Below are 130,009 nucleotides of genomic sequence, written 5' to 3'. Positions count from 1 at the left end.
GAAAGTGATGACCCCCTCTTGTTAGGCTGTTTGAGGAAACTTATTCTTTATTCTCTCTTTTTTTCTCTTCTAATATTTGTATATCTGTACACTTGTAATGCTACTGTGACACTGGAATTTCCTTTGGGATTAATAAAGAATCTGTCTTCTCAGCAGTAATTATGGATTGTCTATAAACACTGATCAGATCAGCAATGTAGATCCCAGGTTTAAATAACAAATAATCAGTTTCTTTTTAAAATAACAGAATATCAGGGAAAGGATATGAGGAATCAAATTCTTTTTTGGGGGGTATGATATGGTTAATTTTGCAGCTGAAGAATAAGGAGTTAAATACAATTTAATGCACCATTGCAAAATGATGGCTTTGAACGTAATATGCTTATATTCAAAGAGAAAACTGTGTGATTGGTGCCTTGACTGTGAATGCAGTGCAGAGGATGGGCAGCTGAACATCATCACTTGCCTGACAGGGCAAAAAGTCTCAACAGCAGAGAAGGAATTTTGGCATAAATTTGATTTAGATGATTCATCAGTCTCCTTCTTATCTACGCTTTTGCTGGAACCTTGAAGGAAACATTAGAGCAAAGAGTAAAAAGAACCTGGGATGGTGTACATAAAACACCCAGAATTAGATTAATTGGCATGGCGTTAGGTGGCTGGGCACAGTTGGGGAAAGTGTCAGTCTTGGAAGAATCCCCACCAAGTACAAGTGTCCATGCAATTAGCTGTTTGAACTCTAACCCTTTCAGAATAATTAATGAATAACAGAGGGGATCCAGGACAAAGAGGTAAAGTGATTTGGTGAGTCCTTAGCAAGTAATACATCAAAGAATGTTGGTAATTGGCCCTGTGGCTTTCATTCTTTGCCCTATTTCTTTCAATTCATTGACTCAAAATAATGGGTTCATGTTCATTATCAACAGGTTTAAGCACTAAGATTCCCAACATGCCAACAAAGCTCTGATTGTGGTTGAGCTTGTGTCTAAGTAGCATGTGTAGACCTGAGTGGACATGCTTGAAAGGCAAACTGGTCACTTAATAGCAGGCTTGAATCTTTTTGCAAGTTAGACTGCTAACGTTCAAAATCTCTTCTTAGCCAAGATTTCCTAAACTTAATGATGTTGGAATACAGTTGGTATGGGCAGGTAGGTGTTGTTTCGAGAACTTGTCTGCATTTTAACAAAGCTGTGTGGACCATTCCTTATTAACTCATAGGAGTCTCCAGTGATATAATGTGCACTTCTCTGAACAAGCTAACTGTTGCTCTGTGACGGCAATGTATGTAGTCTAACTAATTTTCTAATCGAAGGATATACACAGTTTCAGCTGCGCTTGGATTTTGCGTGGATCTCAGCATTTTATCTTTCTGCTGCTCTTGCACAAAATGCTCTGTGTGATGTGTGATGGTGAACAGTTTTACAGCTTCTCATTTTGCAAAGCGTCTTGTGGATTTGTGGTAAGGTGCAGTTTTGTAAGATTATCTCAAAAGAGTGAGAATATAAAAATTGGAACAGTTACAATTTTTGAATAAATGTTAATACTGAGAAGTACTACAAGTTAGTACCATTATCTAGGGATGGGTACATGATGCAAACCCCTGTGGTTTCAGTTTAATAATGACTAAACCTCCCTTCTGCAAACAATATATCACTGTCTGAAAAATAATATAAGGAAAACTATAATGCATTGCAGACTTTTTACGAGTGTTATAAATTAATTAGTTTTGGACTTTTAAAAACTGTCAAGGGTAAGAGAAGGAAACCTTTTGGTTACAGCTCTGCACATTTCTGTAGGGTCCAGAAGTATAAGTTCAGGATATTAGTCAATGTATAGGTTCACATAATTTTAATTCCAGCTTTGCTATATTTTTCAGTATTCACCCAGGAGAAATTGCTAGTATTTTTATGTTACACCTTCTACAAATTTCAGTGCCCCAAATTATTTTACAGTTACTGTAATTCCTTTGCAAATATTAACTTTTGTAATGTAGGAATTGAAAATTAAAAATATTCAAAGAATTATGCATCTAAAGTCAGTTTTAACACTTCCAAATGTTGACATTCAGAAAGAAAAGGCTCTGCTTGTAGAGGAGGTTTCATTTATATAACCATGTTCTCCAGTAATATAACAGTGTTATAGAGAGCTGATATGTCCAAATATGATCATTTAATAATTGCAGTTTTATATTTTATTAACCCACTCAATAAAATGACGATACATCCTATTGCAGATTTTTATGATGCCCAATTAAAGTTAAAACTTTCAACTGAATTCTCAAATCTTGTTTATTGTAGATAGTAATGGAAATAGTTCAATGTAAGATGGTTCTGAAATATGATGAGCGCATCCTGCAGAGGCAGATCCTGGTCAGGCATCCAAGCCTTGGGTTTTGTGAGCAGCGAATTATTACATTATAAGGATTGTAGCATTGCTGAGACGATCACTGGGGTCTCGCTCCACCCAACTAATATATTTATCAGGAGCGCGGCATATGCAGGGCCCTTAGTATTGTCAAAGGCCCCTTTCATCCATCCAGCAATCTCTTTGATCCCCTTAGGACAATGACTGTTAGAATGGGAAACAGTTTCTTTCCTCAGCTGCTTGACACTACTGAACTCCCTGCCACCACCCAGGTCTCACCATGTATGGAGCACCAGTAGGTTATACTGTTTACTTTTTGACTTGTGTTGTAAACACACCTTATTATTTGTTAATTTGTTTGTGGTAATCTTACTCTATGTATTATACATAGTGTGTTGTGCACCTTGGTGCAGAGGGACATCGTTTTGTTTGGTAGTACACATGTGTATGGTTTAAATGACAATAAACTTGAACTTAAACGTCCCACGCAGGACTGTAAAACTGGCAAATAAAGTTAGATCAAAGATCTGGATTGCAATGAATGGTCACACGTGCATTTGATAAAGATAATGATCTGGAAGTCCAGAAAATGATCGATAAATCAAATTCTATAGGTTGAGGCTGGCAAGATAGCTGTTGCCTTTTACTCTTAATGCCTCGAATACTATCTAGGCTGCTAAAAATGACATCAGTAATATACTTAGGTCTGCAGGGAGGCATTGTATCTTGGAAGTCGGCATGGCTCTCCTGGATGAGGGTGACATGAGAGGCTAACTCTGATCCAAAATAAGGAAGACACCTACATTTCCTTCCACACACTCAGATCTAGTGTGGATGAGGAGCATGGTAAAAGTAAAATTAATAAAAAAGCATTAAAAATGAAAGGAAATGAAAGACTTCTTGTGAGTTCATTTTCTGCATCCTCTAGTTTTGAAGGAATTGACTACAAAGATAAAAAATGCACTGGCTGACATCTTCTAAAATTTCACAGACTTTAGAATGATTCTCCTAGATTAGAAAATAGTAAATATAACCTTGCTTTTTTCTACTTATCTATTGAGATACAGCATGGAATAGGCCCTTCTGGCTCTTGAGCTGTGCCACCCAGCACCCATATTTAACCTTAGCCTAATTAAGGGACAATTTTCTTTCAACCAATTAACTTACCAGCTAGTATATCCTTGGACCACGGGAGGAAACCCATGCAGACATGCGGAGAATGTACATACTCCTTACGCACAGCAGCGGGAATTGAACTTGGATTACTGATACTGCAAAGCGTTGTGCTAACCATTATGCTACCGTGCCAACCTATGAAAAAGACAGGGAGAAACCTGTAACTTTTGAACAGTTTACAGATGTTACCTTGTAACACTAGTAGTAGAGAAGTTGGTCGAATCTTTTATAAAGCAAGTCACAACAGAACATTTATAATAATAGATTTATATAATTAGTATTAATTTATGAAAAGGCAATACCAGTGGAAAGCTCTTAAAGCTTTGTTAAGCTTGAAACTAACAGAATAGGTGAGGATGACCCCAATTTCTTGTGGTTACTTTGGGCTCCAGACCCCTTTGATAAAGTTCTACACAAAGGTTACTAAACAATATTATAGGGAGCAAAATATTATCATGGCCTAAGTACTGAAAATGAGAAATACAGTACATGGGTTATTTTTGGATGATGATATTGTGACTTGTAGTGTTCTGTTGCATGCAAAATTAGGACCCCAGCTACTTAGATGTTATATCAATGATTTTGAGGAGGAGGGATCAAGAAAAATTGAAAATGGTGAAGTGAAGGTTGATGTGCAGAAGGACTTGAATGCCAATGCACACAAATCATTGAAGTTAGCAATCACATATATTGTGAGAGGATGGAGATGTCTTAGTCCAATTATATAGAGCCTCGAAGATATTGCATCTGGAATATTAAGTACTGTACCTGTTCAATCATCCTACCTGAGGAAGTAATTAAGGGAGTGAAGTAATTAAGGGAGTGAAGTTAAAGTTAGGTTGATTCCTGGAAAATGGTTTGTTGATTTGTCAAATGAAGAAAAAATAAGAAGACCAGGCCTAAAGTCTGTTAAGCTTAGAAGAATGAGGAGTGAACTCATTGGTAGAAGAAGTGCACAGACCTACTTAAAGGGTCAAATCTCAAAACAGATGTTAGAGGGATAGAACTGTGCTGGTGAAAGCTGAAAATGCAGCGTCAGTGGACGTTCAATGACCTTACGAGCAAGGTTAAGGTCAATGAAGACTTCTCCCATTGAAGACTTGTCTCACATTCTACACAATGTACTTTACTCTTGTGATTCACCTATCCACAATATACATTACATACTTAGATCTTGGACCTAATGGTCAGACATTCCATTGCACACTCCCACAACTAACACTGCTACAAGCCTCATACCCACAATTTGAGTAGCATAAATCCCGAATTCTTGCAGCATAAGACAATGTGTAGTTGGAGGTAAAAGTGGCTAACTTAGGAGACAACTATGTTACTACACTGGACAAGAGAATTCCACCCATTACTGAAAGAGCTGTTACAGATTTCGTCATATGTTCTCTGGCTGAAAGAATAGAAGGTGACATACTCAATACAATCTTCCTACTTACTTTCTCATCCTCCCACAATCTCTACGGTTTTATAAACTGCAGACTATGTAACCATGGAACTTTGCCTCATTTGAACAATAAAAACCTCATTACTCTGCATCTCCTGTAATGGGGTTAAATTTTAAAAAAAGTGGGCGTCAATTACTATTTTCTTGTTCGTTGATTCATTTCTACTGATCATTGCTTTGATGTGACTAATAACATGTGCTTCCAGAATTCTGTAAGCTCTGCAAGAAGTTAGGTGCCCAGAGTTGAGCGGATGCTCTGACTTCAGAGCTTTGTCAATGACAAGTTCTCTTCCAAGACTTTATGTTTCAACAAACATCCACTGGGAATAGAACACATTAAGGAAGAGTGAATAGAGAGGAAGTAGAGAAAAGCAAACTGTTGTTGGAGAAAGGATTCTCTGTGACCGTACCAAATGGTCTCCTTGCCCACAAAGTGAGCATCAACTTGTGAGGTGAACATGATTCATGGTGGAGGTCTTGATTGGTGCATGTAATTTGTTCACACTTTAGTTCAAATGTTTAGTCATCTAAGAAGATGCCGTAAGTCGCTAAGTAGTTAATTATTGCCATCAACTAGTAGATGCCAAGCTCTTTCCAGTTTGAGTAATAGAGGTTGCATACAAACTGGGTTCCAAGAGAGGCAAATGTGTATGCTTCTCCTGTGCAAGTTACCAGGTTGTCAAGCAAACACTCACCAGGATGACATCTTCTTTATAGATTGAATTTGTGTAGTTTTGTGGTTACTGCATATCAACTCGGGGATGTATTGTAACAAGTAGAGTTTTGCATTGACGTTTTGATAACACAGTTATGGGATCCCTGCTGCAGTCATGACACATTTAACTTGTTGTCAATACTTGAGTCTCCACAGAAGACTACCCTGTGAGCACCGCCCCTGACTCAGTGAGCAACAAATCAACCCGATGGAACTAATCCTTAATAGAAAAGCCATGCTTCCATGAAGTGTGACATAGAGCAGGTGACGCACAAAGATTAGGCTGGCTTGACAGATGCGTTCAGCGTCTGTCAGTGCTGGTCCTCAGATTCATGGCGGCCTTCTGTAGGCTCTGCAGCCTCTGTCGGTCCAGTCACCAGGTGAAGGTTGCATTGATATCCCAATTGACTGGACTGCGATACAGTCAGAAAGTCACATTACCAGCATCTGCCATCAGCTATAGCACACAACTTCCATAATGGAAATAGAGCTGCAACAATCCATCCATGGGAATTCTATCCATCCATCCATCCATCTATCCTGATTAGCATGTGAACATCAATTAATCCCTCTTGGACATTCATTGAGGATGTTTCTTTCTCGTGCTTTTCCTACCTTTGTGCAAACCTACAGTCTCCCCTGTGTCTGCTGGAGCCTCGTGATGGAGGAGATAGCAGACAGCCTTGGAGATTAATCTGAAAGAGCTCTTAGCTGACAACCTCAAGCTGCAGCCTGTCACCGGGAGTGGGCCTGTGCTAACTGTCGAGCAACATGAGGCCCACCAGTGGAGTGGCACTCTGACCGCACAACCAATTCTCCCACTCCAAAGCCACTATCACTCCCCTGATGTGGTTCCTCAAAAAGGTTCATAGTCTGTTGAAGGAAAAGTTGCAAGAGTACTATGACAAGCGGAGTGTCCTTTCAAGAACCACAACAAAGATCCTAAGAATCTATTTTTCCTCAAGTATTTCCCTACCACTGGATAAAGGGTTAAAGCTATACTAACGGTGGCAATTGGAATTCCAACTTAATTATCTTAATCACTGACTTCAACAAAGTTTACCATTCCAGCAAATAGACCTTCAAGAGGTCAGCACATCCCCACTAATGGTGTATTGGACCATTTTTGATTTAATCTGTATTAAGTCTTCTGTCTGAGTAGTTGCCTGCTGTGATGAAAGAATGGTGCCACATTAAATTAGTTGATTTTAATACCGATTGCCAAAACATTCTTTCACTCTGCACCTATCAGTATAGGGTTGTTAGTGTTTACTTGATTAGACACGTACAAAGGTCTGTGCATCTAAGCATCTTGTGTTCTGTACCAGCAAAATGTCATTCTCACATCTAATAGGTCTGAATGCTTAATGAGTAATCTGCTAGTGCAAGGCACAAAAAAAATCTTTCAAGTCTTTGAAGTACGTGGCTGAGTATATTGTGTGTTTTGGTATTGATATGAAGAGCTTTTGCAGTGATTGCTTGTAATAGTAATATTAAGGAGAAGACACACTTTATTTTAAATACTGGGCATATCAATAATGGTTGAGAAGTCTTTCAAAATTATTAACATTTAATATAATTTTCCAGCATTAAACAATCCAGATTAAAAAATAGACAAATTGTTAATTAGCATTGCCATTTAACATGAAGTGCAAAATGGTTAGGTTATTACTAACATATTTTAGATCTAAGCCTTCAAAATATTTAGGAAAGATTTAGAACAGTGCATAGGAATAGGCACTTTGGCTCACAATGTAGTGCCAAATTAATTAAGCTAATATTTAAATGTCTAACTAAACTATTACCTTCTGTTTGTACTGTACAAGGTCCATTTCTACCCATTCTCTCCTATCAGATTCTACAGCCCTGTATCTCTTATATCTATCAGCTTCCCAGCTCCTTACTTCACCCCTCCACCCTTTCCCAGATTCACTTACCACCTCGTGTTTCTTCCTCCACCCCCCCCCCCCCCAACACCTTCTTACTCTGACTCCTCACCTTCTTTTCCTCCAGTCCTGATGAAGGGTCTTGGCCCAAAACGTTGACTGTACTCTTTTCCATAGATGCTACCTGCCCTGTTGAGATCTTCCAACATTTAGTGTGTGTTGTTTTTATAAACTTCTATCTCGGCCTTGACTGAAAATAACCCAAGATTGTTCAACTCCTCTATATAGACATGCCCTACAATAGAGTTGGAATCCTGGTAAACGATTTTTGAACCTCCTCTGTAGCCTAGGCATCCTTTCTATGTTGGGGCAACCAGATTTGCATGCAATACTCTAAATCCTGACTTGAGTTAAATGGCTTAACTAATATTGACTAGCATGTTACGTACCTTCTTTACCACACAATTGACTTGTGCAGCCAATTTCTGGAAGGTGTGGACTTGGACTTCATGATGACATTGTACATCAACACTGTTAAGGATGCTACTATTAACTATACATAGTAATTTCCCTTTTGTCTTCCAAAGCCTAACACATTACACTGGTCAGATTAAACTCTATCTGCAATTGACATACATCCCGCTGTATCCTTTGGTAGTCTTCTACACTGTTTACCATGCCACCAATCTCTGTGTCATTAGCAAATTTACCAACTCATTCATTCACATTTTTATCCATATCCAAGTCATTCAGATATATCACAAACAGCAGAGGTCTCAGTCAGATTCTTAAGGAATCCCACTAGTCATGGAGTAACAAAAAATACTGAAGGAACTAGCAAGTCAGGCAGTATGGACGGGAATAAGCAGTTGACATTTTGGGTTGAGACCTTTCAGCAGGATTGGAAAGAAAGCCAGCAGAAACCAGAAGAAGGAGGTGCGGGTGGGGGAGGGAGTACAAGCTGGAAGATGGTTAGCGAAATGAGATGAGGGGGAAGTTGGGTGGGAGGGGCAGGGGGTATATATTAAGAAGCTAGTCATGGACCTCCAGCCAGAAAAGGCCATTGACCACTATCCTCTGTCTTCTATGGAAAAGCCATTTATGAATACAAATGGACCAGTCACCATGGATCCTATGCATATTAATCTTTTGCATGAACTTCCTTTGATGGACCTTGTTGAACATCTTACAGATCCCACTGCTGTCTGTTAGGAGTTTGTATGTTCTCCCATGACCACATGAGTTTCCTCTGGGTGCTCAGGTTTCCTCCTACAGACCAAATACGTACCAGTTGGTAGGTTAATGGGTCATTGTAAATTGTCTCATGATTACACTTGGGTTAAGTTGGGGGCTGCTGGGCAGCATGGCTCAAAGGACCAGAAGGGCCAACACATGTTGTGTTTCAATAAATTAAAAAAAATAAAAGAAATCTATGTAGACAACACCCATTGCTCTATTCTCAGCAATCACCCTGGCCACCATTTAAGATAGTAAGACATGCCCTGTCCTGTACAAAGCCTTGCTAATTGTCCCTAATTAGGCCTTAGTTTTCCAAAGACTCACAGGCATATAATTTCCAGGACTATCCCTAGTTCCCTTCTTGAAAAAAGGAGCAACATTAACTCATCACCAGTCCTCTGGGGATTTTACCTATCTCTAGAGAGCACAGAAAGACCACGGTCAAGGCCTCAGCAACCTCCACACTTGCCTGTCTCAGTAACATGGGATATGTTGCATTAGGCTTTGGGGACTTCTCCTTAATGAGGGCTGCACAGTAGTGTAGTGATTTGTACAATGCTTTATAGCACCGGTTGTAAGATTGGGGTTTGATTCCCACTGCTGTCTGTAATGAGCTTGTACGTTCTGCTTGTGATTACATCTTCCCACATTCCAAAGATGTACAGATTAGGGTTAGTGAGTTGTGGAAATGTTAAGTTGGTGCTGGAAGTATGGTGGCACTTACAGCTGCCCAGTGCAATCCTCGCCAATTTGATTTGACACAAACAATGAACTTCACTCTATGTCTTGATGTCCATTTGACAAATAAAGGCAATCTGTCTCTCCCTTTAGTGAAACCCAACTATTACAAGAAGCCCAACACCATCCCCTTCTTTATCTCAAAATGCCCTCATGGAAAATCATGTTCAACACTGATCTCACTATCCTCCATGTCCTTCTGTGTGGTGAATACTGGTGCAAAGTAGGATCCCACCACATCCTTCGCTTCCAGTCACAGGTTCCTTTCTTTATCCTTGAGTAGTCCTAATCTCTCCCTAGTTGCCCTCTTGCTCTTGATGTTTGTATAGAATGCCTTGGGATACTCTTTAATCCTACTTCCCAAGGACTTCTCATGGCCCCTCCTGGCTCTCCTAATTCAACTCCTGTTCTATTCTACCTCATGTATAGACCTCGTGGGTCATTTTCAATGTTTGGTTCCTAAATCTTACATATCCTTCTTGTCCAAGTTCATAACCTCTCTCATCATTTAAGATTTCCATAACTTGTCCTTCCTTCTTAATGGAACGTAACAGTCCTGTACTATGTACAGTTAGTCGCAAAACTGCCTCCACCTATCAGATGTGGACTAGCCCAAAAACAGCTGTTCCCAATTAACTCTCCCTCGTTCATGCCTAATGCTCTAGTAATTTGTCCTGCCCCAATTTAATACTATTTTACAAGGTCCATTCTTATCTGTATTCTTGGCTATCTTAAAACTTTAGCAATTGTTTCTTGCTCGCAATTTATTTAGCTTCTGTTACTTCCGTCCCTAGTCATAACATTCCGCACAATGACATAATTGTGCTGATTGCACAAGCCTCAGACTAATGATTTCAGCACTTTTTAACAAGCAAAAGCTCCACAATTCTTGATAGTGCAAACTGTAAACAAGTAGGGTTGGAGGATGGATCTTCCTCCAGTTTTTTAATTGCTTCGGTAGCCATGATTGTAACAAAAATGATCACAGTGTGACGATTTTTAGGGATTGAAAAACTAAGGACCTTTGTGCCGGCCTTATTGCTATTGTTTGTGACTTCAGGTAGGAATTTTCAGTGAAGTGAACTCTTACTTTCAGTCAGGATAGTGTTCCATATTTTGTAATGAAAAGCTATGATGAAGTGTATATAAAAAAATCCTGTGTGTTTTGATTGTTTTTGTATTCATGCTTTTTTTTGCTAACTTCTGATCTAGCAATGAATACTTGAGTATATTAGTTGGTGGGTTAGTGAAGAAGTTAGATATGGCAGTGTTGGTGGTTATTGAGAAAAGTTCTGGATTGACCCTTGGCCCAGTATTAGGGTTAGTCTATCTTTGCTATAATGTGGAAATCATTCTCCACATCTATTTAATCTATATTTTATTAGTCTTATTTTTGGAGCCAATGTCCCTGTAGCAGTAACTGGAACAGCATAGTATTGCCAAGCTAATAGCTGTTTTTAGAATGCACTCACACTTTTAATTTCCAGCTCTGACTGAAAGTACTCTCATAAATGTTTAATCCTCATAAATAAAGAAGGAGGAAATTGATGCCCCAAGTTACATTAAAAACATAACTTGTGTATCCTCCAGATTGACCATGACCGTGCAATAGAAGTTGGGTTTCTGTTCTTCCTTGTTCTGATTATGTGATTATATCAGCTTTCATCTCAATTTTAGCTTATAGCTTGTTAGCTGGGCAAAAGAAATGACAGCAAGGACATAGAATGCAGATTGCTGTGTGTATCTGCAACCACTATGAGCCGACATATTGTGAAGTCAGTTATTGTATTACAACTTTGTTGGTTAGTGTAAAACTGTATCAGGTCGCACTTGATTTAATTTTGCAATTAATATCATAATCATGACTGCCAGCAATTACTGAATTCCTCTTTAAATTTAGTTAAATCATATAATTGGTCATTTTAATTAAGGAACAAAGACATTCTTAATTAGTAAGTCTGACCTGAAATTATATAGACGAGCCTTTCAAACTTTAATCCTATTTACAATTTTCTGTTCCTGTATTATGAATAACTATGGTACCAGTACTTCAACTTGATATATTGCAATTTAAACATTGCCAAAGTATTGACATTTTATGTGCATGATACAGGATTTGTTTTAATTTATGATCTAAAAAAACAACAGAATTCTCTTTTTAATGTAAGCAGAAAATGATATGATTTTTAATAGTTCAGTGATTTGTTGCTGTTAGGTTGTCTACGTGGATGGTCACTATGAGTATTTCGGTTCTGGTGCAGGTTATTTATCTCTGCATTGACAGGCTGGTGGCTGATCACCTTTGCTCTATGTACTCCCATTAAAGCCACCCAAATTTCTGACGGTTCCTAAATGAAAATATATCTTTGAATGTTCCATATTAAATGTCTTTTTGCTCAGATTTGCAATCGATCTTTGGCTCCTTACTACACTCTGCTTAAAATATAGGAATGTGTATTGGTTTTCCAAGGGACTGAGAAGTAAGTTTACTTTAGATGCTTTTACTTATTGTAAAGTATGGAGTATCTGTTGACCTTGTTATTTAAACCTTCACGTTCCTGTCCTTGTGTTTAAATGCCATGAAGTAAATCCTTTTATACTGAAAGAATAGACAAGACCTACTTTGACATCTGATCCCAGCACTTTCATTTTTATGGTAGGTCTTGCTTCTCAGTGCTTCAAATACATCAGCTGTCAGTCAGCATCCAGTACAAGATGCTTGTCTTTTCAAATGCGTACAATGCAGACTGTCTGGAACATGCATCTTCAGAGTGAATTTACAAGGGCATCCTATGTTTTGGAAATACTTCTAGAACAGTAATATGTAATGTACTTGAAGACTTGTTTTAAGACTTAAGGTAAAAGGTTGCTGTTCAGGGTCTTCAATCATCATGTTGTTGGCCAGTACATTTGGATTATAAATTTGTTGCAGGTTTAGATTGACATTTTGCACACCACAGTCCTGAGAAGATACCAGAATGCATAGAGAAAGATGAGAGGTTAAAAGAAGCGAGAGGGGGCAGTTGACATAATTTGCACGTCACAGTCCCAAGGAGACACTGGATTGTGTAGGGGGAGAGAAAGTTTAAACGAAGTGAGACGGCAGACTTTGCATGACACAATTTCCTAGGAGACATTGGATTGCACATAATTAGGCACTTGGCAAGGACCAATAAAAAGTTAAAAAGTTAGGTTTATGTGGAACAGCTATTGTGTGAACAGCCACTGTGTGAGTGGGTAGTTGAGGCTTTGGTTCATCGAAGATTTGGTGAGAAGAGCTAGGCCATAGGTTGCTTTTTTCCATTATTTATTCTTTCTTTATTTCTTATTGTACAATTAGAGCTGTGGGGATGCCAAAGAGGACACTGGAATCCTCCTCTTGTAAGATGTGGGAATGCAGAGACCTCTAGAGTCTCTGACAGCTACTCCTGCAAGGTGCATTCGCTACAAGTTCTAACAAACTGTGTTAAGGAGTTGGAACTGGAACTGGATGAACATGGGGATTGATAGATAGGACATGCCGGGAGGTAGTTACACCTAAGGTGCAGGACATAGGTAACTGGGTGACTGTCAAGAGGGGGAGCGGGGATAGGCAGCCAGTACAGACTATCCCTGTGGCAGTTCCCCTCAAAAACACGTATACCACTTTGTGGGCTGACCTAGCAGAGGAGAGCTGCAACAGTCAAGCGTCTGGCACTGTCTGGTGCAGTGGCTTAGAAGGGAAGTGAGGGGAGAGAGCTGAGCTATACTGATAGATGATTCATTGCTTAGAGAAAAGAATGGCACCATGGTAGTGTTTCAGTTAGCACAATGCTTTTTGAATTCTGACATCATCTGCAAGGAGTCTATATGTACTCCCTGTGGAGTACGCAGGTGCTGTACAGCTGGAGGGATTTAAACTAGAGTTGCAGGGGGGTGGGAACCAGAATGCCAGAATGTCAGTGGAGTGGTTATGGCGAAAGATGTTGATAAGCTGACATCCAAGGTCAGTAATTGAAAAGTTGAGCAGCATGGGGATTAATATTCTGAGCTGCATGTACCTCAATGCAAGGAACAAATTTGTAGAGAGATTGCAGACTGTTGCAAGAAAAATAAAGTTGTGACAAAAGGTAATTTAAATTTCCACATACTGACTCAGATTCCCATGGTGTAAAAGTGCTGAATGGGAAAGTGTTTGTCAAACGTGTTCAGGAAAGTTTCCTTAGTCGGTGCATAGAACTAAGGGAGTGTGATACCTATTAGGGAATGAGACAGGGAAGTTGAGAGAAGTTTGTGTAGAGAACACTTTGCATGTAGTGATCTTAATGTCATTTGTTACAGGGTAATTATGGAAAAGGATATGTCTGGGCCTTGGCTAGAGATTATAAATTGGAGAAATCCAATGTTGATGGCATCAGAAAGGATAGAATGTTCTCTGGCAAAAGGGTACTTATAAGTGGAAGCCCTTCAAAAGTGAAATCTTGAGCTCTTAAACTCTTGACAGAATAAACGGCAAGGATAATAGGTTTATGGAACCTTGATTTGAGAGATGTTGAAGCTCTGGTTAAGGAAAAGAAGGAGGCACATAGCAGGTATAGGCAGCCAGGAACACAAGGTACTTCAGGAGTATAAGAAATGCAAGAGTACTCAAGAAAGAAATCAGGAGGCTTAAAAGAAGGCATGAGCTAGCTTGCAGACATGGTGAAGGAAAATCTCATGGACTTCCACAGATATATTAAGGGCAAAAGGATAGCAAGGGACAAGATTAGTTGTCTGAAAGATCAAAGTAATAACTTATGCTTGGAGCCAAAAAAGATGGGGGAGCTCTTAAGTGGATTTTTTTACATTTGTATTTACTCAGAACACAGACACAGAATCTATAGTTGTGATGCAATGCAGCAATGAGGTCATGGACCCTATACAGATTACAGAGGAGGAGGTGTTTGCTGTCTTGAGACAAATTAGGGTGGATAAATTCTCAGGGTTTGTGTTCCCTCAGATCCTGTAGGAGGCAAGTGTAAAAATTGCAGGTCCTTACAGGGATATTTAAGACAGGTGAAGTGACTGGAGGATTGGAAGATGACTCATGTGGCTCTGTCGTTTAAGAAAAAACTCTTGAGGTTAAGCCAGAAAATTATAGGCAGGTGAGTCTGACATCAGTAGTGGGAAAGTTACTGGAAGGTATTCTAAGGGACTGGATATATTAGTATTTGGATAGACAGGGACTGATTAGGGATAGTCAACATGACTTTGTCCATGATAAGTTGTGTCTAACTAGTCTTATTGAGTTTTTCAAGGATTTTGCCAGGAAAGTTGATGAGGCAAGATAGTGAATGTTGTCTGCATGGGCTGTAGCAAGACTTCTGACAAAGCTCCGTATGGGAATTTGGTCAAGGAGGTTCAGTCACTTGGCATTCAAGACGAGGTAGTAAATTAGATTACACATTACCTTTGTGGGAGAAGCCAGAATGTGGTAATAGATGGTTGCCTCTGACTGGAAGCCTGTGACTTGTGGTGTGCTGGGTCCATTGTTCTTTGACATCTATATCAATGACCTGGATGATAATATGGTTAGCTGGATCAGCAAATTTGTGGAAAACACCAAGATGGGGGTTGTAATGAACAGCAAGGAAGTCTATCAAAGCTTTCAGCAGCGTCTGGACCAGTTGGAAAACTGAGCTGAAATCCGGCAGATGGAATTTAATGTGAGGTGTTGCACTTTGGGGGGACCAACCAGAGTAGGTCTTGCATGATGAGCAGAAGGGCACTAAGGAGTGTGGTAGAAAGGAGGGGTTTGGGAAAATAGATCCATCATTCTTTGAAAGTGGCATCAAAGGCAGATAAAGTCATAAAGAAAGCTTTTGGCATGTTGGCCTTCATAAATAAGTGTATTGAGTACAGCAGATGGAATGTTATGTTGAAGTTGTGTAAAACAGTGAGGCTTAATTTGGGGTGCTGCGTCCAGTTTTGGTAACCTGCCTACAGGAAAGATGTCAATAAGATTGAAAGCATGCAGAGAGAATTTACAAGGATGTTGCCAGGATTTGAGGACATAATGTATAAGGAAATGTTGAATAAGTAGTGACTTTATTGCCTAGAACATAGAAGATTAAGGGAAGATTTGATAGAGTTTACAAAATGATGAGAGGGATAGCTAGGGCAAATGCAAGCAGTCTTTTTCCTGTGTTTGGGTGAGACTACAACTAAAGGTCCGGGGTTAAGGGTGAAAGGTGAAATGTTTAAATGCAACTTGAGGGGAAGCTTCTTCACTCAAAGGGTGCAGAGTGTGTGGACCGAGCTGTCAGTGCAAGTGGTGGATGTGGGGTTAATTTCAGCGTTTAAGAGAAATTTGGATAGGTACATGGATGAGAGGAGTATGGAGGGCTATTGTCGGGGGGCAGGTCGATGACACTAGGCAGATTAATGGTTCAGCACAGACTAGATGGTCTGAAGGGCCTATTGTTGTGCTGTCGGGTTCTATGACTCTAAGACTCTAGATCTGCCATCTTGAGTGCAGTAGGGTCTTTTGATTCCTGAACAGGTACTTTTTCTTGAGCAATTCAGTTTTGTGAAAGCTGTCTCACAATGCATTACACCTACCTGTTGGATAGCCCAGGCATATTTAAGGAGTATTCTTTTGTAGACTTCAATTGATATTTGCATTTTGCATATATATAATTTCTTTAATTTCTGCATTTTAAACAATTGGTGAGCTAAGACTTGGCAAGAATTGTTAAACTGCTTTATTTCAGAACAGGTGAACATGCAAAGAAGAAGACATTTATTTCCTTGGTATTCCTGTTATAATTGAAGTCAACAGAAACTCAGGCCTATTATTCTCCACTGGCTGGAGTTATGCTACCTAACATTAGAAAGTTGACAGTAGATTGGAGGTTCATCATCTTCATCTTCAGTAATTGCTAGTTAAATTAGTAGGCTGGGTCAGCTCTTCCCTGTATCGTTAGTAAGCACTTTTACTGTTTCAGTGTTCATGGTCATACTTTCTCACATAAGAAATCGATCCACAATGATATCCAAAAAGACCTGCCTAATATCCGGGCTTGACCAAACAATTATCAAATAACGTTTTGCTTCACCGAATTTCAGGCAACTTCTCCAGCGAATCAGGACCTGAGCGCTTCAACACTCAGTGGGATTTCTGTTCCTAAGTTCACAGCCACCTGTATTCTGGGTGTTGTGGTCAACCTGCAACTCAACTGGATAGACTCTGGCGATAATATTAAGGTGATTGGAGGAAAGCATGAGGAGGTGTCAGAGGTCAGTATTTTAGTCAGTGAGTGGTGGGTGTGTGGAATACCTTACCAGGAGTGGTGGTAGAGGCAGATACTGTACGTTAATTGTATATAGAAAACTCTTAGATAGGCACATAGATGATTAAAAGGCAGTGGGAAGGATTAGATTGATCTTCAAGTGTGTTAAAGGTCAGCACAACATTGTAGGCTGAAGGACCTATACTGTACTATAATATTCTATATTCTATGTTTTAATGAAAGAAAGACACACAACTTTAGAATCCACCATCATGAGGAAGTTTGGCAGTCATGCTGCCAGGCAGAAAAGCTAATACTAAAAGTCAATGGCCAGTGGTTGTTGGTAAAGACGCATGTGAGAGTATGTGCATAAGTGTGTGAGAGTATGTGTGTTGTGGATCATGGGGGCGATATATGGCACGGGTTTGCCCTTTCCGCTTGTTTGTGGGGGGTGGGGGTGGGGAAAGAGATGGCAGCATGGCAAACAATCAAGAAGAGGGTCAGGAAAGAGAGTGGGTATGATTTGGGAGCGGGGTTATTGGAACTAGACAATTGGGATGGACTGTCAAGATCAAGATTTGGTAGATGATTTCAGAGGCTAGCAGTCAGAAGTGCGAAACATTCTTGGGCGTTTCTGTGGAAAGGTGATTACATTGTAGTACTGAAATTTAAATTGTTACAGGAATAGGAAGAAAGTCACTGCTCCTCCTCGTGGACAACCAGTGCACTGGAGACACCTCCCTGCAGAATTTGGCTGCAACTTGCTCCAGTCTGTTGTGGGACTGGAGCTGTGGGAAATGTAGTCAGCAGTAAAGTTGAATCATGTTCTAACCCCATTGTGGGACTCTGATTTTAATGTTATGAGAACTGTGTACCCAAGAATAATCATAGCATGCAACTTACCATATAAAAACAGTGTTAGCTTCTGTACATCACTCCAGCTGTATTGATTTTGTTTGTAGTTTTCTGAATGTGTAGGTTTGAGAGAACATTGATCTCTGTAACATTGTCTTCAGAATTGTTTTTCTGACATGTTAGTTATTTATCATGGAGAGTGTCTGTGATCTACTTTTCTCAAAAAGTCTCAAGTATAGTTCATTTACTTAAAACTGAGTTTGAATCTGATCTAAAAGTAGTCACTGTAAGAGGTAAAAATGGCAAGTATCCTCAACTTCTGGGGGTTATCTGAACGAATGAACACTGGAAACTTTTCTCATTATATGGTAATAACTTCCTTCTGTCATTGATAAACTGAATCTTTTTAATTAATATTAATTTTTAAAATGCTACTGGAAAAAAATCAGGGTGCATTTGCATTAAGTTTGCTGTTAATGTAAAAGACACTGTGCAATGATTTACCCGTGTGTTGAAGAGCCCTGGGCTGACCTGACTGGAGATGCTCTGAGTCAAGAATAACTTCTGCATTGATGCTTCAGTTGTAGTGCAAATGCATGCAAAGTGACTTCTAAAATACGGTCGATTCTGGTTATTTGGGCCATCAGTTAATTGGGACATCCATTTATTTGGGACAACTCTTAATGATCAAAACTTAATCGAGAAAATAGTCAGGATTACCATTTATTTGTGACACTATGTGACTTTAATTGAAGTACAAAACTGTTGATGAAGAGTTTCTTACTTGTGTCAGTTGTTGTGTGCACTTGTGTGGTGGTTAGACACTACACTGTGCTTCTTGTGGACAACTTTTAAATAGCATCAGTTGTGTGTGTTGGCCTTCAAAAAGCAATGATTTTTGTCACTGATAGTTGGTTAGAGATAAGCAATAAGACAATTCAGAACTGCTTTGCTCACTGCAGTTTCAATCATTGAGGCTTGGAGATACCAGAAACAGCCAGGAGTAAAAAATATCTCACTACTTCAACAAGTTAGGAACTACAAAAACTTTGAAGCTATCAACAATCATTGTGAATGTTACAAATAAAATGAATATTTGGAGGATGCAATCATTGAAAGCATTGTATGAAGGCAGTCCATCATCTACACCATGTGTCTTCGTTGATTTTGTTCACTTATCGTCAAAAGAATGTGATGCAGATGAATTCCCCTGTCAATAAGTATTAGGAACTAACACAGTTTTATACTACTGTGGCAGTGTTGGTGGTGTTCTAATTTGTTCTGTGTTTCATTTAAGAACATAATTTGTTACTCAGTTCATTTTTTTAAAATACCTTTTTTAGCCTTTTCCATGAAACTTTGGTTAATTGAGGCAGCTGTTTAATTGGGCCAAAATGTATTGTCCTGATATGTTCCAATGAACTGGAATCCACTGTATTTTGAACTGCAACAAAAAGTGCTCTCCTGACACTGATTCAAGGGGGAGTGAAGGAGAACAGAGCATGCTAAAAGTGATGAATTTTATTTTTAGATTAATCGTATTTACAAATTATAAAACAATTCCCACTACATTGCATTTGATGTTAATTAGCACATATTGTAACTTTAGGCAACATTTTTTTTAGAAACTAACAATTCAGTACAGTACAGTTTTCATTAACAAACAATGCTGAGAACCTTCAACCAAGCAAAATATATTTTCAATGATTTCCTTTAAAATATATGTTTTTAGTTTGCATGAACTACTTTAAACTACTTTAACACACTTTAAGCTTTCCTCAATTCGAAGACTGTCGTGTCAGCATTCAATTTTAAATTGAAGTACAGATTGAGCACGCCGTACCCAAAATTCCAAAATCTGGAAGCCTCTGAAATTCAAATTTGATTTGAGCACTGACATTATGTCACAAATGGAAAATTCCACAGGACTCTGGGAAGATTCCCCAATGGTGTGCAGGTCTCTGGTTTGGGAAGTGACCTCTCATATGTAATGAACAAGTTAATGAAAAATAAAAAGCCTCTGCATGAAGTGAAAATTGAAGATCTTGATCATATTGTATATTGGAAGAGTGGATTCGTGAGTGTTGAAGTGAACATGTGCCATTTAACGGTATGCTGATCTAGTAAAGATCTATCACAACAAACTGAAAATTGAAGGTAATTGTGAATATCCAGAAGGCTGGTTGCAGAAATTTAAGAAAAGGCACAGCATTAGATTTTTGAAGATTTGCGGTGATAAAGTGTCTGCTGATCACGAAGCAGCAGGGAAATTCATTGATGAGTTTGCCAAGACAGTCGCTGATGGAAATCTAACACACTGAACGATTGATTCAGTGCATAAGTGCAATGAACAAGTGTCAGGAACGATGGTGATTCCAAACAGCCACTGACTTCCACCTGGACAATTGAAGTATTGTTTCCTTATCTTTCTGATGGTTCAGAGTACACATTGTTTCATGCATAAAATAATTAAAAATACTGTATAAAACTAACCCCCTCTCACTGTAGTTGCTATGAAATGAGCAGCTGTTGAAAATGATGGTGGATATGAAGCGAATCGCAGTGCTGAAACTCAGTAAAGTCGAGAATGGGGTGGTCATTCAACTTGGACAGTCAGTGGAGGGTGCCAGACTGTGCTGCTACTAAAGACTGTTCACTCTGTGAGCATCAGGACAGTTGTACATAAGTTGTACCTGTAATGAAAATGGATTTCGTATTTAGACTTGGGGGCCATCCACAAGCTATCTCATTATATAGATCCAGATATTCCAAATCTGAATTCTGAAACGCTTCTGGCACCAAGCATTTCGGATGTGAAGTGCTCAACTTGTATTCATAGTCTTTTACAAAATTTACTTCATAATGATTGATCTAAAGTTTAGATTCAGAAAATGTCCTCCAACCAAGCAGAGCGTTTCTCATACTGCATACAAAATAGATGGACGGAATTCATTTGTTCCATCTCAGATTCTGATTTATTTATCACATGTACACTGAAACACACAGTGAACTGTGTAATTTGCATTAACAATGGCACTCTTAAGGATGTCTTAAAGTAATCTCTTATTTACTTCCTTATAATCTCTTCTCTCTCTCTTTCTCTCTCTTATGCACATTATTCCCCACATCCTATGATTTTCTTACCACTCACATTTTCTAAACTACAGAGGCCAACTTACCAACCAAGTGCCATGTTTTTGGGATGTGAATGAAACCATGGCACTAGGGAGAAACTCATTCAGTCACAGGGACAACAAGCAAACTCCACACAAGCAGCACAGAATATCTCCTGAAGAACATGCCTCCTGAATACATATGCTGTCATTCAGAATTCTTTCAATGTGAAAAGTGAAAAGAATGCTAAATTTGACAGTCTATAACTTAGAATAGTGACTGATTGGCTATACAAAATATGAAGAAATTATATTATATTTAAAGCCTTTTGCTTCATTTACTACAACGGCCTCTTTATCTTCATCTTCTTTGTTCTGACATCATTGTTCCACCTCTGCATTTACTCTGGCTTCTGTTCTTCGACCAGATATCATGCAGAATAAGAGACAGCTCGACAATATCAGTCTGGCACAGAAATCAGTCCCTTATCATCCATAAGGTTTCCCAAACTTCCAGATATACCTCAAGACAGAAAAGATAATGAAAATCGAGAAACATTAGAAACTGAAAATTTCGGACTAACAGAAAACTTTGGAAACAGTCAGCAGGTCAGGCAGCTGCTGTGAAAAGGGAAACTGAATTAAACTTTCAGGTCAAAAGTTCATTGTAACATGTTCTTTGGCACAGTAATAATGATATTACAAACCACGTTACCGTGCATGGTACAGAACATTAATCATTTTAAGCCATCAACAGTTGTCAGGCGTGAAAGAATATTGCACTATCATAATGTACTGATTTGGTATTTTTACTTCATGATAACAAAATATTTAAATTTACTTAACATAAATCTTAAGGACTGCAATAATATAGAATTAGTGCTAAAAATTCAGTATAGGTGATTGAAAGGAATACAAATTAGAATGAAGACACTTGTGAACTTCTACATGGAGAGCATTGTAACTGGCTGTATGATTGTCCGAGGAGGGTGTGAGAAGGCACTGCCCAGGATTGCAGTAAATTGCAGAGAGCTGCAGAATTAGTCAGCTCCAGCATGAGCAGTAGCCTTCCTGGTATCCAGGACATCTTCAAGGAGCAATGCCTCAAAAAGTCAGTGTCCATCACTGAGGACCCCATCACCCAGGACATACATTTTTCTCATTGTCACCATCAGGAAAGAGGTACAGGAGCCCAAAGGCACCCACTCAATGATTCAGGACAGCTCCTTCCCCTCTGACATCTGATTTCTGAATGCACTTTGAACCCATGAACACTACCTCACTACTTTCTATTTTTTTTTTGTTACGCTACTTATTTAATTTGACTATTTAATACATGTATATTGTATACATACTTACTGTAATCCATTTTTTCTCTCTCAATTATTATACATTGCATTGCACTGTTGCTGCAAATGTAACAAATTTCACAACATATGGTGATATTAAACCTGATTTTGATTCTGAAAAATAGTGAAAGGAAGTGGTATTGTGATGGAAGAGCCTCTTGGATTGAATGAAACTATTTAATCTCAAGCCAAATGTACAGTACATGCAGGGCAGAGGTGGGTCTTCCAAGGATCAAAATGCATTGTACCTGACAAATATTCTTGTAGATACACTTCAGTATAACCAGTCTGGGTACAATCAATACTGTACTTAGTTTTGAGATCTACTTATGTTAAGTCACTGCCATATATAAACAATATTGTGTTAGTATTTGTTGCAATATCTAATTACAAGGGGTGATTAATAAGTTTGTGGACTAAGGTAGAAGGAGTCAATTTTAGAAAACCTGCCACATTTATTTTTCAACATAGTTCCTCCTACATTTACACACTTAGTCCAGTGGTCGTGGTGCATATGGATCTTGGACCTCCAGAAATTGTTCATAGACAGACAGACAGACAGTCATACTTTATTGATCCCAAGGGAAATTGGGTTTCGTTACAGCTGCACTAACCAAGAATAGTGAAGAAATATAGCAACATAAAACCATTATTATTATTATTATTATTATTATTATTAGTAATAATAATAATAATAATAATAATAATAATAAGAAGAAGAAGAAGAAGAAGAAGAAGAAGAAGTTAATCATGCCAAGTGGAAATAAGTCCAGGCCTATTGGCTCAGGGTATCTGACACTCTGAGGGAGGAGTTGTAAAGTTTGATGGCCACAGGCAGGAATGACTTCCTATGACGCTCAGTGTTACATCTCAGTGGAATGAGTCTCTGGCTGAATGTACTCCTGTGCCTAACCAGTACATTATGGAGCGGATGGGAGTCATTGCCCAAGATGGCATGCAACTTGGACGCATCGTCTTTTCAGACACCACTGTCAGAGAGTCCAGTTCCACCCCCACAACATCACTGGCCTTACGAATGAGTTTGTTGATTCTGTTGGTGTCCGCTACCCTCAGCCTGCTGCCCCAGCACACAACAGCAAAAATGATAGCACTGGCCACCACTGCCTCGTAGAACATCCTCAGCATCATCCGGCAGATGTTAAGGGACCTCAGTCTCCTCAAGATGGGTGATTGATAAGTTCATGGCCTAAGGTAGAAGGAGATGAGTTATACAGCTCTCGTTACATGCACATGCAGTTCAACTCTTTGATTATGCAGTAAGTTTGAAGTTAATAACTTATCACTTAATAACTCATTGGGGCGATTGATAAGTTCGTGGCCTAAGGTAGAAGGAGATATTAACTTCAAACTTTCTGCATAATCACTCAAAGAGTTGACCTGCATGTGCCTTTAATGAGAGCTGTATAACTCATCTCCTTCTAACCTTGGCCACGAACTTATCAATCACCCCTGCTGTGGACACTTTCTGCAGGTCCAAGATCCAGAAAGATCCATTTCCCGCGATTAGATGCAATATGTTGACCCATTTATTCCTCTATCGACACCTTTACAATAGATTTTCAATACATCTCCAACAGCACATCTCACAAAGCATTTATGAATTTATAGTGAAATCAATTGAAAACATTATAACACTTGAAATAAATAAATTCCAAACTCCGAACAGACAAGAAATGAAAGGATCTCTTGTCCTCTCTGACTGTACACTTGACATTTGCACTTCATCTCAAGATTTTATTCCTCAAATTTTTCTGAATTAAATATCACAGCTAGGTTGGTACGCTTAAGATTTTGTTCCTCAATTAAACTTAAATCTACTAATCTGATGGTGATGTTTAATTCTGAAAAAAAAAATCTTTCATTATGGTTAACTCCATGTTGCTTGCCTCTGTGTGAAGTAGGTAAATCTAATTCTTTGTAAACCATACTCAACTATGAGATATTTCAATTAGAATTTACATATGAATATGAATTTGGTTATGAATATCTCATGTAAATAACCTATGGTAGAGCAAAATGCAGCTTGATCATAGACTGATTTCTAAATACTAACAAAAGAAAACTTAACTGGAGTTTCTATAGATTACTACTAATGTTGGCTTGTTGAGTGGTAATGAAAGTTGTTGATTTCATCTTCCTTAAAGTCTCATGCACCACATAACAATAGAATGTGTTAGATGAATGAATGAATGACAGAATGAATGAATGACAGAGAAAACATATTCTTGGCAGGTGGAATATGCAAACAAAGCAATACACAAGATTGTTGTGCAGCTGTACAGCTTTCAATAATACAAGGACAAAATTATCTTCAGGCAATTTCCCAATTAGAAAATTAGATTAAAATTAATAGAACCTACTAAAAGGAAACATAGTTTTCCTTAGAATATTGAGTAAATTAGATTTTTTGAAAGGGTTGCACTGAAGGTCAACTAAAAGGGATGTTGTGACTGAAATAAAGTGCAGTATTGAACTTAAGCTGTGGCAGCGATATCTCAAGCCAATGGACTATTATCTAAATTCAAGCCAAAATTAAATTGTCAGAACTCTCATAAAATTTTATTAAATCTTATCACTGAGCTTCAAATCCAGTTGTGTAATGAGTAAAAATTCAAAGGACAGTGACAGTATTTAGAACATATCAACCATGGAAAATCAGTTCGTAAGATTGAATAATTAGAGTTTTAAAATAGAACTTTGGACAATTCTTTGGGATGGTATGAAGAATTTGAAATTGTCTGCAAGCTGAAGAACGTTAGGGAAGAAATTTGTTGGCACCAAGGGTCTAGCTGACCCTGAATACTGATTAGACAAGTTTTTGGCACCCGTTACACTCTTCATAAAGTTAATATCAAGTCACTTCACTTTTGCCCAGAGTGTCCTAAGTGGCAAGAAGGTGATAAATAGGATACTGTGGAGCAGAAGAACTGTACAACTTTTCATTGGCTAATGTTCAGTGAGTGCATAAAGAATTAGACAGACAAACCACTCAGCTTTGCATTATTGAACTTAGCCAAAAAAGCTCATCACACCATCACTCCCAGTAGTGCTATGTGACCCATTGCGAATGCAACCCAACTACACCGTGCTGAGTTAGCTGCATATTCTGATAAATACCTTGGCACATAGTGGGTCTAGCTGCTCAGCACTCAGAATGACAAACAAGGCAGTCAGCATGTGTGGAGGGAGAGAGAGAGACATACAGAGTTAATATTTCAGGACAGCAGCATCTCATTTAAGTAGGGAAGAGTTAGAAATTAAACAAATTGAACAGTGCAGAGAAGTGGAAAACAACCAGAGAGAATTAAAGTGTAAGTTCATAATGAGGTGAAAACAGAGAGAATCTCAGGTGTGGGCGTGGATATTTACAGTAACTACATGCCTACTTTTCCCCTTTTTAATTCAAGGAGACATCAAGACATAAAATAATGTAAAGATGCCACTAAAGGAAATAAATTTCTATTCATTGTTACATCAACCCAGCCCAGACATCAATGCATGAGCTGAACAAGTCAACATCAATAGCCAGAGATTGTTAATACCCTAATTATGTCATGATGGGTTCCTTATACTTTATATTGTATTTTCAAATCTATTCAGAACTTCTCTGCTAATGATGCCAAAAATTCTAATCCGTGGCATATCCTGAATAGCCTCAAAGTTCAGGTAATGTTGCCCACCACTTATTGGATCAAATCACCATGCTCCTGAAATTTAAAGATCCTACCATTAATATTTGTGAACAACCAGGAGTTTAGTTAAACAAGACTTGTTAATCACAAACAAGAGAAAATCTGCAGATGATGGAAATCCAAGTAACACACACAAAAAGCTGGAGGAACTCAGCAGGCCAGGCAGCATCTATGGAAAAAAGTACACTTGGGGGAGGGATGAAGATAAGAACTGGGAAGCGGGAAAGGATAGTGAGGGATAAAATTGGTCCCTTAGAGAATAAGAGTGGACAGCTATGTGTGGAGCCAAAAGAGATGGGGGAGATTTTGAACTATTTCTTTTCTTCGGTATTCACTAAGGAGAAGGATATTGAATTGTGTAAGTGATCTAGGAATAATGGTGCATAGTTCCCTGAAGGTGGAATCTCATGTGGATAGGGTGGTGAAGAAAGCTTTTGGTATGCTTTATAAATCAGAGCATTGAGTATAGAAGTTGGGATGTAATGTTAAAATTGTACAAGGCATTGGTAAAGCCGAATTTCGAGTATTGTGTACAGTTCTGGTCACCGAATTATAGGAGAGATGTCAACAAAATAGAGAGAGTACAGAGAAGATTTACTAGAACGTTACCTGGGTTTCAGCTCCTAAGTTACAGGGAAAGGTTGAACAAGTTAGGCCTTTATTCTTTGGAGCGTAGAAGGTTGAGGGAGGACTTGATAGAGGTATTTAAAATTATGACGGGGATAGATAGAGTTGATGTGGATAGGCTTTTTCCACTGAGAGTAGGGGAGATTCAAACAAGAGGACGTGAGTTGAGAGTTAGGGAGCAAAAATTTAAGGGTAACACGAGGGGGAATTTCTTTACTCAGAGAGTGGTAGCTGTGTGGAACAAGCTTTCAGTAGAAGTGGTAGAGGCAGGTTCGGTATTGTCATTTAAAGTAAAATTGGATAGGTATATGGACAGGAAAGGAATAGAGGGTTATGGGCTGAGTGCGCCCTGAGTGGGACTAGGTGAGAGTAAGCGTTCGACATGGACTAGAAGGGACAAGATGGCCTGTTTCAGTGCTGTAATTGTTATATGGTTATATATGATTGGTGAAAGAGATACAGGGCTGGAGTAGGGGGAATCTGATAGGAGAGGACAGAAGGCCACGGAAGAAAGAAAAGTGGGGAGGAGTACCAGAGGGAGGTGATGGGCAAGGAGATATGGTGAGGGAAGGAAAAGAAGCTGGAGGAAGAAGCCAGAAGAAGCAGGATTGCCCAGAGGCTATCCATTTTAATTCCACCTCCCATCCCCATTCCAATATATCTATCCAAGGCCTCCCCTACTGTCATGAAAAGGCCACATTCAGGTTGGAGGAACAACATCTTATATTCTGTTCTGTCTGGGCAGCCTCCAACCTGATGGCATGAACATCGATTTTTCAAAGTTCCAGTAAACAACCCCCCTTCACCATTCCCTGACCCCCTTTTCTCTCTTTTACTTTATCTCCTTGCCTTCCCATCACCTCCTCTGGTGTTCCTCCCCCTTATTCTTTCTTCCATGGCCTTCTAACCTCTCCTATTAGATTCCCCCTTCTCCAGCCATGTATCTCTTTCACCAATCAACTTCCTAGCTCTTTACTTCATCCCTCCCCCTCCCAGTCTCACCTTTCACCTTGTCCTTCTTCTGCCCCTTTCGCCATCTTTTAAATTTACTGTTCATCCTTTTTTCTCCAGTCCTGCTGAAGGGTCTTGACTCGAAACGTCAACTGTACTCTTTTCCACAGATGCTGCCTGACCTGCTGAGTTCCTCCAGCATTTTGTATCTTTTAAATACAGTGACTACAGAGCAGGTTGGAGCGCTTCTAATGTTGCCTTAGCTCTTGAACATGGCTTGGAGGAATTTACAAAATAATAGAATGGTGTTCCTAAACCAGGTTTACTTGCATTGTAAACTACACGTTACTTAGGTAAAATGAAAATAATCACTAATGAAGATAAGACTTTAGATCTGGTTAAATCATGTGCCTGTCAGCACGTAATTAATGGGTACTGCATGTACTGATGACATCATAACATGTGCAGGTATGTGGGAAAATGGCACAAAATCAGGTTGAATTATGTCAGGAGATGTTAAATTAATTTTACTGTCAGAATGGAGCTCTATTCAAAATGGGAGCAAGCACTTCAAAACACATGAAAGATTTTGTGCAAATTCTACACAAAAATCAGATGCAAGTAAGTCCATTTTCTAATTTTTTTTCCCTTCATTTTGTCCTTATAGTACCGTATGATAAGGAAAGTGCCAATGGACAAGATGCATTAATTGAAAAGAATGTGCGCTAACTGGAATTTGTAAAATTTCTGATTTCTTATATTATATGTTTGTTCTCATATTTCCTTACAGCCCAGAAGGAGACCATTTAGAACAAACCCAACCAATTCTATTCTCTCTCACATGCCCATCAACAACCCTGCTCTTCTTCCCTGCACAACCACCACTTTTGCAGCCATCTGTCTACATTATGGACGTACTGCGTATCAAGTAGCCAGTTAACTACCAGCCAGTAGTTAGGTTGTAGGAGGAAGCCAGGGCTCCTATGGAACACCCGCATATAGTTTGATATATATAAACTGAGAGGCGAGAATGCATCCAAGGTTAGGATGAACCTAATATACTACATGAGGAAATCTACAGATGCTGGAAATCCAAAGCAACACACACAAAATGCTGAAGGAACTCAGCAGGTCAGGCAGCATCTGTGGAAAAGAGTGAACAGTCGATGTTTTGGGCCGAGAACTTTCTTCAGGACTGAGAGGGAAGGAGTGAGATGCCTGAATTAGAAGGATGGGATGTGGTGTGGGGGGGCGGGGAGGAAAAGAGGCTAGCTGGAAGGTGATGGGTGAAGTCAGGTGGTTGGGAAATGTCAAGGGTTGGGGAAGAAAGAATCTGATAGGTGGGGAGAGTGGACAATAGGAGAAAGGGAAGGAGAAGGGGACTTGGGGAAGTAATACGCAGGTAAGAAGAAGTGAAAGGTCAGAGTGGTGAATGAGAGGGTATTTTTCTCCACTGGTTGGAGCAATCAATATTCATGCCATCAGTTTGGAGGGTACTCAAATGGAATACAAAATGTTTCTCCTCCACCCCGAGGGTGGCCTCATCTTGGCACTTGTGCAGCAAATCAGATATATATGTAAAATATTGTTTGATTCTCATTTCTTAATTTACTTGTTTTAAATTCTGAAGCATTTTTATGAAGATACCATTTTAGTGGCATTTTTAGTCTACATTGAACTGAAAACAGCACACTGAAAGCTGTTTGACCACACCCCTAAAAACAGAGATTACAGGAAGCTGGTGTAACCTAAGATAAGCTTAAGGCAGGAAAAGGGGATATGAGCACAAACAAACTTTCAGCTCCTGTTTTCAAAGGAAGTGGCAATGACAAAAAATAAAAGCAAGGAGCAGAGGAGTCAGTAGGCAGTCCATACATCAGGCCACCATGCAGCTGCTTGGGATGGTTAAATCTTGGTACTTCGTATGGGAAGTCCCATTACTTGAAAGTGCTGTGTCATTTCTTTCTCATCACTTTCTGGATTTCAAGCGTTATTTAAAAGAAAAAAAAAACTTAAGACCTATTTCTTGTCTTTTGCAACTGGACTTTACACTTTGCGATGCTAAGATTTTGATTAAGGTCTTAGTATCGATTTGCCTATTTGGATCTTCCAATGCTTCAGTGAGTATGAGCTGATGCATGTCAGAAGTCCACAATTCCAGCTGGTAGGTAGCACATATACCAGATACTTTATTTGCAGATTCTGTTTCACAAATAATGATAATTTTCTGCCTTAAAGTGTTATAAGCTTACCTTCATAGGAGCTGCAGTTGATTTCTGCTTTGTCAAGATTAGGTAAAGGTACTCTATTGGGGAAAAAAATGCCTTCTGACTGAATAGCACTGTGAAAGCACCTAAAGAGATTAACATACAACGACACTTTAATTTGGCTATGATTTTGATGAGTCACTTTTAGTTTTGTGCATACACATTGGCTGAAAGTACTGTTATTATGTTTTTAAACTATCTTGCTTTGAGAGAGCATAGATTAACAGTAGTATACTGATATTGGGGAAGTGAATTATGAAAATAACTTATACATATCATTTAGCTAGAATGTAAAATAATGCTAGTACAATTTAATTAATATTTAGTTCATTTTTATATATCCAGTTAAATAGCATTATGTGGCCAGGTTTAAAATTAGCCAAGATTAAATTAAATCATCTAGGCAAGTATATGTTATATTAATGCTTCTGAGAAAATGATACAAAGCAAAATAGTTCTATTTTGATTCAACAGATAAAGATTGGAATTTAATCAAAGTAGTCACCACAAATATTTACTGGAGTGTAAAAGATTTAAAACCAATTTATTGTAATCTTATTAAACAAACTACTACTTAAGTAGTTTCAATACAGCCTGGAATTAAAAATATTGAACATTTTTGAACTATCTGTAGGCTAAGTAAATTATTAACAAAAATGAATACTTGAAGTTAGATTGAAAGTTAAATTTCAACCACATTGGAATTAGTACATCCTGAATCTGAAAAGTAATACACAACTGCTACACACATTAAGCAAGAATGTGAAAAAAACATTTCAGGAGCTTCTCTAGAAACTACAAGAATTTCTTTAATTTCTTTTTATAGATAATCACCTAATGATTTCTTTTGGCATATTAGAGGAATCGTTCAATCACCTTTATTAGAGTATTAAAAATCTAATCAACTATCTTCTTAAGATTTTCATATATGTGAGTGAGTCAAATGCCACCATGAGATCAATTGATTTGTTAGGTAATGAAACATCTGCAAAATTAATAGCAGGCATTGTAGGCAGATGGATAATTTTGTGCTTTACTGCTAGGAAAATAAATGCAGGACCTACCTAACTATGAAGTTCTAGCATGGTAGAACACAAAAACATTGATGTTATTATTGGAAGAGAGAAAAGAAAAGCACACCTGGTCTGAAGAATGATCTCCGGCTTAAGTGAGTGGAAACATGTAAATACAAAAGAAATTGTTGGGGATAAACTGCATCTGCCATTTCCCTACCCATATCTGCAAATGATCTACAATCAGTGACCACTTTATTAGGTACATCCGCTCATTAATGCAAATATCTATTCATGGCAGAAACTCAATGCATAAAAGCATGCAGACATGCTCAGGAGGTTCAGTTGTCACTCAAGCCCAAATATCAGCATGTTGAAAAAGTGTGATCTAAGTGACTTTGGAATGATTATTGGTTCCAGACATGGTTGCTTGAGTATCTCAGGATTTGACCATCACTTTGGATTTTCATGCATTGTGATCGCTAGAGTTTACAGGGAACACTGTGAAAAACAAAACAAAACAAAAAGAAAACTTCCAGGGAGCAGTAGTTTAGTGGGCAAAAATGCCTTGTTAATGAGAGAGGTTAATGGACAAACTGGTTCAAGCAGGCAGGAAGATGACAGTAATTCAGATAAGCACGTTTTAGAACACTGGTAGGCAGAAGGGCATCTCTGAATGCACAACATGTCAAACCTGGAAGTGGATGGGCATTTGCAGCAGAAGACAACAAACGTACGCTTAGGTACAGGAGGTACCTGATGAGGTGACCACTGAGTACATATTGTATACCACTGTATCCTTTGGTAACCTGCATTATTTATATTGCCACCAATCTTTATATCATCTATAAACTTACTATCCACCCATCCCCTCTTAGTTAACCTCTTGCTCTTGATTATGTATGGAATATCTTGGGATTCCATTGCCTTGGATTTTTCATGACCCTTCCTAGTTCTTTTAATTCCCTTCTTGAGTTCTTTCACAGCTTCTTCAAGTTTTCTGTTTGATTTTTGCATCCCAAACCTAACATTTGCTTCTTGACTCAAGACATTTCCTTTTTCTCCTTGACTAAATTCACCACCTCTCTCATTACCTAAGGTCCCCTTACCTTGTTAACCTGGCCCTTTCGTTCTACTGGAACTCATCAGTCCTATGAGCACCTACACTCCGTCCACCAGAAAAAGTGGTATCTACCAGTGGTCACCCATTTTAATTCCACTACTCATTCCCATTCTGATCTGTTATTCCATGGGCTGCTCTACTATTGCAACGAGGCCACACTCAGCTTGGAGGAACAATGTCTTGTGTTTCATCCGGGTAGCCTCCAACTCAATGGTATGAACATCAATTTTTTTGAACTTCCCGTAATGGGTTCCTCCCCACTCCTCTCCTTCACCATTCCCCATCCCCTTTTCCCTCTCTCACCTTATCTCCTTGCCTGTCCATCACCTCCCTCTGGTGTTCCTCCCCCTTTTCTTTCTTCCATGGCCTTCTGTCCTCTCCCATTGGACTCCCCTTTCTCCAGCCCTGTATTTCTTTCACCATTCAACTTCCCAGCTCTTTACTTCATCCTTCTCCCTTCAGGTTTCCCCTAAGACCTCCTGTTTCTCTTCGACCCCTCTCCACCTTTTAAATCTACTCCATCTTTTTTTTTTCTCCAGTCCTGCTGAAGGGTGTAAGGATGAAACATTGACTATGCTTTTTTCCATAGATGCTCCCTGGCCTGCTGAACTCCCCCGGCTTTATGTGTGTTTTGCTTAGATTTCCAGCATCTCCAGGTTTCCTCCTGTTTGAGCCCTGTTAGTCTTTAAAATCTCTCCACATGTGGACTTGCGGAAATACATCTGTTCCTAATTAACTCCCCCCCCCCCCCCCCCGTTCCTGCCTAACACTATCATAATTTGCCCTGCCCCCTTTTAATACTCTCTGATGTGGTCCATACATACCCTCGTTTACAGCTAAAAGAGTTGTGATCACTATTTCAACAAGTCGTTCAGATTGAACTGGTGATAATGTGAAGGTAACAGCAGATAAAGAACAATTAGTGTTTTTTAGATTATCAGTGAAATAAATCAGATTATCCACAGTGTTGTGAAAGATGCCTCCCATTGTCCCACGATCTCTTTGACCTCCTACTGTCAGGCAGAAGGTACTGCAGCATAATAACAATGACAGGCCTGGAAATAGCTTCTTACTCCAGCCTGTGAGACTTCCAAACACCCTGCTACCTCCCAGTGTACATTACCTATGATTGTGCGAGTAGCATTATACTGTTGTATATTTAACTTTATGTCAATTTGGACATCTACTGATTATTTTTATTATCTGTTAATATTATTGTGCTCATATTATTTTATGTGCTGTATATAGATATATATATATATATATATATACTGTTTTGCACTTTGGTCCCGAGGAACAATGTTTCGTTTAGCTACTTACACGTGTATGGTTTAATGGCATTAAACTTAATCTTGTGAAATACTCAGCATTTGTAGGATCCTATAAACAGTTTGAGTGGCATGTACAGGAAATGGGCATTTTTCTTCTCAATAACATTTCTTTCATACATTGCAAATAATGTTTGAAATTAAGATACAACTTAGGTTGGCAACCAAAATCTTAATATTAATAACTCTTATAAAATGACCTACAAAGCGAAGATCCACAGTTTGAATCTGATCCTCAAGATATCAAAGAAGGAAGAGTTCCATTCATAAATGGAATCCTGCCTCCTGAGAACCTATATGATCATCTCACATGCTGTCAAGTCTTGACGAGGCTAACTGGTATTGTCAATAGCTAGGTAAATTAAGATTTCCACCTGACAGATAAAATGATGTGTTTGAAGAAGGTTCATTTGTCATTATTACATTGAAAAATATATAATCATGGCACCAATAGAGTACTGAGAGCAACTCTTGACATCACACTTGCAGGGCTTTGGAGGGAGTACAATGTAGATTCACCAGAAGATTGTTTGGTCCTTAAGATTAGACTCCAAGGACAGATCAGAACACCAGAAAAGTATTCCACAAAATTCACAAAGGTTATCAGGTAGCCAGTTTGAAGTTTTCAAATTATTAAAAGGAGCCAGTTTGTCACGCACCCCGTGACCGGGTTAAGAACCAGCAGAAATGGAAAAAACTTTGGAGTCTGGTATTACTATAACTAATAGTGTTTATTAGTAAACTAAGCAATACAGGACTATGAAATGCAAATATATGAAACAGGTTAGCAATGATATATACAGAAGTGTGGAGATAGGAGTCAAAACCAAGCTCTTTCAGAGCTGGGGTAAATGGATAGAGTCTTACAATATGATGCAGAGTTCAGTTCGTGTCGAGGTAGTTGTGTGAGTATCCTTTTTTGGGGGGGGGGGAGAGAGAGAGGAGGGAGGGAGGGAGAGAGAGAGAGAGAGAGAGAGAGAGAGAATGCCGTTCCCGTTGTCTTCCTGTTGTGGTCATACCATACCACATACGACCGTTCTTCTGTGGTGGACCTGTTACGAAGGCGAAGGTGGACACACAAACAATTCCCCACCAGTCGCACCTTTACACTCTGTGAGCCACTGATCAATTCCCTGAATCGCTCCTCCAAAACGCTCACCTTCATGTGGGTGCACAAAGCTTGTTCAGTGTCCCGTGATGTGTCTCCCTGTGTCATAGCAGACCTGTTTTTTATCACCACATGCTGGATACCGGCTGTCCATCAACCAGCTCCGCCTTGCTGTCTCTGCAGGAATCTTAACAAGCAGGCAAAGTCCTTGGTGAAAAGGTAAATAATCAGCTGAGGAACCATAACATTAAATCTTGTCGCTCTCTCTCTCTCTCTCTCTCTCTCTCTCTCTCTCTCTCTCACATCTGCACTGGAAACCTCCCCCTCTCTCTCTCAATACCAGCACAGTTCATAGGGTCAACTCTGGACTCCACCTCACACTAAGTTTGCTCATCACAAGTTAGTTAGATCAGGAGAAATGATTTCCTCTGGTTAGTGAGTCTAATAACGGGGAATACAGTCTAGAAAGGAGAGGCAGCGCTTTCAGGGGTTATGTTAGGAAACACCTCCACATATAAGATTGATGCTGTTCAGGAATCTTCTTCCACATATAGCAACTGATGAGAGTTAAAGTTAACACGAGTGAATCTGCAGCTGCTGGAAATAAGTAAAAAACACAAAATGCTGGCAGAACTCAGCAGGCTAGACAGCAGCTATGGGAGGAGGTAATAACGACGTTTCGGGCCAAAACGGGACTCCTGAAGAAGGGTTTCGGCCTGAAACGTCGTGATTACCTCCTCCCATAGATGCTGTCTGGCCTGCTGAGTTCTGCCAGCATTTTGTGTTTTTAGAGTGAAAGTTAAGTTGTTCACTTTAAAATGTGTGACTGATAGATTTTGTTACCCACGAGTGTCTCCTTTTAGATACATAAAGTAGATAGCAGTTCACATTAACAATGAAGATACTTTATTAGACAGAAGAAATGCTTACAGTGAGGGAGAATATCCTTGTGTGTGGAGGCTGTTCCTTTACAGGTAGAGCAGTTCTGTCACTTCTACACTGAGACACTGTGGTGATACACAGAAAGCAGCTGGTCACATACCATACTTAAAGGAATATGCACCCGATATTACATTAAGCAAATCTGTTACATTGAAGGAATATGATTATTAAAGGACCCAGGACACACTCTCTTCTCATTATTACAATCCGGAGGATGCAGCTGAGCTTGAAGACACACACCCAATGTTTTAGGAACAGCTTCTTCTGCTCTCCTATAATTTCCAAACAGCCCATGAACCCATGAGCACGACTTCACTATTTAGCTCTCATTTTGAGCAACTTACTTCTCATTGTAACTTATTATAATTTTTTTTACACATTGCACTGTACTGCTGCCACAAAGCAACAATTTTCATGACCTAGGTCAGTGATAATGAGCTTGGTACTGAATCTGATCGTGGTTAGTGGATGGAGTTAACCTGCTGGGCAGTTATATAACTGAATGGTGGAACATTCAGTGAGTTGGTGGGGGAACAGAACCACAGATAAAATCTTCATAACTATCAGGTAAAATGAAAGCTAAGCTGACAACTTGCTATCCTTGTTTTGCACTATCGTCTAAAATGTATCCTGCTAAAGTTCTCCAAGAAACACCTTGTTCTCTTCTCCAGTCCGATGCATGTGAAGCAGGGCATTGAAGGATTGGGTTCCATTCTTGGTATATGGGATTAACGTAGATGTGCAAGAAGGTTGAAATGTACTTTATGAGCAATTTCTGTAATATGCAACACTGTGATTGAGGTTTTGTGTATAATTCCAACAGCAAGAAGAAAAAGAATGAGGGATCAATCATTTCTCAATCAAATTTACTCCAAAGTGGGAAATCGGAAAGGTAAAGATAGGTTATGAGATTTATTTGGCAGAAAAGGTTAGGGAATATCCCAAGAAGTTCCTGGCTTTAGTCAAATAAAAGAATGGCTAGGGAGAGAGGAGGACCCCTTGGAGATCAGCAGGGCTGCTTATGTCTTGACCTGCAGGAGATGTACGCCATTTTTAATGAATATTTCTCCTCTGTGTTTACTGTCAAGAAGGTTGTGGTTGTTCATGAAACAAGGGAAACAAATGGAGATATTTTGGAGGACATTCATATTACCAGAGAGAAGGTATCTGCAGCCTCACATTGCATTAAGGTGGATTCATCCACAATACCTGACCAAGTGTATCTTTGGACTTTGTGGGAAGCTAGAGAGGACATTGTGAAGGCCCTGTGGGGATAATTGCTTCAACATTAGTTGCTGGTGAAGTTCCTGAAGATGGTTAATGTTGTTCCTTTGTTTAGAAAGGGTTGCAAGGATAAGGCATAGTAGTCAGTAGTGGAAAGATTCTGGAAGAGATTCTAAGGGACAAGATCCACCAGTATTTGGACAAACAGAGCTTGATTAAGAAGAGTCAGCATAGTGAAGTCATGCCTGACTAACCTTTTAGAGTTCTTTGAAGAAGTAATCTGAAAAGGTAGATCAGGATAGGAGAGTGCCTATTTGGACTTTTGAGAGACCTGCAACAAAGCCCCTCACGGTAGACTGGTCTGAAAGGATTGGTTCCATGGAATTCAGGAGAGCTGGTTATGTGGATTAAAAAATGACTCAAAGATAGGAAATAGAAAGTGACAGTTAGACGTTGTTCCTTGAAATAGAAAACAGTGACTAATGATGTGCTACGGGATTGGTGTTGGGATCTTTGGTATTCATTACTCATATAACCGATTTGATCAGTAAGTTTGTAGATGACACAATAATATTAGATTAGATTCAACTTTATTGTCATTGTGCCAAGTACAGATACAAAGCCAATGAAATGCAGTTAGCATCTAACCAGAAGTGCAAAAGAATAGTGTTATTTACAAAATAACTGTGATTAAAAAGTAAGTGCTACAGCACACAAATAAAGAAGTACTAAAACAGTACAATATGGGTGCAATACTGCTTAGCGCTGTGATGTGAGGTTCAGCAGGGTCACAGCCTCAGGGAAGAAGCTCTTCCTGAGCCTGCTGGTGTGGGAGCGGAGGCTCCTGTAGCGCCTACCGGATGGGAGGAGAGTAAAAAGTCCATGGTTAGGGTGAGATGCATCCTTGATAATGCTTTTCGCCCTGCCCAGGCAGCATTTATGGTAGATGTTCTCAATGGTGGACAATTGGGTATCAATAATCTGCTGGTTTTTTTTCACCACCTGCTGGAGTGCTTTGCGGTCCAGTACAGGACAACCGCCTTACCACACTGAGATGCAGTTGGTGAGTATGCTCTCAATGGTACAGCAGTAAAAGTCTGACAGTATCCTGGGACAGAGGTGAGCTTTCTTGATGCTCCACAGGAAATAAAGGCACTGTTGTGCCTTTTTGATCAGGATGGAGGAGTTCAGGGACCAGGTGAGATCATCGGAAATGAGGACACCAAGGAATTTGAAGCTTGATACACGCTCCACTACAGCTCCGTTAATGTAGATGGGGACATGAGTGTGGTTCCTAGCATGTCTGAAGTCCACAATGATCTCCTTGGTCTTCTGGGTGTTAAGGGCCATGTTGTTGTCGGCACACCATGCAGCCCCGTGCCGGACCTCATCCCTGTAGGCCGTCTTGTCATCCCCTCTGTTCAGGCCAACCACTGTGGCGTCATCTGCGAACTTGATTATGGAATTAGAACCATGTACAGGAATGCAGTCATAGGTTATAAGTTGTTGATAGTGAAAGGGAGTTCTTGTAGATCACAAAGGGATCTTGGTCAGTTCAGGAAGCAGGCCAAGGAGTGGCAAATGGATTTCAAAAAGGTAAGTGTGAGGTGATGTATTTTGGAAAATTAAACCAGCATAGGACTTGCGCTATGAATAGTAGGGCAGCTGGGAGTGTAATGGAACAGAAAGACTTAGGAGTACTTGCATAGCATGTTGCTAGTGGTGTCAGGTAGCCAAGATGGTGAAATAGACATGCTGGCCTTCGTCAGTCAGTGTATTGAGTATAAGGGTTGAGACACTATGTAATTGTATAAATGGTTGGTGAGGCTGCACATGGAATGCTGTGTGCAGTTTTGGCTATGCTTTTTATATGAAAGATAGTGTCAAACTGCAGAGTGTAGGAAAGAATTAAAAACATGTTGCCAGAACTAGAGGGCCTGAGTTATAGGGAGAGGTGGGCCAAGCTATCTCTTTATTCCTTGGAATACAGAAGATTTAAGGAAATCTTATTGAAATGTATAGACAAGCTGGATGGTAATAGTCTTTTCCCAGGGTAGGGGAGTAAAAACTAGGGAGTATAGATTTAGAGTAAAAGAGGAATAGATTTAAAAGGAACAGTGGTTGGTGACTATGTGGAATGAGCTGTCAGAAGAAGTGGTAGAGACAGGTACAATAGTAGTATTTAGGAAGCATTTGGATCATTGCATGGAGGGGTGGGACAAAGGATATGCTCTGAAAGCAGGAAATTGGGACTAGCTGGTGGGAACTGTGGTCTGTGTGAACTCGTTGAGCTGAAGAGCCTATTGCTCTATGACTCGATGACCGAGATTATAGAGTAATGTGTAGATTATTTAATAATGTAAAATGTTGACTTCAAGCTAAACCATTGAAAATTACTGAAAGCAATAACTATTTAAATTGAAGTGTACAAATGGAGAAAAATGGTCATGAATACTTTACGGGTAGATTGATTCTTATAATAATGAGGCATGAAAATATTGTATTGTGTAAAGCTACTCATGCAGTTGACCTAATTTTAGTATTCCGTGTGTAAAAGAACATTTTGAGATAAAAATTATATCTTCTAAGAATCCTTAGATAGCTGATATTACTTTATGAGGATTCAATGGATCGAGCAGCCAAGCATTAATATACAAATGGACAAAGTTCAAGTATTTCATATTGTATTTTTTGATTTCAGGGCATTTATAATGAATAATGTAAAAGCCATGTGTTGGGACTGGAAGACGTTATAGACATATGTGTTATGTTAAAATAGGAATTAAACTACATCTCACAAAATGTTGGAGGAACTCAGCAGACCTGGCAGCATCTATGGAAAAGAGCACCGTCAACATTTTGGGCCGAAATCCTTTGGCAGGACTGAAGGGTTTCAGTCTGAAATATTGACTATACTCTTTTTCATAGATGTTGCTTGGTCTGCTGAGTTCCTCCAGCGTTTTGTGTGTGTTGCTTGGATTTCCATCATCTGCATATTTTCTTGATTGTGATTAAACTACATCTCATGATTCTCAAGTATTTTCAAAGAAACAAGTACTGGCATGGATCTCACTCAAAATGCTGGTGGAAAGCATCTATAGGGAGAAGCGCTGTCGACGTTTCGGGCTAACTCGTGTGTGTTGCTTGAATTTCCAGCATCTACAGATTTCCTTGTGTTTAACCGACATGGATCTAGTCTGTTTGAAATGTCCCTTTCCTGATGCCTGTAACGCTATTCTACCATAAGTTATTACTTATTACTTAATGTTTATTTCAAATAATTCACATTTAAAGTCATGCATAGCTTAAATGTTATTGTGATATCATACTTGTGCAGGATGGAAAAGCATATAGGAAGAAACAATATTGATGATTAAATATTAATAGGTGATAGAGACGTACTCACATGGCACCCATGCATAGCCGTATTGCAACCATACATTCTCACATGGCAACCTAAGTAGAGGCAATAAAATTTTTGTATCATTATATGTAGTGACGTATTCTCGCTGCTCTGTGATGTTTACTTTGCTCTCCACAGTAGTGAGGCTGTGAGCCTGTGCCGGCTTCTCCAGGCTTCGTGTCTGCGAGCTACGCGGCAATTTGCCCCGCTGAGTGATAAACTTAGGCTGAGGCAGTGGGCCTGCTCCAGGCTTCGTGTCTGTAGACTCACTTTCACTCTGAATGCTGTTGCTTGCTTTTATTGCACAATTTGTGTTTTCTCCCCTCTCTCTATACATTGTGTGCGTGTTAGTCCTTCTTTTAAATGGGTTCTTTTCGATTTTTTGCTTTGTGTTTGCTGTAAGGAGAGAAATATCAAGGTTGTATAATTTATGCATACTTTGATAATAAATATACTTTGAGCCTTTGAATCTCACTTAATATAACGGGGGTGGGGGGGGGGATGGTGGTGGAGAGTTTTATATTTTTACACTCGCTCTCTCTGTCCTTAGGATATTGACTTCTTGTTCAACATTCTGGTGTCTGAACTGTCATTCAATAAGATCATGTAATTCCACCTCATTCAAGTGGAGATTCCAGAGGCAAGCTTGAACAATGGCTCCATGGTGCTTCCAGCTGAGCTCAATCAGTTCTCAGTGGGAGTCATGGGAAAGTAATCAGGGTACAAATACTGGCTGATTTATTCCTGGCTCATCTCGGATGCACTGAGGCCATGTGGAGCACCACTACTCTCATGATAGCTAAAATTAGTAATCTTAGACTACAGCTTGAAGGTGCATTCTTCTGGTTCTGTTCACCACCATTATTACAATAACTGCCCTTTGCCAACTAAAATATCTCAGCACTTGCTCTTTTTTGTGTGGATGGTTCTATTTTAATTATGCTTTCAGACTTAATACTTAGAGTCGCGTTATGTAACATAATCCGTGCAGCATATGTCAGGAGATCAGCTCTTTAAATAAAGCAACTATTTGTAACATTTTAGTCAATATGATACATCACAAATCCGTTGTTCACTGAGTTAAAAGTTGAACTTTTTTCTCAGTGCAGCCTCTGTAGAGTCACAGTGCAACGTAGGGGAGAAACAGGCCCTTCAGCCCAATTTCCCAATCCAAGCTTATCTCAGTTTCCCACATTGGCCTGTAATCTTTCCCATCCATGTACCTGCCCAGGTATCTTTTAACATGAGTCAAACACTTCCTAAGGCAGCTCATCACATGTATGTAACACCCTCTGACTGAACAAGAAGCCCTTCAGGTCCCTTTTAAATCTTTCCTTTCTTAAACTTTGGTCCCCTACTTTTTGATTCCCTTTCCCTGGGGAAAAAGACTCAGCATTCTTGCACTAACATTTTATATCTTGATTGCTTAAAGACTCTTAAAACTCTGTTATTATTTGAGTTGAATATCAGTGATGGAGAATCCGTACTGGGTTGCGTAATGATGAGGACATTCCTTTTCTTCTCTGTCCTGAATGGGTGAACTAAGAGGCTGCTTTCCCTGTTTCTGGAAACCCCAGCCGCAAGACCTGAGCTCTGTATCCATGCAGCCATATCTTCTCAGAAATTAGCACACCAAAGAGTGCTATATGAGGTTATTCTTATCCTCAGCCATTAGGTTCTATAATGAGTCAACCTAAAGCTGGGGAAGTGATGACACCCTCCTGTTAGACTGCTTATGGTGACTTATTTTTAATTCTTTCTACTTATCTTCTAATATTTCCACAGCTGTGCACTTGTAATGCTACTGAGACTCTGTAATTTCCTTTGGAATCAATAAAGTATTTATCTATTTCAGTGACCTAAGACTTGACCACTTATTCTTCCAAACTCACAAGAGTGTAGTACTAGACTGCATGATCCCGTTTCGTATGCCAAACTTGCCAAGCCAGAAATCAATTCAGTGAACTTTATATTGCAAATATTAAAATCCAGTACATTCCTGGTTTTGCATCTGTTTCAATGCATAACTATGTGATTTGTTTGCCATTAATGCATTTACTTTTAAAAGTGCTTTGGTTAACATGGAAGCCATAGTTCATAATTTAACTTTACCTCATTGAGTTTGGCCTGGATTTTGCTGGGAAATGCTGGTCATTTTCTATGAATACCATTAGGTTTGAGATTTCTGTGCTGGAGTCCAGCAGTAGATTATAATTTTATGGCAATTCTACAGCATATATAGAATATATTAAAAATCTGCTGGAACACTAGCAACCCGATTCAAAGATTTCATTGGAGGGAATGGCTGCTGGGGACTGAGTAAGTGTTGGCAGTTTTTGTTTCTTTTTCAGCAACACACTCAAAATGCTGGAGGAACTCACCAGGCCTGGCAGCATCTATGGAAAAAAGTACAATCGATGTTTCGGGCTGAGTCCTGCCAAAAGGTTTTGGTCCGAAACGTCGACTGTACTTCTTTCCATAGATGCTGCCTGGCCTGATGAGTTCCTCCAACATTTTGTGTATGTTGCTCGGAATTCCAGCATTTGCAAATTTTCTCTTGTTTGTTAGTTTCTTTTTAATTATCTGAGTTCGCTCAAATGTTTTTAAATGCTTTAATTTTTTACCTCTGTATCTTTTAAAATGTTGGTCAATTCTTTCAGTTCAGTCAACTGATACCTAAAACTTCAAGAATATTTGAATTTTTAGACACTTCCACGGCAGAATTAACACATTTTCAAATTCAATGGACATTTAAAAAGAGAAGAAAGCATTGTATATGAAATACTATATTTACTTCATTACAAAGATGTAAAAATATCAGAAACAGAAGCAAAAGATAGCCAATTGGCTTTCCAGACCAGCTTCCCTATTCAGGAATATCGTGGCTGATTCAATCATGCCTCAGTACCACTACATTTCAAATATCAATCAAATTCCCCCTTGAAAGTATTCTATTACTTCACCTCCATAGCTCTTTGGGACAGAAATAGAGTAGTCAGAGAGATTAAGTTCCTTTTCAGCTACTTTCTCCTTATCTAGTTCCAGATATCCTTGCTAGAGGAATCATGCTCTCAGCATTCATGCTGTCAACCCCCTGCAGAAGTTTACATGTTTCAATAAGATCATCTCTTGCTGTTCAAAACTACATTGAGTATAGGCTCAGCTCTCCATCCTTCTGCCAACTTTGCTTCATCAATGTATATCTCTTTGCAGACTCCTTGTATCCTTCTCACAACTTGCGTTTTTGTATTGTTACCGGTAGTTGATTTGACCACAGTGCATATCATTAATTCATGAAATTCTCAAAGTATAGATTGTAAATAGTTGAGGCACTACACTGATGTTTGTGGCACCCGGTAGCTACTGACTGCCAAAGTTAAATGGACCCGTTTATCTTGGTCTCTGTTTTCAAGTGATTTAGTCAGTTCCATATCCATGTCAACATACGGCACCTACTCCTATGTACTCTTGTATGAAATTCCTCATTAAGCATCTTATGGAAATACAGATAGACCATGTTTACCAGTTTCCCATTATGCACCTTGTTATGCCCTCAAGTATGTTACAATGTAATTTTGAGAATGTACATTTTACCAGGCAGGACAGATATCTGGTAAATATAGTCAAGAAAATAATTCACTGATCTTCCACCTCTTTGCACTCACTGATTTCCCAGTCTTGTTGCTACAAGACCAGTGTCTAATTTTAATACAATAATGTAAATATTGTAAATAAATGATGTAACTGATTTTTTACTCATGCTACTGTTTTCTTATTATATGGTCATCTTTGCTTGTATTGTGCTTAATGTTTTTGCCAGTAATTTAAAAGTAGTTTCTAATTCAGCCACAAAATCTCACCAATAGTCTAATACATTAAGTAAAGCAGGGTTTCCCTAACCTTTTTGTGCCATGATCCCTACCATTATCTGGGGACCCCATGTTGGGAACCCCTGAAGCAAAGGTTGCAACATTCAACTTAATTTGAAAAGAAATAGCCCCAGTCCCAGGACTTATTACTTCATAAATTATGCAATCTCACTTTGGATCCCTGTTGGCTGCACATTTGCCAATTTGTCACCCTTGAACAGGGTATCCTAGCTACCTGCCTCTTGGTTTATGTGAGTCATTGGGCATGGTGTGGTTTAAAGCGATTAAAGCATGCAGAGATGCATAGGTTACCTGACTGTGGGTGAAAAGAGTTTAGAGAGGTGAGACAAGAAGTGTCCTGCTCCGGGTGGTGATTGATCCTGCAACAGTGGCCCTGCTCTCTGCAGGATGTAATGTATACATTTCAGTTCAGGGAATAAATCCAGATTGACACTTTATTGTTGTATTGAGAATACTTCATAGTTAGAACTATTTTGTGGGCAAGATGTTAAACTTAAGTGCCGTCTGATTGTGAAAGGTCATATTTTGATGTAGTTTGATGTAGAGAGGTGGAGTTACTTCCTACTGCTCTGGCTGATAATCACCTACAGTCAACATTGTTAAAACAGATTATCCACTCATGGTGATACTGCTTGGTGGGAACTGTGTCTATGTAAATTGGTTTCTGCCTTTCCTGGACTATAGCAGTGACCACATTTTGAAGTACTTAACTGACCTCGAAGCATCTATATGAATGAAATCTTTCCTCGTTAGTGGACAAACCCAATATAAGTTTATGAGATGAGTGGAGGAAGTGCAATGAAAGTGGCATTTATCATTCAAGAGTAAAAGTTACGCTGGAAAGAGATCCATGTCATCTTGTCATCCATGGCAAGTGTGAATTCTTCACCTCTGTCAAGGCTATCTGCACCTAAGCATCCCTTCACTGAGAATGAGGGTGAACTCGGTTATCATGCTTCAGTGACAGACACTTCATACATGCAGCAAGTGATATTTCAAATACCTTGAGTGCAACCCTGTTGTAAACACAAGTATCTCTCACTGCAGCCCACAGCAACCTATTCAGTTCAGCTTTGCTACCACTCTTGGCTGACAGAAGGCTGAAAGTTCATATCTCAAATGAAAAACAGCAAGGCCTTTTGAGAGATGGTATACTAAGCAGAGAAGTGAGCAGAATACTAAACCTCAGCAGTGAAAAGCTTCAGTTTCAAGTCCAAAATCCTATTGTCTACATTTGGGAATACACCAGGAGACATGACAGCTGCTGTAATTGTGACCGTCTTCACAACAGGAGATAGGTGACTACAGAGGGTTCATTGCCAAGGTCCCACAGTTGTTTCCTCTCAAAGGCTGAAGACCAGCCCCTGAATTCTACTGCAGATTCTGTTCTTTCAGGGGCACAGTGAACATCAATTTTGTGCACATAACAACTTCAAGAGAAATGCAAGAAGCAGCACCACCCATTTTACAATCTTATTAAAAGCATTTGACTCCATTAACTTGGATGGAACGTGGAATATCATCCTCAAATCTGATGCACTGAAATTCATCTCAATCTTACATTTGCTCCTGAGGGTATGCTTGCTGTAACACTGAAAGACTCATCTACAACAAACCAGTCTCAGCCAAACAAGGCCGACTCATTGTCCTGACATTCTTCTCTAGCTTCCTTGCTGCAATCCCTGCAAAAGAAAATAGCAGAACCAGATCTCAACTTATCTTCTCCTCCTTCCCACCTACCTGCCCTGTTGGGCACTCATGCCTCATTGTGGAGGAGACTAGCATTCCCAAATTGTTTACATCAGTTAACCCAAGCCCCAAAAAACCCAGATTGGAACCAAGTCATCCTTAGTCCTAAGGACCACACCAAATATGACACTTAACCAAGGATGCTTAAAAAGGCAATTGTGAACTAGGTATTGTTTAATTAACCAGATACGATTAGGGAGCTTAAGGTAAAGGAACCATTAGGAGACAGTGATCACAAGATAATAAAATTCGCCCGGCAGTTTGAGAAGGAGAAACCTAGAGTGGGGTATGGAGAGGATGATTCCAGTAATGGGAAATTTTAAGGCCAAGAAAGTGCAGCCTCAAAATAGAAGCACCTCCCTTTAGAATGGAGATGAGGAGGAATTTCTTTAGCTAGAGTGTGGTGAATCTGTGGAATTCTTTGCCACAGACAGCTGTGGAGGCCAGGTCATTGGGTATACTTAAAACAGAGGTGCATAGGTTCTTATTTAATAAGGATGACAAAGGCTACGAGGAGAAAATAGGAGAATGAGATTGAGAGGGATAATAAATGAGCTATGATTGAATGGTGGAACACACTTGATGGACTAAATGGCCTAATTCTGCTCCTATTACTTATGGTCTTATGGACCCTTTGAATACATTGCATTTTTTTTGTAAGTACTGATCATTATATTCCACAGTACTATTTTTGTGCAGATATGTTCATGCATTTTATGTATTTGCTCTTCTTGGGCAGCTTTACTTTGAACATTAACTTTCTTCTCAGCTTGGGGCATGTTAGATCAACTAGTGAATTACACAAGTTATTTTATATATTGGAACTGCTATTTTTAGTTGCAAAATGCAGAAGTTATGCAGTTTGTAATAATGTTCCATGGAGTTATACATTTGGGCTATTTATTATTTAGCCACAAATCCAGATTTAGGCTCTGAATTTTAGCATGGTAATTGCAGGCAAATGTCAGGAGGTTAGTTTTCAGATCAGAAGTTGGGTCAGCTGTCAATGAATGGATTCTTCTAATTTGTGTCAGCTGCAGAACTTTTAAGTATATTCTGCATTTGGCAAGGACGTGGTTATTTAAAGAAGCTCATGGATACTGGGATAAGGGAATTTTGTAATTAGCTGCAGCAATTGAATATGTTTGTGGGTGATTATGCACTTAAACAGAAATATGGGTGAACTTAAACATACTGATTTGAGTTGCTTTTATGTTAATACAATATTTACATAAGGGGGTTTAGATAATTTCATTTACACACCTGTATCTGTTGGCGTGCAATAGATGAAAACCATACTTACAAGCTGTAAGGAGCAGTTTGCTGAGGAACATGGGGATGAGGTTACAGCTTTAAGAATGAAAATCTTTGCTGATTGCTAAGTGTAGGTTTGGGTATGGGTGTGTTGCTGCTTAACTCTTGAATCTATTCTTGAGATTATTCAGGTTAACAATTGAAGGAAGAGTGGTCACATGCCATCACACAATGCTGCAGCACTTGACACACTGACCAATCAGAATCAGAATTAGGTTTAATATCACTGGCAGATGTCATGAAATTTATTAACTTTGCAGCATCAGTACAATGCAATACATGATAAATATAGAAAAAATCTGAATTACTGTAAGTATATATATATGTACATTAAACAGTTAAGTTAAAATAAGTAGAGCAAAACCAGAAATAAGTTTTAAAAAGCTGTGAGGTAGTGTTCATGGATTCAATGTCCATTCAGAAATCGGATGGAAGAGGGGAAGAAACTTCTTGAATTGCTGAGTGTGCACCTTTAGGCTTCTGTACCTCCTTATATACTTCATTATGAGTTGAGCAGATTTGGTTTGTTACCTATAACACTGAAAGCTTCTAAGATGACCATGGGGAGCATTCTGACAGGCTGCATAACCGTCTGGTATGGGGGGAGGATGGGGGTAGCTGGTTACTGGATAGGATCAAAGTAAGTTGCAGAACATTGCAAAATTAGTTCCATCAGGGGTGCTAGCCTCCGTAGTATCCAAGATATCTTCAAGGAGCAGTGCCTCAGGCACACATTCTTCACCTGTTATTCTAAACCATAGTTAGTCTGCATGCAAAATTGATCTGTAATGCCAATAGAAATTAGGGCACCACAGCCCATGGGAAAGGAATACAGAACTACAAGAAAACATTATTCCTGCAATGGGCAATGATGAAATTGTGCTGCAGTACTGCTTTTGCCATAGTTTTCCTATGATGATTGACATTAACCACATTTTTCTGTCCCCTCAATGTTCTTAATTTTTAGTCCAATCTGATCTACCAGTCTATTTCTCTGAAGGTCTATCACATAAACGGAAAGGACAAGGTTAGGACAGGGTGGGCTGGAAATCAAAAATGATAGAAAAGAATAAGCTCTTTATGACTACAATGGGGCAAAGAACAACAAGGGTGGTGATGAAAAGAGAAGTGATGGAAATCGTGTTTCTATTAGACATCCCTCACTATTCAACTGCTTCAAGTCCTACTGCCCAATCTCCTCTTATTAAGCTCTGAAGAGAATAATACTTTTACTCTGACCCTGAATCAAAAAATAGACATTATATTCCAAAGTTTCAATTTCGAAGGCTGTGCCATGATGAGCAACTATCAACAATTAAGCTTTGGTCTTCAGTAAACCACTTTCTCGTCGTCATAATGATCACTTACGTTAATTGCTGAACTATAATAGCTCAGTTTATTGGAAGCTGAACCACACAAATGCATTTTTATTATTGTGGACTTGACTCCATAATGCATACTTGACCCATCATCCATCTTCCATGAGAATTAAGCTCCTTCAAAGCTCTATTACCAAGGTACTAGGCACTATCATGTTTTCCTTATCTATGGTTTCAGTATATACTCACATACAGTACATTGGTATCTAGCCCACTAGCATGTTGCAAACTTATGCTCAAATCTCTGTTCAGTCTTGTTCCTCTTGATGCTTTTAATGTCAAGTACCTTATTTAAGTACCTTGGATTTCTTTTTTCTTGTATTATTTTACATTTGTGCAATCTTCTGTTTTCCTAACCATGAACCAAATGTGAAATTCAAGATATGTAATGCTGTGAAGTGGTTGGGAAAAGTTGACATAGTAGATGGGGTGGAGGGCAAGATGTCATTTTTCCACTTTGCCTGAGATGGCAATTTTGGGACGTTGAAAGAATCAGTCCATGGCCTGAAAGTGCTCTAGTTGCTCTTCTTTGTCAAACATCAATGATTCCATACCACAACGTTAAAGAAAAGCAGGGGAGTTATTCTTGATATGAGCACTTCCTGTGACTAAAATTGGCTGCTGCATTTCCTATTGTATAACTGTTTTACAAAAATAACTTTATTGCCTTTAAATGCTCTCATAAACTCCTGAAGCAATGAAACTTCCAAGAAGGCATATCTTACCAACATTTTATTCTACTCCAATTGGAAGTCTTCAACCTAAAATATTTAGTTCTGTTCTCTTTTCACAAACATTGTCTGTTCTGCTGTGTTCATGACAGTTTTTGCTGTTATTACTCTAGTAATTGTTCTCGCTTTTGTATACATATCAGCTATCCTCTGCCTTTATTGCATGTTTCAGTGCAATGTATTTTTTGAGTTACATATCCTGACCAGAGCCATCAAATGTCATTCAAGTGATAAGCTATTCAATTCTGGAATTATTTTTGTGAACCTCTATTTCATTGTCCCCCATTAGTATCTCTCCAGCAATGTTTTCCAGTGGTTCGATAACCACTCTCACCTCTTTTTTACTCTTCGTGGATCTGAAGAAATTTGGTATCCTCTTTAATATTACTAGCTAGTTTACTTTTGTATTACATTTTTACCTTTTTAATGATTTTTTTTGTTGCCTTCTGTTGGTTTTTAAAAGGATCCCAATCCTTGAATTTCCCACTATTTTTTGCTCTATTATATGTCCTCTCTTTGGCTTTTATGTTGGCTTTAACTTCTCTTGTTCATCACGGTTGTATCATCCTTGATTTAGAATACTTCCTCCTCCTTGGGGTGTATATATTCTGTGCCTTCTGAATTGCTTCCAGAAATTCTAGCCATTGTTGTTCTGCCATCATCCCTGCCAGTGTTCTTTCCTGATCAGTTCTGGCCAACTCCTCTCTCATGCCTCTGTATTTCCCTTTATTCCACTGTATTACTGATACATATGATTTTAGCTTCTCTTTCTCAAATTTCAGGATAAAATCAACCATATCATGATCACTTACCCCAAAGGGTCCTTCTACCCTAAACTCTCTAATCAGTTCAGGTTCTTTGCACAGCACCCAATCTAGAATAGCTGATCCTCTAGTGGGTTTAACCTTGAGCTGCTCTAAAAAGCTATCTTGTCGTCTCGTCGGCATCTTAGAAAGTCCCTCTCCGGTAATCCAGCACCGACCTGATTTTTCCAGTCTACCTGCATAGTGAAGACTCCTATGACTACTGTAACATTGCTTTTTGGCATGCTTTTTCTATCTGTCATTGTAATCTGTAGGCCACATCCTCACTACTGTTTGGGGGTCTGTAATACAACTCCCATCAGGGTATTTTTACCTTACAGTTCCTTCATTCTATCCACAGTGATACAACACCTTTCATCTCTATGCCATATCTTTCCAATGATTTCATTGACTTTTTTATCACCAGAGCAACATCAACCCCTCTGCTTTCCTGCCCATCCTTTTGATACATTGAGTATCCTTGGATATTAAGCTCCTAGCTATAATCTTTCAGTCAGTGATGCCTACAACATCATACCCACCCATCTGCAACCGTGCTGCAAGTTCATCGACCTTACTCCATATACACAGTCAGATATGACACCATCAGGCCTGTATTCACCCTTTTCAATTTTGTCCACCTTTTGAGTTGCAGCTCATCTTATTGACTGCAATTTTGTCCTATCAGCAGCTTCTCCTCACTACACATTGCTTCTGTTTGTAAACGAGCTGCCTCATATTCAGCACAATTACCTGCCTTTCCTACAACTTGCATTGAAATATAGGCAGCTCAGGACACTATTCAAACCATGCTCAACATTTTGATTCCTAACTTTGTCTGAGGTCGTACCAACATCTGTCTCCACAATCTCTCCACTAAATGTTCTGGTACTTTGACTCCTACCCACCTGTAATTCTAGTTTAAACCCCACCATACAGCATTAACATCCTGAACATCCTCTGCACAGCACCATCCAGAGACAGAGAAGCAGCTTCAGCGGCAGGTTGCTGTCAATGCAATGCTCCTCAGACAGGATGAAGAGATCATTACTCCCCAACGCCATTCAGCTCTACAATTCAACCACCAGGGGCAAGACATGTTAAAGTGCCGGGGTTAGGACTGAGCTTAAGTTACCACTCAATGCACTTCAGTAAACTATTTAAGAGCTTTTTAAAAGCTATTTATTAATGCTTTTTGGGAGGGTGATTTTAGATGCATATCATATTTATACTGAGTTAAATACTGTGTGTAATTAGTTTTGCTACAATAACTGTATGGGACACTGGAAAAATGTTAAATTTCCTCTTGGGGATGAATAAAGTATCTATCTATCTATCTTAACATACCTTCCCACGAGGATATTAGTCCCCCTCCAGTTCAGGTACAAGCTGTCCCTTCTGTACAGATCTCACCTTTCCTGGAAAACAGCTCAATGATTCAAAAATCTTATCCTAAACCAACTTCTTAGCCATGTAGTAAATTGTGTAATGCTCCTAGTCCCAGCCTCACTAGCACGTGGCACGGGTAGCAGTCCTGAGGTCACAACCCTAGAGGCCCTGCCCTTTAACATAGCATCTAACTCCGTGAACTTCCTATGCAGAACCTCATCACTCATCCTACCCATGTCATTGGTAGCTACATGAACTACAACTTCCTGCTGTTCACCCTCCCACTTAAGAATGCTGAGGATTCGATCCGAGATATCCCAGATCCTGGCACCTGGGAGGCAACATACCATATGGGAATCTTGTTCTGGCTCACAGAACCTCCTGTCTGTTCCCCTAACTAACAAATCCCCTATCACCACAGTGTGCCTCTTCTCTCCCCTTCCCTTCTGAGTCACAGAGGCAGACTCAGTGCCAGAGATCTGACCAGCGCAACTCTCTGCTTGGTCATTCCACATGCCAGTACCCAAAGTGATATATCTATTGTTGAGGGGGATGGCCGCAGTGGTATTCTGCACTGGTTTCTTATCCCCTTTCCCCCTCAGGTCACCAAGTTTCCTGTGGGTTGCACCTTGGGTATAACTACTTTATATGTCTTATATATCACCCCTTCAGCCTTCTGAATGATCCAAAGTTCATCCAGTTCCAGCTCCAACTCCTTGACGCGGTTTGTTCGAAGCTACAGCTGGATATAGTTCTCACAATTGTAGTCGTCAGGGACACTGGAGGTCTCCTCCCACAAGAGCAGGATTTCACTGCCGTACCTGTTATCCCTACTGTTGTAGCTGAGCAGATATAAAGAAGAGAAGGAAAAAAAACTTGAGCTTTATCTTCCTTTGCTTTCTTTGAGTGAAGCCTCAAAGAGCTAAAGCCTTAAGATTATTCATCTGTGTCAACTCTGATAATGGCCTCTGCTCTTGCCCCCCCCTTTCTTTAATTTACTCTTACTAATCAATCCCAAAAGCTAATTGTTTGCTGGTTAACTCTCTATTACGATGCTGTAACCTGCTCCTGCCTTTTAAACTTGGGCAGTGGACCTGATTGAAGTCCCCTCCTCTCCAACTTTCCAATGTCTGGATGAGCTGCTGGTCAAAGCTCTACATCCTTCAGTAAAACAAGTCATTGGATGCTGTGGCTGAAATCTATATACCTTGGGCATCCCATTCACATTGGTGAAAGGGCCAAGAAGCAGATGACATTAAAGACAACACAGAAGTTTTATCAAACCTTTCAAAAGGTAATCAGATACAGTTCTGAAGGAAGTAAATAGTCATAAGAATATAAGAAAGGACCTGGAACTACAAATGATCAGATGGTTTTTACAGAAGTAAAACTGGTGCCACTTTGATGGATTGAGTGATCTACTTCTATGCTGCTAAAAAAAAAACAATGACTAGTTTCTTTCTACTGTGCAAGTGGAACTATTTTATCTATTAAAAACCTTCACAATTTTAATAGGATATTTTAGAGTCACAGAATTACAGAGCACAGATAACCACGTGGCCTAGGGATATGAACCTGATTTCTGATTCTGATCATTCCATTTGCCTGCATTTGGCCCATATCTCTTTAAACTAGGGGTTCCCAACCTTTTTTAAGCCAATACTACTATGGAAGGGGTCTATGAACCCCAGTTGTGAACCTCTGCTCTAAAGCTTTTCTAACCGTGTGTCTGGTCAAATATCTTTTAAACTTTGTAATTGTACCTGACTCTACCACTTTCACTGTCAGCTCAAGCCATCACCCTTAGGGTGAAGAAATTGCCCACTTTGAAATCTTTTCCCCTATCTTTATTCTATGGTCTTACACTCCCCTATCCTGGGAACAAGATTTTGACTATTCACATTATCTATGCCATATGATTTAGTATGACTTTATAAGATCACCCCTTAGCCACCAATGCATCAGGGTTAAAAGTCTCACCTGTTCAGTCTTTCTAGCATCATCCTAATGAATCTCCTCTGCATTAATGAGAAAAAAATCCCAGCAACTTCAGCCCCCTCTGTTGATGGTATCCTGCACTTTTCAAAATAAAGACTAGAACTAAGCGCAAATTTCACCTCTTGGGAATTAATCTGGAGAATTAAAAATTATAGTTATTAAAGAAAAGAAACTTCTTTAATTTTCATTAATACTAATTTAAACAAGATCTTCAAAGCCATGATACAGTATTTTTCAGAAGATTAACGTACAATTTTTGAAATGTGTTTGCAAGAAGCAGGAAATTGTAATTTGTATTAGAGATAATACTTCATTAAAGCGCAGAAATACATCTACTTAGTGCACTTCAGAAGACATTATAAAAATGACCTTGGGACCTGCTATTTTTACACTTGAATACAAAAGCTTTGCCAGTTCAGAAAGAGAAAGATGAATCTCCATAACGAATTAATCTCATAAATGCAGTAAAGCATCTGTTATTAGTCCAGTAGAAAAAAGGTCAGCATTTATATGGTATGTAGAAAAAATACACTTCAACACCAGTGTAGTTTTGTGGTAGGAATAAATGTGATGTCCTGAGGCTACTTACCATGTCTTAGCTACTGCAAATCTAAGGAGCAAATTAAAAATGCACAATGTCATATATTTATTTACAGTAGAACTATACAGCTCTGTTTTGAAGTCTGTGTTGATGAAAGTCTGGCCTTCTGTATGTAAATATCAGCAACAAAAGGAGCTATAGAAATGAGTAATAAAAATGACCAATACATGTTTTGAAAGAGGAAGAACAAACAGTGTATTATCCAGAAAGACCCTGGAGGAAAATGTGGCAGATGACAATTGGGTAAATGGTTGCTACTCAGTAACAAGGCAGGGGAGTGCTTTCTCGGTAGCATTCATGACAAATAGACTATGCAGAATTATTGCAGTGATCAAACTGAAGAAAAAGTGACGTCTTTCTAAATCAGGAACTCTCTGAAGTTGTTGTCACACTCATAATGGGAGAATAGACTAGTTTGTGCCAATTAGATCCTTTAACATTCCTTATCAGTTTATAAAGTCTTCTGCTTGGCTCTATCGCTAGCATTCTTCTGAAGTCTGACTGTAGAAAGATAATACTGGAGAGAGCTGAGGAACTGTTGTCCTCAACAACTTCAAGTGAACCACGTACTTCTGCGATCCAGAATGCCACACATTTCGGAATATGCATATTACAAGGTGAGAACTAGGTACATTTTCAGAATATTTCCAGCTGTTTATAGCAATGATTTGCTAAATTCATATATTTTAAAGCTTTTGCATGCAGACTGAAGCATTCATGATTCCCTCCCCACCCCCCAACCTTCTTTTCCACCTCCACCACCACCACCATTACTATAGTTCAGCAGTCTCTTGGTTTCTAATGCTACAATGATGCCATAGAACAGGTTTTGTTTTTAGCATCGTTTCTAGTCTACAGCACATAAATTTTTAAGTCACTTGCTTGGAGATAAATCTCTGTGTTTCAGTACATTGCTCCTTTGGGGAAACAAAGGTTATTATCTTTGCTATGTTTAAATATCCAAATACTAATTTCAGTGATCAAACAGATTTTATTATACGGAAGATTATGGAATTTAGATTCTTTTCATCATGTGTTGCAATACATCAAATAAAAGAAACTTTAATATGGCTTCTAAAGTAGAAATGAAACTCTTGGAACATCACAGAGTTGATATGTCATGAGGGAATCAGACATTATTCAATGGGTTATATCTTTGAATGCACTCATGACTATGGTAATCATTGTTTTTTCTATTTAAAACTGTCTTTGGACATTCCCATACATCAAAGTAAAAGCAGAATAGTAGATTATGCTTATACACAACAATGATCTTCCTTGTATTTCAGTGTCAACTCTGTTAATGTAAACCAAACATCAAGATAGTAGACTTTGGAGAAGCTGAAGATTTGTTTTGTTTTCTGATGTTGTAGAGTGCTGGAGGCCACAAATATATTTGTAATGTGTAACTGTACACAGTGGTCCTGTGCTCTATAACCGTCGACATGCGATGTTAACAAGGTTATCAAAAAACTTTCACACTATTTTCAACAGGTCCAGACACACCTGGAAAACTCGACCAAGTTTCATATCCACCAGACACAGAGGCAGCAGGTGAAACAGTACCTGGCACTGGGCACCAAGCTTTCCAATCAGAGACTTCCCATTCCTCACTCACATCCAGGAGAGTCTGTTGGGGCACCTCCTGTTATGAGAAATGGTCATATCCCTTCTGGCAGTGAAGGTAGTATGCCTGACAGTCCAGTTACACTGCTGTCCCTAGGAACCAATCATGAAAATGAGGTAATTTTTCTTTTACTATATTTGAGTGCTTTTCTTACGTGCAATTAGAATGCAAAATTGTTAAGGGCTCCTCAGTGTTAATTTAAAGTTGTATTAATGCTTGAAAATTGCATGCAGGGCCTATTTGAAGGAACATATGAACTTCTTGTCAGTCATGAAACAAGTTAGTTCATCTTTTCCTCTACATCGTTCCCATTGTTATAATTTTAGAACTACTAATAAGGATCCAGCACAATTCTAATTCAGCTTGTGTACGTACTGAAATGTTTCATACTTAGGTGCTGTTTTATATAAAAATGACCAAATGACAAAGCTACTTATTTAACCATAAACAGGAAAGTGATGTAAAATTTTGCAAGCTCTGTAATTCCACCATTTGGCTGTGCATTATTCAAACTACATTGTTTCCATGATATAATAAAACCTCACAATGTAACAAGAACTCAAGCATGGGCAGAAGGAACATTTCTGGTAATTTAAGAAGATATTGTTTTGACCTCATTGGATTCCTTTAACTTAGAGTAGTTTAGAGAGCAATGTGAAAGTAATCTAATTCCATCCGCTTGGTGCGTGAGCTATTATATCAAAAATGATTCTTCTAGTACCATCTTAAGTAAAACTAGCAAATATATTTTATTGAAGCCAAAACACTTTCAACTTGTAATAAATTTAGCTTAAGGTATGCTTTCCAACATTTATATATTAACATGTTTGAGTTTTCATTATCTACAAATGGCGGGTGAAGAACAGTTACAAATATAAGCTCAAGGCAGAAGGGCCTATGTAATTTCCCACATGTTGCACATTTGGAGATTTCTGATATTCTCTTGAAGAGTCAGTTATATTATTGTAACTGGATGAATGTTTAACTCCTAAATAGAAACATAGAAGTTTGTTAAAATTCCAATGTCTGAATTTCATTTCCTTAAAAGTAACTTGAACCAATGATAAATACCAAATTAAGTTCTGAAAGAAAGCATTTATAAAAATAGTTTCCAAATTGTTTTAAATCTATTTTAAACCTTCCTTGTTTTGCACTCTCTTCATTTTAAAGGACAAATTGGAGATGTTTCTCAGGTTCTCAATTAGACCAACGTTAAACCATTTGTAATGATAGATTTAAGTGGATAGGGTGTCTTTTGTATCATCCATTCTTTCTGCAGTAATGTTCCCAATCTGAAGCATTTCTTGGAATTTCATTGAATTTTAACCATTTTAATTATAATTTATTACTTTCAATTTTTGCGACTCACAGGAATTTAAAGGAACAAGTTTTAAATGTCATATGATAATTTTCTCTGTTGCTTTTTGGACTTCCCTGTACCTTAAAATGCTTCATGGTCTATCATCACTGCTCATAGAGAAGAAAGTGAGAATGGCCAAAGAAAATATTCTCATCCAATCTTCTCCATAGGTTGCTCCATAATTCCTCTTCACTACCTCTCTGAGGGAACCGTCAAGAATGAAAACAACAGCAGAAGCTTACAGTCATAAACTTATATTTTTGTTTCATTAAAAGGTAGCCACAGAATGTGGAATTCCCATATCACTCTCTCCTTGTGCTGAATGACAAGCACACAGATCCTGCAAATTTAACAATAAGTTTACTATACTGAGCTGAGGAAATGCTGAATAAAAGAAAAGCATGACATCAAACAGAAATATTGATATTAAGATATTTGTTAGATAAATGGATATATAGGGTATCTGTGTAAGTGATAAATATTTGTGCAATCGGACAATATCAGCAAGTCCACCATGGAAAGGGTGAGCAATTTCAAGTTATTGTTTGTCAACATCTCAAAGGATCTATTCTTGGCCCACCATATTGATTCGGTCATGACAAAGACATGTCATTATTTATACTTCATTAGGAGTTGGAGGAGATTTGTTATATCAACAAAGACACTAACAAATTTCTACAGATGTATTGTGAAGAACATTCTGTCTGGCTACAACACCTTCTGGTATGAAAATGCCAATGCTCTTGATTGAAAGAGGCTGCAGAGGGTTGTAGACTCAATCAAGTCTTATACAGTCACAACCCTCCCACTATAGAAGACATCTTCAAAAGACGGTGGTTTAAGAAGGTAGCATCCAACACTCAGGACCTCATTGGGATATGCTCTCTTTTCATTATAATCATCAGTGAGGTTCAAATCAAATCAAATGGTTCAATTTAATATCAGAGAATGTATTGAGTATACAGTTTGAAATTTATACTCTTTGCAAATATCCATAAGAAGAAATATGATAGAATGAATGATAGAAATATCAGAACCCCAAAGCCCCCCCCCCATTGTAAAAGCAGCTGTAGAACCCCCCATTGTACCAGCAGAAGCACAGACCCACTCAGCCCCCAACCCCCACCATGCAAGCAATAGTTCACAGGAACCTTAAGACTTACACTTAGGGACAGCTTCTTCCCCTTTGCTATCAGATTTCTGAAAGGTCCATGAACCCAAAACACTACATCACTATTCTTCTTTTGCACAATTATTGTTCGAGTTTTTAAATTATAAATTACAGCAAGATAAGCCGTATCAGCCCTTGCCCTTCCCTTGGACAGCATCGGTGGCATGGAGAGGGGAGACTTGCTGCTTGGGCAACTGCCGGTCTTCCATACAACCTTGCTCAGGCCTACGTCCCAGAGAGACTAAAGCAAGACTTTCCAGGTGCAGATCCATGGTCTCAGGAGACTAACGGATGCCATCCACCAACAGTAAGATGTTCTGCTTGCATTGGACTGCTGCCACAAAACAATACATTTCATTACTGATGTCAGTGACAATAAACTAACTCTGATTCTGATACACTTCCTTTTGATATTTTGAATTTGAGGGCCTGCATTGAAGATTGCAGTCACAGTTACACAAAAGCACGTGTTTTCCACAAATTATATGAAGACATTAAATTATCATCAGTAAATAGAAAAATAATTATATGTAAATACTGAAGTGAAATAATTTGAGAAGACAGTCAGTTGGGAACACCCCAATGACCAATTCTCATTGACTTTTGGACCAATGCCAAAATCGAACTATTAATTCACATCAACAATTATCCAAAGCCCCTGAATTAACTGCTTTAACAGATCTGTGTTATTACCTTGGCTAATGGCTCAATTTTTTTTTAGTAAAACCTATAAATTTGATTAGCGTTTATTAGTTAACCATGTAAAAACAGTCTCAAAATGGAGGGGCATCCTTTTAGAACAGAGATGGGGAGAAATTTCTTTGGCCAGAGAGTCGTGAATCTGTGGAACTCTTTGCTACAGGCAGCTGTAGAGGCCAAGACTTTATGTATAGTTAAGGCAGAGGTTGGTAGATTCTTGATTGGTCAGAGCATGAAGGGATACGGGAAGAAGCCAGGAGATTGGGGCTAAGAGGAAAACTGGATAAACCATGATGAAATGGTGGAGCCTACTCAATAGGCCAAATGGCCTAATTCTGCTCCTGTATTGTATGGTCTTCTGGTAAGTAAATAGCCACTACAGTGACTTTACACTGGGACTCTGATTTGTTTTTAATTGCCATTTTAAATGAAACTGTGGGCACCATATTCTGATTGTTCCTTTAACCTGCACATCACATTGACTTTTAGATGGACGATGTCATTGATGATATAATCAGCTTAGAATCAAGTTGCTTTAATGAGGATTCACCCAGCTGTATGGAGCCATCTTCTCTAATACACAACACAGTAAGTACTGACAAAGCATGAATAGACAAGTATAGTGACCAAAAGGCTGGCGGGGCAGTGTGTAGGGAAAACTAATATTGCAGCATTTTGTTGGAGAAGCAATCAAATGCAATGATTCTATGCCTGTTTCTGAAAGTAGGAATTTAAAGTAGCTGGCTGAACTGTCCATTGCGCATAATTCCGTGCCGTCTCCTTCTCCCCAACACTCATGTATTTAAAACGACACACACAAAATATTGGAGGAACTTGGCAGGTTAGCCAGCATCTATAGAAATTAATAAATTATCAACATCTTGGGCTGAAACCCTTCTTCAGGATTCAAAAGTTGATATTTTGGTCCACGACCCTTCTTTTTAATCCCATTTATATGCTGCATAGGCATCATTGAGACATTTCTGTTAAACCTGCTGCAGTGAGGTAAACGCCAGAGACATTGCTTTGTATTCAAGGGACGTGCTTGTGACCGTGTTAAATTCACTTGCTGATTGCTGCTACAGTTATGAAATTGTACTGATATTAAAGCAAAAAATCAAAATTATGCTTTCAAAAATATTTCACTGAGGCTTTTTAATCCATTGGTCAGACTGCACTTTGGAGTATTGTGAGCAGCTTAGGGCCCCTTCTCTAAGAAAGGATGTGTTGGCATTGGAAAGAGTCAAGCGGAAGTTTATGAGAATGATCTTGGGAATGAAAGGGCTAACATATGAGGAATGTTTGATGCCTCTAGGCCTGTACTTGCCAGAGTTTAGAAGAATGGGAAGAGGATCTCTTTGAAACCTATTGAATATTGAAAGGCATAGAAAAAGTGGATATGGGGAGGATGGTTCCTTTAGTGTGGGAGTCTAGGACTGGAGGGCGCCACCTCACAATAGAAGAACATCCAGTTAGAACAGAAATGTGGAGGAATTTCTTTCACTAGTAAGTGGAGAATCTATGGAATTCATTGCCGTAGATGGCTGTGGAGGCTAAGTGATTGGGTATATTTAATGTGAATGTTGATAGGTTCTTCATTAGTGAAGATCTCAAAGGTTACAGGGAGAAGGCAGGAAAATAGGACTGAGAGAGATAATAAAACAGCCGTGATGAAAAGAAAGAGCAGACTTGATGGGCTGAATGGCTTAACTTAGTTCCTATGTCTCCATGGTTTTGTACATTTGGAGAGAAGGTTTGCTTATTGATTGAATGAAAGCTCAGCCAGGAAGCTTTTTACTTCATAAGTTTTGGTATTAATTTTTGCTGTATGAAAGCTCATGAAAGTTAATGGTGGTTAAAGCTATTCCAAAGACGTTTGTATGGGCCGGTTGCCACACAGCCAGTGACCAGTAGTCTGAAATCCATCGAAACCATTTACAGTTTCTTGCAGATTGCTTTTCCCATTTATCCCAGGATCTCTTCAGACTTGCATCAGACAGCCAGCTTTTTAATGTTCTCCTCTCACCTGCCCTATCCCCTCACCTGTAACTTTTTCAGTCTGGGAGCCATCAGCTCATTTCCAGGCATGAAGCTGCAGAAGGTGGCTCATCACTGCCTGACAGTCACACTCACCAACTCATAACCTGGGCACGACTGAGTAGTTTTGTTGCAGAACTCACATGTGAATCCTCACTGGGGCAAGAATGTCTTGCAGTCAAGCGAAAGGCAAAGAGTAGTTAGTGTGCCATCTCTCCAGAGAGTAACGTTATTCTGGTGGGCTCCTGAGGAAAACAGCCTTTAAGCAGGAATTGATGAGCATGCACATTGATATGTTTTGGGCACTGCTCATGTCTTTGAAAGCTTTGAGAACCCACAGAGAGGGAAACTCTGTGTTGTCAATCCTCTCTACACAAACAGGAGGTCAATTCCCCTTTTCTTGGGGGCATAGGATCTGAGATATTTGTGACAAAAATCAAATAATTTGCATTTTGTAAAAAAAAAATTCAGGACACTGTTTATTCATGAAAATTCACATGTGCATAATACAGAACAATCAAATCAATGTTTTCTTTACCAATCCTGCTATATTACTGTGGTGAACTACATATACCTGTCTGGACACCCCCCCCCCCCCCCCACTGACTGCTCCTGTGGCTCCTCCCACAGACCCCTGTATAAAGGCGATTGGAGGCACTGCTCCTCCCTCAGTCTCCAGGATGTTGTATGGTGGTCTCTTGCTGCTAACCGTGGTCTTTTGCAGCTAATAAAAACCTATCGTTTGCCTCCCGTCTCCGAGAGTTATTGATGGTGCATCAATTTTATTAGCTGCAATTTTAAAACACGGAGAGCATTTTACGACCAAATAAATTGGACATTGATCCTAAATCTCCTGAAGCAGCTATTGCCTTTGAACTCTGGCTTGCATGCTTCCAATCGTACCTGGAAGAGATTCCCGTGACTGAGCCTGCTATCATGCACAGAGTTCTCCTCTCCAGAGTCAGTCTGAAGGTATACTCCCTTATCAGTGACCTGCCGACCTACCAAGGGGCACTGGACACCCTCAAAAGACAGTACCTGCAGCCGGTGAACACCGTCTATGCAAGACATCGCTTAGCGATGCGGCAGCAGCGGGCCGGAGAGTCGAGCGCTGAGTTTGTCCGAGCCCTACAGACACTCGTGCGGGCCTGCGACTGCAGGGGACTGACAGCAGAACAGCATGCGGAGCTCCTGGTATGAGAGGCCTTCGTTACAGGGATCAGGTCAGTGTACGTGTGCCAACGGCTGCTGGAAAATGTCGATCTTACCTTACAGTTGGCGATCAAGCTGGCTGATACACTGGAGGCTGCTCTGCACAATGCTGATACTATCTAGCCGCGTGATCTCCCACCGGTCCCATGGACACTGCAGACCCTGCCACCCGCTGGCGAATTGACCACAGCTGCTGCCAGTCACGAGCCCGTGAAGTCCCCACAATCGACCCCGGCTCCTGCCAGTCGCAAGTCCACGCAGGGTTACTTCTGCAGACTCGAAAAGCACCCCCAAAAATGCTGCCCAGCCCGAGAAGCTACCTGCTCCAGCTGCGGAAAGAAGGGCCACTTCGCCAAGGCCTGTAAGTCTAAACCACGAGCGGGGTCGAGCAGTGCCGTGTGTGAGGCATGGGGGCCGCCATCTTGCCTGCCCACCTCGTGCGAGGCATGGGGGTCGCCATCTTGGTCGCCGCCATCTTGCCTGCCCACCTCGTGCGAGGCATGGGGGCGGCCATCTTTGTCGGCGCCACCTCACCCCGCCTCCGACCCATGGGTGCTTACTGGGCACCAAGACGGCAGTTCAACTCTGGCCTCAGTAACCCTCGACCAAAGCGCCCCACACCAGCTTGCAAGGTCAATGATGGACGTCCTGGTGGAGGGGCACAGGACTAGCTGCCTATTTGACATGGGCAGCACTGAGAGTTTTATTCACCCGGACACGGTGCAGCACTGCAGACTTGTGACACAGCTGGTAAGCCAGAGGGTCACCATGGCTTCTGGATCGCATTCCACAGACATCCGGGGGGGTTGCGTAGCGACATTGGTGGTACAGGGCACAGAATATCGGAACTTTGCGTTACTGGTCATGCCTCAACTGTGTGCCCCTGTGCTATTGGGGCTTGAATTCCAGAGCCACCTGAAAAGTGTGAAAATGGAGTATGACGGGCCCCTCCCACCAATCAGAAATCCTCAGTTTTGTGGGGCTTCGTTATATACCCCACTACTGACAACACGCACACACCGACCCGCACATCCCACCCAACAGCATGCCAACAGCCGCGCTACTGACACCACTTGCAGCCTCTCCACCCTCAAGATCCCTCCCCCACCGCTGTTCGCCAACCTACCCCCTACCCCACATCGCAGATATGATCAATCAGATAGCTCAGTACAAGGTGTACTCGACCATAGACCTGAAATCCGCTTACCACCAGCTCCCCATCCGCCCAGAGGACCGCCCCTACACCGCCTTCGAGGTGGGCAGCAGGCTCTATCACTTCCTGCGCATCCCCTTCGGTGTCATGAATAGTGTCTCTGTCTTCCAGAGGGAAATGGACCGGATGGTGGACCAGTGCCAACTGAAAGCCACGTTCCCATATCTGGATAACATCACCACCTGCGGTTACGACTGGCAGGATCACGACACTAACCTCCAACGATTTTTCGAAGCGGCCAAAGCTCTTAACCTTACCTATAACAGGGACAAGTGTGTGTTTGGAACCACCTGACTTGCTATTCTTGGGTATGTCGTGGAGAACGGGGTCATTGGCCCTGACCCCGACTGTATGCACGCCCTGTTGGAACTCCCTCTTCCCACCACCCTCAGAGCCCTCAAATGGTGCCTGGGCTTCTTTTCCTATTATGCAGAAAAGGCCCACCCCCGGTCAAGTCCACCGCATTTCCCCTCTCAGCCGAGGCCCGTGCTGCCTTCAGCCGCATTAAGGGGGACATTGCCAAAGCAACAATGCATGCAGTGGACGAGACCATTCCCTTCCAAGTAAAGAGTGACGCCTCTGACTTCGTGTTGGCTGCTACCCTCAATCAGGCAGGAAGGCCAGTAGCATTCTTCTCTCGTACCCTTCAAGGCCCTGAAATTCTGCACTCCGCGGTGGAGAAAGAAGCCCAGGCCATAGTGGAAGCTATTAGGCACTGGAGGCACTATCTGACTGGCAAAAGGTTCACCTTGCTGACCGACCAGCGCTCAGTTGTGTTCATGTTTAGCAACCAACAGTGGTGCAAAATCAAAAATGATAAAATTTTGCTGTGGAGAATGGAACTCTCCACCTACAACTATGATATCCTGTACCGGCCTGGAAGGCTCAATGAGCCCCCTGATGCCCTATTGCCCTATCCCAAGGAGCGTGTGCCAGCGTGCAGCTGGACCAGATATACGCCCTCCATGCAGATCTTTGCCACCCGGGGGTCACCCGATTTTACCATTTTGTGAAAGCCCGGAACCTGCCATACTCCCTGGAGGACATCAGGACGATGACCAGGGACTGCCAAATCTGCGCGCTAGCACACATTCCCTTGGATAGGCATTAGGGGGCTCATTGAGTCTGCCAGGCCGGTACATGATATCATAGTTGTAGGTGGAGAGTTCTATTCTCCACCGCAAAATTTAATCATTTTTGATTTTGCCCCGCTGTTGGTTACTGAACATGAACGCAACCGAGCGCTGGTCGGTCAGCAAGGTGAACCTTTTGCCGGCGAGATAGTGCCTCCAGTGCCTAATAGCTTCCACCATGGCCTGAGCTCCTTTCTCCACCGCGGAGTGCCGAATTTCAGAGCCTTGAAGGGTATGAGAAAAGAATGCTACTGGACTGCCTGCCTGATTGAGGCCATGCAGGCCTCAGCAGAGAGGGGAAAAATGGTAGACCTGACCGGGGGGGGGGGGGGGGCCTTGTCTGCGTAATGGGGGATCCATTGGGCGTAATAGGAAAGGAAGCCCAGGCACCGTCTGAGGGCTTTGAGAGTGGTGGGAAGAGGGAGTTCTAACAGGGGGCGCATACGGTCGGGATCAGGGCCAATGACCCCGTTTTCCATGACATACCCAAGGATAGTGAGTCGGGTGGTTCCGAACACACACTTGTCCCTATTATAAGTAAGGTTCAGGGCTTCAGCCACTTGGAAAAATCGTTGGAGGTTGGCGTTGTGATCCGGCCAGTTGCGACCACAGATGGTGATGTTATCCAGATAGGGAAATGTGGCCTTCAGTTGGCACTGGTCCATCAACCGGTCCATTTCCCTCTGGAAGACCGAGACACCATTTGTGACACCAAATGGGATACGCAGGAAGTGATAGAGCCTGCCGCCTGCCTCGAAGATGGTGTAGGGGCGGTCCTCTGGGTGGATGGGGTGCTGGTGATAAGCGGATTTCAGATCTATTGTCGAGTACAGCTTGTACTGAGCTATCTGTTTGACCATATCCACGATGCGGGGTAGGGGTACGCGTCAAGCTGTGTGAACCCATTGATGGTTTGACTATAGTCCACGACCATCCTATTTTTCTGCCCAGTCCGAACAACAACCACCTGGGTATATGTAGTTCACCACAACCGTGCACACCAAGCCCTACACAGACTCCTCACGACACTCCCATACCGGGCGACTCGCACACACGTGACGGATTACTGACGCTTAATGGGCTGACACCTCAAGTCAGGCCAAAATCAGCACAACCACCGTCACTGGTGCAATCACCAGCAGTGCTATGTAGATTGCAGCAACAGATTCGACCACCCGATAGACTTAACCTGTAAATTTACTTGTAAGAAACTTCGCCCCATGGGGACTCTCTTTTAAAACAAAGAGGTGGTGAATGTGGTGAACTACATATACCTGTCTGGACACGCCCCTCTGCTGACTGCTCCTGTGGCTCTTCCCACAGACCCCTGTATAAAGGCGGTTGGAGGCACTGCTCCTCCCTCAGTCTCCAGGATGTTGTGTGGTGGTCTCTTGCTACTAATCGTGGTCTCTCGCAGCTAATAAAAGCCTATCATTTACCTCCTGTCTCCGAGAGTTATTGATGATGCATCAATTACTTAACATTAAAACATGTTCAATTAGTACAACCAGTGAGCAAATAACCCATTGGGATTTAATACTGATTCCAGTTAATGGTGCAAGGTTCCTAAACTATGGCCCTTCCCCACAATGTTCAGTGCATGCCTTAATCACATAGTCTGCACCTTAGTGCATGCCAATTGTGGTACTAAGTCATGGACTATAACTTCCTACAAATTATCATTCAGAATTATCCGTGGTAAATTACAGAATTGCTACAGGAGGCCATTTAGTTCTGTCCACAAATACTATCTATTTGGGCATTCCATTTATTCCCATTCCCCAACTGTTCTTCAAATTCTGTTCATCCTTTTCACTTTCAAAAGCCTTGATTGACATTCTGCTTCTATCACAGGTACTGAGCACCAGTTCACCATCTCTCCTTGCCAGTGGTGTTCCTCACATCTCCTTGTTTTCCCCTTTAATCTGCAATCAGTTCAAATCTAAGGCCCTTGACCTTTGTCTCTTTCTCCAATACACACAGTCCCTCTCCCTTTATCCTCTCTAAATCAGTCATAATCTTCAATGCAGTTATCAAAAATCCTGTTTTCAATGTCCCCTGCTTCAAGAGAACTTAATTCATGATAAACCCTTTGCCTGTCTGACTGGGATGCTTCAGTGGCTCTGTGAGTCTGCTAACTCAAAATAGCTTTAAAACGACAGTTTGAAACCCATACAATGCAATTTTCATTTAAATAGAAATGCAAATTGTAAATCTATGCTTCTACATAAAAAAAAACAAGTCTTTCAAAAGTTTCTATGAATTTCAAAATTACCTGTAAGTAGATATATTCTTGAAATGTTTTTATAACCATTATGATTACTTGAGGAACAGAAAGCTGAGCATATATTGCACCTGTTCATTCTTTCTTACTATTACTGCTTCAAGGAGATTCAAAGAAAATTTGTCTCCTTTTGTTGTTCTTTGTATCTACGTATTGTATCAACTCAGATACTTACTCTGTTCCAAATTTGTTTCCAGCTCTTACATGAAGAAAGTAGAAGGAAATGAGTTGATTAGATTACTTTTTCAACAAATTGTAGGCTCCTAATTTATGTATTTATTATGTAGACTCTAAAGCGTGTTGGAAGTATCTACCTAAGACGCCTTAGGAGAGAATCAAAAGATAAGAACAGCGATGCCTATCATGAGCAGAATATAGTACAACCAAAATTATCATATGTGCATCTTGGAAAGAATATATCCAGCAGAAGAAGAGAATAAAAGATAAAAGCAGTTTAATAATCATGTTGTTTGCCATAGCAAATCCTAAGAAGCAACCATGGATGTTCCTTCAATTTATCAGGAGTGAAACACTGATTAATTAAAGCCTTATCATTCTGTTTAACTTCTGTTGAAATAGTTTCTTGTATGCCAGTAAATATTAGCAATTGCATTGCTTGACCTAACATCAAAGAACATAGCAGCCTGCAGGAGAATGAGTTTGCCAATTATACTTTGCAGTAGATCAGTGTTAAAGTCCAAGAAGTCAGAGACCACTTGTTTATGTGAATATCCAGCACGTGTACTATAGCTGCTGAGTACATCACTGCTCGGAGAATGAAGGAAAGTTAAAATGAAGGAGAAGAGTAAAACAATCACTATTGTGGAGTTTATAGAATCACAGAAAATAAAACTGGTAAGAGCAGATTTTATTTTTAATATTTAGACTGCACTTCGAATAGTGAGAAGGTCATGTAAACATCTTATTGAAAAGTGAATCTAAATTTGTTTTGACATAACAATAGCACAGAACATTACAAGAGTGCACAATCTTCATATTAATCAGAGTTCCAAAGTGCTGTATCATAAATAAAACTGTAGCAAAATTGTAGTAGATTTGTTTATTAAGTTAACTTCAAGAATTGGATGCCCTAGAAAGACTGAACACTTATTATTTCACCCATTTAGTAGTTAGTGGAAAGAAGCTACTTCTTAAAAATGTGTTAGAAGAGCTTGCTGTTATTTTTTTTAAAAAAAAGCTACAAAGGGCACGAGTCTATGATTTAAACAATTATAGTTCAAACGTCCACTTACTATGATGAACAGAGCTCAGGCACTGTGATAAATGAAATCTACTGGGTGCAGAAATAGTCACCATTTTAATTAATATGAATTAAATTGTAGTTGCTTTAAATGTTTTTTTGTGTGTCCTGGCAGGCCATCCAGCTTTTAAAGGTTATCAGTGGGTTATAAAGTAACCAAAGAACAAATAGGATGATAGTACTAGATATTTTTTTGCTGTAAATATGGATAGTATTTTTATTTATAAATTTTATTCACTAGTTATACAGAAGAACAGAGTAAGAGATCATGAGATCTAAAATGTGATTTCTTTCTGCAATATTTTACAAAGAATTCATCTAACCGGTAACCTCAACATAAGGCAGATAACAACAGCACAAATTTAAATGTCAGCACACACAAAATGCTGGTGGAACACAGCAGGCTAGGCAGCATCTATAGGGAGAAGCGCTGTCGACGTTTCGAGCTGAGACCCTTCGTCAGGATTTAAATTTAAATGTATTCCTTTAATATCTGCCTTATGATGCAGTTACTTGCCCAAGGTCATGACAGTTCTTTTCCATGTACAGCTATCTTTAACACAATATGATATTATTTGTAGGATAGAGTCATCTTTTAAAATTAGTTTAGGTAATTTTTTGCATTGCTACGGATTTAATTGTGTATATATTTCAGAACAATCTATTTTTCAATCTACTTTACATGGAGTTAAACAAAAAACTGTTTGGATTAAAGTTTCTTCCTTAGTAAAAATTCCCTGTAAAATAAATTTTTTGAAATGGTAAAATATTTCTTGGAATTCCACAGTGTGGAAATAATTAACAGATATTACAGAATTGCAGAAAAAAGTTTCATGGGTTAAAAAAAAACCTGAAACATATCAATAACAACATTTGTGACCAATTTAAACTGGAAACAACAATTCATGGTATAATTGGAACAACAGCAGGCGTGTCCTAGTACTAACCAATACCTATTAGAAACTTGCAACTATGAATATATTACATGATTTCGGGACATCCCATTGTTCCTCCTATAAATGTGACTTATTCCTTTCATTGTTGTAACCACAAATACATCTAACCTCATTACGAGCAATTTATTCTCGATCTTCTTTAGTGCTGACTTTTTCCCTTTTGAGTTAAATGCTGTGGTTTAAAATGTACACTACATGGAGAAAGAACTTAGAGAAGTACAGCACCGTTCATGCTCTTTGGACCATGATGTTGCGCTGACTATTTACCATTCTTCAAGATCAACGTAAGCCTTCCCTCCTACATCGCCCATCATTTTTCTTTAATCCACGTGCCTAACTAAGGCTCTCTTAGATTTTACTGATGTATCTACCTCTACCACCACCCTGGCAGCACATTCCACGCTCCTACCACTCAGTGTAAAAAAAACACTTTCTCTGACATCCCTCTTATACATTCCTGCCAGTACCTTAAATTATGCTTCCTTGCATTAGCCATTTCTTCCCTGGAAAAAGGTCTCTGTCTGTCCACTTGATCTAAGCCTCTTATCAACCTGCACACCTCTATCAAGTCACCTCTCATACTCCTTAACTCCAAGGAGAAAGCCCTAGCTCAACCTTTCCTCATAAGATAGGTTCACTAATCTAGGCAGCATACTGGTAAATCTCCTCTGTAGGTTCTCTGGAGCTTCCACATCCTTCCTGTAATGAGGTGACCAGAACGGAACACAATATTCCAAATGTGGTCTAACCTGGGTTTTACAGAGCTGCAGCATTACCTCTCAGCTCTTGAACTCAATCCACTGATTAATGAAGGCCAATACACTGTACACCTTCTTAACCACCCTGTCAACGTGCACTCCAACTTTGAGCAACCTATGGACGTGAACCTCAAGATCCCTCTGTTCCTGCACACTGTTAAGTTTGTTAAAATATTTTTATATTTAAAATGTTATGATAATTAAATGGAATTTTAATGGCTTTCTTGAATATTTCTAAATGCCAGCAACATATAAAAGCATTTCAAAGTGCTTGACAGCATTGATTGTCAGCATATTCAATCTTGGAGTTAGTTGTTTCTTGTGTAAGATTGTTTTAGCCACCATCACATTATAGTGTTGTGCAACACACGCCCCAGCTGCCATGTAGCCCTGCCAGTTAGGATTCAATTGGCACTTAGCAGCAGATTGATATTGGCAGGACTGGAAAAGATGAATTTGGAACTCACATGTATCCTCAGTGGGGTGCTCGCTTTAGGCAGTATGTTCTGACACACTTCTTTCAGTACGACTTGAAAGACTCCACTTTATGCAAATCTACAGGGCCTACTCTTCAAATTTACTTTGATTGAAAAACAGCATTGAAGACTCTTACGTACTACATGAATTTAAGCTCATTATTTTTCTCTGTCTGCTTCCTACTTTGAAACCATAAGGTAAAACTTTGTTTATATTGATGCACCACAAATGGCTGGAAATTCTAACAGGCGTTTCTATGCAAAGTGCCGATATTACATGATTTTGCCCAGAGATAAATATTTCTGGAAAAAATAAACTCTATAGCTCTGTAGCTAATCATGTATACCAGAAAGCTCCCTACCTTACTAATATCTTTTACTGATTTAATTAATTCCAGTTAGCTTGCTACATTTGGTAAAAATACCAGACTATCCACATCTAATCTAGATCTATTAATCCACTCAGTGATGCCCACACAATCAAAATGGCTGATGACAGCGGTTTAAAATAAAATAACTTAACTTATATTACTTACTCTATTTACCAACTACATACTGATACCCAACCAGGTACAAGATTGTTTTAGAATATAATCTGCTTAAAAATTGTATTCAATGGTTATCTAGTTTAACATGAAATATTTCTGATGCAACTAAATATAACTACCAGCAACTAAAACTGAACAAGATATATTCAGACAAATGATAGTGAATTTATCCAGCAGCAGAACATAGTAGGCAATAACCTGCAAGGCTTTGATGAAGGTTTACTGTTCAGTCAGGAATACTTCTTTCAGAAGCATCCAGGTTTACTCGGAGAGGTCCAGAGTCCAGTTTTGGTCATGGATTAGCTGTCTCTACCCCATCATCTGCCCCTGCATTGTGTCAGTGGATTCCAAGTGGAATTCAATGGGGCAGTGCAAAGTCACATACATGTTCCAGATTTTAGAATGGAAATTGTTCTTGGTTAAACCTGGTCCCATTGATAAAGCAGCCCCATTGAAAAGCAAGAGCAGATTAATAGGAGAATGATAAGTAAATTCGTGTTAGATCAAAATCAGTTTTTTAACTATGCAATGAATTAAGTGCATTTTGTGCATTTAGTGCTTTTAGTCATAATTTTAAAATACATTCAGTTTTAGTGACACATTTGTCAGCCAGACTGTGTGGGGTGTATGGAGGGAATTTGGTGCCTGTCAAAACATTCTGGGAACTTGCAGCCTGCTACTTATGCCAAGGTTTTCCTTCTATTGAACCATGTGGTTCTGTTTTGTCAGAGAGCTGAGAGTTGGTAGCAGTGATAACATTGTATTCCAAGGTTAGGTCAATAGTGATCTTGATGTTTTTGCCAAAAGATTTGCCCCAACCCACAGATGGATAACTGCTTGTGTACTTATCAAGGCAAATCAAAATAAGATCACTAAAAATTATTTCTCAACTGGATCTTCCTGTACATCTCTAAATAAGTCTCTATTAGCATCTGTTCTGAATAATAAAAGTGAATTAAGATCAGCTGCTTGAGATATAAATTTGATGTGAATGAGGCAGTTAAGCATTGAATAAAAGCACAACATGTGGTATAATAATAGGCTAGACAATTTGATGAAATTAATGTGGGTAGGGGGTGTGAAGCTGAAGGTAGTAACTTGATGTGTTTAGAGATTCCTGTTTCCTTTTTAATTCAGCATATTGTTCTGGTGTTCATTTTGCCTGCACCATGCCCCATCTTTTTTGGATAGTTTCACTTTCATTGATCCAATATACTGACTGATTGATAGCTGAGAACAGTGTTTGCTTTAATAATTGCACTGGGGGTGTGGGGACAAAAGCATAGATTTTTAAATAATTCAACTGTGTCTTGTGAAAAATATGACAAGGTGAGTGGAAGTTTACTCATTTTTAAAGGAGTTGTTAAACATTATCAACACAATATGGTAGGTTATACTTACTACTTGGGATTCAATGGTTCTTAATCTGAATAAAATTTCTGGTCTGCTGGTTCCTCCTCCTACCCCCCCCCCCCACCCAACCCAGACGAAAACAAATGTAAAGATGTTATACACAATTTCAAATTTCAGTCAATACCTTCTTGATACCTTATATGGTTTACTGTCTTTTCTCTCTCTTCTAGTTGCCATTGTCCAGCAGTATTTTAGATGTCTATGGAGGTGATCAGGGTATGAATGGAAGTAATATTGGACTCTCTGGTAGTTCCTGTTCTACTAATCTTCCAGTGAAAAGGGAAATTGCAGTTACACATCATGGAAGTAAGTATCTTATTAACCAGTATATTATAAAACCTTAAGAGTGAAGAGGCTCCATCTAGTAAATCTCTGCAAAGCTTGTATGTTAAGCTTATGCTTTGGGAACAACACATCACGTATTTGTATCAGTAGGGACAAAAAGTTAACTACACTACTTTCAGAAGTGGTTTCTTTCTCTTGAAAATTGATGCAAACCGAATTAATTTTTACTATGGTAGAAAGCATACTTCCTGCTTAGGGGCAACAATGAATATTGGTACTATTTCTGTTATTACTTTATGGTAGTAAATCTATTTGACACAATGAGATCATTTCTATAAAATCCATTTAGTTTACTTCAGTGTGCTACAATCTTGATGCATGAGATACTAAGCATAGTTGGATAACTTAGAAGGGTGATTCCTCATCTTTGTCTTATTTTTATACACAAAAACCACCAAAAATTCTCCAAGTTTGCTTAAGTACCAGGACTGCTGGCAGAGAGCCATCCCTTCAGTCATGTTTTGAACAAGATGGTATAACATTTTCTCCAGGACACTTTAGTTGACCTTAGTAACAATATTTAGCTACTGCTCTGTGTTAATATTTTTCTCCATGTTTCCCATTTTGATATTTTTAAACTTATTACTTCCTTCAACTCCAATAGCAAAAGCTATTATTGTAAAGCCTGGCTCCCCAAGTGATCTTCAGCAGTTTTTAGTCCATGTAAAAATACAATTGGATATTGAAGTACATTCTGGTTATTGGGGGTGGGGGAGAGCTAAATTCTAATTATTTACATTGTCCTGTATATCCCAAGCTTCTGTTGATGTACAGCCCTGAAAGTTTATGGATACAGAATTCCTCCCCCTCAACATTTGTATTATAAACGTATATGTTGTTGCCCATGTTGTATTTTATGTAAAATACTCTTCTAATTTCCCTCTCACCCCTCAGTCTTCAGTTAATTTTGCATTTGACTGTGAATGTCACAGGATGTGTACTTGGTATCATGTTACTCTGCAGAGTTTCAGATCTTCAGTCCCTAAAATGTTTAGAACTTGTATTAAGAACACATTTTTGGTGTTGGTGCAAACTGGATCATTTTGAAATGACATGACGTGTGGAATATAAAAAGAACACATCTGGTGATGGATGTAGACATTGGTCCATAACTGGGAATATTCTCGTCACATTTCCACCTTGTGACAGAATGCATATAAAATATTATCCTTCATTTGGAAGCCTTACTACTTTTGACTTGACGTCCTGCATGTGTGCTCTCCCTCTAACCTTGCTTGTTTCTTTATCTTGTAGAGACTTCCACTGAATTTTAATTTTTTTCTGGCTTAAGCTACAAATATGCCAGCATACCTTTATTATCTCCACTACACACCCTCAAGATGTAAAATTGTGCTTTCTGTTATAGTGTTGATTAAAGCTTTTGTTTAGATCAGGGGTTCCCAACCTGGGGTCCATGGATCCCTTCGTTATGTTATGGGTCCATGGCATAAAAAAGGTTGGGAACCCTTGGTTTAGATGTTTCCGAAACTGAAGACCTTTTTTTGCTTGTTGTACTTCAGTCTTCCACCCAATGCTCTCATTCTGGCAGGTTTTTCGCTATTCTTTTAAATCCTGTACAAAATAGCTTGCCTTTTATTTCTCTGTTTCTTTGAAAGAACATGGGAACTTCCTCTTCAGAGGCATAGTTTGGAACTGGCCCATTCTAGGAAATGAAGGGCTGTTGAAATTTCATCCATTTTCCCTTTTTCTTGCATGCTTTCAGAGCACTTTAAAATAAAATTAATCAATTATAGAACAAAAATTCTATTGCATTCCATTAATTCAACATGAAAAGATGGTTTGTTTTTATGGCTACATTTAGTAACCAAGAATAGGATCTTCTGTTTAACATTTTAATTGACATCATACTGTATTAAAGCCTAATGAATTTAGGAAGCTGGGTGATTGCCTCCTCGATAATTTAAATCAATTCAGCGGTCTTTCAGATTTGGTTTATTTAGAACACTACCTTATTATGAAAATTTACAATTATACATTTGATGAAGCTTTTTGTTGGTTAACTGGATTAAGAGTGGAAGTTGTAGCCACAGAATCCAAATATCTCTCTGGGTAACTTTGTAGTGTAGGACTGGGTGAAAGTTGGTGAGTTTTTGGAATGACTGTAATGATAAAATTAAATAAGATCATGGAGTTATTACAAAAATAACTTGTCAAGATGGCTAATAAGGTGATGGCAGCCTGAAAAAAAAATCATGTGATGTGTTACATTTAAATTATAACTCGTAGTCACTCAAATCTAACCAAGTTCTCATTAACTGCTGCAGATGCTGAAACACATGCACTAGTTAAAGAAAGGCAAAAGAAAGATAATCACAACTTGAGTAAGTGTGGTCACTGTCACTCATATATAATATAAATTGGTTTTACTTGGCATCAGTGCACCTGGAAATCAATAAATGCTATTAATCAATCTATGCAACTAATTCTCAACAGTTGAACGAAGACGAAGATTCAATATCAATTATCGTATTAAAGAGCTTGGTACCTTAATTCCAAAATCAAATGATCCGTGAGTATCGAAGCCTTTTATGAAAATCTTGTTTCAAATCTTAACTGCATTTATACAGAAAACTAAGTCAATGCCCTTTGAGGAAGGAGAGGGGTAACCTTCTGGGCACAAAATGTAGAGATTGGCAATATTAGACCACAAGACATTGGGATGAATGAACAATCAAGGTCCTATTAATTGATGCCTTGGATGTAACAGATAGAATATCCTACTATAGTGTTTCCAGGCACATTGAGAAAAAATATACCAATTGCTTGGTAACTTCATTCAATGCTTTCTTCTGTGCTTCAGGTCGTGGCTTTCTAATTTCATAGAAATTTCCTCCCCTTTACTCAATGAAAATTCCTGATTCTTGTTTTAGAAACTGCTGGTGTTTCTAAAGTGCACAAGATGGGTAGTGAAGGGAAACTGTTATGCACTATTAATTTTTACATTTAATTTCAACTAGTTGGGTTTCAAGGGATAACAATATTAAATGTAGTCTCTGTGATATACTAGAATGCTTCCCAGTATGATTGATATTTCTGTAATGGGGTAGTCTAATGAAGTTAGCATCATGGAGCAATGCAAAGCAGGAAGAACTCTAGGTTGGATCGTGCCTATGGCGGGAAAGGGACAGGTGATGTTTTGTGCTGAGACTCTTCATCTGGACTGAAAGATGAAGGGGAGCGGTCAATACTGAGGAAGCACTTGATAGGGGTCCATAAAATCAAGACAGATTTAGAAGGCATACATGGTTGAGAGTCTCTTCATGTCAATGGAGAACAGTGATTGAAATGTGAGGTAACATTGTAGTTGCTTTTTTTGTAGTGTCTTTTGTCTTTGTTAAACCAAAGCGATTTTTAAAAAAATTATTTGAAAGCTTCTCTTCAAATTTGTTTTATTATGGAGTTTTAAGGAAAGAGTGGATGAATGGAGCTGACTAGGCTGTCCTACAAGGATGTGGTTTATGATTGAATGAATTGGTGTGAACAATAGATCAGAAACCATATTGGACAGGGCATTTGACCTTCATGCAGTTAAATCTTTATATTGTCTATTAGTTGGGATCCACTGAAGAAATTCCAAAAACAAAATGCTACAGATAGAAGAAGTACTTTAGAGTTCAAGAAGAATTTGCAGAGAGAAATAGGTCATACTTCTGGACAATGACCTTTCAAAGAGAACATAAGGTTAGAGAAACCAGTTTTGACAAGCAGGGAATGGGGAACTCGGAAGAGGAAATAAAGGACAGCCTATCATCAGAATGTAGGAGACTGATGATGATGAAAAGACGAGAGAAAACAGTGTGAGTAGCAGGATTATGTAAAATTTTTGAACAGTGTAGCTTGGAAGGATGTAATCTAACCATGATTCCATTCAAAAGAAAATGAGCATTGATAAGACCATGTGTTTTAAGACTTGATCTTCTGTAAATGCCAGATTGTAAGAAATTGCTGAATTAGTGTATCCCATTATTTCCTTGAGGCTTTCAAATGTTAACAAAGAATTCCAATTCTCACATTATCTTTTATTCATTCCAAAGCAGCTGTTCAATATTTTAAAGTTTGATATTAATTTGATTACATTTTTCCTTGATTAAAATTCTGCTAAGGCAGACTTCTCTAATAAAATATTACTTTTTCATCTGCAGTGACGTGCGCTGGAATAAAGGCACCATTTTGAAAGCAAGTGTGGAGTACATTAAGTGGCTTCAGAAGGAGCAGCACCGTGTCCGAGAGTTAGAAAACAGGCAAAAGAAACTGGAGCAAGCTAACCGAAGACTGCAGCTGCGGATTCAGGTTTGCAAAGAGCCTAGAGCGCTGTACACATCCAAACATTTAGACTGGATAGGAGGAACACCAGTTGACCAAATTGTGCAGTTATAACTTCTACATTTGTAGAAGTAACTACTGGATTTTAATATTTTTATTTAATAAAATGTTATGCACAAGGTGTGTATTGCTGGCAAATCTACCATTTACTTTTTAAAGTTGCCTTTTGACAATCTTGAACCAAACAGTACTGGTGAATATCATTGGTGCTGTTGTACATGGAGCATCTGGGTTTTGGCCAATTGAAGCAACGATTCTAAATTAAAAGTGTGTTTTACTTGTAGATGGTCTGAAATGTCTTCTATGGTAGAGCACACTAATTTCTGGTCAATTAGATGTTGAAAATTTTGAGTTGAATTATCTTTTCCATATGGTAGACAGTGGTGAGGAGAGTGAACTTTACTGTTGTGGATTAGTTGATAATCAAATAGATTGTTTTGCCCTGATTTTGTGTGAAGTTTCTGAAATATAGTTGAAGTTGTTTTACTTAGGTGAATTGAAACTATTTTGTCAGAATTGTTAATTTTTATATTTATAAGAAAAATGATTTAAGATGATTTGCCATAGAACAAGGATAGATCTGATGGAATCCAGTGGATGCAAAATTTCTCTGAACGGTAGAGAACTTCTGTAATTTTATTTGTATCTCTGATGGGATCACAAAGCTCATTGCCGAGACCCTTTTTGTTTGTATTATATGCAAATAGCTTGGATGTGAATGACACAGAGCTGTAGATAGTGCTGAAGATAGTCTTGGGCTGTAGGGAGATGTCAATCTGTGGGTGGGAAAACTGGCAGGTGGCATTTACTATGGATAAATGAAGTGATGTATTTTGGGAATATTGAGGTCCAGACATGTCTCATGAAAGGCAAGATCTCTGAATATTAAGGAAGAGGGTCTTGGGAGTACTAATTCATAGACAGTTGAAGGTGGCAACCTGGATTAAAAAGTCACTTTTGTATATTAGCCTTCTCTAATTGCAACATCAAATGCAAAAGTTAGGGAGGTTATTATCCAACTTTTTATAACCTTGGCTGAAGTATCACATGCAGTTCTGATTGCCAATGTATTGGAAGGATGTGAGGCCTCTGGAGAGGATGCAGAGGACATTCAGGATTGACGTGAGACTAGAATTTGGAGCAAAGAACAAAACGTTCTGGAGGAGCTCAGTGGGTTCAGGAGCATCTATGGGGAGGGGGTTGGGGGGAGGAATTGTCAGTTCAGGCTGAGATCCTGCATCCAGAATGTGGAGATGGAAGATGGTATAAAGAAGATACGGGCAGGAAGGGGCAAGATATGATCCAGGAGGTGATAGATGGACTGAAAATGAGTGAAGAACCGTGCCAGCAATATGGTTCCAATTCTCACTGCTGTTGATAAGAAGTCTGTCTTTCCTATGTCTGCATCTGTTTCCTCCGGGTACTTGGGTTTCCTCTTGCATTCCAATGAATGGGTTGGGGGTTTGCAAATGTTGGTGCTGGAAGCATGGTGACACTTGTGAGCTGCCCCCAGAGTGCGTTGGTCTTTGACACAAAATGGCACATTTCCCTGTATTTATATAAATGTGACAAATAAAGCTAATCCTTATTCTACAAACATCAGAAGATGGGTATTCTGTTAGCCAATCTGTCATTGACTATTTTCCCAATCTATAGTATTTAGCCAGTGAACTTTTGAGGTGGTTTTTCTGGTAATGTAGCATTTCTGTGTCTGGTTCAGCAATGTTGTGAAGCCCCACTCTCCTGTCCTCAATCTTTACCCATTTTATTTAGAGATGCACTGGAATAGGCCCTTCCAGCACTGAGGCCTCACCTAGCACGGGACAGTTTACAATGACCAATTAACCCACCCGGTACATCTTCGGATTATGGGAGGAAACCGGAGGAGAAAACTAGAGAGAATCCATGCATTCTGGGGGAGGGAGGGTGTTCAGAGACTCCTTACAGAGGACACTGGGTTTGAACTCTGATGCCCCAAGCTGCAACAATATTGAGCTGTTACTGTGGTGCCGTAGTTCCTTTTTTAACTGCCAGGACAGAATACTTTGTCTCCATCTCCACTGTTGCCCCCTGGCAGTGCATTCCAGATTCTAACTATTTGTCGTGTACACCATGTTACATATTTTGGGGTCCTTTTGCAGGTTGCTTTCCTTGTTTTTTCTTTATCTGTTATCAAAGAGGAAGGCTTTTATAAATACTGCTTGTGCTTCATAATTTTGTTAGCTCATTCTGTTCCCCACATGCGGCAGCCACCTCCCTTTCATCAACAATTTCTCTTCTATGAAGAACTAACCCAGCTTCTACACTAAGTCCACCCTTTCTTGAATTATTCTAAGTGATTGTTTCTAGACACGTCTTTCACATCTTTCCTGAAGTCTAGTGTCCAGAAATAAAGACAGTATTTCAGTTCTGAGCCTCAATTTCTAAAACAGATTTTATTAAGCTACCTGCTCAGTCTATCCTGTCACTTTCAATAATTCATTGCACTAATAATCCCACATCTGTTTTGTGGTCATTTGGAATTGTGGCTTTTAGTTCATCTTGTCCCTCTTCATAACAAGATGTTGCACAGGAGTGAATTCCATCACCATCCTGTAACTCTTTGAAGTCTTTCAATATTACCATTTGTTCATTTTGCTTCTACACTATGTAATTTGGAAATTGTATACTGAGGTTCAAGGTATTAAAATGAGGTCCCACTAGTAACGTTTGGAATACACAGTTCGTATTAGACCATAAGACAAAAGAGCAGAAGTTGGCCATTCGGCCCATTGAGCCTGCTGCACCATTTCATCATGAGCTGCTCCAATCTCCCCTTTAGTCCCATTCCCCAGCCTTCTCACCATAACCTTTGATACCCTGACTACTCAGATGCCTATCAATCTCTGCCTTAAACACACCCAATGACTTGGCCTCCACTGCTGCCTGTGGCAAAAAATTCCATAGATTACCACCCTCTGGCTAAAAATTTTTTTCGCATCTCTGTTCTGAATGGGCGCCCTGCAACCCTCAAGTCATGTCCTCTCCCCCACCGTGAGAAGCAACTTTGCCACATCCACTCTGTCCATGCCTTTCAACATTCGAAATGTTTCTATGAGGTCCCCCCTCATTCTTCTAAACTCCAAGGAGTACAGTCCAAGAGCGGTCGAACGTTCCTCATATGTTAACCCTCTCATTCCCAGAATCATTCTAGTGAACCTTCTCTGAACCCTCTCCAATGTCAGCACATCATTTCTTAAATAAGGAGCCCAAAACTGCACACAGTATTGGTCATCTTTTCATCAGAACTGGGAATAATAAGAAATCAAAAATACAAGAAAATCTATAGACGCTGAAAATGCCGGAGGAACTTGATAGGTTAAGCAGCATCTATGGAAATTAGTAGAAGTCCATGTTTCAGTACTGAGAAGGAAGGGAGAAGATTCCTGAATGAAATGGTGGGGGAGGAGAGAGACTAGCTGGAAGGTGATAGGTGAAGTAAGGTGGGTGGGAAAGGTCAAAGGCAAGATGAGAAGGAATCTGTTAGAGGGGAGTGATAGAATCTGAAGGGGGTACTCAGGGAAGTGATGAGCAGGTGAGAAACATTAAAAGGTCAGAGTGGGGAATAGAGGAAGGGGGGGAGGTGTTTAATTTGTATCAAGTTGCATCAAAAGGCTGGATGGAGTGAACCACATCTGATGGGCAGGAGAATCTGACTGACATCCGGATGATTGAAATTGGATGTTGAAGGCTGGCGTTTCAAGAAGGTCTTAATAGGTGATGTTAACTGATGTGAAATAGCAGAACGAACGGGAAAACTGGAAGTGAGATGGGCTTGCATGGCTGAGTTGACTGTATTTTCTGGAATATCCTGAAATTACAGTAGTCACATTTGTTCTGCTAGTTGCAGAATCTGCACTCTTCAATCAAGGCTGAATGTAAAATTAACCCAGGGGAGCTCTAGAGTTTAACACAGCTGGGGAAAGTTGGATTTCTATTTTAAAATATTTTGTATAGGTTACAAATTGGATGTTAACGCTGTTTTCTCAAGTACAGCAATTTGAAAGGTAGGGGAAATCTTTTCAACAGGAGCATTTTTTTTCTTTCAGTATTCCTGATATGGGGGAGCTTTTAGAAGCCTCACCCTCTTTTTCACAAATGTGACCCTCTCTTAATTAGATATGTGAAGTGGAATTATTGGAATTGTGGTTTTTATTATGTGTAAATATGTGTTAACTTCTGGCCTATACCACACTTGAATTTAGTTGCTCCACCACCCAGCAGTCATGATTTGACTGTCAGCCTCCATGCCCCCTCTTTCTAAATATTATTGACTCTTTCCTTCTAAAGGATATTCTAGATTTTAGTGAGTAACACATAAAATGCATCTATGGAAGGCAATAAACGGTTGGCATTTTGGGTCGACAACATTCATCAGGCCTAAAACCTACCTTCTTTGAGTCAACTTTTAGACATCAGACCCTGCTGTGTTTAAAAGCATTTTTTGAATTGATCTTATTCCATCTTGAAGCAAAAAGACTGCAGATGATAGAAATCTGAAACAAAAACTTTAATCTGGAAATACTTGGGTCGAGTAACATCTGTGGTGGTGTGGGGGAAAGAGTCGATGTTTCAGGTTAGCCCTTGTGTTAGAACTGTAAAGTTCCTGACAAAATGTTAACCACCCTCTGTCCATAAATACTGACTGATCTGAGCAATTCCAGCACTCTGGTGCTATGGTTTCTCCCTGTCCCAGCAACATGTTGGTTGGCGTCTGTCTTAGTCACTGTACAGAGCTGTGAGTGGTAGAATTTGGGGAAACATCGTTGCTTTAGTTTTCCACTGCCACCCTGAAGTTGCAATTGGTTAAGTAAAAGGTATAGGTCCAAAAGTTCAGCTCGTACTTTGTGAGTGGGGGGAGTTGCATTTTGTTCTCCCGCTGCTCCAAAACATTGCTAAATGACTACCTGTTCTATTGTAAATTAAACCATATTATCCATATGGTCAGATATCATGGGAGGCTTCCATACATTAATCATGCTGAATTACATTCCTTTGTTTAAAGATGAGTTGTGGTATCCTTTTGCAAATTTGAACTGAATTTCTGAACAACTGAATATCTCTTTAAAATTTTAGGAGCTTGAAATGCAAGCTAGAGCTCATGGTCTGCCCACCATGTCATCGGGCCTTAGTCCAATGGAGCTGGCTGCCCATCTCGTCAAGCATGAGTCGTGCCAGGAGGACAGTGGCCCTGATTATCTGCAGCAACCAACTTTGCCTCAGATGTTGAGTGAACTTAATGAAGGGTCCTATAGCTATTTGGACCCTTTGTCACATTTCACAGACTTATCCTTCAGTGCTGCTTTGAAACAGGAGAACAGGCTTGAAGAAGTTCTAATGGACACCACCATCTCAGTGGGCACAAATCCTTTGTCTGCGACATCACCTGGAGCATCGAAAGGAAGCAGCAGGAGAAGCAGCTTCAGCTCGGATGATGATAAATTGTGATCAATATAGTGATTCGCTAAGGGACTCTGATCATTTCATTTATCAGGAAAATTATTAAAACACAGATGATTTGCTTAACTACTGATTCTCTGTGAGCCATTTGCACATTGGTATTTCAAATCTTCACTGAGGGTTAGAATCCCTTTCTTTGTAATGTTTGTTTCATTCTGGTGCTGCTAATACTAATCCTTCATGAGGAAAATAAGTTTCCAATGACCAAGTAGAAACTGTGCATTTTCAGAATCAATAAGAAATTGCCAATTGCACAATTAACAAGGAACATAAATGTTCAAAACTCTTCCTTCCTTTATTTTCAAATGGCCTATTAAATCATGTACTGCTGTTCCACTAAGCGGGAGAATTTTATTTTCTGGGTTATTTAAGAAAAAGCTTTTGTATAAAAGCAATGGTTAGTCAAATATTTTTGAGGTAGCAGAAGTATCTGTCAACACCAAGTCTGAAAAGCACACATTAAACTATATCATGTACTGTGGTTGTCTTCTTGACCCATCAGGTTTGTTGTGGATGCAAAGTGATTTCATGAAGGATCTGATGGAAACGTATTTTGCCTAATACAAAAAAACATGTTAAATGTGTGTTCTTAAAAAAACAAAAATTGAAGTCACAATTTTTTTTTTTGTCCTATTTGGTCAAGCTGCAATCTTTTGCTCTGCGGGCAAGATTTTTGGTTTGGTTATTTCTTGCTTAATGGGGGTGTGGCGCATTGCTTCCCATTTTTTTTGTTATTTAAAAATAGCAATTGAGCAAAAGGGATATAACTTTTTTTGAAAATAACTCGATTGACATTTCTGTGGTAATTAATCCACAGACATGGGGAAATTCTATTGCACGCTTGCCCATGTTTGGAGTATATTCAGTGTACATAAATTTGTTAGAATTACAATGCATTAATGTAGTGCAAAAGGTAGAAGATACTTCAGCTTTTAAGTTGTTAGAGGTTGCAGAAGATGGGGAAAATAGTTCTTTGTTTATAGAAGTTTACTCATCTGTGTTACTTCTACAGTTTTCTGTTCCTATAATGATTAGATTCTAGAGGTTAAATTTTAAACTTTGGAGTTAACCTATCTTTCAATAATTTCACTGTTCCTGTAAAGCATTTTCTGTACACAATAAAATGCTTTTATCAGGTGATAAAACAAATTTCCCCAGTTTTACTTGTTGGAGCTATTTAAAAACAAATTGAACTTCTGAACTTCATGAATTTTGTTGCAGATAGAAAATGGGGGGGGGGGGTCCAAAATCAAATGTTTCTTAACTAACTGAACAACTTGCAACTAACTGCCTCCAGTTGAGTAAATTATTGAATTTAAAGAATCCCTAGAAACAAGGAACTGAGAGCTAAAGGAATCTGGAAAAGTGAGGTCAGAGGGAGGCAATTTCTAAGAAGGGTTTAAAGAAGAAACAGAAGCAAGAGAAGTTGGGGAAATTCAAAGCTGAAGTCCAAATTGCCAATAGATGTGTTGATATATTTAAAAACAGGAAAAGCCAGATTTGGAGAAAAGCAAATTTCAAGCTATGTTTTGAGATTGGAGGAATCTATGAATCTAAGGTGGAGTAAGATTTTTTTTTAAAGGGACCTGAAGATGAGAAAGGGTATTTAATCTAGTAACTTGGAAGCAAGTTGGGTTGGCAAAAATAGAACAGGGGTGGTGGGTAAGATGAAGATTGGAATATAAGCAGAAAAGGTTCAATAAAGCATTAATTTAACTGCTGCTAAAAACCTTGTTCCTGCGCATGAACAAAGTTTTGTATCTGTGAGAATACTTTGGTAAACAGGAGTCTGAAACTTGTCTCTAAGTAGATATAATGGTATTCTGTGTGGGGCAAAGAGATGACATCCTTTTTGATTGCTTATGTTTGCTTCCCATTAACAGAAGATGTACGCAGGAGTATATCATTTGCCCCTTTGTATCTTGTGATCTCACAAATGCTGCTTTTAATTTTGTTCTCATCACTTTCCTCATCCTGTTTCTTAGTATCATAAAATATCCATTACTTTTATTTTTGAATGCACTCAACATTTGTACAATCTAGAGGTTACAAACAATAGCTGTCCTGCTTTTGTGGTCCAAAATGGATGATCTCTTGTCTGGATTCAATGCTGCTTGCTCTTGAACTCTGCTCCCCTTGTTTAGGAAGGCTGTCCTTCCAAGAAAAAAATCTGGAACTTTTGAAACTATAATTAACTAGTTTGGACTGTGTGGGAATAATTTTCTCACTTACTGTACTACAGAATGAGACAATTGATTTTCATATAGCCAGTCTTATATCACATTGCTTTGTACATCTTTCTAATGAAATATTTTCACTTGGAGAATATTTTTTCATCTTTATCCTGTTCTGTATAAATGGGTTTACATTTGTTACAATGCAGAGATTGGTTTTGAAAATGAAGGAAGAGTTGAAGATTTTTGTCAGGTTTTTAAATGAGTAGGGCAAGCATCTTGAACAAGGCTTTTGTCTTAAGTATTGACAATCATTTGTATTTTTGGCTGATAGCCTGTATTCAAGGCTACAAACTATTTACAAAAATGTACTGTCATTGTATTACAACATTTGTATGAAATAACCCTTTGTAAGATTTGTACATTCATCTTTTTTGGAGAGATTTTGGTACTGAATTTTTGTGGAAAAAATCTGTACATAGTGTCTGTTTCTGTCACCAGTGCCTCTGAAATATTCCTGAAGGTAGTAAATTCTTCAAAAATTGCACTTGAAACTTGTGATCATTTTTTTCCCTTGTAAAACCCAAATGACTATCATATGATTCTTCCTAAAATAGGTATGTCAATATTTGTATACCAATTCAATTTGTTCTTGCTGCATAACAGTACTACAAACACATGTTAAAGATGAGGACAATTCTTTTGGCCTCCTGAGAAAATTTTACTTTTTAAAAAAAAATAAATCCCAAGTATAATTTGTTCCCTTTTCAAAGATTCTTTATGGATTTTTTTTTATTAACTTTGTTCCACAAAGGCCATAGGCTTGTGTAAAGCTAGGAAGTTGATCAATGAACAGTTCCTTGATTGTGTTGAGAAATTTTTGATCTCTACTCTTTATATGAGCATAGATAAAACAGATTATTTCTTTTGAGTTAGGTGGGCTTTTGTAGAAGTGTAAGTTAGAAATACTTTTTGAAGTGCTTTTTTTTTGAATTTGGGTAAGATGTGTATTTGATATGAGATAATTTATCATGATTTAAATGTGACTACAAGAGAGAAAGAAAGACAAACGAGAAAATCTGCAGCTGCTGCAAATCCAAGCAATACACAGAAAGTGCATTTTTGTGTGTATTGCAGGGTAAGTAAGACATGCAGTACCAATGGTGTGGATAGGAAAAGTGACAAGGTTCTGCAAGATGAGTTCAGGGAGTTAGGTGCTAAGTTAAGGGACAGGACCTCCAGGGTTATGATCTCTAGATTGTTACCTGTGTCACATGCTAGTGAGGCTAGAAAGGGAAAGATCATACAGGCTATGGTGATGATGCAGGAAGCAGGGTTTTAGATCTTTGTATCAGTGGCCTCTCTTCCAGGGAAGGTAGAACCTGGAAAGAAGGGATGGTTTGCACCTAAACTGAATGTGGACTAATATCTTGCAGGGAAGTTTTTCTAGCACTGCACGGGGGTGGGGGGGGGGTGTGGAGGGGATACTGGAGCTTGAAACTAGATTTTTAGGAGGATGAGAACCAGAATGCCAGAACAGATAGTCGAGTGTTTGCGGGTAAAGATGTTGTTGGGAAGTTGGGAGTTGAAAGGTTGAGCAACATGGGACTAATGTTCTGAGTTGTGTATATTTCAATCCAAGGTGTATTGGAGGAAATGCAGATGAGTTTGGGGCATGGATCAGGGAGCAGAACTATCATATTGTAGACATTAGTGAGGCTTAGCTGCAGAAGGGGCAGGACTGGCAGCTTAATGATCTGGGGTTCTGTTGCTTTAAATGTGACGGGGAGGGATAGCACTACTAGTAAGGGAAAATGTCATGGCAATGGTCAGAGAGGATAGACTGCAGAGCTCACCTAATGAGGCTTTGTGGGTAGAAGAAAGGGATGACCACATTAATGGGATTATATTGTAAACCACCTAAATGTCCATAAGATTTAAAGGATCAACTTTGTAGAGAGATCAGGTTGTTGCAAGAAACATAAGATTGTGAGGGTAGGTAAATTTAGTTCAACATATTGACTGGAACTCTCATAGTAAAAGTGCTGGATGGGATAGTGTTTGCCAAATGTGTTCAGGCAAGCTTCCTTGATCAATACATGGAGGTATCAACTGGTGAGAGTGTGATACTGGATTGCCTATTACAGATTGAGACAGGGCGGATTATAGAAATTTGTGTAGGAGAACACTTTACATCTGATGATCATAATACCATTAGCTTCAAGATAATTATGGAAATCAATAGGTTCAGTCTTCAGGTTGAGATTCTAAATTAGAGAAAGGCCTACTTTGATGGGATCCAAAAGGATCCGGCAAGTGTGGATCGGGGCAAGTTATTTTCTGACAAAGGAGTGCCTGGTAAGTGGGAGAACCTCAAAAGCGAAATTCTGAAAGTACAGATTTTTTATACTTCTGTTAGAATAAAAGGCAAGGATAATATGTTTAGGGAACCTTGAAAATCCAAGTAAATGACATCCACTGCCTCTCCTTTGTACACACTGCTTGTTACTTCCTTGAAGAACTTGAACAGATTTTCCAAGCAGAATTTCCCTTTACAGAAACGATGCTGACATAGACTTATTTTATCATTGGTCTCCGTACCCCGAAATCTCATCCTTTATAACCATATAACCATATAACAATTACAGCACACTAACAGGCCATCTTGGCCCTTTTAGTCTGTGCTGAACGCTTGCTCTCCCCTGGACCCAAATCGACTCAAACTTTCCCGAACATTGATGTTAGGCTAACTGGTCTATAATTTCCTTTCTTTTACCTTCCTCCCTTCTTACAGAGTGGAGTCACATTTGCAATTTCCCAGTCCTCCAAAACCAAACCAGAATCAAGTGATTTTTCAAAGTTATTATGCATCTGCTATCTCTTCAGCCATCTTTTTAAGAACTCCGGGATGTAGTCTATCTGGTCCAAGTGACTTATCCACCTTAAGACCTTTCAGTTTGCCTAGCTCTTTTTCCTTTGTAATAGGAATGACACTCACTCCTGCTTACTGACACTCATGGACCTTTGGCACACTATGAGCATCTTCCACAGTGAAGACTGATGCAAAGTGCTTAATAAGTTCATCTGCCATTTCTATTTCCTCCACTAACACCTCACCAGCATCATTTTCCAGTGGTTGAATATCAGCCCTCACCTCCCTCTTACTCTTTATATAACTGATAAAACTTAGTATCCTGCTTTAAGTTATTGGCTACATGCACAACACACTGGAGGAACTCGGCAGGTCGGGCAGCATCCATGGAAACGAAGAGTCAACGTTTCGGGCCGAGACCCTTCATCAGGACTGAAGCGGGAAGGGGCAGGGGCCCTATAAAGAACGTGGAGGAGGGTGGGAGGGAGAAGGCTGGTAGGTGCCAGGTGAAAAACCAGTAAGGGGAAAGATCAGGGGTAGAGGAGGGGAAGCAGGGAGGGCCTAAACAGGAAAGGTGAAGAAGGAATGCAAGGGGAAAGCATTATGGGTGGTAGAAGGAGGTGGAATCATGAGGGAGGTGATAGGCAGCTGGAGGAGGAGGCAGAGTGAAACTGGGTTGTGGGAAGGGAGGGGAGGGAATTACCGGAAGTTGGAGAGTTCAATGTTCATGCTAAGGGGCTGAAGACTACCCAGATGGTATATGAGGTCTCATTGGCTAGTTTACCCTCATATTTAACCTTTTTCCTTCTTATGGCTTATTTAGTTACCTTTTGTTGGATTAAAAAAACTTCCCAAACATCCAACTCCTTGCTCACTTCTGTGACCTTATATGCCCTTTCCTTGGCTTTTATGCAGTCCTTAACTTCCCTTTTCAAGGCTAATTACCCTTACCTCTCCTCTTCCTTCATCCCCGCCAGTATCACTGTCCATTCCACCTGGGCAAGTTCCTCTCTCATGCCTCTGTGATTCACTTTATTGCATTGCAATATTGACATCTGACTTATGCTTCCCCATCTCAAGTTGCAATATGAATTTAATTATATTTTGATTACTATCTCCTCCAGGTTCCTTTGCCTTAAGCTCCCTAATAAACTCTAGGTTATTACACAACACACAATCTAAGATAGTCTTTCCCTGAGAAGGTTTAAGCTCAAGCTGCTCTAAAAACCCCTCATAGCCATTCAACAACTTCCCTCTCTTGTGATCCGATGCCAACCTAGTTTTCCCAATCACCTTGCATATTGAAATCCCCCATTATGATTGTTTTTTAAATTAATTTTTATGTATTTCTACAAACCAACTACAAACAAAAAACCCAACAACAAAGTGAAGATTAATACAGTGCAAAATAAGTGTATCAATTATATAATTCATAACAATAAGTAAACAGCACCCAGAATAAAGTCATATAAAGTTAGTATCCTTCCCACTCTCCCACTATAGAACTCCAGGCCAACCATTACAATATGTAAAAAAAAAAATCGGAGTGTTCAACCCCACAGAGCTGTAAATATAAATAAAAAACAATAATAATGCCTACTGCCAAAACTATAATGTAATTTCCATTGGAAAGAAACCATAAAACTTAGAGAGAAAAAAAGCTGAAAGTAAGGCATTAAACCTTGCAATTTGCAATTTGCAATTGTGATATTACCCTTATTACATGCCCTTTCTAGCTCCCTTTGCAGTCTCAACCCCACTTTGGCTTCTATTTTGAGGCTTATATATGATTCCCATTATAGTTTTTTGACCCTTGCAGTTTCTTAACTCCACCCACATAAATTCAACATTCTCTGACCTTATATCACAACTTTCTAAAGATATAATTCCATCTCTTGCCAATGGAGCCACACCACCGCCTATGCCTTCCTGCCTGTCATTTTGATACAAAGTATATCCTTTGATATTAAGCACCCAACTATGACCTATCACCCACAATGTCATACAGATCAATCACTAATTGTGCCACAAGTTCATCCACCTTATTCCGAATACTACATTCATTTAAATACAGCACCTTCAGTTCTGCGTTCTTTGCCCCTTTGAATTCTGCTTCGGTGATAAAATTTAACTCTTTGCTCTGTCTGCATTTGCACCCAATCATTGATTTGTCCTTCCTTATGCTGATATTACACCTATTGTCTACTTGTAAACCTGCTGATCATCCTCAGCTCACCAAAAGCATTGGAAAGGAAAGGAAATCAGCAAAATGAAATCAACTACGTAACTGCTACTAGGTTCAAATATTTCAAGTAAGTGAGAACTTCACTGGGAGGAATGAGTGATGTTGATGGGGCTAATTGTTACATGGACGCTATATGTACTATAAATGGACAAACCAGTGACTGATACCACTTAGAATGTGCTTTAAAAGTTGTATAGTTGTATATATAAAGTGTGCAGGGAGAAAATTGAACTACAAACTGAGGAAAATATTGCAAATAGTTAGCTAGCTCTGAATGAATGGTAGCGAATACAATGGACTTTCTAATTTAGTACTGAACAACAATTTTCTGGAAATATTTCTGGACAATTCTGAGGATCCGGGACATGGAAGGCACACATAACAGGACTACAGGTAAGTCATCACACCAGTCGGTGGCCACAGGCCATTCATCAATGGTGAGCCAGTTCTTTAATGCAACTGGGCAAGGCTGGAGGAATGCAGACAGAGATCAGGAATCAGAAGGTAATGACATTAGATCCATTAAAATTGTCAGCACTGCTGGTCTCTCAGCAGCCCTGAAATCCAAGCAAACAGGCTTCCTGAGGTTGTCAAGTATGTGGTGACTTGGACTGGGAATAGTTGGTAATCGGAGCTAACTTCCTTCAGATTGAAATTGGTACAATTAGTACAGTTACTCATAATTAGTCTCACCTGACTGAGTTGAATGATCTGATTGCAACAGTTTTATGAGTCAAATTTAGCTGCATGTTCCTAAGCTAAAAGGCTTCCAAACTGAAATGAAAGATATTTAGAAATGTATTTTTTACACAACTATACATTATGAATTATACCATTGTTCTGTTACTCAGCCAACCATGAAGCAACTAATCAATTCACGTAAAGCAGAGGTTCCCAACCTGGAGTCCACAGAACCACTGGTTAATGGTAAGGGCCCATGGTATAAATAGTGTAAGGAACTCCTGATGTAAAGTATTTATTCTCATTTGTAGATTAAGTGCTTTGTGAGTCCAGGGAACAGAGGATGGGGTTATTCCAGTCAGACTTGTGCTATTGGACACGTAGATGACAGCTATGAATCAACAGCAAAATATTCCTTATTTGTAATAATTTGCAATTTTGAGCCTCGTGAGATTTACTGCAAAATCCAATTAATATTGGTGGCTGAGGCTGAATGCTTAGAATTTACTTGTATGTGTATCTGTGCAGCTGTTTTAATAATGATCAGTGAAGATACTGACAGGATGTACTTAGAAGCCATAGATGATGTTGTTCCAATAACGTTTCAAAAATTTCAATCAGTTCTTAAAGGTATACTCAATCATGCTATAAAACTCTCCCAGCTGAACTTCCTCCTGTCATTGCAAGTGGGACAATAGATGCAGTTGCCTCTACTCCTCCTTCCTCACCAGCCTTCAGGGCTCAAAACAATCCTTCAAGGTGCTTCTGCTGTGGCCTCCTCTATATTGCTAAGACCTGTCATAGATCAGCGGTGGGGTTGGGCAGTTCATCGAGCACCTTTGCTCTGTCTGCCACAGAAAGTGGGATTTCCTGATGACCACCCAATTCAATTCAACTTCCCATTCCCATACGTTGGTCCTTGCCCTCCTTTACTTCCTCGATAAGGCTACACTCAAGTTGGAGGTGCAACACCTCATATTCCATCTGGATTGCCTCCAAATTCTCTCTCCTCTCACTTTGTTTCTTCTTCCATTCTCATTCTGGTTCATTTCTTACTCTTTCTCTTCTTCATATCTGTTCATCACCTCCCTCTGGTGTCTCTTCTTCTGTCCTCTGTCCTGTTCTCTCCTATCAGAATGTTTATTCTTCAGCCTTTTACCTCTTCCACCTATTGTCCCCCCATCCACCCCAGATTCTTTACTCCCATCCAGCTTGTACTCCTTCCCCTCTCCCCAGCTCCTAATTCTGGCTTCTCTCCTCTTAAGACCTGTCCTGATGCAGGATCTCATCCTGAAATGCCGATTGCTTATTCCCCTCCACTGATGTTGCCTTACTTGCTGAGTTCCTCCAGCATTGAGTGAGTGAGTGTGTGTGTGTGTGTGTGTGTGTGTGTGTGTGTGTGTGTGTGTGTGTGTGTGTGTGTGTGTGTGTGTGTGTGTGTGTGTGTGTGTGTGTGTGTGTGTGTGAGTGAGTGAGTGAGAGAAGGTTTCCAGCATTTGTCGAAACTTGCGTGTATACAACTTTATTTCAAGTTCAAGATTTTCTGGTTTGACTTCACAATTTAATATTGATTATTCTTTTAATGTTTTAGATATGTTGGTACATTTCATGAAAAAGTAAAAGCTGAAGCCTGCTGCTTATTTGTCCATGGAAATACTTTTAAGAGATGCCTGAATGTGCCAATTTGTTATAATCTTATACAAGAAGACATGTAATTTAAAAAGACATTTAATAACATTGAAATTGATATCATTCAATATGGCAAGCTTTTCCTACCATTAATATTCACAAGATTCACAAGACAAAGGAGCAGAAGTAGGCCATTCAACCCATCGAGTCTGCCCTGCCACTCTACCATGAGCTAAACTATTCTCTCATCTACTTCCAATTTCCAGCTTTTTCCCCATATCCCTTGATACCCTGACTAATTAGATACCTATCAATCTCTTCCTTAAACAGCCTCAATGATTGGGCCTCCACAGCTGTATGTGGCAATGAATTCCATAAATCCACAACCCTCTGGCTAAAATATTTCTCCTCATCTCTGTTTTAAATGGGTACCCTCTAATTCTAAGACTGTGGCCTCTTGTCCTGGACTCACCCACCAAGGGAAACAGCCTTTCCACATCTACTCTGTCCAACCCTTTCAACATTTGAAATGTTTCTATAAGGTCCCCTCTCATTCTTCTATACTCTAATGAATACAATCCAAGAGCTGACAAGCACTTCTCATATGTTAGCCCCCGCATTTCAGGATCATCCTCGTGAATCTTCTCTGAACTCTCTCCAAATATGTGTCTACTTTTATAATTGAATGCTTCCAAGATGGATAGACAGATTTCAGTAGTTAGAACATAAACTAGGATCATATTGTACATCACATTTTTTCAAAATTCAGAATCAGGTTTAATATCGCCGACATATGTCATGAAATTTGTTAACTTTGTAGCAGCAGCATAATACAATACATGATAATAGAGAGAGAAAACAGTGAATTAAAGTAAGTGTTGCAAAAAATAGGAAATAAAATGTAGAAGTTGTGTTCAGGGGTTCAATGTCCATTCAGAAATCTGATGTTAGTAGAGAAGAAGCTGTTCCTGAATCAATGAATATGTGCCTTCAGAATTCTGTCTCCCTTCTGATGGTAGGAATGAAAAGAGGGAATATCCTGGGTGATGGGGGCCTTTAATGATGAACGCTGCCTTTCTGAGATTCCACTCCCTGAAGATGTCCTGGATACAATGGAGGCTAGTGCCCATGATGAAGCTGAGTAATCTTACAACTCTTTGCAGCTTACTTCGATCCTATGCAGTAGACTCACCCCTCATACCAGACGGTGATGCAGCCAGTTAGAATGCTCTCCACGGTACATCTGTAGAAATTTGTGGGTGTTTTTGGTGACATACTTAAGCTCCACAAATTATTGATATCTGGGTGTTGATAAAAAAGTTCATATTAATTTTCTATATCAGCTACTTTTGAGAAAGTGGTGGAGAACAGCCAACTTGCTGTTTCTGCTGTGGTCTGAATGGTAAGCAGATTTCCTAAATGCTCTCACCAGGAAGTCCTAAGCAGCTGCAGTGGTGATGATGAAAGGATGGTGATATTTTCTCCAAGTTAAAATGCAGGGTGACTTGAAAGGGAACTAGGAGGTAGGAACTGCCATCTCTGACACCATCAATGCTGACTGCTTATTCAGTCTTGTAGAAGTACTAAGATCAATCCCGAGGTAGTACTCTTCTAAGTCGAAGATTATATATTGATACCACTTCAATTCCTCCTTGCCTAGTTTCTTATTCATAGGCTATGTGCTTGTTCTTCAATAATTCCACTGTTCCTCACAAATTTCTGTTACTTTGTGATTTGTAGTATAATTTAATATTCATGATCTTACAAAATATCTACAATCTACCTCATACAAAATCGTATCACAAATGTGTAAATTTAGTGAATCAGAATTGTTACCAGAGGTTTGCTGTTTCCTGCTATTGCTTCCATTGACACTTTAAAACTGGCTGAACATCTGCTCCGCTATTCATAAGGCTTTCCAAAAAACATTGCCTAAGTGCCTTGTGAAATTTGCAGATGTAGTCAAAAAATATAGATTAAATTATTTAAAAGACTAATCTTGCGTTACCTGAGGTAATTTTTCAACTGAATGCTTTAAAATGGCATTTTCATGATGATATCATGGACAATTTAACTACAAAAAAATTACTGTCTGCTTATGAGTTCATTATTTTCAGCATTTCAGCCAATAGCTTTGTTCTCAATTTCCTAATTTCCTAGGGTGTTTATTTTAAAAGAAGTAAAATAAAGAAAATATCATATGAAATATTCAGATTTTTCCCAAGGAAAGCTTGTGTTTACAAACAAAATTGATGCATCTGCTCATTGGTTATACATGAAAGGAACTTAAATGACGGGCAATTGAACACCTTAGGCATCTATCCAATTGTAAATGGTAATAATCATATCAACCAGCCAGAAACTCTGCAACTCTTGACGTGCAACTTATTACTGGAAGCAAAACAGGGATTGCTTTAAACTGCATCTCGGTGGAACAGAGATGGTTCCTGAAGGACTCAGGAATATTTTGTAACATGTTGGAAGCTGTACAAGATGTGAAAAATAAATTAGAAGTGAAGAACTCATGGACAGTGTGCTGTTTTCTTCAATGAAGCAAGGCATTCTATTTATAAAAGTTTCTTCTGAACCATATCAATTGCCATCAGCCACAGGAAGCAAGTGGCAATGCAGTGACAATTTGACAAATGCAACAGAGTATTCATATGTGGATTAGTTACCTAAATTGAACGAAGTGAAAAGGAAATGGAATGTCATGGAAAGATGTCCAGATGCAGAAATAGTGGTATATTACAAAATACAAAAATTTTAACTTGATAAGTGACTCATTTATTTAGCCTCTCATTCATTTTGGAATTTTCCGAAGTGTTTTGTGGCCATTGAAATCTTTCTCTACTGTTGTAGAGTTGCAAAACCCAATTTTATGCAATGCAATCTCCCTCAAGCAACTGCATGTTTCTGGTCACATCACTTCTTTTTATTTGTGTTCATTGTGAGACAGCTTAATTCATTCATTCATCTTTATTTTATTTGCAATAGAGTGCAGCGTAGGTCCTTCCAACCCTTTAAGCCCGACAGCCCTGAAATAACCTTAACTTAATCTTGGGACAACCTTCAATGACCACCTGACCTACTCGGTATGTCTTTGGACTGTGGGAGGAAATCAGAGCACCTCGTGAAAACCCATGCATTTGATGGGGAGGACGTACAGAGACTCCTTAGAGACAACACTGGAATGGAGCTCCAAGTTGTAATAGTGCCATGTTAGCTGCTACCTTCCGTGGTGCCATGGGTCAGGGTGACAGGGGTTCTGATGTAGCTACAACTGACATTTAGATACATATGTACGTCAGGCCCTGAAATATTGCTATCTACTTCACAAGTTAAAACAGAAAATTTATAGGCTGAACTATCCGGAAAGAAAGAAGCATTTACTTTTATGTGGTTCACAGTAGTACAAATATTTCATAATGTCAAACTAATGTCAATTATAACCAAGTCAGTGATTCATACAATAAAGTTGTGCTCCCTTGTCTTCCATTTGCAGTAGAACAGTGGCTCTAACTATACAGGCCTTGCTATTGTTAGTGTATTCTTGGGACAGAGATTTTTTAATTCAACCGATGACTTAGATCCATTCAATCCCATATATTTCTTTGAATAAATGTACATAGATACTGTGCAAATGTCGTGAATGGTTTCTATTACCCTCCTCCTCCCACTTTATAAAAGGAATGGTGAAGGAAACAAGGTGTGTAAAATTCATGAATTTGTGCATAAAATTTACATGAATATGCATACTAAGTAGCTTGCTTTATTGATGAATTTTAAACCGTACTGTGTGCCATTTTCAAACACACTGCTGTCACTTTGTTCAGTTACTCCAAGAACAGCTCTCAATCTCACAGCCTCCACCAACAAAGCAACCACCATCAGTGTATTCCCATCTGTCACACTTTATCCTGACTCAATAGTTTTCAATATCCTGGTCCTGCTCACCACACTTTCACCATCGATATTCAGTACTGATACACTTCTATCCCCCATCAAGAAGGCCTTAAGTATCTCCACTTCTCTCTCGACAATGTACCATGACCAGTTCCGCTCCACCACCACCCTCCTCCACCCTGCAGAACTGGGCCTCACGTGAATTGATTTTTCTTTCAGCTCCTTCCACTTACTCCAAACTCAAGATGTAGCCATGAGCACCCGTATGGGTCCCAGCCAGGCCTGCCTTTTCACTGACTCCATGGAACAGTCCATCCTCCAAGACTTCCCTGTTAATACTTCAAACTCTTTCTGCGTTACATTTGTTGTGATATCACATGTCATGTGTAAGAATGTGATTGGATGGAGCTATGAGCATGCGTAGAACTGACAGAATGATCGAGAAGCTTGATGTTAAGACATGGTTGCTGTTTGCTGTTAAATGAAAATTCTAGTTACGTTCTTCTAGAATATGTGTCTTTATGAGTAACCCACAGTACATATAAAGAACATAACATGGTGTCAGAAGTCGGTCTGGAAGAATAACATGTTCACTAAACACAGGAGAAGCAATGATAATCAAAAAGAAAACAGCACAAACTTTTTCATTGTTTGCTAACAGCTTTAAAATTGAAAGTTTTGCAACCTCCAAAAACACTTCAGCTGACTGGGAATGTAGCTGATAACGGGAAAAGATTTAAACAATGATTTGAAATGTATTTATCGGCCATTGGAGCAGAAAATAAATTGGAAAAAACAAGAGCTGCCATTCTACTCCACATGATTGGGGACAATGCAATTGAGGTATATAACCATTTTACTTTTGAAAATGGAGATAATTTGAATCTAAAAGTGATAATGGACAAATTTGACGCATTTTGTTTACCCAAGCGCAATGTGACGTATGAACGGCACAAATTTTTCAAATGTCGGCAGAGACCTGGTCAAACAATTGATTAATTTGTTATGGAGTTGAGACACCACAGTAAAACTTGTGAGTTTGCAGAGCTTACAGACTCTCCCATTAAACACAGAATTGTTTGTGGCATTTTGGATAGAGGTCTGAGAGAAAGACTGTTAAGAGAACAAAACATCGACCAGGAAAAAGCTTTGATTCTTTGCAAAACTTTGGAGACCGTGACGTCGCAGGCTAAAGAGCTTTTTACTGAGAGCCACATAGATGCTGTGGAAAAGCACGAATATGTTAGAAAAAATAATAAAATGGCAACAAAACCAACAGAGAGCAAGACCTTATCTAAAAGAAAAAAAACTTTGTGATCACTGTGAGTGACAGCATCAACCTAAAATGTATCCAACTTATTGGAAAGTGTGCAACAACTGTGGTAAGAGCAATCATTTTTCACACTGTTGCAGAAGTAGAAAGGAAATAAAATACATAAATACAGTGCTTGAAAATGAACATGAGGAGTTTTATATTGATGTGCTTTGTGAAAATAAACAAAGTAAGAATGACTGGACTATGGCATTGTAAGTGAACCAAAACAATATTCTGTTTAAATTGGATACTGGAGCACAAGTAAATGTTCTTGCAGAATCTGAGTTTAATGCATTAAAGCCAAGACCAAAGTTACATCAGACAAATATAAAAGTGACCAGGTATTCAGGTGCAGACATTCCAGTTAAAGGAACATGTGTGGCAAAAATATCACACAAGAATATGGTGCACACACTTTCTTTTGTGGTAATGCCAAAAAATGTACAGTCAATGCTGGGTTTATCTGCCTGTGAGAGACTGAATTTGGTGAAAAGAGTATTAGTCCTGGATAGTGACACAGAGTCAGAATACACTGACTTGATGAAAGAGTGAGAGAGAACACAATTTGATTCTAATGCAGCAAATGTAAAAGAAGTCATAAAGATCCCAGACCCATCCCTTTGTTATCAGCGTCTGACAAAGCATTGCAACCAAAACCAAACTTGCCGGTACAGTACAATATTGATCTGAAGCCAAAGAGGGACAAGAATCAGGATCCAATTGAAGAAGTGAAAGCACAAGTGAAGGAATTGAGAAGTTTTATTGAAATGATGACATCTCAGCATGAAAGAGAGATTACACAGTTAATGAATGAATTGCGATTTCTTCTTAAAGACCTCAAGAAAGAGCCAACATCAGAGTTTCCATTAATTGATGCAGACCAGACGAAACATGAAAGTAACAACGAAACACAACAACTGTGTGAACCACTTAGAAGTGTTACGAGTCCGGCAACAATGAATATAGAATTAAGTCAGGTTTTATAAACAAATAAACATTTATTAAACTCTGTTCAACAAAAATGAAAAGTAAACAAATGACTAACTTAACCAGAAGTTAACTGCTGTATGGCAACTCTGGAACAGTACTTAAAATGGTAAATGCGAACACAGTCTTAAAGTGGTAAATGCAAACATAGTCTTAAAATGGTAAATATGAAAGTCCAAGTGATTTACACAGTCAATTAGGAGAGACTTTCCTGAAGTAACAAATTCCTCGATGACTTGACGTTACTGCTGATCCTAGCCAAAATATGCTTTATCCAAAGGATTCACGGTGAAGGAAATAAAAACGGCTTAAAGGAACTGATCTTTATCTTGGCGAATAACACTGCACAGCCCTCTCTGCTGTTACAGGCAGGGGTTATCTCAGATGCAGGTCACTATTTTCTGAACGAAGATTCAATAAGGTTGATCCTGTATTAACCCGCTGAACAACACCAACTTTACTCGATCCTTCAGGTTCCCATACTTTGATAAAGTCTTCACTCTCCAATACTTAGATTTTAAAAATAAGTCAAAGATACATCAAACAAAACTGGCTGCAATTGGCAAAACTGCCGGCACAACAATTCTGAACCTTACAGTAGAAAGTAAAACTCGGCTTTAAAATGAAACTGTGTCATGAGACAATTATGCATCATAATGGAGTAACTGATGAGTTAAACGATGACTCAACACAGAACTCCTGCGTCACAGCAGGCTTTCCCATTTTATACCTGTTGAGAACATGTCATCACGTGATGTCTCACTGGTGAGAAAATTACATCACTCCACCATCCAAGACCATTATATCATGCTCACCAGATTCTCAATTACATCACGGTCATAAGACAGTCACAAGTTACCCACGAGGTATGTAACAGAAGGACTACTCATGTTCATAAACCCCCAGAAAGACTGATAGAGACATGTTAAATTATGCATTTGTTTTGATTAATGTTGCTAATTGTTTTTCTTTTTAAGGATAGGAAGATGTGGTGATATTACATGCCACGTGTAAGAACATGACTGGATGGAGCTATGAGCATGCACAGAACTGACAAAATGATCGAAAAGCTTGTATGTTAAGACATGGTTGCTGTTTGCTGTAAAATGAAAGTTCTAGTTATGTTCTTCCAGAATATGTATCTTTATAAGTAACCCATGGTATGTACAAAGAACACAACAACATTGACAATTGCATTGGTTCTGCTTCATGCACCCATGCAGAGCTTGTCCATTTCATGAACTTTGCTTCCATCTTTGACCCTGCCCTTATATTCACTATCCAATTCTGAAACCTCTCTCCTCTTTTGCAATGTCTCTGTCTCCATTTCAGGAGGAACATAGTTGACTGAAATCTTTTATAAATCTACCAACTCCCACAGCTATCTTGACTATACGTTTTCACACACTGTCCTCTGTAAAAATGTCATTCCCTTTCTTAGTTCTTTCGGTTCTGTTGCATTTGTTCCCAGGATGAAGCTTTCCTTTTACTTCCTTCTTCAAAGAACGGGGTTTTTGTTGCCCTTACCTGCATCTCATCCACTTCCGGAATATCTGCCCTCACCCCACCTTCCCGATGCCTTAATAAGGATGGAGTTCTTCTTGTCCTCACCTATCACTCGATGAGTCTCCGCATCCAGCACATTATTCTCTGCCATCTGAAATGTGACCTTATCACAAGTACTTCCTTACCTCCCCCTGGCCTCCGACTCTCCACTTTGAACAGGGAGTGTTCCCTCTGTTGTTCCCTTGTCCATTTGTCCCTCCCCAATCATCTCCATTCTGGCACGTTAGTTCTGCAAAGGAAAGAAGTGACACACCTACCCATTCACCTCCTCCATCACTTCCATTCAGGTAAGGCAACACTTCACCTGTGAATCTGCTGGGGTTGTCTACTATATCCAGTGCTCATAATAAGGCCTTCTCTACACTGGTGAGACCCACCATTGACTGGCTGACGCTTTATCAAGCACCTTCGCTCTATCAGCAACAAACAGATGCTTGGAGGAAAAACACCTCATATCAGAATCAGAATCAGAATCAGACTTTAATCGCCAAGTACCTGTACACATACAAGGAGTTTACTTCCGGCAGATGTTGTCTCTCTGCTCATAACAGATGATAAATATAAAGCCTCCAACCTGATAACATAAATGTTGATTTCTCCAAATTCCCAGAAATAATTCCCAGCCACTCTTTCCCTCTTCAATTCACGACTCTGCTCTTCCCCTTTTCCTATCCTCTTCTCCTCACTTGTCTTTCACATTCTCTGGTGCCCTTCATCCTTCGCTTTCTCCCATAGTCCACTCTCCTCGCCTATAATATTTCCCCTTCCCTAGCATTTTTCCTTTTCTTCCTATTACCTCCTAGCTTCTTAATTCATCCCCCAGGCCCCTGGCTTCACCTATCACTTTCTAGCTTGCATTCCTTCCCTCCCCACCACCTTATTATGGATTTTTCCCCTTTCCTTTCCAGTCCTGAAGAAGTGTCTCAGTCTGAAATGTTGATTGTTTATTCAATTCCATAGATTCTGCTTGACCTGCTGAGTTCCTCAAGCATTTTTTGTGTGTTGCTGTAGAATTCCAACATCTGCAGAATCTCTTATGCTTTGGAATTAAGCTACTGTTTCTTCCTTATATTAGAGCCTACTGGAACTTCCCTTCACAGAGCTATGCAAATCCCTTCACTAAAAAGCCTCACTATAAGCATCTCAAAGGCGATTATGGATGAAAATAAATGCTGGCTTCATCGACAATGCCCGCAAAAGAAACTGAATTTGAAAAACCCAAAACCAGTTGAATATTTAAATTTCAAAACTGTAAGATCCTGATCAATATGCACATGCTATATAAAATACTTCTTCTATATGATTCTGAGGAGGCTGCATTAACTTCCCTGACAGAGCGCAAACTAAATTTGCAAAGAGCACACAACTCTAGCAATGAATCCAATGTTCTTCAGCAACAGGGTAGAAAAACAGTAAGCACACATAATAAATAGTGACCTTCGTATTCCAAAGGAATCTAAATTCCAAGAAATAAAAAAAAAGGACCTGTAACTTGCTTAATACATTTATTCATTCTATTTATTGATGAACTTTCAGATGGTTTAACAAGGTTATCAACTTGAAACATTAATTCTGATTCCCTCTAATGGTTCCTAATCTGCTGCATATTTTCAGCATTTTTTATTTTTATTTCAGATTTACAGCATCTCCAGAATATTTCTCCCAAAATCCAATGTTTACCTTCACTAGGTACAACCAACCATCATAAGAAGAAGCCAATATAACGACAATGATGTTTATATTACAAGCAAGACAAAACCTGTCAATGCTGGAAATCCAAGCAACACACAGAAAATGCAGGAGAAGCTCAGCAGGCCAGGCAGCATCTATGGAAAAGAGTACAGTTGACGTTCTGGGCCGACTCCTTTTGGCGGGACTAGAGAAAAAATAGCTGAGGGGTAGATTTAAAAGGTGGGGGGGAGGGGAGAGAGGAACACGAGGTGAAACCCGAAGTGGGGGGGGGGAATGGAATAAAGAGCTGGGAAGCTGATTGGTGAAGGAGATACAGGGTCTGGAGAAGAGACTCTAAGGGACTGAATACATGAATATTTGACTAGACAGGGACTAATTAGGGAGAGTCAGCATTGTTTTGTGTGTGTTGGGTCATGTCTAACCAAACTTCTAGAGTTTTTTGAGGAAGTCAACAGGAATGATGATGAAGGCAAGGCAGTGGATGTTGTCTACATGGACTTCAGCAAGGCATTTGACAAGGTCCCACATTGGAGGTTAGTCAAGAAGGTTCAGTCACTTGGCATTCCAGATGAGGTAGGAAATTGGATTAATATTGGCTTCACGGAAGAAGCCAGAGAGTAGTACTAGACGGGAGGCTTGTGGACTAGTGGAGTGTCACAGGGATTAGTGCTGAGTCTGTCATTGTTTGCGATCTATAGCACCAATTCAGATGATAAGGTGGTAAACTGGATCAACAAATTTGAGAATTACACAAGATTGGAGGCCATAGTAGACAGTGAAGAAATCTATCAAAGCTTGCAGTGGAATGTGGACCAGCTGAAAAATGGGCTGAATAATGGCAGATGAAATTTAATGCAGACAAGTGTAAAAATGTTGCGCTTTGGGGAGAACCAAGCAGAATAGGTCTTACACAGTGTGTGGTAGTGCTCTGAGGAACGTGTAGAACAAAGGGATCTGGGAATTCAGCTCCATAATTCTTTGAAAGTGGTATCACAAGTAAATAAAGTTGTAAAGAAATCTTTTGGCACATTGGCCTTCATAGATCAAAGTATTGAGTGAAGGAGTTGGGATGTTATGCTGAAGTTGTACAAGATGTTAGTGAGGCTTAATTTGGTGTATTGTGTGCAGTTTTAGTCACCTACCTACATGAAAAATGTAAATATGATTGAAAGAGTAAGGAGAAATTATACAAGCATGTTGTGAGGTCTGGAGGACTTGAATTATAAGGAAAGATTGAATGGATTAGAAATTTATTCTTTAGAACATGGAAGAATGAGGGGAGATTTGATTGAGGTATACAAAATTATGAGGGGTTTAGATAGGGTAAATGCAAGCAGGCTTTTTCCACTGAGATTGGATGAGACTATAACTAGAGATCAGGGATGAAGTGTGAAAGGTCAAATGTTTATGTGGAATATGAGAGGAAGTTTCTTCACCCAGAGGGTACTGAGAGTGTGGAATCAGCTGCTAGTGCAAGTGGGGGATGTGATTTCAATTTCAACATTTAAGAGAAGTTTGGATAGGTACGTGGATGGGTGGGGTATGGAAGCGATGATCTAGCTGCAGGTTAATGGGAAGACCATAAGACATAGGAGCAGAATTAGGCCATTCAGCCCATTGAGCCTGTTCTGCCATTCCATCATGGCTGTTCCTGGATCTCCCTCAACCCCATACACCTGCCTTCTCGCCATATCCGTTGATGCTCTGACTGATCAGCAATCTATCAACTTCCGCTTCAAATATGCCCATGGACTTGGCCTCCACTGCAATCTGTGGCAGAACATTCCACAGATTCACTACTCTCTCATCTGACTAGTGTCTTATAAAGGCTCAGTATTATCACCTTGTTTTTATATTCTACTCCCCTTGAAATAAATGCCAACATTGCATTTGCCTCCTTCATCACAGACTCAACTTGTAAATTAGTCTTCTGGGAGTCTTGCATCAGGACTACTAAGTCCCTCTGCACCTCTGATGATTGAATTTTCTTGCCATTTATATAATAGTCAGCACTTCTGTCCCTTTTACCAAAATGAATTATCATACATTTCACAACACTGTGGACCATCTGCCACTTTATTGTCCATTCCTCCAATGTTTAAATCCTGCTGCAATTGCAATGCTTCCTCAGCACTACCTAGCCCTCCAACTGTCTTCGTATCATCCACAAACTTTGCCACAAAGCCATCAATTGCATTATCTAAACCATTGACAAACAATGTGAAAACGTGGTATCTCGAATACTGGGTGAACAAGTAGTCTTCGGGGTACTGAAAGTCTCTGTCTTTGATGTTGCTTTCCTCGTGCTTGAGTGCTTGGTGGTTGTGCCGATGCTTTTTTTTGCCGGTGGGGGGAGGGGGATCATTGCTTGCTGTTGCTTACATGCGGGAGAGAAGAGAGCCGAGGGGCACTTTGGGGTTCTAACATTTAACTGTCATTCATTCTTTGGGGGCACTCCTCTGGTTTTGGGGATGGTTGCAAAGAAAATCATTTCAGGATGTATATTGCATACATTTCTCTGACATTAAATGTACCTTTGAAACCTTTGTAAAGTAGTGGTCTCAATACTGACCCCTGAGGAACACCACAAGTCACTGGCAGCCAACCAGAAAAGGCCCCTTCTGTTCCCACTGGCTACCTCCTGCCTGTCAGCCATTCTGCTATCCATGCCAGTATATTTCCTGTAAAACCATAGGATTTTATCTTGTTAAGCAGCCTCATGTGTGGGACTTTACCAAACATCTTCTGAAAATCTAAGTAAGTGACATCTGCTGCTTCTCATTCGTCCACCCTACTTGTTACTTCCTTGATGTACTCTATGAGGTTACCTGACTTCATTCTTAATAATAGACTCCAATACTTTCCCAACCACCGAGGTTAGATAACTGGCCTATAATTTCCTTTCTTTTGCCTTCCTCCCTTCTCGGGGTGTGTGGAGTGACATTTGCAATCTTCCAGTCCTCCAGGACCATGCCAGAATCAAGTGATTGTTGAAAGATCATAACCAATGCATCCGTTATCTCTTCAGCAACCTCACTCAGGACTCTGGGATGTCGTCCATCTGGTCCAGGTAACTTATCCACCTTAAGACCTTGCAGTTTGCCAAGCACTTTTTCCTCTGCAATAGCAATTACACTCACTCCTTCTCCCCAACACTCACCGACCTCAGGCACAGTGAAGACTGACGCAAAGTACTCATTAAGTTTATCTGTCATTTCTTTGTCCACCATTACTACCTCACCACCATCATTTTCCAGTGGTCCAATGTCAACTTTCACCTCTCTTTTACTCTTTATATAACTGAAAATGCTTTCAGCATCTTGCTTTATATTATAGGCTAGTTTGCCCTCGTGTTCCATCTTTTCACTTCAAGCTTTTTAGTTGCCTTTTTTTGGATTTTAAAAGCTTCTCAATCATCCAACTTCCACTCATTTTGGCTATCTTACATGTCCTTTGCTTGGTTCGAATGTAGTCCTTAACTTCCTCTGTCAACCATGGTTGCCTAACCCTTCCATATGGGAATTTCTTCTTCTGTGGGACATATCTATCCTGCGCCTTGTGAACTATCCCCAGAAACTTCAGCTCTGCCATCATCCCCGCCAGTGTCCTCCTCCATTGCACCTGGGCAAGCTCCTCTATTTATTACCTTTATTTTATTGCAATACTGATTATATGTTTCTGCCTCTCAAACTTGATTCTTTTGATGATCTGACCTGGTACGCAGAGGTCTTTCCCATCGAGCTAATGTCTGGGCCACACTGCAGCTCCAGGCTTGAGTGATTTCACCCTTCGACCGAGATCTGTGCAGCTGTTTTTGTGCATCTAACCATCTGCTGTCTCAGATGTTGGACGCTGTGGCAACACTGCATCCAACACTGTACACAGTTTCCTTCCCAAAAGTGCTTCAGCTGGAGACTTCCCCTCAAGGTCTGGATGTAGTATAATTTAATAGTCAGCAGAAATGTGCTGAGAGCCTCAGTCGATGCTCCTTCCCCTCTTGATTTCAGAAGTAACCACTTGGCTGTTAGATCATGGATGACACAGGGGTGAATAGATGTGGATAATTCTACTGCTCTGGCTGAATGCAGCAGACTGTTGTGCAGAGGACTGGGTGCTGGCAGAAACAAGTGTTTCTGGTATCCCAAAGTGCCTGAAGAGCTGCAGTTGTATGGCAGCCACTGTTGCTGTTGCCTTCATAGGTAATACTTCTACTCATCTTGAATAGTCATCAACCAGGACAAGATAGGTACACCTATTCAATGGGCCAGTGAGGTCATTATGTACTGCGCTCAACTCCAAGGTCTGATAGCCTAAGACCATGGTTGTGGATTGGTTGTAATTGGATTCTTTGCTTGTGTATGAACGTGATATCTTTGTCTTTACTTGGCCAGTACCTGAATCTTTTTGACTGATTAGCATGCTATCTGTGGTATTTATTTAAAATATTCTAATGGCCTCACCAATATGCCATCTGGTGCAACTCATAACATTACATATGCACAGCTCAGATGCTATTTTGGATCAATGACAGCTCTCATCACATCCAAACTGTGGAGACTAACAAGTTCAGCTTCAAGACAACAACCCACAGTTTCATCTTGTTTCCACAGTTCAGTTAGTTACTGGTCTTAGCTTGAGTCTCTTATGGTCAGGAGCTGGTTTAATGTGTCCACACTGAATAGTCATTGTCTGATTGTTCATTGGTAACTGGCTACATAGAATCTTCATCTCATTCACCAGGTTGGGCTTATTGCTGCTTCTCTGATACTATCATCCTGTGATTTTGCTGCAAGTAAGTGTTTCTTTGCACCTGTGCTTACATGCCCCTTATGATGATGAACTCGGGTCATAGAGTTGTAGAGCATGGAAACAGGTCCTTTGGCCCATCTTGTATATACTAATCCCTTGCATTAATTTCATTTAACAGCCCACTGACTTAACCCTAGCCCAATTACAGGACAATTTACAATGATCAATTAACCTGCTAACCTGTACACCTTTGGACTGCGGGAAGGACCTGGAGTATCCGGAGGAAACCTGCACATACACACACACACAAGTTGAACGTACAATCTTTCTTACAGAGGAGGCCAGAATTGAACTCCAAACTCCAGCACCCTGAGCTGTAATGTTGTTGTGCTAACCATTATGTTGCTTCTGTTTCCATCACTTCTGCCAGCTTATTCTGGATCACAGCTATGCTTTGTGTGGAAACCTTAGCCTTCTTATTCCCCTTAAACCTTCTCCCTCTCACCTTAAACCAATGCCTTTTAGTTAGAAAACAGATTCTGTTTATCTGTGTTTTCTATGTCACTCAGTTTTCTAAATCTGCACCATCACATCTCACCTTTCTGTTCTTCTTTTGTGTTCAAGGTTTTAAGATAATAGCCATCAGATTACAGGCTGGAACTATATTTTTTGGGTGTGTTTGTAGCTTAAAAGAAATAAAAGTTGAAAGGCTGGGCAAAGCAGAGAAAAAGCATCGTATTTAAAAATTAGGAAGGCTGGACAATTAATAGATTCTGCTTGCTATAGAATTCGGTAAGCTACATTTGGATAATGAGTCAAATCAGTTTCTGTGTATATGTACTGACCAAAACAACTCTTGAACTTGAAGTTACCTTGGGCAGAGTATGTTGACTTTTCTTGCGCCAGTCACTATGTCATCTAGCAGGTGTCAGGGGTTGGCTGGGGGGCTCTGGACTATATATATGGTTAAATGACAATTACATGAATTGTCATTTAATAATCCATTAAATCTGATTATTCAAACTGACAACAAAATACATGCAAGCTCCATGGTATTCACTTCAGTTAAACAAAATGCCACAAAGGAAGTCACCTCTCCTCTTCTCACTTCATCCCCCTCCTGTACTCTACCTTCTCCCTCACCCAGCTTCACCTATCACTTTCGAGCTTGTATTCCTTCTCCTGCCACCAACTTTTTATTCTGGCATTTTCCACCTTCCTTTCCAGACCTGATGAAGGGTTGTGGCCTGAAGTGTCGACTCTATTCCTTTCCTTAGATGCTACTTGACCTGCTGAGTTCTTCCAGAATTTTGTGCGTTTGTGCCTTACTCTGGGTTTCTAGCATCTGCAGAACCTCGTGTGTTTTTGTGTTAATTTTATCTTTCTGCTAATTAATTAAACAATTGATAGTCCAATTTCACAAATGATTTCATATTACATCACGAGGAAATCTGCAGATGCTGGAAATTCATACAACAACACATACCAAATGCTGGTGGAACACAGCAGGCCAGGCAGCATCTATAGGGAGAAGCGCTGTCGACGTTTCCGGCCGAGACCCTTCGTCAGGACTAAACGAAAGGAACGATAGTAAGAGATTTGTAAGTAGTGGGGGAAGGGGGAAATGCAAAATGATAGGAGAAGACCGGAGGGGATGGGATGAAGCTAAGAGTTGGAAAGGTGATTGGCGAAAGTGATACAGAACTGGAGAAGGGAAAGGATCATGGGACGGGAGGCCTGAGGAGAAAGAAAGAGGGGGGAGCACCAGAGGGAGATGGAGAACAGGCAAACAACTAAATATGTCAGGGTTGGGGTAAGACGGGGAGGAGGGGCATTAACGGAAGTTAGAGAAGTCAATGTTCATACCATCAGGTTGGAGGCTACCCAGCTGGTATATAAGGTGTTGTTCCTCCAACCTGAGTTTGGATCCATTACATATTACATCAGACTGGTGTTACTAATGTCCAAAGGGATTGTCTGTTACACCCTCAAGCTATACCATGTTGTTTCATAATCATTAAATTTATTTAAATATACATTTAATAGCAAAGTTACATATCATACATGTGATATGTGACCCTCCTGGTTTAAGCTGGCACAGGTGAATCACAGTGATAACTTCTGGAAGCAAGCAAAACAAAAATTACTTTATTAATTACACTCTTTCTCTCAGATACGATCACTGCAATCAATAACCTATAACTTCCCTTTAGGAGTTGAACTGTTGAATCGCCTGTACGACCTGACACTTTTGTGGTATGAACTGAAGTCTCAGAAGTGCCAGACATTTGTGGTGTGGTGTGTATGGGTCGGGCCTAGGCCTGAGAGCAGGGAATGAGCCAATGCTTGGCCATTGCTGGAGTGGACTTGAAGGCAATTTGGAACAACAGAACCGAGGCGAGGTGAGAGGAAGTGATGCAGAGTTGTGTCGGCAGTGCTTGGGCCCAAGAGCAGGGAAAGACCCAAGGTTCGATTGATTTGAGCTCCAAATTGGAAAGATTTGGTATGGGCCGAATTGAAAGGGTGGGGCCCCGAGCTCGAGAGCGTATCAAAGTGGCAGGGGCCAGGTCTGAAAGGAAGTAACAACCTGATGTTTGTCCAATTTAAGTGCCAGGCCAGACTGAAAAAGTCCAGATGTCAGAGCTTGAAGTGAGGGACGGGCAGCTCAGCTCACTGCTCCACGAGGTTTATTCAGCTCTGTGTTGAACTGAGGCTATGACCCCTGAACCAGCTGCTATGTTGACTGGCTTAGTGGCTGTGGACTCATTTTTATGAACTTCAGTTCTGAATATTATTTGCTTATTTTTACTGTTTGCTCGATTTGTATTTTTTTCTTCACATTGGGTATTTGATTCTCTTTTTTAATGGGTTCTTTTGAGTTTCTCTGTTTTGTTTGTGCTGACACAAATCTCAAATTTGTATATATGCTCTGATAATAAATGCTCTTTGAACTTTGATAGATTTGACTAGTTAACTTCCTTTGTCAGATCTGGTGAGTAACGTAACTGTCAGCCATTAGGAAATGGCATAAAATGGTTGGGATTGTGGTATATCATAGAACAGTACTTAACTGTAAAATAATCGCAAGTAATGACCAGTGATCTAATATGGAAACCTTGCTAGGATGTGAAATAGACCATAATGTTCTTTTCACACCATTTCATTTAAAAAACCCTTACCATGCAGAAGTTCCAAAGTGGAACTGGTTCCAGATGAACTCATCAAGGATAATTAATGGACATGATTATTAAAGTTCATTAATTGTCTGAACATGAATTTCTTGAAAAAAGTACTCATTCATTATCTTTTAAAATGTCTATAGGCAAAACATAATTAGAAAACTGCAGTTTAATTTGTTTCTTTATTTTTGCAATTTAAAACTACTGTTATTAGCTTAATGAGATGTTCCTTAGAACATGTTAAACATGGCATGAAACAGTTCCTCAGGTGGTTTTCTCTTCCTCTTTCTGGTCCCTATCACACACTCAGCAATAGTGAAAGCAGAGGAATCTTTGTCATTACCTTTTAAACGAGACTTCATTTAAATGTCATTACCTGCTGATTGTAATAGCTCTCTCTCAATTACTGATGCTGCAAGAAGATTGTGATGGTAGACTAATGGTGATATAAACCTCGGTCAGTTCCCAAGATCTGGGTCAATTAATCCATTCTTCCACCTGCCTAAAAATAATTAAGGCATCTGAACTTTTATACAACACATATAAGTGCAACTAAAGTGTGAAATATTCTGCATCTGGACATCATCCGCCGTCCATTTGGAAATCCTCGTATTTAATTTCTTTCACTGATAGTACAAACAAAACAGCCCATTATGACAGAGGATATACTTGCTAATTAAGATCACTGAGATATTGATTGTAGGAGTGGTTTCTGTCTTTACCAGTTAGGCATTAAGTCCTGAAGAAGGGTCTCAGCTTGAGACATCAGCTGATTATTCACTTCCATAGATGCTGCCTGACCTGCTGAGTTCCTCCAGCATTTTGTGATGAACTGAGAGCTTGGATACATACATGGAATTATGATGTAGTGGCCATTACGGAGACTTGGCAGGCACCAGGGCAGGAATGGATACTCAATATTCCTGGATTTCAGTGCTTTAAAAGGGATAGAGGGGGGATGGGGAGGAGGGGTGCCATTGCAGGTCAGGGATACTATTACAGCTACAGTAATGTAGCAGGATCCTCTTTTGAGTCAGTATGGGTGGAAGTCAGGAACAGGAAGGGAGCAGTTACTTTACTGGGGTTATTCTATAGGCCCCCTGGTAGCAGCAGAGATACCGAGGAGCAGATTGGGAGGCAGATTTTGGAAAGGTGCAAAAATAATAGGGTTGTTATCAAGGGTGACTTTAACTTCCCTAATACTGATTGGCATTTGATTAGTTCCAAGGGTTTAGATGGGGCAGAGTTTGTTAAGTGTGTCCAGGATGGATTCCTCACAGTATGTTGACAGGCCAACTAGTGGGAATGCCATACTAGATCTAGTATTAGGTAACAAACCGGATCAGGTCACACATCTCTCAGAGGGTGAGCATCTGGGGAACAGTGATCACCACTCCCTGACCTTTAACATTATCATGGAAAAGGATAGAATCAGAAAGGACAGGAACATTTTTAATTGCTGAAGGGCAAATTATGAGGCTATAAGGCTACAACTTGCAAGTGTGCATTGGGATGATGTTTTTGCAGGGAAATGTACTATGGACATATGGTCGATGTTTAGAGATCTCCTGCAGGATGTTAGGGATAAATTTGTCCCGGTGAGGAAGATAAAGAATAGTAGGGTGAAGGAACCATGGGTGACAAGTGAGGTGGAGAATCTAGTCAGATGGAAGAAGGCAGCATACATGAGGTTTAGGAAGAAAGGATCAGATGGGTCTATTGAGGAATATAGGGTAGCAAGAAAGGAGCTTAAGGGGCTGAGGAGAGCAAGAAGGGGGCATGAGAAGGCCTTGGCGAGTAAGGTGAAGGAAAACCTCAAGCCATTCTTCAAATATGTGAAGGACAAAAGGTTGACAGGAGTGAAAATAGGACAGATTAGAAATAAAGACTGGGAAGATGTGCCTGGAGGCTGTAGAAGTGAGTGAGGTCCTCAATGAATACTTCTCTTCGGTATTCACCAATGAGAGGGAACTTGATGATGGTGAGGACAATATGAGTGAGGTTGATGTTCTGGAGCATGTTGATATTAAGGGAGAAGAGGTGTTGGAGCTGTTAAAATACATTAGGATGGATAAGTCCCCGAGGCCTGATGGACTATTCCCCAGGCTGCTGCACAAGGCGAGGGAAGAGATTGCTGAGCCTCTGGCTAGGATCTTTCTGTCCTTTTTGTTCACAGGAATGGTACCGGAGGATTGGAGGGAAGCAAATGTTGTCCCCTTGTCCAAAAAAGGTAGTAGGGATAGTCCGGGTAATCATAGACCAGTGAGCCTTACGTCTGGGAAAGCTGTTGGAAAAGATTCTTAGAGATATGATCTATGAGCATTTAGAGAATCATGGTCTGATCAGGAACAGTCAGCACGGCTTTGTGAAGGGCAGATCATGCCTAACAAGCCTGATAGAGTTCTTTGAGGAGGTGTCCAAGTATATAGATGAGGGTAGTGCAGTGGATGTGATCTACATGGATTTTAGTAAGGCGTTTGACAAGGTTCCACATGGTAGGCTTATTCAGAAAGTCAGAAGGCATGGGATCCAGGGAACTTTGGCCAGGTGGATTCAGAATTGGCTTGCATGCAGAAAGGCAGAGGGTCGTGGTGGAGGGAGTACCTTCAGATTGGAGGGTCGTGACTAGTGGTGTCCCACAAGGATCTGTTCTGGGACCTCTACTTTCTGTGATTTTTATTAATGACCTGGATGTGGGGGTAGAAGGGTGGGTTGCTAAGTTTGCAGACACCACAAAGGTTGGTGATGTTGTGGATAGTGTTGAGGATTGTCGAAGACTGCAGAGAGACATTGATAGGATGCAGAAGTGGGCTGAGAAGTGGCAGATGGAGTTTAACCCGAAGAAGTGTGAGGTGATAAACTTTGGAAGGACAAACTCCAAAGCAGAGTACAAAGTTAGTGGCAGGATACTAGGAAATGTGGAGGAGCAGAGGGATCAGGGGGTACATGTCCACAGATCCCTGAAAGTTGCCTCACAGGTAGATAGGGTACATAAGAAAGCTTATGGAGTGTTAGCTTTCATAAGTTGAGATTTACCAGGATGCTGCCTGGTTCAGAGAGTATGCATTATGATCAGAGATTAAGGGAGCTAGGGCTTTACTCTTTGGAGAGGAGGAGGATGAGAGGAGACATGATAGAGGTATACAAGATATTAAGAGGAATAGACAGAGTGGACAACCAGCACCTCTTCCCCAGGGCACCACTGCTCAATATAAGAGGACATGGCTTTAAGGTAAGGGGAGGGAAGTTCAATGGGGATTTTAGAGGAAGGTTTTTTACTCAGAGAGTGGTTGGTGCGTGGAATGCACTGCCTGAGTCAGTGGTGGAGGCAGATACCCTAGTGAAGTTTAAGAGGCTACTAGACAAGTATATGGAGGAATTTAAGTTGGGGCATTATATGGGAGGCAGGGTTTAGGGTTGGCACAACATGGTGGGCCAAAGGGCCTGTACAGTGCTGTATTGTTCTAAGTTTGTGGGTGTTGCTTTAGATTTTCTCATGTTCAGTCATTAATTCATGACTGGATTGAGGGTGGGAAGGGATGGCTGATTTGATTTAACAAAAATTACACTCACTATTTATTCCCACTTTTCAGGATTAAAACATCATTAACAAAGCCGGCATTTACTGCCTTTCCTTAATTCACCTTGAGAACGCAGTGGTATGCCACCTTCTGGAACACTCGAGCCCACTGCAAGTTTCAGACAACAAATGATCACTTAGTGTGGTGTGTAAGTGAACTCAGGCACAGGAGCGCTTTCCCACTGCTTCCCTTCTGTCTTGTCAACCCACACTCCCAGGTACACTGTGGTTGCCAACACACCAAGTAGGTGCAAGTCTAGAGCTGCAAGTCTGGTAAATGGCCAGACTTGCGAGTTGGTGAGTAGTAGTTTACATTCCCATTTGCCCCAAAACCTTGGTCCCACATTCTCCATCAAAATCAACAGGTCCTGTTCCAGTTTCAGTTTAGGACAGGAATCATATGGTGATTCTCTGGTGCAGTGTAATGGATTCCTAGTAAGTCAGTCTGCAGCACTGGATTGCAGCAACAAAGAGAGAGTTGACTGCCTTTGAATCTCCTGCTGATAACAATTGCACCAGGGCCTCTGTGGCTAAAGTTGTTCCTCTTTTCATTTTCTCTTCTTGTCAGAGATAATGCAACTGCAACAACTTGTGTGAGAATATAATGCCTACTCACTCAAAAATGAAACACCAAGAATCCTGGAAATCGGAATTAAAACCTGTAAATACTGGAAATGAGGTATGATTGAAACATTTCAGATGAAATGTCATTGACCTGAAAACTAATTCTCTTTTCCCCTCTCAACAGATGCTGCATGACATGATGAACATTTCTAACGTTATCAGGATAGGTCAAAATACACACATGCTCAAATACAATATTTAAAGTTCAAAGTACATTTATTATCAAACTATGTTAACTGTATACAACCTTGAGATTCGTCTTCATGCAGGCAACTGGAAAACAAAGAACCCATAAAAGCTCCCATCAAACCCCAATGTGTGGAGGAAAAAGAACAAATCATGCAAACAAAAAACACTAAACAGTAATCACTAAACAGATAACACATAGAACATCAACAGCAGACTCCCCAGAAGTGGATCTGCAGCCGTGGACCCAGTTCAGTGCTGAGATGAGTGAAGCCGATACACGACCCCTGAGGCTGCAGGCCAGAGCCACAGAGCCAGGTCAGTACGCAGCCACAGAGCCAGGTCAGTACGCAGCCACAGAGCCAGGTCAGTACGCAGCCACAGAGCCAGGTCAGTACGCAGCCACAGAGCCAGGTCAGTACGCAGTCACAGAGCCAGGTCAGTGCACAGTCACAGAGCCAGGTCAGTGCACAGTCACAGAGCCAGGTCAGTACGCAGCCACAGAGCCAGGTCAGTACCCAGCCACAGAGCCAGGTCAGTGCGCAGCCACAGAGCCAGGTCAGTGCGCAGCCACAGAGCCAGGTCAGTGCGCAGCCACAGAGCCAGGTCAGTACCCAGCCACAGAGCCAGGTCAGTACGCAGTCACAGAGCCAGGTCAGTACGCAGTCACAGAGCCAGGTCAGTGCGCAGTCACAGAGCCAGGTCAGTGCGCAGTCACAGAGCCAGGTCAGTACGCAGTCACAGAGCCAGGTCAGTGCGCAGTCACAGAGCCAGGTCAGTACGCAGTCACAGAGCCAGGTCAGTACGCAGTCACAGAGCCAGGTCAGTACGCAGTCACAGAGCCAGGTCAGTACGCAGTCACGGAGCTAGGTCAGTACTCAGCCACAGAGTCAGGTCAGTACCCAGTCACAGAGCCAGGTCAGTGCGCAGTCACAGAGCCAGGTCAGTAAGCAGCCACAGAGCCAGGTCAGTACGCAGCCACAGAGCCAGGTCAGTACGCAGCCACAGAGCCAGGTCAGTACGCAGTCACAGAGCCAGGTCAGTACGCAGCCATAGAGCCAGGTCAGTACGCAGTCACAGAGCCAGGTCAGTACGCAGTCACAGAGCCAGGTCAGTACGCAGTCACAGAGCCAGGTCAGTACGCAGTCACAGAGCCAGGTCAGTACGCAGTCACAGAGCCAGGAGTATTTGCCAGTGCTGCTCGGGGGGGGTTTAAACTAGATGTGCAGGGGGCAGGGATCCAGATCCAGTGGGTTGGTCAGAAGGTGCATGGGGTTAAATGTGTACAAGGTTTGGGTGATCTTGAGAAGGTCATCAAAATTCAGGGTGCAATTATCCCGATGGAAGTTCAAGGAGCTGGGTTAGGTACAATAGACAGTGTTTTAAGCAAAGAGAGGAGGAATGGGCTAAGAATTCTATACTTGAATGCGCGAAGTGTCAGAAATAAGACAGATGAGCTTGAAGCTCAGATGAAAATGGGGAACTACGATATTGTTGGGATAACGGAGACATGGCTGCAAGGGGATCAGGCCTGGGAATTGAGTGTACCAGGGTATACGTGCTATCGTAGAGACAGAAATATGGGAAGAGGGGGTGGGGTGGCCCTGTTGGTGAGGAATGAGATTCAGTCTTTAGCAAGAGGTGACTTGGGAACAGGGGAAGTAGAGTCTGTGTGGATTGAGCTGAGGAACAGTAAGGGTAAAAAGACCCTAATGGATGTTGTGTACAGGCCCCCAAACAGTAGCGTGGATATTGGGTACAAGTTGATTAGGGAGTTAACATTGGCATGTGCTAAAGGTAATGCAGTCGTGATGGGAGATTTCAACATGCAGGTGGACTGGGAGAATCAGGTAGGTGCTGGACCCCAGGATAGGGAGTTTGTGGAGTGTCTAAGGGATGTATTTTTGGAACAGCTTGTGCTTGAGCCAACCAGGAACGAGGCTATTTTGGACTTGGTGATGTGTAATGAACAGGAATTGATGTGATCTTGAAGTAAAGGAGCCATTAGGAAGTAGTGATCATAACATGATAAGTTTTTATCTACAATTTGAGAGGGATAGGGGCAGATCAGAGGTGTCAATGTTGCAATCAAATAAAGGAGACTACGGAGCCATGAGGGATGAGCTGGCCAAAGTTAAATGGGCGGATGCCCTGGCAGGAAAGACAGTGGATCAGCAGTGGCAGATATTCTTGGGCATAATACAAAAGATGCAAATGCAGTTCATTCCAATGAGAAGGAAGGATTCAAAGAGGGGGAAGGGGCCACAGTGGTTGACAAAGGAAGTCAGAGATTGTATAGCATTAAAGAAAAAGAAGTATGACAGGGCTAAGATGAGTGGGAATACAGATGATTGGGAAAGTTTTAAGGAACAGCAGATCTTACGAAAAAAGCAATACGGAGAGAAAAAATCAGGTATGAGCTCAGTCTAGCCAGGAATATAAAAGGGGATAGCAAAAGCTTTTTTAGCTATGTGAAGAGAAAGAAGATAATTAAGAACAATGTTGGCCCCTTGAAGAATGAATTGGGAGAAATTGTTATGGGAAACAGGGAAATGGCAACAGAATTTAATGCATACTTTAGATCTGTCTTCACCAGGGAGGACACAAGCAATCTCCCAGATGTATGGATGGGCCAGGGTCATAAGATATCAGAGGAATTGAGACAGATTGACATTAGGAAAGAAACTGTGATGAGTAGACTGGTAGGACTGAAGGCTAATAAATCCCCGGGTCCAGATGGTCTGCATCCGAGGGTTCTAAAAGAGGTGGCTCAGGAAATTGCGGATGCATTGGTAATCATTTTCCAATGTTCCTTAGATTCAGGATCAGTTCCTGAAGATTGGAGAGTGGCTAATGTTGTCCCACTTTTCAAGAAGGGAGGGAAGGAGAAAACGGAGAACTATCGCCCTGTTAGCCTAACGTCAGTCGTGGGGAAGATGCTTGAGTCAATTATTAAGGACGAAATAGTGGCACATCTAGGTGGCAGAAATAGGATTAGGCCGAGCCAGCATGGATTTACCAAGGGCAAATCATGCTTGACTAATCTGTTGGAGTTTTTTGAGGGTGTAACAAGGATGTTAGACGAGGGTAAGCCAGTAGATGTTGTGTACCTAGATTTTCAGAAGGCATTCGATAAGGTGCCACATAGGAGATTGGTGAGTAAAATCAGAGCTCATGGCATTGGGGGCAGGGTTTCAACATGGATAGAAAACTGGTTGGCAGATAGAAAGCAAAGGGTAGCAGTGAATGGGTGTTTCTCAGACTGGCTGGAGGTGACTAGTGGGGTACCACAGGGCTCTGTATTGGGACCACAGCTCTTTACGATTTATGTCAATGATTTAGATGAGGGCATTGAAAACTATATCAGCAAGTTTGCTGACGATTCTAAACAGGGTGGCAGTGTGACATGCGAAGAGGACGTTAGGAGAATACAGGGAGACTTGGATAGGCTGAGTGAGTGGGCAGATACTTGGCAGATGTCATTCAATGTGAATAAATGTGAAGTTATCCACTTTGGAAGCAGGAACAAGAGGGCAGAGTATTGTCTGAACGGTGTTGAATTAGGTAAGGGAGAAATGCAAAGAGACCTAGGAGTCCTAGTTCACCAGTCAATGAAGGTGAATAAGCAAGTGCAACAGGCAGTGAAGAGGGCAAATGGAATGTTGGCCTTTGTTACAAAGGGAATTGAATACAAGAGCAAGGATGTTCTTTTGCATTTGTACAGGGCCCTGGTGAGACCACACCTGGAATATTGTGTACAGTTTTGGTCTCCAGGTTTAAGGAAGGACATTCTGGCAATTGAGGAAGTGCAGCGTAGATTCACTAGGTTGATTCCTGGGATGGCAGGGCTGTTTTACGCAGAGAGATTGGAGAGATTGGGCTTGTACACGCTGGAATTGAGGAGATTGAGAGGGGATCTGATTGAAACGTTTAAGATAATTAAAGGATTTGATAGGATTGAGGCAGGAAATATGTTCCAGATGTTGGGAGAGTCCAGTACCAGAGGGCATGGATTGAGAATAAGAGGTCAGTTATTTAAAACAGAGTTGAGGAAGAGCTTCTTCTCCCAGAGAGTTGTGGAGCTGTGGAATACACTGCCTCGGAAGACGGTGGAGGCCAATTCTCTGGATGCTTTCAAGAAGGAGCTGGATAGATATCTGATGGATAGGGGAATCAAGGGATATGGGGACAAGGCAGGGACTGGGTATTGATAGTGAATGATCAGCAAAGATCTCAGAATGGAGGTGCAGACTCGAGGGGCCGAATGGTCTACTTCTGCACCTATTGTCTATTGTCTATAGTACGCAGTCACAGAGCAAGGTCAGTGCCGAGGTCAGTACACAGCCACAGAGCCAGGTCAGTACGCAGCCACAGAGCCAGGTCAGTACGCAGCCACAGAGGCTGGTCAGTACGCAGCCACAGAGGCTGGTCAGTACGCAGCCACAGAGGCTGGTCAGTACGCAGCCACAGAGGCTGGTCAGTACGCAGCCACAGAGGCTGGTCAGTACGCAGCCACAGAGCCTGGTCAGTACGCAGTCACAGCGGCTGGTCCGTACGCAGTCACTGCGGCTGGTCCGTACGCAGTCACAGAGGCTGGTCAGTACGCAGTCACAGAGCCAGGTCAGTACGCAGTCACAGAGCCAGGTCAGTACGCAGTCACAGAGCCAGGTCAGTACGCAGTCACAGTGGCTGGTCAGTACACAGTCACAGTGGCTGGTCAGTACGCAGTCACGGAGGCTGGTCAGTACGCAGTCACGGAGCCTGGTCAGTGCGCAGTCACGGAGGCTGGTCAGTGCGCAGTCACGGAGGCTGGTCAGTACGCAGTCACGGAGCCAGGTCAGTACGCAGTCACGGAGCCTGGTCAGTACGCACTCACAGTGGCTGGTCGGTACGCACTCACAGTGGCTGGTCGGTACGCAGTCACGGAGGCTGGTCAGTACGCAGTCACGGAGCCTGGTCAGTGCGCAGTCACGGAGGCTGGTCAGTGCGCAGTCACGGAGGCTGGTCACTGCGCAGCCACGGAGGCTGGTCACTACGCAGCCACCGAGCTAGGTCACTACGCAGCCACAGAGCCAGGTCACTACGCAGACACAGAGCCAGGGCACTACGCAGACACAGAGCCAGGGCACTATGCAGACACAGAGCCAGGTCAGTACGCAGTCACAGAGCCAGGTCAGTTCGCAGTCACAGAGCCAGGTCAGTACGCAGTCACAGAGCCAGGTCAGTACGCAGTCACAGAGCCAGGTCAGTTCGCAGTCACAGAGCCAGGTCAGTACGCAGTCACAGAGCCAGGTCAGTACGCAGACACAGAGCCAGGTCAGTACGCAGACACAGAGCCAGGTCAGTACGCAGTCACAGAGCCAGGTCACTACGCAGACACAGAGCCAGGTCACTAAGCAGACACAGAGCCAGGTCAGTACGCAGCCACAGAGGCAGGTCAGTGCCGAGGTCAGTACGCAGTCACAGAGCCAGGTCAGTACGCCTTCACAGAGCCAGGTCAGTACGCCGTCACAGAGCCAGGTCAGTACGCCGTCACAGAGCCAGGTCAGTACGCCGTCACAGAGCCAGGTCAGTACGCCGTCACAGAGGCTGGTCAGCACGCAGACACAGAGGCAGGTCAGCACGCAGCCGCAGAGCCAGGTCTGTACGCAGCCACAGAGCCAGGTCAGTACGCAGCCACAGAGGCAGGACTGTGCCGAGGTCAGTACGCAGTCACAGAGCAAGGTCAGTGCCGAGGTCAGTACACATTCACAGAGCCAGTTCAGTACACACCCACTGAGCCAGGTCAGTGCTGAGGTCAGTACTGTCACAGAGCCTGGCCAGTACGCAGACACAGAGCCTGGTCAGTACGCCGTCACAGAGCCTGGTCAGCACGCGGTCATAGAGCCTGGTCAGTACGCCGTCACAGAGCCTGGTCAGTACGCCGTCACAGAGCCTGGTCAGTACGCCGTCACAGAGCCACGTCAGCACGCATTCACAGAGCCTGGTCAGCACGCATTCACAGAGCCTGGTCAGTACGCCGCCACAGAGCCTGGTCAGCACGCATTCACAGAGCCTGGTCAGCACGCATTCACAGAGCCTGGTTAGCACGCAGACACAGAGCCTGGTCAGCACGCCGTCACAGAGCCTGGTCAGCACGCGGTCATAGAGCCACATCAGCACGCATTCACAGAGCCTGGTCAGCACGCAGTCACAGAGCCAGGTCAGCGCGCATTCACTGCGGCTGGTCAGTACGCACTCATAGTGGCTGGTCAGTACGCACTCACAGTGGCTGGTCAGTACGCAGACACGGAGCCTGGTCAGTACGCAGTCACGGAGCCTGGTCAGTACGCAGTCACGGAGCCTGGTCAGTACGCAGTCACGGAGCCTGGTCAGTACGCAGTCACGGAGCCTGGTCAGTACGCAGCCACAGAGGCTGGTCAGTATGCAGCCACAGAGCCAGGTCACGACGCAGCCACAGAGGCAGGTCAGTACGCAGCCACAGAGGCAGGTCAGTGCCGAGGTCAGTACGCAGCCACAGAGCCAGGTCAGTACGCAGTCACAGAGCCAGGTCAGTTCGCAGTCACAGAGCCAGGTCAGTACGCAGACACAGAGCCAGGTTAGTACGCAGTCACAGAGCCAGGTCAGTACGCAGTCACAGAGCCAGGTCAGTACGCAGACACAGAGCCAGGTCACTACGCAGACACAGAGCCAGGTCACTACGCAGACACAGAGGCAGGTCAGTGCCGAGGTCAGTACACAGTCACAGAGCCAGGTCAGTACGCCTTCACAGAGCCAGGTCAGTACGCCGTCACAGAGGCTGGTCAGCACGCAGACACAGAGCCAGGTCAGTACGCAGCCACAGAGCCAGGTCAGTACGCAGCCACAGAGCCAGGTCAGTACGCAGCCACAGAGCCAGGTCAGTATGCAGCCACAGAGGCAGGTCTGTGCCGAGGTCAGTACGCAGTCACAGAGCCAGTTCAGTACACAGACACAGAGCCAGGTCAGTACGCCGTCACAGAGCCAGGACAGTACACCGTCACAGAGCCAGGTCAGCACGCCGTCACAGAGCCAGGTCAGCACGCATTCACAGAGCCTGGTCAGTACACCGTCACAGAGCCTGGTCAGCACGCATTCACAGAGCCTGGTCAGCACGCATTCACAGAGCCTGGTCAGCACGCATTCACAGAGCCTGGTCAGCACGCAGACACAGAGCCAGGTCAGTACACAGTCACAGAGCCAGGTCAGTACGCAGTCACAGAGGCAGGTCTGTGCCGAGGTCAGTACGCAGTCACAGAGCAAGGTCAGTGCCGAGGTCAGTACACAGTCACAGAGCCAGTTCAGTACACAGTCACAGAGCCAGTTCAGTACACAGCCACTGAGCCAGGTCAGTGCTGAGGTCAGTACGCAGTCACAGAGCCAGGTCAGTGCTGAGGTCAGTACACAGACACAGAGCCAGGTCAGCACGCAGTCACAGAGCCAGGTCAGTGCGCAGCCACAGAGGCAGGTCTGTGCCGAGGTCAGTACGCAGTCACAGAGCAAGGTCAGTGCCGAGGTCAATACACAGTCACAGAGCCAGTTCAGTACGCAGCCACAGAGCCAGGTCAGTACGCAGTCACAGAGCCAGGTCAGTACGCAGTCACAGAGCCAGGTCAGTACGCAGTCACAGAGCCAGGTCAGTACGCAGACACAGAGCCTGGTCAGTACGCAGACACAGAGGCTGGTCACTACGCAGACACAGAGCCAGGTCAGTACGCAGACACAGAGCCAGCTCAGTACGCAGACACAGAGCCAGGTCAGTACGCCGTCACAGAGCCAGGTCAGCACGCATTCACAGAGCCTGGTCAGTACGCCGTCACAGAGCCTGGTCAGCACGCATTCACAGAGCCTGGTCAGCACGCATTCACAGAGCCTGGTCAGCACGCAGTCACAGAGAAAGGTCAGTACGCCGTCACAGAGGCTGGTCAGTACGCCGTCAGAGGCTGATCAGCACGCAGACACAGAGGCAGGTCAGTACGCAGCCACAGAGCCAGGTTTGTACGCAGCCACAGAGGCAGGTCTGTGCCGAGGTCTGTACATATCCACTGAGCCAGGTCAGTGCTGAGGTCAGTACACAGACACAGAGCCAGGTCAGTACGCCGTCACAGAGCCAGGTCAGTACGCCGTCACAGAGGCTGGTCAGCACGCAGACACAGAGATTGAGAGGGGATCTGATTGAAACGTTTAAGGTAAATAAAGGATGTGATAGGATTGAGGCAGGAAATATGTTCCAGATGTTGGGAGAGTCCAGTACCAGAGGGCATGGATTGAGAATAAGAGGTCAGTTATTTAAAACAGAGTTGAGGAAGAGCTTCTTCTCCCAGAGAGTTGTGGAGGTGTGGAATGCACTGCCTGGGAAGACTGGAGGCCAATTCTCTGGATGCTTTCAAGAAGGAGCTGGATAGATATCTGATGGATAGGGGAATCAAGGGATATGGGGACAAGGCAGGGACTGGGTATTGATAGTGAATGATCAGCAATGATCTCAGAATGGAGGTGCAGACTCGAGGGGCCGAATGGTCTACTTCTGCACCTATTGTCTATTGTCTATAGTACGCAGTCACAGAGCCAGGTCAGTACGCAGCCACAGAGCCAGGTCAGTACGCAGTCACAGAGCCAGGTCAGTACGCAGCCACAGAGCCAGGTCAGTACGCAGTCACAGAGCAAGGTCAGTGCCGAGGTCAGTACACAGTCACAGAGCCAGTTCAGTACACAGCCACTGAGCCAGGTCAGTACGCAGTCACAGAGCCAGGTCAGTACGCAGCCACAGAGCCACGTCAGTGCGCAGCCACAGAGCCAGGTCAGTACGCAGTCACAGAGCCAGGTCAGTACGCAGTCACAGAGCCAGGTCAGTGCGCAGCCACAGAGCCAGGTCAGTGCGCAGCCACAGAGCCAGGTCAGTGCGCAGCCACAGAGCCAGGTCAGTGCGCAGTCACAGAGCCAGGTCACTACGCAGTCACAGAGTCAGGTCACTACGCAGACACAGAGCCAGGTCACTACGCAGACATAGGGCCAGGTCAGTACGCAGCCACAGAGGCAGGTCAGTGCCGAGGTCAGTACGCAGTCACAGAGCCAGGTCAGTACGCAGTCACAGAGCCAGGTCAGTACGCAGACACAGAGCCAGGTCAGTACGCAGACATAGAGACAGGTCAGTACGCAGTCACAGAGCCAGGTCACTACGCAGACACAGAGCCAGGTCAGTACGCAGTCACAGAGCCAGGTAAGTACGTAGTCACAGAGCCAGGTCAGTACGCAGTCACAGAGGCTGGTCACTACGCAGCCACAGAGGCTGGTCACTAAGCAGCCACAGAGCCAGGTCACTACGCAGACACAGAGCCAGGTCACTACATAGACACAGGGCCAGGTCACTACGCAGACACAGGGGCAGGTCAGAACGCAGACACGGGCAGGTCACTACGCAGACACAGGGCCAGGTCACTACGCAGACACAGGGCCAGGTCACTACGGAGACACAGAGCCAGGTCGCTACGCAACCACAGAGCCAGGTCAGTACGCAGTCACAGAGCAAGGTCAGTGCCGAGGTCAGTACACAGTCACAGAGCCAGTTCAGTACACAGCCACTGAGCCAGGTCAGTACGCAGTCACAGAGCCAGGTCAGTACGCAGCCACAGAGCCAGGTCAGTGCGCAGCCACAGAGCCAGGTCAGTGCGCAGCCACAGAGCCAGGTCAGTGCGCAGCCACAGAGGCAGGTCAGTGCCGAGGTCAGTACGCAGCCACAGAGCCAGGTCAGTGCGCAGCCACAGAGGCAGGTCTGTGCCGAGGTCAGTACGCAGTCACAGAGCAAGGTCAGTGCCGAGGTCAATACACAGTCACAGAGCCAGTTCAGTACGCAGCCACAGAGCCAGGTCAGTACGCAGTCACAGAGCCAGGTCAGTACGCAGTCACAGAGCCAGGTCAGTACGCAGTTATAGAGCCAGGTCACTACGCAGACACAGAGCCAGGTCAGTACTCAGCCACAGAGCCAGGTCAGCACGCAGCCACAGAGGCTGGTCAGTACGCAGTCACAGAGCCTGGACAGTACGCAGTCACAGAGGCTGGTCAGTACGCAGTCACAGAGCCAGGTCAGTACGCAGTCACAGAGCCTGGTCAGTACGCAGTCACAGAGCCTGGTCAGTACGCAGTCACAGAGCCTGGTCAGTACGCAGTCACAGAGGCTGGTCAGTACGCATTCACAGAGGCTGGTCAGTACGCACTCACAGTGGCTGGTCAGTACGCACTCACAGTGGCTGGTCAGTACGCAGTCACAGAGCCAGGTCAGTACGCAGTCACAGAGCCGGGTCACTACGCAGCCACAGAGCCGGGTCACTACGCAGACACAGAGCCGGGTCACTACGCAGACACAGAGCCAGGTCAGTACGCAGCCACAGAGGCAGGTCAGTGCTGAGGTCAGTACGCAGCCACAGAGCCAGGTCAGTACGCAGTCACAGAGCCAGGTCAGTACGCAGTCACAGAGCCAGGTCAGTACGCAGTCACAGAGCCAGGTCAGTATGCAGACACAGAGCCTGGTCAGTACGCAGACACAGAGGCTGGTCACTACGCAGACACAGAGCCAGGTCAGTACGCAGACACAGAGCCAGCTCAGTACACAGAAACAGAGCCAGGTCAGTACGCAGACACAGAGCCAGGTCAGTACGCAGACACAGAGCCAGGTCAGTACGCAGTCACAGAGCCAGGTCACTACGCAGTCACAGAGCCAGGTCACTACGCAGTCACAGAGCCAGGTCACTACGCAGACACAGAGCCAGGTCACTACGCAGACATAGGGCCAGGTCAGTACGCAGCCACAGAGGCAGGTCAGTGCCGAGGTCAGTACGCAGTCACAGAGCCAGGTCAGTACGCAGTCACAGAGCCAGGTCAGTACGCAGACACAGAGCCAGGTCAGTACGCAGTCACAGAGCCAGGTCACTACGCAGACACAGAGCCAGGTCAGTACGCAGTCACAGAGCCAGGTAAGTACGCAGTCACAGAGCCAGGTCAGTACGCAGTCACAGAGGCTGGTCACTACGCAGCCACAGAGGCTGGTCACTAAGCAGCCACAGAGCCAGGTCACTACGCAGACACAGAGCCAGGTCACTACATAGACACAGGGCCAGGTCAGTAAGCAGACACAGAGCCAGCTCAGTACGCAGACACAGAGCCAGGTCAGTATAAAGTCACAGAGCCAGGTCACTACGCAGTCACAGAGCCAGGTCACTACGCAGACATAGGGCCAGGTCAGTACGCAGCCACAGAGGCAGGTCAGTGCCGAGGTCAGTACGCAGTCACAGAGCCAGGTCAGTACGCAGTCACAGAGCCAGGTCAGTACGCAGACACAGAGGCAGGTCAGTACGCAGTTACAGAGCCAGGTCACTACGCAGACACAGAGCCAGGTCAGTACGCAGTCACAGAGCCAGGTAAGTACGCAGTCACAGAGCCAGGTCAGTACGCAGTCATAGAGCCAGGTCAGTACGCAGTCACAGAGGCTGGTCACTACGCAGCCACAGAGGCTGGTCACTAAGCAGCCACAGAGCCAGGTCACTACGCAGACACAGAGCCAGGTCACTACATAGACACAGGGCCAGGTCACTACGCAGACACGGGCAGGTCACTACGCAGACACAGGGCCAGGTCACTACGCAGACACAGGGCCAGGTCACTACGCAGACACAGGGCCAGGTCACTACGCAGACACGGGCAGGTCACTACGCAGACACAGGGCCAGGTCACTACGCAGACACAGGGCCAGGTCACTACGCAGACACAGAGCCTGGTCAGTACGCAGTCACAGAGCCTGGTCAGTACGCAGACACAGAGCCAGGTCACTACGCAGACATAGAGCCAGGTCACTACGCAGACACGGGCAGGTCACTACGCAGACACAGGGCCAGGTCACTACGCAGACACAGGGCCAGGTCACTACGCAGACACAGAGCCAGGACAGTACGCCGTCACAGAGCCAGGTCAGTTCGCAGTCACAGAGCCTGGTCAGCACGCATTCACAGAGCCTGGTCAGCACGCATTCACAGAGCCTGGTCAGCACGCATTCACAGAGCCTGGTCAGCACGCATTCACAGAGCCTGATCAGCACACAGACACAGAGCCAGGTCAGTACGCAGTCACAGAGGCAGGTCTGTGCCGAGGTCAGTACGCAGTCACAGAGCCAGGTCAGTGCTGAGGTCAGTACACAGACACAGAGCCAGGTCAGTACGCCGTCACAGAGCCAGGACAGTACGCAGACACAGAGGCTGGTCACTACGCATTCACAGAGCCTGGTCAGTACGCATTCACAGAGCCTGGTCAGCACGCATTCACAGAGCCTGGTCAGCACGCCGTCACAGAGCCTGGTCAGCACGCATTCACAGAGCCTGGTCAGCACGCATTCACAGAGCCTGGTCAGCACGCATTCACAGAGCCTGGTCAGCACGCAGTCACAGAGAAAGGTCAGTACGCCGTCACAGAGAAAGGTCAGTACGCCGTCAGAGGCTGATCAGCACGCAGACACAGAGGCAGGTCAGCACGCAGCCACAGAGCCAGGTTTGTACGCAGCCACAGAGGCAGGTCTGTGCTGAGGTCAGTACACATCCACTGAGCCAGGTCAGTTCTGAGGTCAGTACACAGACACAGAGCCAGGTCAGTACGCCGTCACAGAGCCAGGTCAGTACGCCGTCACAGAGGCTGGTCAGCACGCAGACACAGAGATTGAGAGGGGATCTGATTGAAACGTTTAAGGTAAATAAAGGATTTGAAAGGATTGAGGCAGGAAATATGTTCCAGATGTTGGGAGAGTCCAGTACCAGAGGGCATGGATTGAGAATAAGAGGTCAGTTATTTAAAACAGAGTTGAGGAAGAGCTTCTTCTCCCAGAGAGTTGTGGAGGTGTGGAATGCACTGCCTGGGAAGACAGTGGAGGCCAATTCTCTGGATGCTTTCAAGAAGGAGCTGGATAGATATCTGATGGATAGGGGAATCAAGGGATATGGGGACAAGGCAGGGACTGGGTATTGATAGTGAATGATCAGCAATGATCTCAGAATGGAGGTGCAGACTCGAGGGGCCGAATGGTCTACTTCTGCACCTATTGTCTATTGTCTATAGTACGCAGTCACAGAGCCAGGTCAGTACGCAGTCACAGAGCCAGGTCAGTACGCAGCCACAGAGCCAGGTCAGTGCGCAGCCACAGAGCCAGGTCAGTACGCAGTCACAGAGCCAGGTCAGTGCGCAGCCACAGAGCCAGGTCAGTGCGCAGCCACAGAGCCAGGTCAGTGCGCAGCCACAGAGCCAGGTCAGTGCGCAGCCACAGAGCCAGGTCAGTGCGCAGCCACAGAGCCAGGTCAGTGCGCAGCCAAAGAGCCAGGTCAGTACGGAGACACAGAGGCTGGTCACTACGCAGCCACAGAGGCTGGTCACTACGCAGACACAGAGCCAGGTCACTACATAGACACAGGGCCAGGTCAGTAAGCAGACACAGAGCCAGCTCAGTACGCAGACACAGAGCCAGGTCACTACGCAGTCACAGAGCCAGGTCACTACGCAGACATAGGGCCAGGTCAGTACGCAGCCATAGAGGCAGGTCAGTGCCGAGGTCAGTACGCAGTCACAGAGCCAGGTCAGTACGCAGTCACAGAGCCAGGTCAGTACGCAGACACAGAGCCAGGTCAGTACGGAGACACAGAGCCAGGTCAGTACGCAGTTACAGAGCCAGGTCACTACGCAGACACAGAGCCAGGTCAGTACGCAGTCACAGAGCCAGGTAAGTACGCAGTCACAGAGCCAGGTAAGTACGCAGTCACAGAACCAGGTCAGTACGCAGTCACAGAGCCAGGTCAGTACGCAGTCACAGAGCCAGGTCAGTACGCAGACACAGAGCCAGGTCACTACATAGACACAGGGCCAGGTCAGTAAGCAGACACAGAGCCAGCTCAGTACGCAGACACAGAGCCAGGTCACTACGCAGTCACAGAGCCAGGTCACTACGCAGACATAGGGCCAGGTCAGTACGCAGCCATAGAGGCAGGTCAGTGCCGAGGTCAGTACGCAGTCACAGAGCCAGGTCAGTACGCAGTCACAGAGCCAGGTCAGTACGCAGTCACAGAGCCAGGTCAGTACGCAGTCACAGAGCCAGGTCAGTACGCAGACACAGAGCCTGGTCAGTACGGAGACACAGAGCCAGGTCAGTACGCAGTTACAGAGCCAGGTCACTACGCAGACACAGAGCCAGGTCAGTACGCAGTCACAGAGCCAGGTAAGTACGCAGTCACAGAGCCAGGTCAGTACGCAGTCACAGAACCAGGTCACTACGCAGTCACAGAACCAGGTCAGTACGCAGTCATAGAGCCAGGTCACTACGCAGTCACAGAGCCAGGTAAGTACGCAGTCATAGAGCCAGGTCAGTACGCAGTCACAGAGGCTGGTCACTACGCAGACACAGAGCCAGGTCACTAAATAGACACAGGGCCAGGTCACTACGCAGACACAGGGCCAGGTCACTACGCAGACACGGGCAGGTCACTACGCAGACACAGGGCCAGGTCACTACGCAGACACAGGGCCAGGTCACGACGCAGACACAGGGCCAGGTCACTACGCAGACACAGGGCCAGGTCACTACGCAGACACGGGCAGGTCACTACGCAGACACAGGGCCAGGTCACTACGCAGACACAGGGCCAGGTCACTACGCTGACACAGGGCCAGGTCACTACGGAGACACAGAGCCAGGTCGCTACGCAACCACAGAGACAGGTCAGTACGCAGCCACAGCGGCTGGTCAGTACGCAGTCACAGAGCCTGGTCAGTACGCAGTCACAGAGCCTGGTCAGTACGCAGACACAGAGCCAGGTCAGTTCGCAGTCACAGAGCCTGGTCAGCACGCTTTCACAGAGCCAGGTCAGTACGCAGTCACAGAGGCAGGTCTGTGCCGAGGTCAGTACGCAGTCACAGAGCCAGGTCAGTGCTGAGGTCAGTACACAGACACAGAGCCAGGTCAGTGCGCAGCCACAGAGGCAGGTCAGTGCCGAGGTCAGTACGCAGCCACAGAGCCAGGTCAGTGCGCAGCCACAGAGGCAGGTCTGTGCCGAGGTCAGTACACAGTCACAGAGCCAGTTCAGTACACAGCCACAGAGCCAGGTCAGTACGCAGTCACAGAGCCAGGTCAGTACGCAGTCACAGAGCCAGGTCAGTACACAGTCATAGAGCCAGGTCACTACGCAGACACAGAGCCAGGTCAGTACGCAGACATAGAGCCAGGTTACTACGCAGACACAGAGCCAGGTCAGTACTCAGCCACAGAGCCAGGTCAGCACGCAGCCACAGAGGCTGGTCAGTACGCAGTCACAGAGCCTGGACAGTACGCAGTCACAGAGGCTGGTCAGTACGCAGTCACAGAGCCTGGTCAGTACGCAGTCACAGAGGCTGGTCAGTACGCAGTCACAGAGGCTGGTCAGTACGCAGTCACAGAGGCTGGTCAGTACGCACTCACAGTGGCTGGTCAGTACGCACTCACAGTGGCTGGTCAGTACGCACTCACAGAGGCTGGTCAGTACGCAGCCACAGAGGCTGGTCACTACGCAGCCACAGAGCCAGGTCAGTACGCAGCCACAGAGTCAGGTCACTACGCAGACACAGGGCCAGGTCACTACGCAGACACAGGGCCAGGTCACTACGCAGACACAGGGCCAGGTCACTACGGAGACACAGAGCCAGGTCGCTACGCAACCACAGAGCCAGGTCAGTACGCAGCCACAGCGGCTGGTCAGTACGCAGTCACAGAGCCTGGTCAGTACGCAGTCACAGAGGCAGGTCTGTGCCGAGGTCAGTACGCAGTCACAGAGCAAGGTCAGTGCCGAGGTCAATACACAGTCACAGAGCCAGTTCAGTACACAGCCACAGAGCCAGGTCAGTACGCAGTCACAGAGGCTGGTCAGTACGCAGTCACAGAGGCTGGTCAGTACGCAGTCACAGAGCCTGGTCAGTACGCAGTCACAGAGCCTGGTCAGTACGCAGTCACAGAGGCTGGTCAGTACGCAGTCACAGAGGCTGGTCAGTACGCACTCACAGTGGCTGGTCAGTACGCACTCACAGTGGCTGGTCAGTATGCACTCACAGAGGCTGGTCAGTACGCAGTCACGGAGCCTGGACAGTACGCAGTCACGGAGGCTGGTCACTACGCAGCCACAGTGGCTGGTCAGTACGCACTCACAGTGGCTGGTCAGTACGCACTCACAGAGGCTGGTCAGTACGCAGTCACGGAGCCTGGACAGTACGCAGTCACGGAGGCTGGTCACTACGCAGCCACGGAGGCTGGTCACTACGCAGCCACGGAGGCTGGTCACTACGCAGCCACGGAGGCTGGTCACTACGCAGCCACGGAGCCGGGTCACTACGCAGCCACAGAGCCGGGTCACTACGCAGCCAAAGAGCCGGGTCAATACGCAGACACAGAGCCGGGTCACTACGCAGACACAGAGCCGGGTCACTACGCAGACACAGAGCCGGGTCACTACGCAGACACAGAGGCAGGTCAGTGCTGAGGTCAGTACGCAGCCACAGAGCCAGGTCAGTACGCAGTCACAGAGCC

At 41.8% G+C, this 130,009-nt stretch overlaps 1 protein-coding gene and 1 long non-coding RNA gene across 9 annotated transcripts; one reads left to right on the top strand and one right to left on the bottom strand.

The window, feature by feature from the left end:
• The first annotated feature begins 10,498 nt into the window (after positions 1-10,498).
• Positions 10,499-84,749, top strand: LOC132398607 (transcription factor EC-like). Of its 7 annotated transcripts, none has more exons than XM_059978263.1 (9): positions 10,597-10,634; positions 54,178-54,311; positions 55,189-55,437; positions 59,041-59,139; positions 72,013-72,148; positions 74,473-74,529; positions 74,642-74,717; positions 76,351-76,498; positions 81,647-84,749. In XM_059978263.1, the coding sequence occupies exons 2-9, from the start codon at positions 54,279-54,281 to the stop codon at positions 82,016-82,018; spliced, it is 1,170 nt and encodes a 389-aa protein (XP_059834246.1). In that variant the 5' UTR covers positions 10,597-10,634; positions 54,178-54,278; the 3' UTR covers positions 82,019-84,749. The 7 variants fall into 7 exon arrangements, with proteins under 7 accessions (XP_059834251.1, XP_059834246.1, XP_059834248.1 ...); XM_059978265.1 differs by lacking the exon at positions 10,597-10,634 and adding an exon at positions 16,802-16,831; XM_059978264.1 differs by lacking the exon at positions 10,597-10,634 and adding an exon at positions 29,543-29,596.
• On the bottom strand, positions 19,186-30,879 carry LOC132398609 (uncharacterized). Of its 2 annotated transcripts, none has more exons than XR_009513712.1 (3): positions 30,840-30,879; positions 29,685-29,785; positions 19,186-23,348 (listed from the first exon to the last, which is right to left on the bottom strand). It is a non-coding gene; the product is annotated as an uncharacterized LOC132398609 (long non-coding RNA). The 2 variants fall into 2 exon arrangements; XR_009513713.1 differs by having other exon boundaries at positions 19,186-21,315.
• Positions 84,750-130,009: the final 45,260 nt, after the last annotated feature.

The sequence above is a fragment of the Hypanus sabinus genome, chromosome 8, assembly GCF_030144855.1.
Source record: "Hypanus sabinus isolate sHypSab1 chromosome 8, sHypSab1.hap1, whole genome shotgun sequence".
In the NCBI taxonomy this organism is placed as follows: domain Eukaryota; kingdom Metazoa; phylum Chordata; class Chondrichthyes; order Myliobatiformes; family Dasyatidae; genus Hypanus; species Hypanus sabinus.
This window is presented reverse-complemented; position numbering and strand designations above follow the sequence as displayed.

Coding starts and splice junctions, on each gene's coding strand:
- LOC132398607 (XM_059978263.1), top strand. CDS start 54,279: ATGCCACACATTTCGGAATATGCATATTACAAG. Junction 74,530..74,641: donor GAAAGATAATCACAACTTGA/GTAAGTGTGGTC, acceptor AATTCTCAACAG/TTGAACGAAGACGAAGATTC. Junction 74,718..76,350: donor ATTCCAAAATCAAATGATCC/GTGAGTATCGAA, acceptor TTTCATCTGCAG/TGACGTGCGCTGGAATAAAG.